The sequence below is a fragment of the Pipra filicauda genome, unplaced genomic scaffold (genome assembly GCF_003945595.2).
Source record: "Pipra filicauda isolate LSUMZ 115617 unplaced genomic scaffold, ASM394559v2 scaffold299_size895176_pilon, whole genome shotgun sequence".
NCBI lineage: Eukaryota > Metazoa > Chordata > Aves > Passeriformes > Pipridae > Pipra > Pipra filicauda.
In genome coordinates, this window is record NW_024104419.1 from 131,720 (window position 1) to 275,898 (window position 144,179).

General features: G+C 43.4%; 1 protein-coding gene across 3 annotated transcripts; it reads right to left on the reverse strand.

The window, feature by feature from the left end:
• Window positions 1-1,302: 1,302 nt before the first annotated feature.
• EYA2 (EYA transcriptional coactivator and phosphatase 2) lies at window positions 1,303-82,841 on the reverse strand. 3 transcript variants are annotated; one of them, XM_039383069.1, is made up of 17 exons: window positions 82,747-82,841; window positions 47,664-47,782; window positions 45,776-45,820; window positions 43,986-44,034; window positions 43,226-43,368; window positions 40,255-40,371; window positions 27,574-27,641; window positions 25,433-25,610; window positions 23,677-23,804; window positions 23,113-23,196; window positions 11,787-11,876; window positions 7,140-7,198; window positions 6,178-6,338; window positions 5,102-5,216; window positions 4,369-4,490; window positions 3,685-3,785; window positions 1,303-1,871 (listed from the first exon to the last, which is right to left on the reverse strand). In XM_039383069.1, exons 2-17 carry the CDS (start codon window positions 47,770-47,772, stop codon window positions 1,791-1,793), a joined length of 1,650 nt encoding a protein of 549 aa, XP_039239003.1. In that variant the 5' UTR covers window positions 47,773-47,782; window positions 82,747-82,841; the 3' UTR covers window positions 1,303-1,790. The 3 variants fall into 3 exon arrangements, with proteins under 3 accessions (XP_039239003.1, XP_027601745.1, XP_027601748.1); XM_027745944.2 differs by lacking the exon at window positions 82,747-82,841 and adding an exon at window positions 82,144-82,358; XM_027745947.2 differs by lacking the exons at window positions 45,776-45,820; window positions 47,664-47,782; window positions 82,747-82,841 and having other exon boundaries at window positions 43,226-43,351.
• Between the last annotated feature and the right edge of the window lie 61,338 nt (window positions 82,842-144,179).

Genomic DNA, 144,179 nt, shown 5'->3' on the forward strand with positions numbered 1-144,179 from the left:
AGCCCTCTCACAGGGCAGGAACTGGGCAAGACTTCTGTGTGTGTGTCTTAATTAGAAGTTAGAAGAAACAGGGAGCTGTAAAAGAGCTGACTAAAATCTTACTGAGAATATTGTCTGAAGTTCCTACTCCTGTAGTTAACCTTGTTCCAGGCATTTGTGAAGCAACCAAAGTTAATGTTCCCAGTGCTACTGTGTTTACAGAATGGCATAGATCTTGAAATGATGTTTTGGCCTCCCCCGTGGAATTTGGATGCTGGTATCACTGAAATGAGCCCTTGTGCAAGGAGGAAAAGGAAAGAGATGAACAAGACATAAATTGCTGTAGGAAACCCCGCTGCTTTCTGACACCTTCCTATTTGTGACAGTCTTTCTTACAGCAGGAAAACCATGAGGAAAAAAATTCCACCACATTTGCTGCTCAGCAGGCCCTGAGAGCAGGAACACCTCTGCTAGAAAAGTCACATTTTGGATGGAGTTGTGCTCTTTACAAATCCCCCAAAGCAGGAAGAGGGGTTTGGTCGTGTGGCTGTCGACACACGGGGCTGACGTGTCACAGCTGCCATGTGGCTGCTGCCTTCTGAGCCAAAGACTGAGACTGGATTAATTTAAGATCAGATTTTCTGCTTTAGTTTGGCAGAAAATCCCCTCTCAGATCCAGCACTGTTTTCTCTGAATGTTTGTAGAGATCAGGAGTATCCCTCAGGCTTGTGTAGCACTTGTGTCATATCTGTAACTCGTTTGATCTTATTAGATGAGGGCATTGTAGCACTTGCTACATCTCTACCACCTGGTTCCAGGGTGGCTTTGATCCTTCTGAGGTTGTCTGGTGCCACAGTGAGCAAGAATCCGTTTTCAAAGTGAATGAGAGAGTCATCCAGGCCCAGAGAATTTAACTGTTTTGGCAGCAAGATTAACAGCCCAGCCTTGAAATGGGGAGTACATATTCCACATATACCTCTAGATCCAGCAGTGGTGGCAGAAAAGGCAGGTCATCTAGTCCCCCAAAATGTAAACATGTTTTTATTTAATGCCTTTTACTCATCACAAGGTACTTTTTCCCCCAAGACAGCAGTATAAGGCACCGTGTAGACACGTGCACAGTCCTCATACCATCTGGGCAAGGTTCAAAAACACAGCTACAGTTCTTACCAACAGTACCATGTGTCCTGACTACTCATGTACACAATATGATTCTTCCCCAGAGTTTGTTCTGGAGAAATGAACTATTAATTTAGAACAGTAAGACTTTCCCCACCCACCCACCCACCCCAAAAAGCCAGATTAAAAACACAGGTACAGAGCTTAATACCAGAGTAATGAGATTAGTTCATAAATTAAAAAAATAGCAAAAAAAAAAAAAAAAATCAACAGTTTCACTCTTATTTTCAGAAGGTCCTGTGTGATGTGACGGACTGTGCAGAGACTCCTTGCTGTGTCCTCTTCCCCTTTCAAAACCAAGAAAGCTGACAGGGACACCCAGACTTGTAGCATTTGTTGTTGATGGCAAAAAGGCCATTAGAGCTCTGTGCCTCCAACTTAGCCAGCAACTGCAGCATCCCAGCGACTGATCAGAAGGTTTTTCCTCTGTCCAAAGGAAGGAGGACTTGAGACAATGTTCTTTGGCTGCAAGTTCTTAAAGGCTTCCACTGAAAGGGTTCTCCTTCAAAAAAAAGAAAAACTGCAGTTGCTGTGGGATTTTTTTTTTTTTTACTGAGCAAATGATGAGGAATAGGTGGAACCGCTGCAATAGTCTGAGTGAAGCCCTCCCAGTGCTAAGATGTTGGGCTCTGCTACAAATATTCAAGTTCCAAGGCGTGCCGAAGAGCTTCCAGGTCAGCGTGACAAGAGATTCTCCAGAATGGCATGTTGTGCTAGAGTGAAACCAAAAGAGGGGAATTTTTTGTTTTGTTTTGTTTTTGTATAATACTGAGATGAAAACAACTTTCTTAGTTTGCACCCTCAGGAACAGAGCTTTGTGCTTGGCCACCAGGCTGTCACGGTGCCACAGGCAAGGGGGCTCATCTGAGAGGGGAGGGAGGGACAGGGGGAGGGAGGGGGAAGTGTCTCTTTGCTGAGCTGTGTCTCCTCTGCAGACAGGAAAACATAGTCACAATTTAGGAGTCTCCTGCCTCACAAATGATGGAGGATGTGGGCTCACTTTCTGAATGTTCTGAGAGCACTTAGTCCCTTTCAACATGGGAGTAACACTCCTAAGAATCTTTTAGCACTAAGAATTCACCTGTAACCACGCTGCTTCTGGATAAACAGCTTCCACAAAGCTTCAGAGAACATATACTTCCTAGATAGATGACTGATGGAGATGCTCCTTTTCCAATTGTACCTACCTGTGTACAAAAAAACCTCCAATGGTTCCAGATGTTTATGTTACAGAGGGTCTATTTACCCTCCTCTAATGTTTAAATAAGCTTCCCTCTGGTATGTTGGTATCAGTAAACAAATGCTGCCTTCAAACTATTTATCAGCGTGTTTAGAGAGAGCAAGCAAACCCAGACAGCCAAAGTGACTGAAATCCACTGCTCTGCAATTTTACTTTAAGGGGAAAAGTTATTTCCTTCTCCCTCCCCTGGTTGCTATTAAGCTCCTTCCATTAAATTATCTATTTTTCTTTCTTAAACCAGAAGAAAACTTGGCCTCCCAGCCACTCCTGTTGTCCAGCAATTACAGATCTATCACTCATCAGACAGGTGAAGTAAAATGACCCACAAAAGTGGAGATATTATCAGTACTGGCAAAACAGGGAAAGGCCTCTGCCTGTCCCCTCCCTTCCTTGTTTGTTTTTTTTTTTTTTTTCCTGTATAAAACTCAGGTGTGTAGAAGCTTTGATTAATGAGTGTCATCAATCAAAGGAGGAGACAGCCCAGCAAAGAATGTGCTCTACTAATGGGAGAGCTGCTGAGCCAGGAGACAGGAGCAAGAGGCTCTTGGAATCCTGGCAAGGGAGACTGGTGAACCTTCCACTTCCCCATGGAGGCAGAGAGCCCCTGCAGCCTTTGATGGAGTCCTGCTCACTGACCCACTGCCTTTGAAGTGTGGCACTGAGCTGTCACAAGCAGCAGGCCATTATCACTTCAGCCCAGTAGTGCATTTTGGACTCTCCCCTGACAGCTCCTTAACCCTTCATGAACTACAGAACCACCTGCAATTTTAGGCAGTTTTCCACAGTGGCTCCAGATATTGTTGCTTCCATCGGCCAGGGGAAATACACTAGTTAAAAACAGGGTTTCTGCTGCATTGGAGGCAACCTGGGGATAGAACATGTGCCCATTACCTTATTTGCTGGGATCCCTTTGTTCCTGGGCTTATGCAACTAAAAAGCTCAAATTTGCTTGGAAAGCCTTTGCAGGATCTTCAGTCAGAATGTGATACCAGGTCCTCCAACACAAGGTTCAGCTGTATAAGCTGAGTTCCTATAATATTTTGCACATCACGTGAGCTACACCATTAAAAATCAACTAGTTTGCTGAAGATGGGGCTCAGTTCCTGCATCCAGTCAGTTCCTGCATCCCAGCTCTCATGCAATGCTCCCAAAGCAAACACAGCTCTATCACATTTCAGCAGCACAGGACCCAGGATGCACAAAGACATCTTGCAAATCATGTCTGCCATTAACAAATTGTGTTCCTGTCCCTGTAAAGCCAAATAAGTGGCATTCACAGACTGTACCTTTTTTGCTCCTTGTTCCTCTTCAACACCATCTCCTATTACAATGTACACGGCTTTCCTTCCGAACCTCTGCATTATCCTTTCAAAGCAGCTCTCTTTCCCTAAGCAACACAAGAGAAGACACATTTTTTGATCTGCACACATACTGCAGGCAGAGCTGACATTCAGGAGCTGGACCTGGAGTTGTGACCTAACTGCTACATTCCATGTTTTCTTTTGGAATTGGAATGTAGCTGAATCTCCACCTGAGGTGGACTCTCTCCATGTCATGACAGTTAACTTGCATGTTCTTTATCAGCCAAGCACTTCCAAGTGCTGCCAGTTTTCCATGAACTTTGTGACTTTGATGTAAGAGGATCCAGACAGCGTTTCTGTAACAGGTACAACCAGACTTCCTTTGAGCTGGGTGCAGCTGAACATCCCACATGCAGTCAATGCTCCATAGGGTGGGTGTGTATCTATATATCAGGCTCACTCCTCCATGGAGACACCTGGAATTATTTTTTTTTTCCAGTCTGTACTAGCCTAAGTGTAGGAGTCAGGATGTGAATTAGACACCTGTAAATATGGAGCTGAAACTAAACCTCACACATTGCTAGCTGTGATCAGGTTGGGTGGCTGTGCCTGACTTAGGGACAAAATTTCAGCCTGTCTTTGGTGAAGCCTAAGTCAGTTTACTCTTACCTGTTTTTGTTGCACTGTAAATGTTTTCAATGGGGAAGACAGTGCCCAGTCCATAGAGAAGCACTTTAGCAAGAGCTGGTATAAGCTGAGTTGTGGTGACCAACACATTCACACAGTTGGGCCTGGAAAACAAAAGTTATTAGAAGTGGCAATCTGTGTTTCTCTCTTTCACTCTGGATTGAAAGATGGTAGGAAGCAAACCTTTCCTGCCACTGGAAGTTCCCAAGCCAATGGGGGATTATGCAGCCAGAGGCAGATAATGTGAGTACCAGAAATGCCTTTTGATCAGCTTAGCAGAACGAAAAAAACATAAACCAAACCAGCAGCAGTGATGCAGCCTTACTGAACACTTGCCAGGGTCTATCTGGTGGGAAATCAGACACCAAGTAGTAATGTCTGAGCTGGGTTCTTTGAGTGAAGGGGTTCAGGGACAGAAGGGCTCTTTTCTCCCTTTCCTCCTTTGTACATCTGCTCACACAAAAATGGTGCCACGGATGAGAGAGCCAATGAAAAGGCAAGGAAAAGGACTGTTTTTCTTTTGCTCAGTTCATCATCCCAAGCTCACCCCAACCCTTGACAATTCCAGCCTGGCAAACGTGTGCAGTCTGGCCTCCCACGGGCTTGGCCGGCAAAGTCCTACAAATGTGTCCCGATTTGTTTAGAGGGGGAAAACAAGGGAAGCAAAAGGAGCTCCTGGATCAAACCTGCAGGCAATTCTTTGAGCTGCTCTTACCGGGAATGTATCAAGTTCAGCGCCTTCAGAGCGTGTGTGAGCCAGAGATCAGTCAGCGCCTCCAGTTCTGCTCTCAACTGCAGCCAGGTTTCCCTCTTAGGAGCTCCTATTAAACCTGTGGGCAGGGAAAGCGTCTTTGCAGAAGCACAGACAGGGAACTGCATGGATTTGTAAGCAGAATGCCAAAGTCTGTGCTCAGAACTCTCCCAGTGCCCATCCCTCGCTCCCGGTGCCGGCTGCTTCCCTCTGTGCCCTGCCACACATTCCCAGGCTGCAGCAGCTCAGCTTCCTCCCTCTCTGGGGAGGGGTTCAGCCAACCAAGGCTGCAGGACCTCCCTGGAACACCTTCCTTGGAGTGAGCATAAAGCTTCTATGGGAAGTGAGCAAGAGGGTGGAAGGACTGTGTAATGCGGGCAGTGACCTGGGCAGAGAGACACCTGAGGCCAGGATGGTTTGGATTCTCCTGAAAAGCCACGTCCCATTACCAGTACATGTGGGTAGGCTTGTCCTCCAACCAAAAAACAGGCTGTGGTGATACTCTGAGATTTGCTTCTTTCTCCTTCTAGTCAGAGACCTGCACTGATGTTCTGAAAGAGAATCAGAGCAGGCTCTTGGAACAGCTGTCTGGGACTAGGTGAGATGAAGGAACCCAGGGCATCCTGATACCGGGTGGTATTGTTCTGGGGGGGAGTTACAAACAAACAGTTTTGATACAAGAATGCTTGAGACAGAGACCAGCCATGTGCTCTGTGGAAAAACAAGCATATTTAGTTTTTAACTGTTTGCTTGCTTACCAAACATTCTGGAAAATCGGAGAAGGTTGCTTTTCCTGCCAAATAAATCACAAAATAAAGCCCCACACTTGCGACTTGAGTCCTTCTCACACCAGCAAACCGGGTATTTTAGTGTGTCTCCTGCAAACCCTGCACAGAACCGTATTAAAGGATGACTGAGGAAACACTTCCTCGGCTCCCCGTGAAGCGTTTTTATTGTGAGGCTCCCTACACCTCCTCCACAGATGTCCCTACGGGGTCACAAGTTTTTGGGGAGATGAAAGGCAGGCCACAGCCACTCACCCCCCACGTTGTTTTTGTAGGTGTTGTACATCTCTTTCACCCGACGGTAGCGAAAGGCCAATTTCCTCATCCAGTCAACTCCCCCGTGGACTCCCGAGCCCAGGCACAGGTTTGCACTGGCAGTGGAGCTGTGGAAGCCATCTGCAGAGAAGTTATACGTGCTGGGAGAGGGAGGAGGGAAGGGGAGAGGTCAGTGTAATTACAGGCTGTACAGCGCCAGCAGGGAGGGGAAACAACAGAAAAGAAAAGTGGAGACAAGTGGCAGCAGAGACACACACAGGACATGCTGTACAGAACTGAAGTTCATCTTTGGCACAATTAATAGCACAGATCTAAAAAAATGTTCTTTTTCTGCACCTGTTTCTCACAATAAACCGTCCATAAAACCACAAGTGACAAGGCTCCATGTGAGTTCTGCACATTTCATTCTTGTCCCACGACTCTGGAGGCAACACTTTGGGAAAGGTACATGGAATTGTACAGAAGCAGTTTCTGTGAACAGGATAGCCTGACTTACACAGATAACAGTAATGTCTGGTGCAGGTTTGGTACGAGTTCCTACCAGTGAAACTCTCTGGCACAGCAAAGTCCAGCTCCTCACTGCTAAGCCCATTCACTGCAGATTGGGCAGTGGGAAACCTTTCAATCTGGTTTTGATGCACTCTGGCCACCTCTGTGACAGCTGTCTGGTCAAACCACATCAGAAACTGGTGTGGTGTTCAACCTACCCTAATATTTCCCAGAGTGGTTCAAAGCTCAGGACAGTCAGGCCTTGACAGAAGGCACAGGCACGATAATGTGAGAAAGGAGACTCTGTGCTTCTGTGGGCTTGATAAAGGCAGACAGCACGGGGCCAGGGAGGGGATGAGAGTGCATGTTTGAGAATCACTGACCAGCCCCCCACTACTTGCAAATAGCTGGGGTCTACCAGACCTGCAGCTTCCAGCCCAGAGATCCCATACCTTAGATCCTGACCGTTATCATCTGAGGATACATCATCTATGTGGATCTGGTCACAGTCCTGAGAAGAGTAGGAAAATAAATACAGCAGTGAGTAAATGTTTTGAAAAAGAAAAGTGAAATAACATAATGCAAAACTACTTTAATATTAAGGAGATAAAATCTTACACGTTGCTAGTACTGTCTGGCATAGTCTAGCCAGTTAACTGTTAGGGACAAGCATCACATAGCACAAAATATGAACAGAGAGAGAATGTGTGTGAGAGATCTGCTGTTATCTAAGGGCACAACAGCTCTTGAAAAACACAGCAAGCGGAACTCCTTCCTATGCAGGCAGGAGGGAGAGAGATGCTTGTGTTTCAGCCAGGAAAGCTGTGGTTTTTTCAACTCTGTATGCATGATAAGGCAGAAATTTGGCAGCCTTTCCCCCCGTGAGAATACTGCCTCAGACAGGAGGTGTGTGCCCACATAATTACAGGGGGAGAAGATCCGTCCCAGAGAAACTTCCAGAGCCGCCTGTCCTGCCCTGCCAGTGTTTTCCCAGGTTGCTCTGAGGGGGCTGAGCTTCCTCTGATGTGCAGGGAAGCTGGGCTGAAGCACTGGAGGCAGCATCCTTTCACTGCCCCAGCCACAGACACGTTTCAGGAATACTGTGTGTCAGCAGTGAAGGAATCTGGGCACAGGGTATTCAACCAGAACATACACTTGGAGCTCAGCCTGCACGGAGTTTGTACTCTGATCTTATCTCCCCAAATTCTTCACTGTTTGAATGGTGGAGGCCCTGCCTCAAAAATGTAAGAAATGTTATTCCTTTGGTTTATTTCCTAGTCTTAGCATTAAGATTAGAAAGAGAAAAATCAGAAGGTTCCCCCACCACCTTAACTCTCCTCTGTCCAAGACCCTCGGGGGTGAGAACACAACACAAAGCCTGCAAGCTGATGAACACCATCTTTTGTGTTGCACTTGGTACAACAGGACTCTGAAATCAGAACAACTGCACCTAACCAAGGTACAGTAATTCTTCACCACTCCAGTGTTCTGCAAACCACAGAATTTGTTTTACCTTCCTTAAACAATTGTGAGTTTGATGAATTACTTTAAACTAGCCCCTTTCAAAAAAAGAATAAATCCCCAAACAAGTAACCAAACTTGCTACCAGTGGCAAAACATGACAGATAGTTCTTGTCCATAATGATAAGATTTTCTGCACCATTTATTTTAGATAATTCTCAAAAAGACACACAATTCTATCTTGTTCTCATCTCATCAGCCCTCTTATCAACCTATCACTGGAGTGTATCTTTCTGTACATAACTGGAGCCAAGCAGCTGAACAGCAGATCTCTGCTGGCACCTCTCTCTCTCTCTCTTTTCCAACCCCCCTAAATTTTAAGCCCCCCTCCCAATAGCTGCTGTGAACCACGCTGGGATAATAGTGATGCAGCCCACTCCACCTCGGTTGTACAATGCAGGGCATTAAGTCAGGGGAAAGGTATTTGTGGAGGGATCTGTTTTTCTCATTTGTGAATGAATTGTTCTGTACACTGAAGTGTGACAACAGTAGCTATCACATTTCTAACTTAATAAAATACCATGACACTCGGTGAGACACTACCTCATAGTCCTCTGGCTGAGCCTCTCCTGTTCCTGGGGGGAACTCAGGGAACTGGCTGCAGCAAGAATGTGCACCATGTTTTACTACTTGGTTACAAGACCAATTTTTCATTCTTGCAGAATTTCCTTGAAATCTTGGTGAGCAGGGAGTCAACAGGGTCTCTGGGCTGCTGAAGGAAAGGTGCAGATTGTTCCACTGGAGGTCTCTGATGGGGACACATCCCAGTTGGCACATCCACTGATGTTCTATAACTGAGTCAAACGTGCAAGACCTCAGTCAACCCTCCCAGCTCTGGGCACTGAACTGTTCTGACTGCTGGGATATCTCTGGGTGCTGCACAACCTGCCTGCAGGTGGGACCAGACCCTCCTACCCACGTGTAAAGGAGCCTGAGCTAATTCAGCTTTGAATTGGCACTGCTGGCTTGGAGAAAGCCTCTGCTGCCTCCTCGTGAAATACAGGCTGTTCCTGAGGATATATGGAGGAGCTGCTTCTGTTCTCCCTCACACTCCCTCTGAATACTCTCAAGGTATTTTCATGCACACATGAAAACAACTAATGAGCACACACGGGTTCTATTTGTGTATCAGGACTGTGCCAGAGATTTTGAAACATCTCAGGGATTCACTGATCAGTGGAGCTTTCACCCCTCATTAGGTGTGTGGGGGGTGTAACAGTTCCCACAACACAAAACCTCCAGGGATGACTCTGGAAGGCAGTAATTGTAAACACACTAATCCCCTCGCCTGTTAATTCCTCATCCCCTTGTCAGTCCTCCTGTCCTTAATACCTGTTTCCCAGAGTGTCAATCAATAATATCTCCAGAGGGATTGGGGGTGGAAGGTGCTATTCTATACCCATCAACATACTGTGAACAAAAAGCATCTGGGAGAAAAAGCACAACCCTGGAAAGCCCAGAGTTTGCATTTTAACTTCTCTGTGATTTACCAGCACTCTCTGAAGGGGATGGGCAGCATCTCCTCCACTTCTTCCCCTGGTTCCAAGTCAGGACCAAGGCCAGCCATGCTCTGGTTAGTTAACTCTGCTGGACCCCCCAGCTCCCCCAACCTGGCTGTGGATTTGTGCCAGAGAAACGTTCACTGTGTTTACTGTTGCCTGGTAAAAGAACTCTTGCTCTGGCCTCGAATGGGCAGCTCTCCTGCTGCTTCCTCAGTCACAGCCTCTTTCACTCTGCCCCAGCACAGAAGATGGTCAGAAATGGTTTCAGCCCTGGGCAGTTTTAGCTTGTTTTGTCTGGTACAGCCCAGAATTACACCACATGATGGTGCTAATGTATATGGTAATGCTTGAGGGTCTTCAACTGAATCTGCTCCTGTGCTGGTTTTTACCAATTCTTTTTTTGTTTGTTTTTAAAAATAATATTCACTGCACTCTTTTTAAGCCTAGGGCTCAGTGATGTATCATTCTTAATTATCACTTTGGGAACACCCAAACCTAACTTTTATTCATCATCCTGACTGAAGGAGTAGGGTGAGTAACTCTGGATGACTGTTGCTGCAAATTCTTCCAAACTGAAATGGCTTTTTTTGAAAAAGTGAAATTCTGTAAGGAACATTTACTTCTCTTGAATTCTCTGTCATCCCTCAATTTTTTATTAAAAAGGCTCAGCTAAAACCAAACCACCAGTGCCCAAAGCTGTAACTGACTGATAAAGTGCACAACTTGACTGAGGCCAGACAATTTGCTGCTTCATTTAAAGTTTTAGAGCAGTAAGTGAAGAAAAGTTGTTTTAAAACTGGTAATTCCTGCAGAAGTGTGGATAGGCAATGGGTTTCTGGAGGGTGGCTTTGTGCAGGACATGGAGCTTTGTTGCATCACATGTTGAGATCTGATGGGTGGTGGTTGTATATTAAGTATTATCATACTTATATTAGTGCCCTGGACTCCCAAAGAGAAACTCTCTTTTCTTTCTCCCTAAGAGAAGGATTTTTTTTCACTTTGTACTTGCTGTGCCCTCATCACAAACTCCCTCTCTGAAAAAAGTTGAAAGAGGAAAAATCTGTCATGTCAGTTCAGGTGCTACCCACTACTTGTCTTTGAAAGGAAATAAAAATTCTCAGCAAGTGAAACCTCAGGACTGTGAGGAGCCAGGTGGCAGGAAAGGTTGTACCTCCCATAACACAGAGGACCACAGTGCAATTAAGAAGTGAAGGAACCAGAAATTCTTGCTGAACTCATCAGGCAAAGAAAAAGTTCTCTCCTTTCATCTGGCACAGCAACAAATTCTTCCTTTTTCAAGTGAAAAAAAAAAAAAAAAAGAAGACCACAGAAGTCTGTCCAGGGGTGCCAGATTTTTTTTTTTCCCCTCCAAGTGCCTCCAAGCAGAATTGTGACTCCAAGGTGCCCAGCACAGACCCCACCTCGCTCTGCACTGACCCATCCAGGCTCTACTGACTGCAAACGTGAACAGATTTTCATCACTGCTCTACAGCTGCTTCTCAGCTGGTGGCACAACTCTGCAACCATCACTTTGCTTGAATTTTACAACACATTCAAAAGATTTTTGCTTTGTATAAGATATAGTCAGGTGTAAGGATTCTTCTCTCTGTCTTTTATGTTGTAACTCCCCCAGTTTCATCCTGCAGTGTGCCTGAGCTTGAGCAGACCTCCTGCTCTGCCTGTGTGTGCAACACAGCTTCCCCAAGAACAGGACCATTTTTAAAACTTCTGCATTGGCTCACAGCTAATTGCTACCTGCCCCATAGGATCTACGCTAATTTACCTTAATAAAATTATTAAATAGCAAATCTCAGGAGAAGCAGCAGCAACGTCCTCACTACTAGATTTAGTAAACCTGCCAAAAGCCATCACTGCTAGTGTGTATTTAGCAAAAAATTCCTTAGCAGACCAAAGATGTCAAAGGGACCCAGTGAGAATGCTTCCAACAAGCCACCCAAGGCCCATTTCTTCAGGGTCAAAAATAAAAACTTCTTGGCCAAAAAAACCAAGTTTGTAGATCACATGCAAATGATTAGAGAGAGAGAGAGATGTTAAATAAAATAAGCAGCTACATACCTCCAGGTCATTAAAGAACAGATGTGTATCTGCAAGGTTGAAGATCATCTCTTCCATCATGAGACCAATCCGCACCGACGTCGTGGTGTCCTGGTGGGGGAAAATCAGGGTTTTTTCCACTCACTTTGATTTTCTCTTTTTGGGGACGGGGGTGGGAGATCTTAAAGCAAACATATTCCCGTTTCTGAAGACAAATTTATTAAAATAATTTGATTTCCCAAGTGTATCTTAACATTAACATGATTTTCACATTCTTTCTTTTGCTCTCCTTAGATAAACAAATCCTGTTCTTTGAAGGATGTCTATAACTCACCCTGACCAATAACAGCCCACATCCTTCAGATGATATAAAGATCCTTTAAACACCTGAAACTATATAAGAATAGTATATAAGAATGCTTCAGTAGGCTAGACAAAAAAATTGGTTTCCATCATTACTGAATGGTTTGGGGATAGTTACAAGCAACAGGGTGCACAGAGGGTGACCCTTTCCTGCACTGTCCTTCAAACCAGTCATTTCATCCCCACTGAAGCTGCCTACTTATTAAACAGCATCAGCAGAGCTACAACAACCCCATCCTACCATGCAAACCCAGTTATAACACAATAAAATCCTTGTCCAATATGACTATTGGTGCTCAGGACAGCAAGCCTGCAGAGCCACCACTGCAGATGTAATGGCAGTTACACCCAGGTAACTGCATTGCTCAGAAACAGTAAAAAAAGACAAGATACAGCACATGAAAATGCAGGATGGGTTCATCTGTCCTTCCAGCCAGTGTTAGAAATGGCACTGCACCCAATGCTCCTGACTCTGCCTGTTTGCTCACTCTGCCATTTTCCTGCCCCCAAACAACTGACCCTTCTTCCAAACCCCCACCAAGAGCACAGAAGCACACTGATGCAAACAAGGTTACCAGCAGCACATTTTCTTATTCGTTAAATACTTCAAAAACAGGAGCAAAAATAGTCTGTGGTCAATTTGATAAACACTCATAGCTCAAAAGCATGTGCCTGTTCCAGCTAAACAACAACAGACAACTTGGAAAAAAAAAAAAGGCATTCCCACAACAGGGTTTTTTTGTTAATTCTTCTTCATTAGGTTGGGGATCTCTCATCTTTACGTTCAAGTGGGTGGTTTTCCTCTACTGAAGTCACAAGCCATGCTAAAGCAGGGCAGATTTCTGTGTAAGTCTCTAATTTTCTGCAGATTTCTGTGGAGTCCTGTTATTGTATGACAGGACAGTAATGAATTAACTGAGGAGCTCTAACAGGGAGCACAATGTTGGGAGGCTGAGCACATTTCAATCAACCTTTGTGGCAGAGGCTGTTGACATGGAGGGTGTATTACACACTAACCTAATTATTACGCATTCCTGGTGTAGTTCTCTTTAATTAGAGCAGAATGGCTGTGGTTTTAGCCATGTGTGTGACTCACAAGCACTGTGCCCATTAAAGAAAAGCTCTGTCACTCACGTTTGAACATGCCTGTTGCTGCCCCAGAAAGAAGGGCACTGTCTCCTCTGGGTAAAAAAAGTAAAAAAATTCAACAGACTTGCCTTGAACGTGTCTCTAATTTTAAGCCCCGAAGCTGCTCCCCTGACAAGGCACAGGGACACAGGAGTAACCAGGGCATCTCACTGTGGCCCCATGCAAACAGCACTGAATCAAATTTTACTACCCAGGTGTAGTTACACCAGGGAACTGTTCTGAAGAAAATACGCTGCTAGGAAGAAATTATTTTGTAAAATAGTTTTTAATGAAGCAATTTATTTTTATACATTTCAAGGATCATTAAGCCTTTAAAACTCTTTCAGGAAATCTCATTGGTTGGTACCTGTCATTTATCCTCTAAGCTTTGTCTTTAGCTTTATTGGTATTAATCACTAATGGGGAGTGGGAAACATTTCCACAGTGTATGAAGTTACCTTCTCTTAAACTAAACAATATGGAAACCAAACTGTAGATGGGGGGGAGGAGGGAATCTTTCTCTTGAGATACAGAATATGATGGAATGAAAACAAAACAGAAAAATGCATTTTACCACCCAGAGGGGAAGTCATATGGGGAAATGATTTGGCATCACTGCTTTCACAGTATGGACATTTCCTCCCCAGCAAGGCAGGCTTCCAAGTCTTAAAGAGGCTGATAAAGTTAAAAGGCCAATCAGCACTCCCAGTATGACAGAGGTGTCTAGAGGCACCAGGCCAGGGTTCCTCAAGCCATTATTTATTTGCATTACTGCAGCACCTAGAAGCACCAGTCCCAGACTTGGATCCCACTGTGGCACAGGTTGTACCATCACTGAGTAAAGACAGGGTTGCTGTAGCTGTCAATTCAACTACAAATAAACAGGAAAATCAGACTGACAGGAGAGCACCAAAGTGAGACGGGTGTCTCAATCAATGTGTTGTCCAAATTCTCTGTACAGTGTGTAAAATAACCTGAAAGAGAATTATGAAATTTGCCTGAAGGTGTTGACAGAGAGCTCTTGCCAGGCACAGAAATCCTGTGCCACTGAAGGACATCTCTGTGCTGCTGAGGATGCTACTGCCCACGCTGGAGCAGTGTGAGTTCAGCAGAGCAGCCTAAAGTTGCCACACTTGTACCAGTGGTCCCTGCTAACATGTCCTTCCGTAGGAAAAGTATGCCCTGGAGCTCTGGGAACAAGCTTCCTGGCTAACAGATCCAGCCAGTGTTTCCTGATGCATGTGAAGCCCAAGGACCACAGACAGCTTGAAACCAAATCTCCTCCAGGAACCACTTTTTACAGTGAAAACAGATTAATCTAAAAACTCCCCCCCCAGTGCTTGTTTAGTAACTCTAGAAGAGCGAGGCTCTCCCTCTGCTAATCCACGAGTCATGCTCTCACAAACAGGGACAATGAGAGGCAGGGATGGAAAACAGGCAATAAACTCCTTCTGTAAATAAAACCTGCAGCAGCACAGTGTATCCCCACTTGCCTCACCTCTGCCATGCACCAATGCTGGGGCTTCCCTCGGGGTCAGAATTAAACAGCTCCAAACTTTTAGTGTGAACCTCTGGTGCTCAGACATGAGCGGGCATTCCTGACCCTCCAGTGCACAGCTGGAACAGCCTCTCCCCACTGGTGGGGGGGGATAAGCACCAGTGCTCATTCTGGACTATTCATCCTTGAAGAGACTCATCACATCCCCCCTTCTCAATGCACCCTTCCCTTCTACAGAACAGGAGTCACAGTCTCACAGCTGCCCCTTTCTCCTTAGGGCACATCTTGAGGAAACTCGGAGCTAAAAAGCCTCCAATCCCTGCTACTCCTTTATAAACAATGAAGGATCAAAATGTGCAAAGAGCAAGGTAAGTCCTTTTTCAACATCTTCCATAAAAAATGTTTGCCCTGAAGAGCATCCTTGGACACATCTCTGCTGTTTCTCTCTTGCCTGTGACTTTCACCGGAGGCCTGATGGGCTACTGCCTATTGCTGCCTGTGGCCACACCTTGTGAGCAGCATCATTTCTGCTTGTTTTGGGGTAATTTTGCTGCCTATTCAGCACATAGTCCTACTAGAGGAAAACACAGGCAACACAAGCCTGTGGCACATGCTGTGAAAGAAGTAAAAAGTATCCAATTCACCAAGAGGGATTTTTTTCTTTCACGTCCCAATGGCACGAGCTGACACATTTGCTCCCAATGTTGTTTTCAAGCTGGCCAGCTGCATGCACTGTTTCTAATCCTTGAACTAGTTCTGTGCACGTGAAGTGAGTTTTTTTAAAAATTACAATTTGAATTCAAGTATGTCCTCTGAGCTGACAGCACCTCGCCCAAAATTAATTTCTGTTTCCGTTTTCATTTTGACCCCTCGTTTCAAGTAACAATATGACAGAAGATGTCTAAAAGGAGCTTGCTGAAAAGCCTTCAGTTTGTCTGTGCTTAAAGATGATTTCCACAAAAACTGGAGGTGAGCAGAGAACAAATATTCCCCCATGACAGCAAGTGGGGAAAGTTTCACGAGAAACTCTGACTGGTCTGTATTCTAGCAGAGCAAAGGGGATGCAGGATGTGCATGCACACCCAAATTAGGGTACAAATAGCTGCCAGCACGTTCCAAAATGGACTGTGTTGGTCTCTAGATCCTTTTCCAGGAGTTACCCTGCCCAGAAGCCTGCACTGCTGCAGTCACACCTCAGACTGCAGCACCAGCACCCTCCCAAAATGCTCCCTCTTAAAACATTCTTCCCACTGATCTCCCGCAACAGAGACTTCACAAACTGCTTATACTTGCCCTAGAATATGCATTAAAAAGGCATGTACTTGTTAACACCTGCAGCCACCACTAATCCAGCTGGCTGCCTGTCCACAGACAGTGCTCCCCTCCTGCACACTGTAATTTGGGAAGGAAGAGGGAAGCATCTTATCTCTGGCAATCTCTCAAGTGCAAGTCACTCCTGCCTCCAATCCTGGATCCAAAGCCCATTCCAAGCCTCTGCCCTGCAGGTACCCTGTTCAGACTTGCAGGCCATTAGCAAAGGGGCAAAACTGGCTCCTCTGAGATGGAGAACAACTCAGCCTGTTGTCTGGCTCTGCCTCCATTCAGCAACGTGACAATTAACTCGACATTCAAATTGTCAGGACAAAGTCATTCTGAGCATGGATCTTGGATTCAGACACCATCACTTCCCTTAAAAAAACCCCATCAAAATAAAGCCCTGGTATTTTCAACTAATCACTCTTTTTAAATCCCTGCCAAATACCTATTTATGCCGTGAGCAAATAATTACTTTTCTACAAGGAAGAAAGTATTAATTAAAAGTATTCATCAGACTCCTATTCTATAGGGTTTACCTGCCACAGGTGTCAGCCAGAGGTGAGAGACGGATTAGTACACAATCAAGGGCTTTCCAAGTTAAATCTCCTCCTTGTGGTTAGCTGTTAATAATGTTGTCACCAAAAGAAAGAATTTAATAGTTTTAATTGGGTTTAATTACTTGGGAACTCCTGGAAAGTGGACCAGCTTGGTTGTAGTATAAAAATGATAATAATAATCAAAAAAGCAAAGATACCAATACCAGGGCCACATGTTTGAACAAAAAAGGGTCTGTGAGAATAACCATTCTTTTGCTGTAACATTTTACACCTTGATCAAAACCTGAGGCATGAACAAGACTTTCCCATAATAATGGGATATTAACCATGTGTATCAGTTCTAGTTCAAGTATCCATGTCTTTTTGAGGAAGAAAACACATTTAGCTCTTTCACTAACTACACTTAAGTAGCTTAGTTTGCAATTTTATCTTTTTAATAACACAGAGCCAGACTGAGCCTCTCAGAGCTTTTCCAGCAAGGGAGTGGGTATTTGTGAGAAAAGTTGTTTTAAGTAATCAAAGTAGCTCAGGAGCTAAAACCCATTTTCAGAAGTGATTTACCTAAGGGACTACACTTCAGGCTTCTTTAAAAAAGGATCACCCCTTTTCAAACAGAATCACTCAGCTTTTCAGGGCCCAAACTTTTTCCCTCTCAAAATGAAGATATTGTTCCCCAAATACTGATATATCCAGGTTTATTAGACAACCTACTGAATTTAAACTAATAGTATCCACAGGTATGTGAAAAGTCTGTGCTAGATGGAGAGCAAATATAATTGAACCCCTTTTCTTCAGACACCTTTTCCTTTTCACCCTTACTGTGATTTAAGGAGTGCTTCCAATATTTATTGAAAGACTGTCTTTACTGTCATGTATCTGTTCACATATGGGTGGGGAATTCACCTTGGAAATTATTCCAATAAGCAAATGGGCACGTAGGTCACTAAACCCTCCCATTCAAGAGCACATGGAGATTGAAAAGGTTCTCCTCCTTCTCTACAGGAACCACACTTAGGGACAGGCAGCAACAATTACAATGATTTATCCCATGTCTGAACTCATAAAATCCAAAATGGATTCCAGTCCCATGGTAGTATAGTACTTAAATACAGGTTAAAAGCTGGGCCATGATGTTTGAGGATAAATGGCAGCAAAAGGTTCATGACCAAAAATAATTCCTTTGTACTATACGTGGCATAAGTTTCAGAAGAGGGAGTGGAATTTAAACCAAACTGATCTTCATTTCCTTCCCCTCCACACAGGAAAATCACTGCATTTCGATATGAAAGTCTCTGATAGCTCTGTGAAAACCCCAAAACTCCTGGAAAGCCTGGTGGAGAAACACCTCCTGGAGTGGAACCCTCAGCACAATGGCACATTTGGCTCATGTAACTTCCTAAAACAAGTCAGTTCCCTTTGTTTTTTTTTTTTTAAACTCTTTTTCCCCAACTGGAAAGCAGGTTGCCTTTCCTCCTGCTTGTTTAATAACCCAGCATTGTTTCTGACATGTTATTTTATGTTCAAAATGATCCTTTAATGGTTCCAAATGCCACATGTGCACTTTGCTCAGAACCACCCCCCTGCTCTCCTAAGCTGCAGAACAAGAGGTTCCATCCCCAGGAGCTCCCAGCACCTCCCATGCCCACCCCCCAACCTGCTGGGGATGTTCCTGCTGCTGCTTCCCATCAGCCAGCACAGATGACAAACACAGACCCCTGCTCCTGAAATACACCTTTGAAACAATCAGATGGCTGGAATTATTCACCCCCTCCCTCCTCTCCAATAATGAGCTAAATAATTGATATAGCAGCATGTCTAAAGTAACAGACTTCTTTATTACCTGCAGTGATTGAATGCTTTTTTAATTTAACTTAAAAAGGCATTAAACACAAGGTTTAGCCTCCAGTGGGTAAAAAAATCTCCGACTTCCTCAGAAAATCCTTTCCAAATTGTATTCATCTTGACTTAATCCATGATCTACTGAGTGAATTAGGCTCTATTTGTTTTGAAAATCTATTTTATGGAGTTCCAAGGACTGTGTTTTCCTTAGGAAGGGCTTATTCTGCCTTTCTGACCAGGATGCCTGCGAGCAGCCCTCAGCATAGGCCTCTGCAGGTTTTTAACGTCCCAAGGTGCCCCACACATATGACTAACAAAATGTAAATAAACACAGCTGAGCCAGTAAGAAATTGGAAGGTTTTCTCATTAAAGAAATAAAATAAACAGATGTCCTTAAGCACTTTGGCTCATGTTTGTCAAAGGAATGGAAAACTCTCAGATGTTTGAACAGCAGTCATGATATAAGGCCACATCTCAAGCGAGAGAAGGAAAAAAGCGACTCCATGGCACTTAGAATTAACTAATAGTTCTCAAGGGAGGCCCCTTTTGATTTGAACCTTAGCAACTTCTACAAATAGTTTTTAACAGCCGAGCAATAAAATGGGGTTTTATTCCTTCTCAGTTTGTAAAGTAGTAAAGGACAGACTCGGCCATTAGAAGCATGAATCACCATCAGATTTGATTAAATCCCCACGGTGTTTCACTCAGGTCCTGGCTTTAGGGTCCTGTGAGAGAACAAAGCAGGGAAAAAGCACAAGCTACTTGAGGGATTCAGTGAAAGCAGGGGAAAAAAGGTGAAATTAAAAAAATCAAACCTAGGGTTTTACAAGGATCTCCAGTAGAGCCAAAGAGGAACTTTTCAATGACTTTTTTTTTTTTTTTTAATTGGAAATTATAATTCATTTAAAGGAAAACTTTTTTTAAGAACATACAGCTGCCAGTGAAACTGTTGAGGAATAAGGTTTCCTAGATCCATAAAATCATAACAAGACAGGCCAGCACAGAGCAGCTATGGCATTTGCTTAAATGCTAGAAAATCATGTTTATGTCCTGTCCTCAACTGGGCACCTCAGAAATTGCTATGGTTCTTAAAGGGAAATTTATAGATCTGACCTTGCCAAAGTACTGATGAAGATCCAACACAAATCAAGAACTTACACTGTCCTGTGCATTCAGTTCTGTAAGTTCAGGCCAAGATAAAATCCTTGTGATTTGGTTCCAGGATTTCAGAGTATCTTTCTTGCATGTAAGGATGAATTTTAACTCCAGATTTTATTTGAGTCACAATTCATTTGGACACTACAGTCCCAAGAAGTGTATACCAACACACAGCCACAGCAGAACAAAATACTAAGGAAAGGTATTACCTTCACACACACCTCCCAGTTAGGGAATGCAACACACCCTGTGCCCCCTTTTCAAGGATGCTAATCCTTCAAAAAGTGTGAGAACGAATCAATACTTCAAATTTCTCAGACTGAAAGAGATGCAGAAGTTTTTTATGGCTTAGACAACAGATTATGGAATGAACTTGCAAATATCTCAGGGAAAGAGGAACAGACTCATGACTGTTTGGCTCAGGAGAGCATGCAATCTCTTCATATTTTTTCTGAATTAATACCACCAAGAGAATCTTTCTGTGTTCACCTACCTGCTTCAAACAAGCCCCTTGAGTTTTACCAAGCTTGTGGGAAAGCCCAGCAGCCTGTTATGGATTTTGAGCCATTTCTCCCACTATGTTTAGTGAGTGATTTGGGGGGCAGATCCCTGCAGACATAGTAAAGACTGCAGCCACCTCCCTGAGGAGCTCTATTCTACACACCTGAAGGGATTAAAAAGTCTGGAAGGACAGCAGGGTAATCTATAATGGTCTACACCTGCTGTGGTCTCTGAGCACATGGTAAATATTCTGCAGTCATGGTGGGATCAGAGCCCTGCAGAAGAGGTCTTATAAACCCTCCTGAACATAATACCCAGGGTTAACTGCCTCTGGAGCTTTTGGGGGGGTTTGCTTTTTCTTGTCAGAAGGCTTCCTGCTGAGAAGCCAAGGGTGCAGAGATGTCCTTGGGTTTGAGAGCTCTGTGCCCCCATCCCTTGGACCATGTTGGGGCAGGGATGCCCCCACTCAGCTGTGGGCAAGGAAGAAGCAAAAGGAGATGTGAATGTGCAGGCTCTGACTGCCACTACAGAGGTTATACAGCAGGGACCATCTGGCAAAGACATTAAGACCCAATGTCAGAGGATTGTGCAATCCATGGGCCAGAGTAAAGAGTCTGGGCAGAGCAGCCCAGGCTGGGCTCTTCATTCATGCTTCAATCTTGAGTAAGTTTTGTGTTTTAACTGCTACTGATGCTGTGGGCAAAGCATTTTCTAAACACCTGAGATTAACCCTCAGTGCTCTGAGGAGCCCACATCTACAGCAAGAACCACAGTGGTTTCCCTCAGAAACCAAAGAAAAGAGACTTTTCACAGGAAATCCGGTCAGAAAACATAAATACTTGACTACAACTGATAATCCCCCTCCTTTTTTTTTTTTTTATTATTTTTTGGACAGCTCCTTCTTGCTGCCATCACCAAGGAAGAGGCAACACACAGAACCATTTGAGATTTTGTCACTAAAGAACAAAGGAGTTTAGACCCAAAACTCTGAAGCTGTGGTTGATGTTCCTCCTCCCATCTTCCCAAAAAAATCACCCCAGAAAGAGGTGTTATTCTTCAGCTTGAACAACTTTATAGACTAATTCTCTGAGCATCTGCACAGCAGCTCTACAGGATGACACTGGGACATAAATGTTGGTCAGGGGAATGGTCAAGATCCTATAAACTGACATGTTTCCTGGAGGAAGACATACTGAACCAAGATCTCCACGTGTGAGGTTTAATTATAAGCATGTGCATGCCTAATTACAGGCACATGACTATTTTGTGATCAGTTATGGACAAAAAAAAATAAGAATTTAGGTCTTGACACTTAATTTACTTCGAGATTAGCGCTTCCTATGCTACTGATGTAAGAGATTATGAAATTATTAACCTCTGACTCTCTGTTTCACTTGTACCTGATAGTTTTGAATTGTGTTACTGTTTAACACTTCCCAGGGCAGCCTGTCTGAATGTGCTGTATTTCCCTCTTGGTTTAAGGTCTGTTCCAAAGCCCACCAAAGCTTCTGGTTGTCTTTGGATCAAGCCACCAGACTATAATACTTCTATAACACAATCATTTCCCTTACAGGAAAGCCCTGAGGAATTAATAGTGAAGAAACAAATGAAGAACTGCAAAAAAAAATCCTTCTGAAGAAGTTTCTCAAGGAGCCTGTTGTAACTTAATAGTAAAAGGTGATTCATTCATTCACTCAAAAAGAAAATATTCCTGTTTGTATCATTCCTTAAATTGGCATAAAAGAAACGGCCAACGGAAGTTTTGTCATTTTATAGATTTATACAGAGGTTTTCCGAAGCAGACAATTGTTTCCTGATCCTGCCTAATTCTTTCTGGTTTCTGCAGGCAGCAGGTTTGAGCTTACACAGGTACACCTCCTTCACCACATTCCCTGGGAAAAGCAACCGCTTCAATCGCCCCATCGGAATAAATCCCTGCCTGGAAACAACGTGCTTGGTTTTCAGAGGGTGCTGTTAGAAGTGTTAGCAGCATTCCAAGTGCTGCAGTAGACTTCCACACCACAAACACCATTTTATATCCTTTACAACTGTGCACATCTAACAGCGAACAATAAATCTATCTCACTAATTACACGTTCAGCTCGTTACAACCATCGTAAAAAAGTACAGCTGGTAAAGCCATGAAATGATGTCAAATCATATTTCTGCCTTCTTGAGAGAAGCAGGGCTATTTTCCAGTCTCCTGATGAAGCTGACTGTTCAAAGCCATGTGTAGAAACAGCTGCCAACTAGGTCATCCACTTCTAATTAGGTAATGATATTGTCTTTTTTCCCACCCGTTTAAAAGTGTTTGACATTCTGTAATTCAAAGTGACTTGAGTGTTTATCATAAAAAGCTGCCTTAGAGGAAACTGAAGCACCTGGTACTAAATCCAAAAGCCAGAGGTTTTCTCTTTAGCAGCCAAGTTCAGTCTGTTCAGCCACAGAGTGAGTTACCAAAAAAAATGGAATTGCCTGCATTTCAAGGGGGAGTATCTAAAGTAAGCACAGCTAGATATGGTTCCTAAATCCCCTTAAAAATGTGAGCTTCAGCAGCTATGTGGGAAGCAGAGCCAGTGTTCTTCATGGCAACCTAGACTGACAAACACAAAATCACTCTTACGAAGTTGTCTGAGATTCATAAGAAAACACTGGTCTACCAAAAAATGTGTTACCTCATTCAGGCTAAAGTTCAGGCTGTCTGGCTGCCTGATGCTCTTTCTTGCAGAAGGCAGACACTGAAAGACCATCCCCATCCAGCAGCAGCAGCTGAGCTTTTTGAAAAACGAGGGGCTACTTGCAACGTGAAAAGGGAGGTAAATTAAATTCTCACATGTTGGGAGGAAATACCACAGGACACATTTACACAAACACGTCTGAATAAAAGAGGCAGCACCTGTTTGAGAAGCTGCCTCGTCAGCTGCCCCCACAGTTCCCGATGCAATTTGGCTGGACAAGCAGTAATGCTAAAAAAATTGAATTTTACCTTCCCGTATCTGGACGCGAAGGTTCCCGTGAGTAAGGAGTGAAAAATAATTATCGTCTCATCCAAATCCCACACAAACACACGCTGCGATGACAGATGGGGTGGAAAAAAAGAAATATAGTTACACATTAAGCAACTGCAGGAATAGGTTCAGTCAGCAAATACGTCCTGTTGGACTGCTGAGCTTTTTAAGATCTCGAGCCCATTTGGAGCGCTGACTGTGGATGCTCTGTGAAAGCAGGCAAAGGGAAACATCAGGAATTTTGGAACTATGTGTGTGCTGCTCATCCTGAGAGCCTGCTCTCCCAACAACCACTCAAATCCCTCGTTGCACATCAAGTCAGGGGAACAAAACAGCAGGCTCAGAAAAAGCCCAAAGGAAAAGAAGTGTACACAGGAAGAACAGTTTGAGATGCCGATAACATGGAAATTAAGCAATTGTTTTGACTACCTATGTCTGCAGGTTTCAGTTATAGGATTTTATTCTGTCTCTGGGATTTGCTATGAGATGCAACTGTTTATCTTTGCTGGATTTACTAAGGGAATATAAACTCAAGTTATTACCTCGATCTCACTGTCAGCAGTAGGGGAAGGATCGTTGCTTCTTTTTGACCGGGCTCGTACTTTGCCATCTGACCCTCTGTGATGTCTCTCTGTTTCTACATCTTTTGCTGGTGTTGTTGAATATTCCCCTATTGGGAAAAAGAAATTCCATTGTAAACTTAATTTTTTGCACTGTATCATTATAATTAAAGCATGCAATCTTTCAAAGGAGAGCAACAGAAACACTGTGACAACATCAAGAGAAAATCTAACTCTTTCCACGTCAGTAGCCAACACTGTTGGAGAAATAAGTTTTAACTCCTAAGACTTGTTAAAGCAACTTCAAAAATCACCAAGACCACATGCATAACATTTTAAAAAGGATGTGTCACTTCAAAAACCTTATCACATTTTCGTTGATAAGAAAAGCTTTTGGAATTTTCCCCTCCCCACTTCTTTTCAAAGAGAGAAATCAGAAAGGCAATGGAAAAAGAATCCAAGACCAATTCAAATTCTGAAAATATTTTTTTTAAATTCTGACGAATGCTCACTATTAAAAATATACTTTTGCATCAACTTATATTTAAAAATATAGAACTACCTTGTTGAGCCCTGCTCCATTTCACAGAGGACAGTATTTTAGAAATAACCAAGAAGAGACAGTTAAAGGTGAACTTTCCATGCATGAAGTATCTGTTTTGACTGGCTTGAGTTTCATAAAGCTGTCTGGATTTCACTTACCTTACACTACAAATCCTATTCAAACATATTTTTCTTTTCACCTTGCTAAGTTGTGGCCTCTGCAGCTTCCTAGAATAACCATCCTCTTCTTCAGAGAAGCTGGGATTGTGCCTAACAAGCCTTTTTGAAATCATCCTTTCTCAAAAGGGCTGAGACAAGATCTAAGGAAGGGAAAATCCTCCAACTGCCTTTAGAGCAGTCTGTGATCACTTCTTTTTAAAAAACAATATTAGGTCATTTTTCTTTTACAGCAACCACAGATGTTCAGATTTGTTTCATAAGCCAGCAGACCTGCCATGGGTGTGTTGGGTGATCATCCACAAGTTGAGTGGTGTTTTATATAAATGTTATTGCACAGCAATGGAAACTGGTAGGGAAGTGATATCTGGAGACTGCACTCGAACAGTACACTGGAGGATCATAATCCATCAGTAATTCCATACAACATTTAAGCTTTAAAACTTTAAAAATTAAGCATTCAAAGAGAGGCCACAAATCTTGAAGCTTTGTTTTCTGCTTGGAATCCACCTTGAACTTTCAACCTAAGACAAATGGTTTGTGTAGATTTTTTTTAAATAGGGATTTTCTCTTAATGTACTTATTTATGAATGCACAAATTACTTGTTGTTGCAAGAGGTGAATATGAGCCTTGACAGACATATGGGCTGAAAAGTCATCAGACATTCAGGAAACTGGGGCTTTTTCAGAGCATGGCTGTTTGGTTTGAATTCACTGCTATCCATGTTAGCCCTCAGTACTGATCTGGGGTTTGTAGGTAATTGTTTTATCTTTCTGTACCACCTTTAGAGGAGATCAAACCCTGCACACTCATGAAAACAACACAGGATGGTTTTAGAGAGCCTGGATGTTCGAATCTCTTCCCAAAGCCCTGTGCAAGCAGAACTGTTAAGTGCCAGGAAACCTGAGTTACCCACGTAAATACACCTATTTTAAAAAACTCCACCAACAAGGTCATAGTGTTTATGCCTCCAGATGGCTGAGACTGCCAGCCTGGAGACACAAGGGATGCTCTTACCAGAGAGGGACTCTGTGCTCTGACTGGTGATGTTGTGGGAGGATTCCTGCAGGGAGTAGGTGGAGGTCGGGATGGCCGAGGGGCTGATGCTGTTTGCAGACACGTAGGGAGAGTTGTAGGACGAGCTGTAATACTGGGAGTACTGGCTCTGAGGAAAGCTTGGATAGGATGAATATTCCTTTGAGGAAAAAAGAAACATCCAACTGGCACACGTGTGTTTTTATCTTTCAAACGAGTCAGGCACCACGAAAGCAGGGTTACTTACGGACTCAGAGAGTCACAGCTCAGGAATATTTCACTAAAGGACCGTATCTCATTCACTTAAAAAATTACATTTCTGCTTCTCCCAAATGTACTCCTATTTTATTGTGATCGACCAATCAATAGGAGGTCAGAAATCTGCTTTTTTCAGAGGGTTTTAGTTATCAGTGCTGACACATTTTGTGTTACAGAATTTAGCAATTTTATATAAGAGGGAAGTAGGGTGGCTTTTTGAATTCCATGCTGGAATACATAATCTCTGTATAATACATAATCTCTCTAAATAACAAAATACCAAATAAACTGCAAGAACAGAACGAATAACTGGGTGAGAGAAGGAGCAAAACAAGCTGCATTTTCCCCTGATCAGCAACATTTTCTGATCAGCTGTTAAAGAAATGAAGAGAAAGTAGCAACTGTTTTGCAGCAATGCTCACAACAGTCTGTCCAACTATCTCAGCAATAACTGAATGCCTGAATCATCTTCCCTACCTACAGAAAAATGAACAAAAAATACAAGGTATGAGTGACCTTAGGAAGCTGAGGTATCACAAAACCCTTTTGTCTTGATTTTAAGGCTTCCAAAAAACCTCCACACCCATTACCTTCATAGCTTTTCTTTTTTTTTTTTTTTTTCTGTGAGAAGCAGGACACTGGAATAGATTATAAAATTTATCTCTGGAGAGTTAAAGCATAAAAGAGTTAATTTCTTTCTTTTCATTTTATTTGCAACTCCTGCCCTTGTCCACTGATTTGCTTTTCCAGACAGAGAACTGTGTTCATGCTCTGAGCATTGTCTTTCAGCAAAAGGTTTTTATTTCCTCAGAAATCGTAATTAGCCTCTGGTATTAAATAAAATTAAATAATAAACGGCCTGTAGAAAGACTAAAAGCACTTTCCTCCTTTAACAGCTTACATCTTTATCTGTGACACAGCTATTTCATTAACTTTCAGTCACCAGGGAGCTTTCAAGAACAAAGACTCAAGTTGTCACAAGAACAATTAGACTGCAAAAGAAATGAGATAATTTCATTGTTTTCTCTTGCAGAATATCACAAAATAATGAAAACAGCCCAATTATTTTTTCCCTTTTTAGGTAACCTCCATGCTTCAATCACATGCACTCTTATCAGCAAATACTGATGTTTTTAGGCAAACTGAAGCAATAAAGAAATTGCCCACTGTTGCCATTGAAAATACAAGTCAACAATCACCTTACAAACAAGGAACTGAAACTACTGGCCAACCAAAACACATTTTCTGGGACAGTGGACTCATTTGTTTGGGCCAAACAAGAAGAGCCATTTGCTACTGGAAAACATCTGCCTTGTGTATACGTGTGTGCTGTTTATTTATACCCACACATTTATCAAGGTATCTGAGGCATGAAGCCACAGACAGGTGTGTTCTCAAAAGAGGGAGTGCACAGACAGCTCAGATGGCTCAATATTCATCAGGACCTGCCAAAGCCTCTTTCAAACTGTTGTATTTACTGCACAGTGCCAAGACAGCAGACGACAGGACTGCAGAAACAGTTCTCCCTGGAGAGGATGGACAACATATCTGGAAGTTGTAAGATGGCAGAATGATGATGAAACTCTTGGCACTGCTACAGCAGCACAGCAGAGGCTGTTGGGGCATCCTCCTCCTGCATGGGCTGCACTCTGTGTGCACTGAGACACATCTTCCAATTAATCAAGAGATCTACAGGACCAGCAAACAGACAGGCCACGGGAGCAGAGCAGAATGGTTTTCAGCAAAATACACAACAACACCTTCCTTAAATGTATGTGAACACTGGAATAATCTCTCTGATCTGCAAATTTTCCAGGTGTTTAAAATAAGTGTGGAGGTTGCCAGTAATGGATGCTGAACCATACCTGATGCACAGCACTGAATCCTGCAGAATTTGTCAGGCCATTGGCTCCCTGGTAAATCCCTGTTGTGCCTAAGGGAAAGAATACCACAGTCATAAAACACAGCAGCAATTAAAGCAACAGCATGTATTAAGACAAATAATTTCCAACAGGAAGCTAAGTATCAGATCACTAGAAAGAAGTATGGCACAAATCTCAGGCTGTAAAGACTTTGGGCTCTTCTGGGGTTTGCTGATTGAAAGGCATTCATTACATACACTAAAACATTGCTTATTGGGCTGGGAAACAAAACTGGGACACAAGGATTGAGCCCAGATTTAAAATTCAGTTACTTCTTTTTCCAATAACTAACAGAACAGTACTTTTTATCATCATCTCCTGTAGGAAAACCCCTCAGATTATGTACAGAACCTCTCACACGTGCTCTTTCACACACAGGTATGTCCTGGCACCTGTCCTTATGGACCAGGTTCCCAGGAATTTTCAGAAGAAACGTTCGTTCCCTGGTGCTGATATTCCAAACATAAGAACAATACTGCTGAGATTTCTGGGACAGCAGGGAGCAAACACGTTGCTTCATCCTGGGATACTAGGAAGAGAAAGGATGGACATTGTTTTGTCTCAAACAAAGCAGCTGATGTCCAGCCAGGCCTTCTTAGCTAGAGGATGCATTACCACAAAGTTTTTACATGGGGAAAAGTAAAGGTTCAGATGAGATGTCCAGGAATGGTCTTTCTTTGCCTCCCACCAAGAGAGTGGTAGGAGAGCTGCAAGCTTCCCAATCCCCTAGATCCGGCACCCATGGCAAGTTCTAGCCTTGATTTAACTCCACTCTCTGCTGGTTGTGATTTCAAAATTTCTCATTTCACATGACATGGGAAAGACTTTGGTGCTTCATGGCTGCAGTGGGCTCTTGTCTGGGCTCCATTCCATCACCTCAGTGTCCCACCAGACTGAGCCCCTGCTGAGTCCCTCAGCCTTTGTTTTTTTTCTTTTCTGGCTTCTCACCATGTAAATGACTCTTGAGCAGGGCTGCATGTCTTCATGGGGCAACCATTCCCCAAAGATCCACTTGCTTGTTTTTATTTTAGGACACCAGATTAGCTGGGGAATGGACAGCTGAACAAACTCCACTCTGCCAAGTGCAGCTACAAAGCACATGCACCGAGAAATAAATCTCAAGCCAAAAAGAAACGAGAGAGAGAGAGAGAGAGAGGACTCTGCCCTCCACAACTAATTTGTTGACACATGTGGTCTTTAAAAAGAAAAGAGTGGAGTGGAGGAAAGCAGAGTGCAGGTGACTGCCAGGTACCTGGAGGTCTGGGTTTGCCCAAGCCCCCTGCACATCCTGGCTGGGGAGCTGAGCCAGCACAGGTGGGCTCAGGTGATGCCCCCTCCTGGCATTCTTGCCTCGGAGGCAGCTCTGGGTGGATCAGTGTCCAATTCCTCCTCCTTCCCACAGCCCACACCAGGAGACTGCCCAGAGCAGCATCCCAAAGACAGCAACACATTCAGCTCTTGGCACTTCCCCACTTCCCACCCACGCTTGGCTCCTGCAGTTTTTCAGAAAGTCACAGATATGCAGCAGGATGAACACACTCCTGTGGTAACTGAGCATTTCTCACCACTGTGAAGGAGAGTAATAGAGCCCCAGTGCTTACAGGCAAAAACAACTTCCACAGAAGACAAAACAGCTCTTGTACACCAGAGCTCAAAACAATACAGGGGGGAATTTTTGATTTTCCTAAACTGTCATTTAGAAACAATCCATCATCCTTTATTAAAGCTGTCAAGAGGGGGATGAGTTACCTCGAGGGACTCACGCTTTATGTGTAAATTGTGATTGAGAACATGTTTATTGCTGTGCTACCTGCACATGATACTGCAGCTTCCTGGTTTCCAAACAATCAGAGAGAATTAGAAAAAGGAGAGATTTGCACAGTTGGAATTAACTTAATCTGAACTTTGCACCAGCTGTGCAGAGCGAGTGTGTCCATGCACACCCAGGGCAGGTGAGTGAGCAGGGAGAAGAGGGTGGAAATGCAGGGGTGAGAGGATGGGGAATGATTCTTGCTCCATAGCTTCCCACAGTGACTAGACCCAGCGTGGTGGATTTTGCACTGTGGTTTTGTATAATATATTTTTGTCATTTTAGCTGAGCTACCCAAGCTCAGGTGTCCCTACAGGCTCCCTCAGCCCAGGGGATTTTCCAAAGGAAGGACTGTGGTACAGAGACAGAAACTTAAACTTCCTGATTTTTTTTTTACCTGCACACTTAAATACTTTGCCAGAGTGCTTAAGACTGGTATTTCCTATAAACTGAAGTTCAACAAGCCTGGCAACTCAGGTTTTTTCTCTTCTCTGTTCCTGTCATTGTATCCTGAAGGAGTATCACTTGAGCATAGTTTGTCTAAACTGAGATCAAACACAACTCTTTTTCTTGCCCTACAGCACCACATTCAAAGAATGGAAACCTCTCCCCAGGGTACACCTTGAGAGCTGCTAAGCTCACCGTATCTTGGCAGCTCAGTGTTGTTACAGCAGAACAATTACAGATAAGGGCACTCCAGACAACCAAACAACCAAAGTTAGTAAACACTTGGAATTTCTTCCCAGCTGAACAAGGATGCAAAGCTGGGAGAAAAATAAATAAATAAAATCAATTATCTGCATGGGAAAAAAAGTTCTTAAAAGATTCAGGTTCAGCAATATTTCATTCCAGCATCAACCTTTATCTTGGGGACTGCTGTAGCTCAGTCCCTGTTCCACTTCACAGGGCAGACTGGAGAGACTGTTTTCAGCGTTGCACCCTCAGTTCAAATGCCAGGAGAACAAACAAGTGCCACAAGCAATGAAGACAAAGATAAACCCTCTCACTCCAGGAGCAGAGAATGAAGCCTGCTAGTGACATTTTCTGTGAGCAGTTTTGTAGAATTCAGCATCAGAAATGGCCCCAAATGTTTGCTTTTCTTCTTTAAGTTGTTGATAAGAAATAAACACTTCCACAACAAAATGAACTCTGCCTTGAGCAATTTCAGTTTTGCATCAGTAAATTTTACACTCAAGAAACTGGAAAATTATCAACAGACATTGTATGCTATAATTCAGCCCTGTTCCTCATGTAACCACTTTTTTTCCCCCCAAATGTTTTCCCAGGTAATAGCACTTTTTCTAATATTCAGACACAGACTGGAAGACATCAGAAAGCACTGCTGTGTAGGAAGCCTCTTGGTAAGCAATGTACAGAAATGTCTGGCCCCCTCCCATTTCTGGGGGGATACTGCCCATTTCCACAGGACTTCAGCTTTCATATACAGCAGCTTTGTTTGCCTGACATCTGAAGGCAGCCCACAACCTCAAACTCAGGCCGATTTTACATTTCCAGTACTGCAGATGTGTGAGCAAGAGATTTGTTTCCATCTATCTTGGTAACTCAATGTCAAGTAATTGCATTCAAACTCCTCCTTGCAAATCAGAAACAAGCCTAGGATCTCTCCCTTTGGATCTTCTCCACATGGAATATGGCTCACATCTGTGTTCAATCAAGCCAGTTGCTAAATGTCACAATGCCCTCATTCACAGGTAGCTTAAAGAACATTTAGCTCATAATAAAACAATCTGGACTCTAAAGTAGAACAGCCCTTCAGATGTACAGTCCTTTAAGTGTTCCTGTAAAGTCTGTATATCCCAAACACATTTGCATGGAAAGGCACCCCACAAAAGATGTGCCTGTGCCAGGCACATTCAGTGCCACGATCTTCCCCTGATAAGGAAAATGTGGCCCTTCTCTACAGGAGTGTCCAAGGGCAACATGTATAGAGAAACTCTTTGTGAGCTGACTGATGTTATATTCCTGCTCTCCTACACATGGATTTCATTTGCTATTTCCCCTTCATTCACTTTTTAATTCAAGCATTTTAAAAATCTATGCCATGGCCAATGACCATTTCAATGGTGCGTGATCTGGCCTGGGTTCCTGCAAAAACTTTCATGCCAGCTTCTCATTCCCTTAGTTACTATATTTGTCTTTCAGTCACTGCAATAACTGCACTTCTTCCCCTCCTTGCCAGGTATGAGTGAGCAAAGAAAAGAAGGGAATATTCATGATTATTTTCAGTATATTCAGAACTAAGCTCTGGCACTGCTAAAGGAAAGTTTTCTTTCACTTTACAAATACACAGCATGATATAGGAACAGTGGTGTCTTAGGGAGTGGTGATCATGGAGACAGGATGGGCCTGTGGTAGAGTTTAGATCAAAGCCACAGCAATCTTTGAAAATCAGGTTTGTGTCCTTACCTTTCACAGGTCAGAGGGGCCCGACATCAGGGGTGTGTTCTCCAAGTCTCCTGTACTGCTCAAATTAGAATAAGTTGCTATCTTTAGAAAAATGGATGGTTTGCTCTTCCAGCACTCAGTGAAATACTCAATAGTCAGAGGAGAAGGTTCAACCAGGAGGACAGTTTCAGTGTTTATCCCAGCTCTCTGGGCAGCCAGCAGCAACTGTGACTCCAGGAACACTGAGGGTGACTACCATGGACACTTCTCAATATGTTTGTGTCATGGTTTAACCCCCCCCCAAATATAGAATAACAGAGCTTAGATCCAAGCATTTCCTCTCACTTGCAGATGAATTGCACAGTGGTTCCACAGAGAGTTCTCTCAAAGGATTATTTGATCATTTAGGACTAATAAAATAAATGCCTGCAGGGGTCAGCTGATTTCCATGGTATTTTACAAGCCTGCATAGAATGGCTTGGGCACTCTCACATCAGTGAGCTGCTTTCCTACAGGAAGCAATTCTGCCTGTGAGTGATGCAAAGGCCTCCCTGCTCCTCCCTGCAGGGCGTGCACCACTCTGTGCTGGGGAGAACATCTGGCTGAAGACTTGCATGGTCATTCAGAGGGGTTCTTTGCAGTGCTTTAGCTCTCTGACAAGCTAATGTTTCCTGCAGTAAATACTGCCTTCTCCAAGCTGCTACTTTTTTAGTGAGAGGTTAAGCACTCATCAGAATTACCTCCCACCAGCTATACTCCAGTGCCTTGTAAGGTTCCAAATCCTACAACATCTGCCTGCATTTACTGGGCAAGAAGACTCATAAAATGCTGCATGGCTGTCAGCTGTGGAGGTATTTCAAGACTATCTGACCTGTTAAAAGAGAAGAAAAACTCAACCCATATGTACTTTGCAGCATATTGCTCAACTGTTTGCCATTAGATGTAATGAACCCTTCCCCAAAATGTCATGTATTTCTGTCTGGAAGGGCTCAGACAGTGCAGGGAAGAGCACACTAGATTAACCTAGATGAAAAGCATGATTCTACAATGTTACAGCACTTGACATCAGCAGTGTCTGTTATAGGACATTGCTCCCAGAAGGATATGAAAGCCTCCTGCAGATAATACTCTCAGATACACAACTCATTTTAAGTATGTCCATTTGCCTCCCACCACTATCCCAGGCAGGCCTGTGGGCCTGACCAGGTGTTTGAGGGCACCCTGAATAGTGACAGAAAACACATTTCATGCTACAGTTTTTCTCAGTCAAAGCTCTTCCCCTGCTGCTGCTCCTGGGAGTGCTCAACCCACAGAGCCTCAAAGAGCTTTAATAAGTGATGACCAGAGCAGTTTTAAGGGCCTGGCTTTTACCATCCTTTCGAGCCTGGTCACCTGTATAGCTCAATCCAGCTCAACAATGGTGTTGAAAGTGCTGGGATGGTTTATAGTTACTCTCAGGATTTGAAGCATGGGAAAGCAGTTAGATTTTATTGTATTTTGGGAAAGTGTTTTTAACCACTTCTATCAAATGATGCTGCAGCTACAGAAGGAAATCACTCTGGACTCTCTTCGAAAACAAATCACAAGGGAACGTTCTGGGCCAAAAAGTCAACATGCTTACAATGGGATACAGACTGTTTCTGTGCAATCCTCCTTGCTGGAGAAAACAATCAGCAAACTATTTGGGTGACTCCATGGACACCAAGGAGTAAAGATTCCTCCAGATGCAGTTTCATCCTGGACACAATCCTTGTCTGATGGATAACAAGACATGATAAAGAAAAGCTGGATTTGCCACCTCCAGTGCTGAGTAGTGGCCACAAGACTCCAGTTCCCAGCTCAGCATTAAAATCAAACAAGTCTTATCACATCTCCTATCATGCAACTGGGGATAAAAATATGCCCTGTCAGCATAGCTACATACTTAGCAATTCTCCTCCTCTTGAGCAGAGCAAACCTCTAAATACCAGTGGAAAAGAGGGAACTGGGCAGCACATCTCCACTCTCTGACCTGCTACTTAGGATCCCTGTAAGTCTCAACTGAACACTCCAGAGCCAGGCATTTGCCTCGAGGCTTTTCCAGCCCCTCTACACCCTGTTCCAGCACTTCAAGGCCTCCAGGAAAAGAGCCAGACAGTGGCCAACAGAGGATGCTCAGAGAAAAGTGTAAGAAAAACAACAGTAGAGTAATCTTTGCCCTGGTATTGCCTTGTCAGCTTCAATTAACCTGCCAGTCACAGGCTTTCTAAGTCCAGCTTATATCCTCCTCTTTTTATCTTTAATAACTGTCAATGGGCTCTTCTTCAGACAGTGCAGGTATTCTCATAGTTCTGGAGGTCACAGTAGTGTCACTGTTTAAACCCTGCCAACATAAACAGAAAGGGCATCCAAATTAAATATAAAAAGGCCCATACAAGTGTTATCCTGTGCCAGCACAGCAGTTCAGAAACTCCTGAGCTGCACAGCCTGTGCTGACTGAAGCAGGGTCAGACTGTGCTTGTCCACAAACATCATCCCAGTCTCTCATCATATAATTACATTCTATTTTTTCCACCAGAGCATTACCTCACACAGAGTTTGGAAATGAGATACAACAAAAGCAGCACCAATACTGCACAGCATCATGAGTCTGGTGTTTCCTAACTTTCAAGTGCTTGACTATGCAGGTATGATGTTTCCTGACACAGAATTTTATGTGTAATTTTACACCAGCTCTTCTATTGCCTTCTAGATATTTTGAAGAAAACATCACTAGGTATACTGAATCAATTATTCAGTGAAGCTTCTATAACATTTTAGCATATTCTTTGCCAACTGCACTATAAGCTGAATAATCAAGGCCAAGTTCACAATTTCCCAAGCTGTTACCATCCTATGCTTTTGGATTTTTTTACATCCTACAGAAGTGATGAAAGCAAAATCCACGAACAGAAATCTCTGTGACATCCAAACATCTCTGGAGTGTTTTCTATGCTGATTCTGCTCATTAACCCATGTTTTGAGTATTCTATCTGACGTGCAGAAAGGCTCCCAAGATGGTCAAGCAGCAGGTTAGGGAAACATCACTTCTTTCTTCTCTCTTAGCTCCCACTTCCTCATCATACCCCACCACAAACTATATTTTCCTTACCCAGTCCCTTTATTATTCTTATTCTTCTACCTTATTCTCCTCTCTCATTCATGACTGCCCTGCCTGGTCCCATCCTCCCCAGTGTCACCTCTTGCAAGCCTGAAGACAGTCAGACACACAAAACTCAAGCAGACACAAGATACCTCCAAAGTAAATGCTCTGTCTTAGAGGAGACTCCTATTTTTTACTGTCCCAGTTAATTTTTGATTTCCATTCCACGGGAAGGGTCAGAGCAGAGCTTTCCCTGTGGGCAGCAGTAGCACAGACCCCTGCAGCTCCCAGTGCATCACTGTCAACACCTCTGCCTCTCCCCCTGACTCCCCTCTCCTGGAAGATAGCTCCTTTTAAAACAAAGTAAATGGAGCACAGTCAGCCCCTGGTGTTTAAAAACCTTTGAAAGGGAGACTGTGCTGTTATGCTAAAGGAACCTCGTATTTACACTGTAAAAAGTGAGGTCTGACCCCTCCTGAAGAGAGGCCTCTCCCTGTTGAACTCACCACAGAGTGGAGCACAGCTTTACTGCCATGGTATTAGACTGCAATTAATGCAAACCAGCTGGGAAGCAGAACCTTTTGAAAGAGGCTACTCGTTTTCTACTGAGGTTTTAATTTGATGAATCTAAGGCATGTGAGAGTGACAGTTTGCTGAGAACATGCCCTCGCTCTCCCTTATTTTCTGGGACTTCTTATGGATTCACTGTCTGTATGCTGAAGTGTGATCCACGTTTCTCAGGTGCAGATTGAAATTCCACCACTGTTTTCATCACCAAGTACTTAAAAACTCAAGCTTAAAATTAAACATCCACCTCCTCTGCAAAGTTCATGCAGGCAGAGGTAACTAATTATGCCAAATAGCTATTTATGACCTCATATTAAATTTGTAGCACACAAACTGGCACACAATTGCAAGTAATTCAGGCATCTCTTGGAAAAAAGTCTGTCTAGATTATCCAGGTATCAACAAGGGTCAAAATGTTTCCAGCATAAAAAAAACATTTTAATTGATTAATTATACAGAATTTATTTGGTCTCAGGCCAGGAGAACAATCCATAACCAATTCATTCCACAAACATAAGCAACATATATAATTAGTCCATTTTAAATCAGTGTTGCACAAAATAAATGCTGCTTTATTTGACAGCTGATCAGAAGGATTCTACAAAGAAAATAAATGCTTAGCAGTAGCAAAGAATTTCACTGCATAGGTCTTTGGTCCCAAATTTATGCCTGTACCAAACTCAATACTGCTTTGCAACTCCTTGGCAAAGGAAAGTTATCCCAGTTACATAACTGAATTTTCCTTTGTAATGTAAAAAGTATTTTGTGGGTAGATAGATTTGGATATTAAAAAAAACCAAAAAAACAAAAAAAGCAATCCAATGTTTTCCTGCCCAATGACAGTATCCACAGTAGTCTTTGGCCATTTTTAACTGTTGTGCAACTTCATAGTTTCATACCAGCTGTCATTTGAGCAATAATAACTGAAGAGCAAGGCATTGTCTAGGAATTAATGCCAAGCTGAGAAGAGATGGCCTGATGTGCAATAAAGGGGTAACACATGCTCATGCAACCACAGGAAACGCTCCATAAGCTGCCATTGCACTCCCTGCATAACTGCTGGGTTTCTGTGTTAGTGAATATGCTGGCACAGCTTTCTCTTTGTGTTTTACACAGCTCACTAAATGCTAAGTTTCTTATATTCCAAAGATTTCTCCCCCCCCTCAGCAACAAGCAGTCTCCTCAATGGCCAGTTAAGACAGAGAGCTTTTAGGGGCAGAACTGGAATGTAATCTTTGTGTCTCATGTTCAATTTCTATCACTGAATAATAATTTTACCAGAAGTCTGAGGAAATCACTGAACAGCTAAATGGTCAGAAAATGTATACTTAGAAAAACATGTGCTAAAAATCACAATATACTTCTAATACCAAGCCCAGGGCGTTTGGCTATTTGGTGCTGCAATTGTAACTCACTTACATGAGGATTGATTAAGAAGTGGCACGGACCCTGAAGCAACATTTTTTTACCAGCATTACAAATTCACTGCTTTGAGGACAAGAATCTAATGCAAACTGTTACCTCCTCTCGAGATTTGTCACTCTAAACTGCTATCCCCAGACTGGCCACATGCACATTTCAAATATCTTCATTACAAAACAAATAATTTAATATTTTTTTAAATAAATACTGACATGAAACAACATTGGTAAAAAAAAAGGGAGAGAAAAAAAAGTCACTCTTTCAGAGCAAGTAAGTGAATACAAGATTTCAGTCTGAATGTTACACAAAGTCTATTATATCCATTGTTACATGGTGATTAAAATCATTATTTCAATCTACATTACCTTTGCAATATAGTTTCCTGTCATTTTTAAGAGCTATGGAACTTGCCAGTCTCATCTTTTATATTTATATATGTGTTTGACACACTGCATTAGCTATTTGGCTTACAAACTCTTCCACATTTAATTTATTTTCATGCCAGGGAAGCATGAAAATAGATTTCCCCTTCTGGCTGCCTGTAAAATAGTTCTTTTTCTTTACCACTCAATGACCAAAAGAATGCTCTATCCTTGTTTCGCTTTTTAGCAGATCCTGTTCTCACTCAAGAACCAGGATACAACTGGAGTTCAAGGTGAAAAGCTGAATGCTACCCCTTTACAGCTGCATCACCTGTGTTTGTAATGCAAACAACAGCCCTTACCAGGGAGCAGAATTTGGTTTAGAAGTACCAGGTGACTGAGCACAGCCAGCAGGGAGGGGAGGCTGGTGCCAAGCAAACATGAGAGGAGACAAACCAGCACCAACTATGTTGGCACTTCCTGAAGGACACTGTCCTAGAGCCCTGTGAGACACAGGTTTGTCACCCAAGAGGCCAATTATTCCTTGGTGATGGGTGTAACACCCCTACAGTGGGTACTTACTCGCTGCTGGACCATGTCACTCATGTCTGAGGGGACAGTGAGGAGGAACCGCTCGGGCTGCACGATCCGACCACCTGCACCCACCTGCAGGTGAGTTCACTACCCTGCTCTGGGAGCTGCTCCTCAACAGAGGCAAACAGTATAAAGTTATTTCACTCACGTGCTTGTGCTATTACCACCTTACAATATTAGCAGAGAAGAGCTTAAGAAAAGATTTTTTCCTTGCACCGAGCAGCGCGCGCTGCTGGAGACACCGTTCCTTGCTGGACCCCTGCACGTCACCCTCCTCATGAGCCCTCTTTCCTCACGATGCAATAAACATTTTGTCCCTGAAGTGAAGGTTTAAAAGCTTCACTCAAAGCCCCCTAAAATTTGTTTTTTATAAAAGCATGCCAATAATGCCAAGGTTGCAGGTTCTATCCCAGCACGGGCTATTTGCTTAAGAGTTGGACTTGAGAATCCTGTTGGGTCCCTTCCCACAGAATATTCTGCGCTCTGAGATCAAGTATATCAATAAAAATTTGCCCTTTTCAGCTGGTTTAGCCCATCACCAGCAATAGGGCGACCAAAAGGACTGATGTGAACTTGGCAGAAGTCTCAGTGGTCCTGGAGCTGGTTAGCAGGGAGAGCTGGGAGTGATCCCCTCCCCACCCCCCAGTGCTGTGCGTGGGAAAGCACTGAGCCCACATTCCTCGGTAGCACTCAGCACAGGAAGGCTCCTGACTTCTCACTCAAACCTTTCACTAGCACTCAGCAAGGTAAATAAACCATATGGTCAGGGAGCTTCAGACTGGTCCTCTCAGGAGCGAGGAGAAGAAGGGTGGAAATACTTGTTTACAGGGAGGCACATTTACTCCTGCTCCCTGTGCCTCGGAGTGAGCACCTGCCACTTGCAGAAACTGTTTTCCTCTGTTTTCTTTTGCATTAAAGGCTTAGTGAAGTGGCTGAATGATCTCTCTGGAAGAAATATCTGAAAAGAAGTGATTTCACCAAATACCACAGCATGGCCCTAGGGAACAGTCACACTCATACACATAATTCTCAGCATGTTTTGGTACAACACGTGGCTGCGTCACTATTGTTTTCAAGTGTAATATTTTCGAGTGCTGATGCACAAAATTTGCTTGTCTAAACCTCTTGACTGAACAAAGGGGCCACCTTAAAGGCTTCAGTCCCAAGAAAGCCAAGAGTCTGCCTTCTCAAACAGCTCAGTGAGCTACGAGAGAGCACACGTGGGACAGGTGAAACCTGCAGGAGTCACCGTGACAAAAAACCCCAAACCCATAGGCTACCATTTTGATTTCTTTTTGTGCCACATTCAACCCAGATGTCTCCAGTATGTGCCATGAGGTATCCAAGCCTCCCAAACCAGCTTAGTGTTAGAGATACGTGCTCTGACAAAAGCAGCATGTGCAGTCTCAGCAGAGGGGGTCAACTCTTAGTCCTCAGCTTTCTTAAATAGTTTCTAGAATAAAATGAATTTTACCTTGTTTCCCAGTTTGCGTAACTGTTTAGGATTTTAGTTACTCTCAGATTTCAAATCAAAGTGGATGTGTGTGCCCACCTTTCACTTTCAGGATTGAGAAGAATTAAGAGAATTGACAGAGACAGTTTTGCAAGGGGGACAGTAATGACACAACAGGGCATTTCGCCCCAAATTCCCAACAATATCAAAAAGCAAAGTGACAGACTTGATCTCTTTCCCTTTCCCACAGCTTGTACAACAACTTGGGAAAGCCATGCAATCACGCTTTGGTTTTCCAACCCTTGGAAAATCCCTAAAGGGGAGGACAAAGGCAAGGGAGAGGTTTAGCCTCGTGCATTCGCCCTCCTCCAGTGGAGTCACTCACGGGTTTTTTTAGTATCAAAGTATCAGCTTTTTAAAAAAGAATTAGTGGAGAGAGTATACAGCAATTTAACCACGGAGCAGTTTGTTCAGGTCAGCATAAGGCAGAAAGAAGTACAATACTGACAGGACTGTTGGCATGAAGTGTAAAGCCACCTTTTTGTTTTGCTTCCACTCAGAATGCAGGAACTCACACTAACACAACAATCCCAGGTATGCAGCCACAGAACTAATTAAAAGAAAGAAAATGCAATTTCTGCAGGAAGACAAAGCTTATATTGATCTTCTTGAAATTTTTCTGGGGTAAACTAGTGTTAATCCAGTCTCTCAGCCAGAAATCAATGCCTTGATGAGCAAAACAGATCTGCCACAGACTTACCTCCATCGCTGTGCTGGCTGCCTACACCTAAAAGCTTTCCACAGTAATTTTGGCAGAACTGGTCCAGCGTGGGGGTGTGAGATTCTGAGCAGCCACAGCTCCTCCTGCCAGGCCCTGAGCTGTACTCACCGTGCATCTGGTACGTGTAGGGGGCCTGTCCTGCTGCTGGGGCACCAAAACTGGATCCATAGCTGAGGAATCCACTCTGTCCTGGGGAATGGCTCAGGCTGTCCTCTGTTTTAATGCCTTTGGGGTATACAGTGGGAACCAAGAGCAGAACGTGAGTGTTTGTCATATAAAGGTGTAAAAAAGCAATTTCAGTAATTAACAATTTACCAGCTACGTTTTCACTAATAAACTCTTCTTTCCTACACTTTCTTTTATATATTCATATTTAAATACACATATATTTAATTACATGCACATTACTCAAACAGGCCTCCTAAATAACAGTCAAACAAACAAATCACAAATAATATTTGAGTCAGCTACATCCTGTATCCATATCTGAATGCACTTCTGCTAAGGCAGGTAAACAACCGTGAAGAATATTGTTTTCCAAAACAATTTCTGAACAAATAGTTTTGTTTCATAATTAAACAAACTCACTGACTCATGAACTTTCTGAACAGTTATCAGATGCAAGCAAAGATTAACAAAGCAACAGGATCTTCAGCGAAATAACCTCAAGACTTCTGTTCTCTACAGAGTTATTTTTTACTTGCATTATTATTTTCAGCTTTGGTATCAAAACATTTATTGGCAAGTCATACAGGAGGGTTATCATCTATTCAGTTAGATATAACATACAGTTCAGGAACAATAGGTAAGCCCTGAAGCCACAAAAATCTTTTAATTTCTAAACCCAGGCAATTAAACTGACAATTTACAGGGGGGAACAGCAACAGCTGAATTAAACATTGCAAGATGAAACCCTTGCTGGTAATGAAAGGGGTTGATATTTTATTCTGAGATGCTGCCGAGGTTGTACAGCTGTATTATTAAAATAAACAGCTCAAAGGTGCATCTTATTACCAACCCCGTGGGCGTGATCCTTCCCTCCTCTGCATGTCTATTTGCACACATCAAAAAATGGCCACTGGACACTGCCCAAGTGATGGGACCAAACAAAGACCCTGTTGATGTTTGGGGCTTGAATTTACACACTTCCCAAGCTGCTGCCATCTTTTAGCACTTGTAGGCAAACCTGGCAAAAGACAAGTTGAATTCAGGTGCCTTTCCCCAAACATGATGTTTTCCAGCCAAATGACTCCTAAAAGCATCAAGTCTGTGTTTGCTCAGGTTGGAATAAGTCCTCCCAGATCATGTTTTCTCTAATAAAAATCACTTATTTTAGCCTTAGGTGAGAGGAGCTGTGATGCAGTTTGAGTCCAAGACAGCAAGAAGATGATAATGCTGCACAGTGAAAGGCAGGACGTTTCTTTGGACAGGGAGGGAACACGTGCTGGTGCAAATCTCTGGCTGCATCCCTGCTGGGGAAGCAAAGTGTGCACACAGAAGCCACTTTTCCCCACATCCCATGCTTTTCAATTCCATCAGCATTCCACATGCCAGCATTCAACCTACCCTGGGTACAATTAATCTTCAGCCAATGAGCCTTTTTGGAAGTCTAAAAATTGTTGTCAGACAGCGAAATAACTTAGCACCAAATTAATTTCCACACAATGTTCTGTTTTGTCTAGAAACTGGCCCAGTTTTATTTTTGTGCCTAAAAACAATACTGCTTCATTGTTCTTGGTTGCCAGCCAGGTGGAGTTTTTCATAGGCTGTGTTGAGTATCTTAGAGAGGGTGTAGGGGCTGGGGGAGGGAAACCATTGCTCAAGGATGCTAAGAGGTCATCCACAGGATTTATAAGCAGCATATGGGCCTGACACATGCATACCCTAAAGCCTCTAGGCAGCAGCAAATGGCTCTACTTTCACCTGCTCTAACAGGACAACTGTTCAGAGTTTGCCTTGGAAATCAGCCAGCTGATGCAAACACACAAGTAGCTCCAGGAGAGGGTCTTAAAACATTCCTCTCATCATCCTGGTAGAGCTCCAGCTCTGCTATGCCCACTTCCCTGATCCTCCAGACTGCTGCACTGAACCCCCCATCAGCAAAAGCCTTGTCAGTGGCTGTGTAAGAGTTTTTTGTAGGGAAGACATACTGTATTTGCCAAATAAACTATGGTGTTTAAGAGCACAAAAGAAACAAAACTAAGAAGTCATTTTAATGGTGCAAGACACAGCACTCGGGGGACCAGCCAGTAATAAGGAGCCCAAAGCTTTCTATTATAGAGCTGTACCTAAACAAGAGCAACATCTCTCTGGTCTTTAGGAATGGAAAGAACTTCTCAGCTCCCTCAAGAGCTTGAGGACACTGCTGATGCTCGGTTTACCAGGCATTCCTCTGCCAGGAGTGCTGGTTTAATTAGTTCTCTGTGTGAATCCCCCAGCTGCTCCTGCCCAGCACTGTCTCCCCACAGCTGCTGGCAAGGCTGGGCAGAAAAGCAGGGAACAAAGTTGACTGGGGTTAGAAACATTTACTGCACCTACAGCTCATAACTGCCCACTTAAACACAGACCATCTTCCAAGACCAAAGTCCGTTGTGTCACTTCACCCAGGCCCTATTCTGCTCTGTGTCTTGGTTCTTCTGTAATAATGTACAGAAAGTTTTTCTTAAGGTAGCTTGTACCATAGAGACTTCAGGAAGAATCAAGGAAAGCAAAGTGTAGTTTATATAAATATCATATTTACTGCAAGAGACTTTGTCTTGGCAGTGAGTCCTGGGAACACTCACCAGCTACTACTCCTAAGTGGCACATCCTACTGAACCTGAATTTCTCATACCCTACCACTGACTGGCTCCAAACTTTACCTAGTTTGTAAATACACAGTCCACGATACGAAGAGCTGACAGGTAGTTCAAAGTAAACCCAACATTTTTAAACAAGCCAGATTTTCCCCCGAGCCTAAAAAGGGAGCGTTGCTGCGCCACAAATGACATTTCACTGCAAAGCTTAAACCTTCAAATCCATTTTGCTGGCAGCAAGAGGGCCACATCCCTCAAAGGTAACACAGCATGGGAGTACTCACTGTAGGAGGGTATTCCATAGGGCTGCCCTGGAGGAGGGTAGGCAGTGTATGCAGCAGCCTGCTGGATTCCCGTGCTGTACTGAGTCTGTCCGTACGTTGCCATTGTTGGGAAAGATGGGACTGTCACTATATGGGGATAATGTCTATTCAGAACAAGAAAACAGAAGGTCTAAGGCAATAGTTACTGCACATGATCTTCTAGAGCATAAGTGGAACGCTTCTAGACATCTTGATAAAATATTCAAAGTATTGCGATGAATATTTTAGGAACTTGGAATTGTCTAGACTGGTGCAAAAGGTTTTTTCAGTGTGTGGCTCCTGATATAAGCCATCAAAATAAGCCACCTAAAAGGATGGGGATCTTAAGACCGTGCAAAACATATGCAAGTTAAAAAAAAATAAAATAAAATCAACACTGCTTTTTCACGTTTCATTTTGAGTGGGCCAAACAAGTGAGTGTGAGGGGAAGCCTCTGACATTTCGACATATCCCTCTGTGGTCACTCATAAACACAACAATATTCAAACTGACAAGGTTTGGGTTCCCAGGGGCACGAAAATGCAGTGCACAGTACCTCAAACCTTATTTCACTCCATATCTAAGAAGATTAAGAAGCAGTTACTTCGTTGTGCCAGAGCCGTGCGGGGGAACAGGTGGATGGGCTTAAGGTAGATGTTTTCTGAGGTGACAGAAGTCTGCACAAAATGGCTGTTCAGCAGAACACGGCTTTTAAATGACAGCACTTGGCACGAGCACTCACTTTGTGGTGTACAGATGGAGAGGACACTGCGGTGCTGCTTTGCTGCTGCCTGGAAAACAAAAATTAAAGGGTCTCAGATTTTCATCACGTTCTGTTCCATGGCCAAGCTGATACAATTGTTTTTACCGTTGCTGGTTCGAGAAAAATATATAGGAATTAGAATTAGACTTTGTTTTTAGTCAATCTCCTCAAACTGAGGTAGGTAAGAAAGCTATTCTCCACTTAACAACAAATAAAGATTTAGTTTTTAACTAAGGGTGATACCAATTTATTGAACTACCAGTTTTTTCTTCTCATGGGAGTGATATCAATCATGAGGCTGGGCTTTGGAGGGATGACTCATATGCTCAAGGCTATAAAAGCAACTACTATGATGGCTGAAGTGATTTAAGCTCACTGCACTTTTTGCTCTTTTGCTTTTTTTGGTACTTTCCTAGACCATGACTCACTTTCCTTAATGCTCATTAAAACATATCAAATCAAAATAAATATTAAAAAAATACAACACTCTAAATCTCCTTAATTTGAATCTTTTGAGTTAACTATAGCCTACCTTATTTACCTGCCAGCAGCCAAAAAAACCCAGTAGAAAACCCTATCACACAAGTTAGATGTGCAGGATGCCTTCTAATGGACCAAACTGTGCCCTGTAACACCACTGAAGAAAAATGCACCACCAGCTTTATCCAGAGACAAATTCAGGTTTACTTAATTGAACATAAGAAAAAAAAAGTCTACATTAAAACCTGCAAGTTGTACTGAGAACACTGTACCAAAATGCCACCTTGAGTATTATGCAGCTTGTCTCCACAGTGCCATCCAAAATCTTGCTTCTCGGTTCCCAGCTGGAGCTGTTGGTTGTTATTTCAGCACTATAAATGCCAAAACACTCTCACAATCATCACTAGTGACACTGGGCACAACTGATTCAGCCTCTGCAGAGGGTGATTTCCCAGCTGCAGGTGCACAGGGTGGAAAGGGAGATTCCTGCAGTGCCCCCAGTGCTGGGACATCGCTGCTCCCAGGCAGTGCTGACAGGGAGGTACCCACAGAGCTGCAGATGGATTTGTACCTTCAGCACAGAGCTCCACAGACCTTCACTTGCTCAGCCGTGGGCCAGCTGGTGAATTCAACACTTAAACCGTAATTTATTTAGTGAAATATGCAAGCACACATAAAGTCTAAATACAAGCAAATAGTGCTGGGGGTTTGGGTAGCCTGTTACACCATAAACACAGACACAATGCCCCAAAAGATTCAACCTGCTCACGTCTGAAATGTTTGTTCCTCCTGATTTAAATCCCTTTTGAAAATGTTCTCGCCTATGCAACCCTTTTTCACAACATTTTACATGGCTTGATCATTTTTCATTATAACATGGAAACTACACCAAACTATTTTTAAAAACACTGGCATTTCATCTGATACTTTTTTAGACTAAATTTCAATAAAAAATGCATCATCACGAGTTCAAACTGAAAATATTAATTACTGGAAATTATTCTTTGTTTTTGAATGTTAATTTATATAATTAACCATAAAACCTATATAGCCCTAATCACTGACAGAAACAAAACCATAAGGACTCCTCCTTCACGTTCTTAAAACCCTCAAGCACCATAGAAAAGCAAAACCCACCCCCCTGTAAAATGGTTACAGTAACCTATTTCCCAAGCAATAGGCAGAGAGATTTAGTTTAAAAAAACTGACAAAGGATATGTTATAGAAATGCATATAGTCACTTAAATGCACGTAGAAAAGATAGGTTTTAAATCCAAAATTGGGCTTACCTGACTCCCCTTCAAACTCCCTATGAAAAATTTGCTTTGACTTACCTGAAAGAAAACAGTTTATAAAATTAAGATTTTTAGATTGTGAAAAGAAGAGCTACACAATTTCTCTCCGTCCTTCATATACCAAAATTACCAGGATTGCACTGAAGACACAGACATTAGAGTATTCATTCCTTTAATTCGTAATGCACTGACAAAGAGCAGAACAGACAGTTTGAGCACAAGCTTAATTTCTTTTCTATTTGAAAAAGACTACAGCTTCAATTTTTTTTTTTATTTCTGAAAGACTAAGTACAGAGTAAATAAGTTTGCCAAGAATGCCAAGTAGGAATTTACTGTGTGTGAATATGCAACATGTTACTGTCACCGACAAGAAAAGGCAAAGTTAATCCTACAGGCAAAATGTGAACTTAAAAAATTTTTACAACATAACTGCCCATCTCATGATAAGCATCCACGAAAAGAGAGGGCCAGACAGCTACATGGACATTTCAGTGAGTAAGCACTATGACTAGACTTGCTAAATTTAAAACTGTAGGTGTAGCACAGAGCACACATTTGTGTGCATTTATTGCTTTGAGAGCTCCGTCAATCTGAGAATCGACAAACACACAAGCATTTTCCTGCTCTTCAAATTAACAAGAAGTTATTTTCAAGGGAAAGAGCACAATCTTGGTAGCACAAGGGATCATTCTGCAGCAGAACAACCATAATGTTTCCATAAGAAACACACCAGCAGGAGCTGTCACTGGCAAACTGGTGTCCAACAGTATGACTGCGATGTTGGCTCTCATTTATATCACATTATAAAAAACAGCTCCTGCACCAAGATGTTTACAAGATGATGTACTTAAAAATCATTTCTAGCTCTAATCTTTTCTACAAACAGGTACATTTAAAAGGATGTTTTCTTTAGATTGTTATTCCTTCTACTGCTCTTGCAAATAGGCAGTCCCGATTGAATCAGGCGATTCCTAATGCCTCAGCAAACACCCAAACAAAACATCTCCTGGGCTTCTAAGAGCCTATAAATGAAGGGTTAAACACGCTACTAAAACATAATAGCCAGTGCCTTTTCCTAACTCCCCTCTAACAGGAAGGCTGACAGATCCTGACCGCAGCAAACAATAGCTGGGATTGTACTAGCAAGAACTAGTTCAGCTGCATCACTTGCCAATAATTTTTTTAGCAGATTTAACATTCTTCTGTTTCCTTCACTTGAACAGTGTGATGGGGCGGGAGGGGAGGAGGAGGAGAGCAGATAAATTTCCATCAGAGCCTCAGCCACTGAAAGAATTTGTCCTTGGTACCTGCCAAATGTGAAACTCCAGAGCAGGGGCCAGCAGGGCTAACCTTCTGGAGATGGCAGCAATCAGAATCTCAGAGAGATGCAAACTGGGGCACAGAGCTGCTTTGGAAAGATGTTTTCTGGCTGTCTGATACGTTGCTGGGCCTGGGAGCCCCCACACTCCCCCCCCAGCACAGACACCAAAGCCCAGGGCTCACGTTCACACCACTGGGTCCAAAAAAAACCAAACCACCAGGTCTACACAAAATAGGTTTTCTACCTGCGATTTTTCCAGTGGAACAAACATATACAGCATGCACGTGTGTACATGCAGGCACTGACCACACAGAGATACATATCTGCATATGAAATATTTCTATTCCACGTGCATTCAAACCATTGTGGAACTAAAGGATTCAGCCACCACTGGAGTGTCTACAAAAAATACCCAAAAATCTCAGTTGCTCACTATACTGTAAAACTAATTGTCAGGAGAAGGGGCCTTGCAGTGGCCAGTCCCCTTTGGTTATACATATATATATATATATATATATGTTATGTTATAGCCAGTAAACATTAAGCAGAAGAGCAGCCTACCTTCTATGTCATCTGGAGCCGTGGCATAAATGTGAGAAAGGTTAAGCTTCAGTCTGTCAGGGCACTCTCTATTTACAGTCAGACTGGGTGATATCACTAGATCTAGCATTTCCTTATACCTGAAGGAAAACAAAGGAAAAATACAATTTATTCATTAATTATGCATGCTTACTAATGATTCAATTTTTTTTTCCCTAAGAGTATAAATATTAAAGCTGATTACCTAAACCCAGGCTTCATATAAATTCCACATAATAACATTCACTAAAGTTTTCATCAAAGGGAAACGCTGAATTAAAATGCAGTACTTGCTTCCTTGGAGATTACACCATCTGATTAATGCTTTCCCTTTCTTCCTGGATTTTGCCACACAAAAACTAAATTCCTGATTTGTCATATGCCATCAAAGCAAGAATGTACACACCAGTGTCCAGTGAGGCTCCAGAAAACACTTCTACTGGTTGCAAATGAAGCTGAGGGCAGTGAACAGCATTATCCAGCATTTTAAGATAATAAAAAGTACTGGTGACAGGATCAGTTTTCCAGGGGACACCCAAACCAGGCACCCAATCACAATGTCCTGGCCATTAGGTGGCAGTGACACAAGGACAGTCCCTTTCACAGAAATAACCTCAAAAATTTCAAATTAACAACATATCTTCAGTCTCCAAAGAAAAACATATTTGTTTACGTGTGCTATAATGGAAGCTTAAAACCTCTGCATTACACAACCAGTCCAGAAAAGAGGACTAAATCGTTATTTCAGACTCTCTGCAACACATCAACAGGTCTATTTGTGTTTTCAATAGATGTCCCTAACTCCAGCTATACACCTTTTCAGAAGTGGCTTCCAAAGACACTCACTTGACACTGGGGGGAATTTGGGCTATCAGGGAAAAGCATAATTGTGCTCTTGGACAGAGCAGGGCCTTGGCAGGAGCAGCGGGGAGAAAGGGAATCAGGAGGTGAGTGGATCCAAGGCACCTGGCTCAGCACTGAGCACGCTGCTGCCAAGGCTGGCACATCCCTGCTCCCAGGCTGGGACCCTCTGGAGCTGGACTAAACAGGCAGCAGGTGACACGGCACCAACAGGCTGATAACAACCCCCAGCACACCTAAAACGTGGTGAAGTCACAGACAACAGCACATAAACCTGAAATCTCGACGCTGGGCTCCTGCAATACTAATCTGTGCATTCTGGGAGAAGCCAAGAGGCTTGTTTTGATTTTCTGTTTAAATACCACTCCTATGGCTTCACCAGTTTTGAGAAACAGAAAACAACAAACCACAGAATTTTTATCTGCACTCCCCCCCATAATCACTTTTACAAAGCCTGCAAGTCCCTGTGAGGGAGGGTAAGTATTGTTAAGAACAGGCAAAAGCCACATGAAGTATTTCACCTGTAACCAAACAGCAAAGACCAAAGCTGAGCTCATTTTCACTTCCCCACCGAACAGCTGGGAAGGCACAGTGCCCAGGCATGAACCTTCTGTGAATTTGCAGAACTGCCAAAAGTGGGTATGAAGAGGCATAACCATGTACAGTGTCCTTTCTCCAGGTGGGATCTGGCATTTGTCCACCTCCCCTGAAAATCCACCTGGGCATATCCACCTTCATGACCAACACAGCCTCAAGTCCAGGGGCTGGTAAAGGCTTCCTGAGCCATGGAGACCTTGAGTCAGCAGTGAATGACCAGTGCAGTGGAAATACAGTGCTCTGAACCCAACACTCCTGTGATCCATCTGCTGTGTGTTACGGATTTTCTAGGAAAACAAGACCAGCATAAAAACCAGCATTGCTTTGCAGCTGCATCTTCGTTGCCAGTGGGTCTCAAAGGGTTCCACCCTCAGATGTGTCCCTGTGAGAGGAGCACAACTGACTGACTCCCCCTCCCCACCTCAGGCACAGACAGACTGAAAATGCAGGTTCACAGGGGCCACCAACTGTGCCCACAACCAGTGTCCGTGCCACCAACTGCATGGAAATGCAACAAGGACTCAGATGCTTACAGGGACACAAAAAACAGTCCCTAGGTGTAAAAAATCCTACCTGAGTGACACAGTCCAATGACAGAGCCAAAACTCCTCACCTGACCCCAAATAAAACACAGCTTATAAGACACTTGACTCAGCACTGGAGGAAGCTATCCTAGTTTTTTCTCCTGAAATGGCCAATCTCGCTCTCTTGCTGGCACAACCCTGCTGCAAAGGGCTCAGGAAGACTTTAGTGGTGCTTCTCAGGGGGGCAGAACAAGGTCTTTCCTACAAAGCTATGGCTCTTAAGACCCTCTGAACAGCAGCAGGCTCTTTTCCCAGAGGAATTGCTTTATTCAAATCCACTGGCACCCAATTAAATTTTGTCTCCTTGGCTGAGAAGGCAGGGTTCAGTTTTACACCAGGTTCTCCTTTCCACTGTATGCAAAGCCCATTTCCTTTCCCCTTATTACCTTAATGCTGTACCTGAACTGAGGAAAAGCACTGCTGTCCCAGCCCCTGCCAAGCTGGGGATGTTCTGCATTGTTTCTCAGATAACACATGCCCTTCAGCATAATCCAAAACCCCATCACTCATGACACTGCCCAGGCTGTTGCCAAGCAAACAGGAGCAGATGTTTAAAGGGAAATGATCTTTTACAATGATTAATGCACTTTAATTACATCATTGTTCAGAGATTTCATTAGCCACTCTCTGACTGATGATTTTTCTGCTGCTTTTGTTCTGTTCACTTTTGTATTCACAAAGTCACACTACATTTTCCTGTATTTGTTCTACAACATTTTCCTGGTTTGGTTTTTTTTTTTCTTTAGAGTAAGTATTAGTTGCATGTACAAACAGGTAACTTGGCACAGAACTGCCTGTCTGGTTGTGCATGTCACGATGTGTGTTTTTAGTGGTTTTGCCTGTTTTGCACGCACCATTTACTGATTTATTCATGTGCATTTCTCACTTATGAGAAACTCTTGACAAGAGTTTCTGAAATTCCAGTTTTAACGATGGCAAGCCACAGAAAACAGTCAAATAATGGAACAGGGCAAGTATTTAACACAGTAAATGACATGCTGGAGTGCAACTGATGAAAATATCAGAGCTTTGTTTGCTTTTTAGAGCAAAAACATTTTCTGGCTTAAGTAATGTACAGTAAATCAGTAATAAAATTTGCTGAATATGAGCTTTTATTAAAATCAGTGATGGCAGCATCTAGCATGCAGGGCTGACAGACATCTGGAAGAGCTTTTGGCTTCTGTAATTAGGAAGAACTTTGTGTGAATTTGGTGCTCAGCTTTTCCATTAGAATCCCCTCCTCAAAGTCCAATGTTTTGCCCTGAAAGTTGACCCACAAAACCTCTGCCAAGACCAGAAACTTTTCTAACATTTAGGAAGGAAAAAAATAGAACTAAAACTATTTCTCAGCCATTATGAAGCTGAGAATCCCATTTTAAGTGTTCAAATTTTTGACTGAGGTGTTGAGGCAACATACAAATCCTATATTCTTTTACGACCATTCGTTTAAACAAATTCTTTTACAGGGCAGTGATTCCAGACCCCAACTCAAGACACCCAAATGTGTGCTGAAGATCAAACTACTGAGCCACCCCCATCTCTCTGCAGCAAAGAACTCAAAGATGGGTGTGAGTGCAATGCTGAAGCAGGACCCAGTGTGCAGACGGAGACTGCAAGGAGCTCTGGGTGCTGACAGGGATGAGAAAGTATCCTCTTTCATCCATGGATAGTATCTGAAAGGATGAAACAGGAAACCACCATGGTGTTGAGGGTAAATGGAACCACACCACAGCTCTGCCCAGCGCAGCTGAAAAGCCAGAAGGCACCAGCAAGAGATGGAAGAAGACACCTTCCAAAGCTTGGAGCCCTGCTGCTCAGGCATAACTTAAATCATCTCAGTCCCTCTGACTTGTTATTAACATGCAAGTCACAACACACTAAAGGCATCATCTGGGGACCACAGGCATTCCATCCTCACTGAGGACACAGCTGACTTGGTCCTGGGGGTCTGCACTTTTCACTTGTCCCTGCTCCATGTCTGGGGTGAGAAGACAGTATTCTGGCTTCAACAGGTACATGAAGTGGAACAAATGTTCAAAGGAGAACTTCCAGGGCATTTTCAGTAAATCAGACACCTGGGTAGTCTGTGGTACCAGGGTAAACTCAGTAGCCAAGCAATTAAGAGATTTCAGAGGGAATACAAGCAAGGAAGAGCAGAGCATTTGCCCCACAATGACTCTGCAGGAGGGCATTTCAGCAACAGGATGGTACAGTTCATAAAGGATATTCAGGAGTAAAAGACAGTATGGAGGGAATAAAACTTTGGCATGGGTATGAGAAAAAAAGAGAATGAGCTCTACATCTGCCATCAGTGGAGGAACTGATGAGTTAGGAGTCCTGCAGGCGAGAAATGAAGACAGAACTCCTCCCTTCCCCTGGGAAAAACCTGCCAGATCCCACAATGGGAAATACATGTACTTCAAGGGAGCGACAAATTGCAAAAAAAGTTTGTCCATGAGGGGAGAGGTAAATCCAGAAATTACTCTCCCTGCAACAACGCCGTGCAATGATCTTCCCAAGAATTTTTACTTGTGTCTGGCTGGAGGCCAAATGCAAGCTCAAACCACCAGATCCTCCTAAACATATGTGTGTGCCAACACAGAGCCCTAGGCAGGAGTGATACAAGCCAAGTCCTCTGCTTTTAGCTTTGCCTTGAAGGGGAGGAGTAGAGACAGAGACTGCAGCCTAATTGCAAGAGTAACATTTTTGTCTTGCTTCCATGGCTTTATCTGGTTTTAATTACTTGATCTACTACTTTTATCTCCTCAAAAAATGGTGCAGATGACTACACAGTACTTTATGACTCCAGTGGTACTCATCATTAAAGAGAAGACAGTCTGATTCCCCACTTCATTTCAGAAGCAAATCACATGCAAAAAAACCATGAAGATGGCTTTCTCAATCTCTGATTCAAAGAAAACAAACAAGCAAACCCCACTCCAATCCCAAAAAGTTTGTTTCTTCATTCCTAGGAAATACAAGATCAGTTGTAATTTTTTTTTCCCATATGGGTAAGATTTTCAAAAGCACCTGCTATGCCTCATTCGTTTTCACTGGGAATTAAGGTTTCTACTATTTCAACTCCAGGAGAAGCGTAGGAGCTTAGGCAGCTTTGCCAGGACTAATTGGTTGCAAAATTATCTTCCCTATTTTGCTTTGCTCCTGTACAAAAAAAAAAAAAGGAATCATTCATAAGCAAGGAAAACACCATTATCTTGCAACCACCTTCCAGATGGTATAATCATAGGGAATCTCCCATAGTGAAGATTTGGCTTCTTCTCTCCATCCATTTCAAAAGTACTTTCATTTCCTCTGTCAGTACATTCCTCCTCACACTGTTTGGACGTTTTTCCTCTCCATCTATAATAGATTCTTTGTTCCTTCCATCTCGAGAACTCAGAAATGCTTCAGCAGGTGAAAACCACGACGCTCTTTTCTCTTTTCTAACGAGTCCTAGTCCACCCACAAGTACATCTGATAGATGTGTGCAGGAAAGGCCTGAACAGGCATAAAGTTAAACCTGAGCTGGCATAAGTGCTCGTGTACAAGACTGACAGTACAGCCCCGATGACAAGATATCCTTTCAAGGTGACCTGCAGGGCAACGTGCCTTGGGCTGTTTATGCTCCTGAGAGCTGCCTTTGGCTGATGTAATTGGACAATAAAAGCAGCACTACTTGTCTGGATTTATCATTGCCCAGCCTGTTTCAGACACAAAAGTAAGAGGACTTGTAGCACAGCATCTGGGGTGGGGGTACAGAGCTCCAGCACAGACTATCTCAGGCAAAGGAACAAGAGAAAAAAAGTTGTGTGTTAGATAGGCAAGAGACAAAGCACATCAGAGATCTCTTTTTAAATGTGTTAATTCTAAACGAGTTGAAGAAAAATAACTGAGAAAAATAACAAAACAGACCATTTCTTTCACGCTTCTGAAACAGCTATTGTTTAAAAACACCCAAAGTATTCCATCAGCTTTAAAATCCTTCCTCACATGGTTTCTGTGTTTTGTCTTTTTTTTTTACACGAGACAGTCTTTTTGATCAAATTTTTACTTTCACTGGAAGTTTTCTGTCTTGCTCTAACCCATAGACCAGACAGTAAAAAACAGATGAAAATTCCTGTCTCATGAATTTTTTGAGCCAAATTCACTCTTTTCTTTTTTTTTTTTTTTTTTAAGGAAAGTCAGCCTGAAGATTTTTTTTAGCGCTTGGAACCAGCAAAAATAATTGCATGCCTTGTTTCCCTGGAAGTCCTGAATTTCCAGAAGCATTGGCTTGCTTCACCAGGTTTCATCACCTGCTTTTCCAGACTGCTTTTCAATGATTTTTCTTTAAATATGCTGTTTCTTTCCTGTCTCATATCTGCTGATTTTAGAAAAAAAAAAAAAAAGCAGGCTGTCTTTATATAAATAAATGTTTTTCCTCCTCCTAGAAAGGCTTCACTACTGCCTTCTCCAGGTGCTCTTTTCCTGGAGACACAAAGGATACAGAGAAGAAAGAGGGGGCTGTGATCCCCCCGCACTTCCTGCGATTAACTCGGGAAGAGATCGAAGGCAGATAGGACCAGGGGAAGCATCAGCATTTTCTGGCTGAGCAGCCTAAAGCAAAGGGGATTCAGTGCACAGAAAAACAAACAAGATGAGAGATATCTTGACCATTTGTCTGAGAGGTAGTTTGAAAATTCGGGTGAGCAAGTGCTGGGGTTCACAACACAGACTTCCAACCTGGCAGCCCGAGCAGAAATACATTATGGCACTGCTTTGAGTCACTGGGTCCTTTAAAGCTCATTTCAACAATAGTATTTCACTTATTCTAAGTCAAAATGAGAAAGGCAAATTTTTCAGAATGCCTTTTGCTGGTCTATCGAACCTGTTTGCTAAGAAGAACAACATTTGCAAAAGATCTTACTATTTGCCAAAGCATAAAATTACTCAGCTCTCTTACTGTGAACAAGCAAGTACCACACAAAAGGGGCTAAGCTGGTAAAGCAGCAGTATGAGCTTATAGCCTCCAGTCATTTGAAAAATAAAATTGTACGTGTATACATATATACAAATGTACATAAATAATCTCTTTCACTTTCCACATTCCTCCTTGACATTCACAAGCTTTTTAATTTCGTCACACCTCTTCCTATTTAGAACCCCCAGGCGTGCCAGGGCTGCAAGTGACTGCAGAAAACCACTCTGGCAGCTCCAGCTGCAGAACTGGGACCCATAATACAAAACAACTGCCTCCAGAGGTGGGGCTTCCCAAACCAGGGACTGCAGGGTCCACCTCATGAGACCTGTCACTCCTTAGGCACCTCTTTCCATGCTGAAGAACTCTGCTTTTTACTCCTTCTCTTCAGAATCACAAGGGCTAAAAATTCACTTAAATATAAATTAGGGATTTCCCCCCCCACACACTCAGTTTTCTGCTTCCTCCTCACGTGCCATGGTGAGGGAAGAGCAGCATCTGTGTTTGGACATGAAAACTTCTGGTCTTACCTGCAAAAAACCCATTCTCAGGAGTTACCACAGGTGTGTGTGTTTGCAGGGTCTTATTCTGTAAAACATTTGCATCAATATGCTGTAACATAAAGCAACCACATAAGCAGAATTGAGCATCCAGAAACTGCTTCTGAGAATTGCAATTCTAGTTTTGCTCCCAAGCTCTGTCAGTAACAGATCGGGCAAGTTTCTCAGGACTACATTAAGGCCTCTGTAAATCTGGGAAATGCAGTACATATTGCCAATTGAGCTCTTTTTAGGGGCTGGAAAGTGCTCTGAAATCTTTAGGTGAAATCTGTTCCACTGCTGCAGTATTGATATCCATGCCAATGAATAATGACCAACCTGAAGAGGAGACAGCCAAGAAGGAGGTGAGGCACGAGAGCTGTCCTTCAGGGCACGTTCTCTCACTCATTTTTGGTCCAAAAGCTCTCCATTCCCAGACCATGAGAATTTCTTCACCCTTTTGATACACTCCTTAAACCTGTCAGAGTCCTGCAATGGCTCCAGCAACCCACTGGGAAAGGCAGGGCTGCCCCTTTACAGCAGGGCTGTGTCAGCACCTCCATTCTCAGCCTGTAAAGGAGTAGCACTCGGGGAATAATAATTCAGAAAGAGCTATGGGAAAAGAACTATGAAATGCAAGTTAGTAAAAGGACTTTGGATGTGAGGGAAAAGTCTGGTGTAACAGCACAGGTGAGGCTGGAGTGAGAATGACGTACTCTCTCCCTGCTTAAATCCCCCAAGTCAGACTTTCTCTGAGCAGAGAAGACAGCAGAGAAATCTTTGTTGTACGTGTAGAAGCTTGAAAACATCTCTGACTGGGACTCTCTTCTTCCCCTGCCCCCAGTGAGGGGAGGGAAGGGAAGATTATCCCATCTCTCTGCAGGAATAAACCAAGAAAGATCATTCTCAAGGATTCAGAAGCAATGAATTCCTCATGTTTTAGATCTTCAGCGCACTCTGTCATCTATTTATGAAGTATCTTGACGAAGGAAAACATAAATGCTGGCCTTGCTGTCCTAAATGCAGTTGATGCCCAACGTGCCAGAAGGAAACATGGCAAAGTTTGTAGCTTCTCTAAAACTGAAGACCCTTTTTTAAGAAACTGGAAGTATAACATGATTTAACAATGTTTCTGGAAACCCTGTATTGCTTTGACTTGGCTTCACAGTTTGGAATTTAAGCAGCATCCCAACCCTCCCCCAGTTCCTCACATTTAAAAAAAAAAATAAAAAAAATCTTTGTGGTATTCCATTCTTACACGAGGGAGAAAAAAATCTCTGACATGTAACATAGCCCCCCTCCCCAAAGTTGGCTTCCCTAATTGTTCCTCATCATCTACAGATTTCTGGGTTAGGGTTTTCAGGGCGGGGGGGGGGGGGGGGAAGATGGGCTTTTCTTTTCATTTTGGATTTAATTAAAGCATCACTAAATCACAACCTGTGATTGCCAAGTAATTGCTGACTGAGCACCTCTGCGGCAGCAGTGGGACCCAAGTCCTGCACCAAAGTTGGTCATTTCACCAGGAGGAATAATGAGCTGCCAGTATTTTTGTTCCTGTATCTATAACTGGAAAGTTCAAAAGGGATTCTCTGAATCAGGAGACTGGCTGGTGATGATGGTTTACAAACAAAAGTGGAGCAGATTTCTCATTTTAAAGAGCTCCAGCACAACAGTGAACAAAGTAACACAACCTAATAGCTGCATATCTTGTGAATGTTAGGAGAAAAAAGGACAATCACCAAAGGCAATGCTTGAGCAAACAGCACTTTAATTTGTTACTCACACCATTTAACAGTGTGGAAACAGCCAAGGGGAGAAGGAATTTACTCAGAGCAAATGCTCACAGTGTTTTCCCTGATATTAATTCCATTAATAATTTGTTTCTGTGGATAATTGAGAGTCAGGCTAAAATAACAACATGGGAATAACAAAATGGGACAGCGTGATTTGTTTTGTATGTTCAGGTGGGCTAAGGTCTGATTTCCCAAGAGTTTTGGTGTGACAGGAGGCTGAAGCTCTTTCTTTAAACCCAGGCAAAAGTTAACTTTGGGCCCAAGCTCCCAAAGCTGTTAGTTGTCAAGCCAGAGGGAAGGGATTTTTGCAGAGATAACCAGAGGATATTATCAAACAAAGAAGAGTTACAGAGCACCTTTGCAGAGATCCTCCCATCCAGCCACTGCTACACTGCATGGAAGTGGAAACACCCAATGACAAATGCAGCAACCCAATGCCATGCACACAAATGTCCCTGTTTTCCTTTGCAAAGTCTGATCTGATAAAGAAAAACACTTCCTGAAAGTGCCATTTTATGACATTAACCAGACCTCAAACAACGCACTGAAGTACAGAGGGACACTGACATTTGAACTGCAGGAGTTTTGTTTTCCATCTTGCTTTCCCCCCCTGTGAATATTGCATTTTAAATAACTGGAATTTTTAAAATCCCTTTTCCTCCTTTCACCATGATGTCATGCAACTGTTGCACAAGAACAACAATGTAGAGCTACCACTGCTGCAGCCAAGTTTGGCACCAAGAGAGATCAGGGCTGGCACCAAACACCACAGGCTTGAAAATAAATTTGGCAGAGGTAGTGCTTGCCACTGCTGCCATAAACAGCAGACAGGGCAGTGAGTGGAGAAGTGCTGAAAGAGACTGTGAGTTTGTTACTGGAACAAAGATGCCCATTAGGTAACCACTTAATCCAGCACCTACTCACATGTGAAAGGTGAAGAGTTTTGGCACATCCAAATTAAGGGCAGTATCAGGCACCAAAGTGCAACATCACAGTGCCTTTCACACATCCATCATACCCAACTGAGCCTAAAAAAAAACCCCAGCCAGCTACCTGCCAGCCAGGAGAATCTCTGTGCACAACTGCAAGGTCCACCGGATTATTCGAAGAAAAACACTTGATCCACACCAGAACACATCTGTCTCAACAAATTTCTCTTTCCAGTACTTTTCAGTTCTGCTTTCCCGGGAGGGCATTTGCTCCTATTCAATGATGCTGGAACAGTGCTCTTGGAAAGAGATGCATATGTGTGTTTTTCTTTTTTTCAAGGCAGATGGAACAGAAAAGAAACACAAGTTTTCCTCGCTGTGTCCCTCTCGGCTTGAACTGAACGAGTGTGGGCTGATTTTCTATGCTCTATATAAGGGTCTGATGATTTGTGATGTGGACATCTGCCTGCAACTGGACAGATGCCACCAGCTTATTACAGCAGACAACTCGACAGCCATGTAATTGCAGCATCTTTCAATTGCTACTTTATTTTTGGAAAAAAAAAACCCTCTTTCCCTAGCAAAAAACTCCATATTCCATCCCAAATTTCATCAAATTTCAAAATTCTTTAAGCATCTACTCTCAAATAAGGGAGCACCTTTACCTGGCAGATAAAAGTCAGAAGCATGTGTGGTGCTGTAACAGCTTTTTGCCAATTTTGTTAGCACTAAAACAGGTAAGAACATTAAAAGCAGGTTTCAAGTGATTTATTTGACCCTCAGTAGTAACTTTCAACAGCACCAACGAACACTCCTATTGGGATATCCGACATGGTGTTTGAGTGGGGAGCCATACAGAAGTTACAGCCTCCTTTTTCAGCTTACCAAGCAATACATGAAAAGCAAGAATTGGCTTAAAGGCGAAAATTTGGCTTTTTTTCCCCATCCCCAAAAATCAAACAAACTGAAAAACATTTGATCTGATTACTATGACCTATTTTTTTCCCTGATGGTTTCAAATTCTTCAAAAAGAAGAAAAAAAAATCAAATCTGAAAACAGAGGGTGACTTTTAATGACCACAACCCACGGCATCTTTTTCCAGAGGATGTTTGCAGCTTCAGTGACAAAACCAGCATCTTAAGGCCCACTTTGTTTCACTGAAGAGCAGTTTCCTCCCATCATATTATATACCACTTACCCTTGGGATCAGCAGTCCAAGTCTCAAGGAGCTACTCTGCAGCACAGCTCATCACCTCTGAGGCCCCCTGTCAGCAGCGACCACTTGAGCACAATCCCAAAATTGGGGGGCGCTGGAAACTCCGCAGTGCTGGGATCCAACCCAGCACAGACACGGCTGGTTCACCCACAGGGCTGCAAGGCAGCTCCAGACCATCTCCTGCAGCTACAGAAAATGGCAGCTACCTGGAGCTCTTCCCAATAATCTAAGAAAACAGTTTTGTCACCTGCACAGATTAAGAAATCCAGCTGCAAGTAAAAGCCAACTGCAGCTCCTCGGATATTCGAGCGCAAGCCTACGTGTGCCGTTAAGAAGGTGACTGCCTTAGACTTCAAACTCAGATTTGATCTGCAGTTTCCCTGGCTTAAAGGCAAATTTCTCTTGAACAAGTGGGACTTCAAAGGCCCTCACCCTTCCACAGCCCACAGGAGCAGCCTGACAGCCTGGTTCCACAGTGGATGTGCCTCCTGACGTTGGATTAACTTCAGCTCATCGCCTTCAGCGCGGCTTCTCTGACACCTTTACGGAATAACTTCTACCACAGACAAAAGAATCAAAATAATTTCATCCCTCCAGCTACTACAGGATTGTACAGATCCGTCCAGTTCACTCACAAGCAGCATGCAAAGATGCTCTTGCTGGCTCCAGCTGTTTGCAGCAATGAGCTACCAAAAATAAAAATAAAATCAACTTTGCAAAGTATCTGAATACAGTGCTTGCCTTCCAAAGGAAATACACAAGCTTACCTCTTTTCCCTCTTCACAGAAAACCTGGTAACACCAGTAAGAAAACAAGTAAAAACCTAATTTCAGGTTGGTTTTTTTTACTAGTACATATGCAGGAGTAATATAAAAATTGAAGCAAAGGTGTCTGAGCTCAGGTAAGTTACAGTACTACATTAATTTCTCTCAACTACTAATTAGAGAGCCACCTTAAAATACTAACACAAAGAAAACTGCTATTAGAAAAACAACTTACTTTTTCTCGAGTGAAATGGTCAGAAATGGCAAATTTGATGCCACGGTCCTGGCTTAGGGCTCTCCCTAGGGAGACTTGGATTCAGTTCCGTGTCAGCCACAGGTTTCCTGTTACCGCAGCAGTTTACAAAGCCAACTCATATTTAACCTGCTTGCCTCTATTTCCCTCCTCTTTAAAACAGAGGTTTCTGCATTTTTCCACTTCTGAGCATGTTGAGCTCAAACCCACGAAGACGACGTGCTGCACTCAGGTAAGTCAGCACAAGGGCACGAGGGAGAAAACTGTATGAATGCCAAAGACAGAAAAGCAACACTACAACTAATAAAAATGAAACAATGAAAGCAACTTATTTCTGACTTTTTCTGCTACTTCCCAACCTCTCTCTGCTCTTGTGCCCGTGCAGGGAGCAGGCACTGCCTGCAGTTGTCAGCACAGAACAGAAGCCCAAGTCTCACATTCCTACTTCCTCCCAGACTACATAATCTCTCTCCTCATTCCAACACCCAACTTTTGTATGGTTAAATTCTCCCTTTAACTCACATGTGGCTGTATAACTCTCCTACCCCAGTCACTTCACCCCAGTTGGTGTGTTCCTCCCCTGGAGCAATAGGTGCAGGTATGTCGTGCATCCTCTGTTCTCACATGTTCACATGAAGCATAACCAATCTGCTAACCCCTGGACAGCTGCTGGTTTTACAGCCTGTCATCACAAAGACTGCCTGTGTGCCTGCTGGGAGGATTCTGATTCTTTGGGAGCCCAGCAACTGAATTCACTCAGTTCAGCTGCAAATAAGCGTGGAATTGAAACGCCGCAATTAAGAGAACCAGCCTTGCTTAATTCAGCTTCTCTCCACAAATGAATACAGGGGATCATCTAACATCTTAAAATCCTGCATCCTTCCCTTCTAACACAGTTCCTGAAGGTTAATAGGGTGCATTTTCAGCAACAGATGCTGCAGAGTAAATGGGTGCAAAGATCCCAAACTGCAATTCACCTGTGCCAGAACCTCTACCTCTAAAACTGGTCTAGGAACGACTTCCTCAGTGTCCATGTGCAAGTGTCAGCAGGGTGGAAGCTTGGAAAGACAAAAATCAGTGAGAAGATAACACAAAATCAGAAGAACGTGTGACACAGAAGTAAAAAGCTCCTGGGACACGGGCCTGAGAAAAGCCTTTTGAAATGTTATGGAGGACTACTGAAAAACATGTCTGTTCTTTTCTGTGCACTGGATAAGGAAACAAACAAACAAACCCCACACAAACATTCGGTACAATTCATAAACAAACAAAATAAGTTTCTGCTGGAATTACACTCCACCTATTTCCCTCTAATCCCTGGGGACTGCCCCCAAGAACTTGAGTTGCTGGCCTGCTGGGGAAAGGTTAACAACATCTAATTGAAAAAGGCAACTTTTTCCTTGTCCTGTCACACACCACTTTGCCAGTAAATATGTGGGGAAAAATACTTTGAAAAGCATGTTCATACACCTTGAGCTAAAGTCGTCCTGGTTTTAAGCAAACCAGCCTGACACCGAGGGCTGTAAGAGTTAAGATTTTTCTCAGAGCTAAGCACACATTTTTCCATGCAAGCAGCTGAATCATGGATATTTGAAAGAGCAGTTTATTAAGCACAATATAGCATATCTCCTACTCAGCTCCATAAAATGTGTCCAGCGCTGTACAAAGCATTAAAAAGCATTTAAATCTGAAACTTGCTGGCCTTCACTGGCACAGCAGAAGAATTGAGAGAACTAATCTAACAGCTGTCTGGAAGCACAGCAGATTTATACCGTGGGTATAACTACAGTTATCTGACTTATAGCAGAACACTGAATGAGCAGTGGTGGTCTCTAGACAAATGCAATGTATGGCAACATCCAAAATACCCTCCTGACTCCAGGATGCTGAAGTTAGTCACCTTGTTTCCTAGAGGAAGCATTCCAGTTTGGTTCATAAAAAAGAGCAGTCAAAGGAAAAAGCCAAATAAAGGCTATATACAAGTAAGTTTACCAAATAGCTAGATACACAATGGTTCTGTTGGTCTTTTGCATTGCTATGGAACTGAATTTACAGGCAACAACCAGCAACTGAAAACTGGCAAGACTTAACAGCCCAAGACTTTTTTGTTTCCTGGTATATGTTTATTTTTTAAGGGGAAGAGGAGATAACATCAGAGAAGCAGCAGTATAAACAGCATCATTAGCTGTATGGAAACTCATCTCTAAGTATTTGAGACTGCAGCACATAGCAAATACTGCTAATTGGGTTTAGAATTCAAATTTGAAGTTCAGTGAATTCAAGGGAAAAACAGAGTTAGGTGAATACCGCATGAATCTATTAATAACTGAGTATATGAATGAAATTCTAGAAAGGCTGGCAAAATTACCCTCAGTTACACCAAAACTTCAAGTCTGTGCCAAGAAAAGCTCTATGGTTTTTGACAGCAGTACGCAGGTGGGTGGAACTTCAGGGGAACTTCATTCCAAAAGGGGGTTTTCCTGTGGCACCTCCTTCCATCTCCACTCTCCCCAGCATTAGAGCAGCCTGATGAGCATGTGCACTCCAGGGCTGGAGGACAGCAGAGCTGGTACACACCTGGGAGGCAGCCAAGAAGACTTCTGGGGATACTTTTCATGAGGACAGAAACTAAAGGTATCAGAACCACAAATCACTCCATCCTCATATTCTGCCAACAGCAAGGCAAGGTGCTAAGATGCTTTTCACTGTCATTTTGTTTAAATATTTTTGAAGACTGGCATTTTTAAAGACTGCTATCAAGGACAACACTGAGGTAAATGTGAAAGCTGAGCCTGGTTTCTCCTCTCCACCCCCTATTCCATCCCCAGGCTCCTCTCCCTGCAGTTTATTTGGCAGGGAGGTGTTGCACAGCCAGTGTCTCATCCAACATTGCTACGGGAGTGTTCCTGAACATGATTAATTTGCTAATGATACAAATCTCCAAACAGCATGTTAGTTCTGCTGATGATTTATGAAATGCCAGAGATCCTTCTCTCACCAGAGATAAGCTCTTTCAAGCTGGTGATTTTGTATGAAGCCTCTTGCAATTTCTAAGGCCATTCTCAACCCCACCTCACTCCCAGACAGTGCAGAGGCAGAGCTGCAGCATGGATTTCTGTAATGAACTGCAGGTTATGTACACACACAAATAATACAGAGAGTCAGATTATGAATTCTTGCATACTTTCATATGCAAAAAGCCCAGAGTGTGCTTTGGAACAGAGACAAGCCTCACTGGGCAAACACTCTGCTTGGTCTGCTTTCCTCCCAGGATGCAAGTGCACACCAGCAACTGCAAAACTAGGGAACATGTTTCCCTTTTTCAACTGCTCACAATATTGCCCTTGGCACCCCAATGGCTCAAAATACATGAGTAGGAATTCCAAATATAGTCTCAGAAACTTCAGTAGTTTTTCTCATTTCTTTGCCAGACACTCCCTATGCTGTACAGTGCACCTGACACTCACAATAACCCCCCAGGTACCCCAGTCCCAGCATCCTCTTGACCAGAAGACACCAGTGATACCCAACTGCCCCCAGGTATGATTTCATTACTTTGATCAACGACACACAGGATATGTTTTTCTTCTTCAAGCAACGTTTGCAGTCAGCTTGTGTTTCCCTGTGCTTATTCTCCACATTTATGAAGACTACCAGTTGTTTTTACCTATGTGGAATAATCACAGATAGCTGAAAATACTTCAGATGTGAGGTCGTCACTCTGACCAGCCAAGAACCCTTATGGGTTTGATTTTTTTGTTGTTGTTCTGACAAGTTGGCCCTTGCTTAACAAAAATACCTCAAAACTGGAATACTGGGAATTGATAGGACAGTTTGGGAACTTTTCCTGAATAAAAGCAGGCTACTGCAAAATACCTTTGCTGACTGCCATTTGCATTTGTTTTTCTGTTGCCACCTCCCCACAATGGTGCTGTGCTCCCAAAGGGTGCAGTTAACTCTCTCCCTTAGTGCATTTACTTGTCTCCAGTATGGTTGTGCTGAGAAATAACTGCAGCTCTATCCAGCTTCATTGTCTATAAAATAAAGCATTGATTTGTAAGCATTAATAAGCCATCTATCAGGGTGTGCATGCCCAGGGTGAGCCAGAGGGATCTTCCACTTGCAGTGCCTCCAGAGTCAGATGTTTCAACCACCCTGTACACCACAAACTTGGGGTCATTCTGTGCCTGCCCCAAATGCTTTCCTGGCACAGAAACGAGTCAATCTGGTCAGATTTCTACATGTAAACAAGTGATTTTTATTTTGGTAAAAAGCCTCAGTCCTATCACTATTCCTCTCTTCATTCCTCAAGCACATTTACATCACTGAAATACCTCAAAGAACTGCCTCAGCAATGCCATGTATTTCTCTGCCCTCTTCCAAGTGTGGCATCTTCCCTAAAGCTCTCCAGATTATGATACTGCACTAAGACAATCTCACATCACCTCCAAGTTACTATTCCAAGCCAGCAAGAAGTATAACACCTAAATTTAGAACCTGAACACAAAGAGAAGCAACAGGAGGAAACAAGATTTGGGAACTTGGTAAGAAATGCAGCCCTTCCATTCCTATCATAAGTGAGAATGACACTGCATATCTACCACCTAATACCTGTCATGGCTTTCTTTTTACTTGATCATAACTGATTAATGTGTGTGCATTTAGCACGAGGGCACTATCAGTCATAAAACAACACTTGTACATACGACCAAAAAAAGCAGTTTCAAGCCTGCAGTTTGTTTTGTAAATCATTGTAACTCTGGTTGTATTTAACAAACAGGAGAAAGAGGGAACTTTACATATACTTATTTAAACATACTTCTGTGCTCAGACAAGCCTCAAGTTTGGTTGTTTCAACTCTGCAGTTCTGTCCACAACCTGGTAAAGCCATTATTTCCACAGAAACCTCACAGGAGCAATAAAAAAAAAAATCCAAAAAAACCCACCCCAAACTAAAACAACCTATCTTCATTTGCATGCACACAATCTTACTGAAAAATATGCATGCAATCAAGCTGCAATTAGCTCCTGGCACTCCCTCAGTCTGTGATGGCAGAGAGCACCTGCTGAGCACGAGGCTTTTAAAACTAAACATTTCTTTCGACTCTGGGCTCTGCCTTGGTTCTCTGCTTCCAGCCTGGAGTGAGCTGGAACTTCAATCACAGGAGCAAGGCTCCAGGACCAACACTGCTGCACTCCTGGAAGCAGAAATGTTGGAGCAAAGGTGAGGAGGTCGGACAAGGGCAAAGTCCAAAGTAATTTTAAGTGGTTCAGCAAAGTAGGGGAGGCTAATGGGAAACCATTTTAATTTGTTACAGTCATCCCCAGTGAGTAAAAGGACAACGTTTTTCTTCAGCAGCTTGATCACAAAGCAGTAAATCCCTCTGTGTATATAAAAGATCTATGAACAGTATAGATCAAATGTCACAAAAAGGTTTGTACTATATGTCAGGAACAGTTTTAGATATTCAATCATTCCTATTTTTAAATACTTCCAATAATTATTCTCCCTCTAGAACCAGACCTATGTACATAATTCTGCCATTCTCCTCCACAAAGACACAAAGTAGAGATGTTTTCGCAGCAAATGTTTTTGGACCTTCTCTTTCCTAAGAAACACAGTCTTGAACATAAAAACATGCCACCTCTCCATCCCTCCCCAAAACACTTTCTGACTCTTGCTACTAACAAAAATTTATGCTGCTTCAAGTACTGGCTGCAATCTCTACTTTATAGTGCCCAGGCAGCAATAAACATGCAAACAAAGCACAGCTCAAGGTGACAATATTGTCCAGCAAAAGAAATATCTGGAAGTAAGAATTATGCCAGAATAGGATTTTCTCCAATTGCTGACAGGGTTTTTGTTCAGTGTATCAATTTCTTTTTCCCTGAACAACTGTCAGTTCTGACAGACCCACAGGCCTGCACACAATCTACTTCACTGCAGTTGTCTGAGATGGGATGGAAAAACATTTTAAACAGTGAAAGATGCAGCTACTCAGCTGCAGGTTCTTTTTTAAACATTTTTTTTTTTTAAGTCAGAAGTAGGATTTGTAGGCTTCAAAACAGAATTCAGCCACTAGGAATTATTAAGCTTTAAGGCTTTATAATTCAGAGGCAAACCCCAAACATTCGGTTTATTTCGTAACAAAATAATCATGTCAATTTGTATCTTGTGTCCACACTGTTTTATCTCTGGTCATGAGAAATAAATATTCTGAGGCAAGAAGCACTTTATGACATCTACATTCACACTGGTTTTGGATCTCTACCTGCTGCTGTAATCAACAAGCACCAAATACTGTCTGAACAACAAAACTCCTGTTTGCAAAGTCATTTCAATACTCCATGCTGAAGAGTTTTGTTAAGTTTTTGGGAAACTTCTGGTGTTGAGTTTGCCTTTTGATAAAGAACATCAACCAGTCCTACAACTCTGGAAACCCTCAAGGTAAAAATCCCAACAGCCCCCAGGGAGAGATGTTACACAACGTCTGAGCACACACTTGCACCAGGACAAGGGGCCTTTACAGAGGTACAGCTCAGGTGTAGGGTAGTGATGCTCCTTGAGAGCATTATTCACCTTTCCCTAAGTAAAGGTCACACATTTTGCTGCTGGCAATACATACCTCCATCAGGAACTCATGCCAAAACTTCTCAACTTCAGTGTCTTGAACTAACACTGCCAGTTGCATCCTCAACCAGGTTTTGGAAAGATCAGTTCTGTCTTTAATAAACTTTCCTATACAGCAGCGAAGTTGTACGCAGGGTAATTTTCTTAAGCGTCGAATTTTTAAACTTTTAATCCATTTATCATCAACAAAGAACTCTAAAGAAGTTTAGACAGGTTGATGTTGACCCCTGGCCAAAGCAGGCTTTGGTGGTTTTGTTCTGTCTGCCCTCAACAGTGCCTGTCACTTCTACTGGCTAAAATGTTCTTTTCTGTGGTTTTGCAAAGTGTCCCTCCCTGCTGTGGACTGCACACCATCAGTTGGGTTTCATCTCATCTATGGCTCTTTTGAGCTCATGGGGAGCAAGGGGGAAGGAGCGAGAACAACAGGGGATGGGACCCAAAGCTAAATAAATCAATGTTTCTTTGATCCTCTGGGATCAGGATGCTGTAAAAACACATGGTTATTAGAACTGTGAATTTATTGGTGAAGGACTTGGTTACTGGCACTGTATTTCAGCATGAACTTACATTATGGTACCAAGTACAAAGCGCTCATTCTGTTTGTGGCTGTGAGAATTAATCTCTTCCATGTGCAGGGAGGGGGGGTGATAATTCAACTGAGATTCCCGTTGGTAGCCAGGGCAGGCACTCACCAGCTGCAGGGCTTTCAGCAGCACACAGCAACAGCTCCAAGAGCCAAGGATGCCACTAAAGCCCCTCCGAGCGCCACCAGGCAGGGCCAGAGCGGGGCTGCTCCTCTTGGGGTCTTCAGCCGAGGCTGCCAGAAACCTGAAAACCTGAAACTGGAAGGTGAGTTCCTCCCAAAACACTCCAAACACTTTACCCTGGACAGGGTTCAATAACTAATGGCCTTCGAATGAAACTGTATGGTTCTAATACCTCGTGTTTGCCTCAATAATAAGAAAAGGTCTGATCCTGATTATTAAAAATGAAAAAGTAATTTGCAATGTTTATGTGGATGGCAGCTTTACATGCAGGATAGAAATGCTCCAACTGCCTTTACAATCCAGCTGGAACAAAGTTTTCATTTTTCTTTTTCATGAAATTTCATTTATTATGAGTACTGTGTCATTGTAAGGCAGCTGTTGGCAGCAAGCTGTGAAATTTAAGTTGAGCTGGTTAGTAGTGAGAGCCAAGATATAATATGCTTTTGTCAGAGAGAAGTTTTTCTTGTATATATGTAATCTACATTCAGTAATTAAAATAGTTCGTCAGTCGATCTCAGCAACCCCACTTAAAGGAAGAGTTAAGGCTATTTTAAAATACAATTTCCAAACTGCAAATAAAAAACTGGGATTGCTGTAGCTCATTTCAGCGAGGTCTTTAAGTAGGTAATGCACCAATGACTTCAGAAACCCAGAAATTAAGGATTCCTGGTTTTCATCACTGTCCTACTAACATGGTTTTAGATTTTGGGCAAGTCACTTCTGACAAGGTTCCAAATGGGAATTAAATCAGCATCAGTGTGTTACTATTATACACTAAGGATGTCACACATAATATGCACCTGGAGGAAATCCATCCTGGCCTTCCTACAACTAGGGCAAGAACTCTTATCATTCAATACATAACCACAACTTTCCTCTACCTTCTCTGACTGTTATAAAAGAAAGCAGCAGTAAACTCCACATCTTGCTCTGAACCCTCCCTGGAATGTGCTTAAGATGCACATTTCAAAAATATCTACCTAAAAGTGCCCTTGGGAACCAGGTGAGGGAGCAGGACAGGACTTGGCACATTTTGTCAGAAGTTCAAGCCAGGTGAGGGTTGAAATTTTATAAATTAAGTGCATAAATAAAAGAGGAACATGAAAAAAATGCACCTAAAGTATTAAGCTGATCAATCTTCAACAACTACACCTTGTAGACTGACTTCTTTCCCAAACTGTTGCCTGGAAGTTATCAAGGGTAATGGCAGAAGTGCATCATCATTTATCTCAGGATTTGGTTTGTGTCTAACCATTGTAAACATGCAGAGAGTTTACTGCTGAGCAAAGATGCAGCCCTGCCCCAGCCCCTGCCCAGCCAAAGCTCCTGCAGTGACACAAATCTGTTCCAAGCCTGACCAACACACCTTTTTTTTTTTTTTCCTCAGCTGGATCAGGGAGTTGATCCAGTTTGCAGCACGTCCAAAGGCACCAACACAGAGGAGGAGACAGGAACACGCAGCCAGGCTGAGGAGGACACAGCCCTCAGTCAGATTAATCCAGTCTGGAAACCACACCTACAATCTATCAGCACAATTGCTTAAGGAGGGTCCCACTTCTCACAGGGAAGTGACTGCAGTTCTATGCCAAGGAAGACAGTCTGCCCAAATTACTCCCCTGCTTAGGTGACAGCTACCTGTGCTTCCCTGTAAACACAGGATTATAATTAAATAATCCAAGACAATTGAAGTTGGCACCATTTTTACTATTTTAATGTTAACTGGCAAACAGATTATTTTAACATGGCTTTGAGGACTATGTCCACCTCACCTAATCCGTAAACTACACTCTTGTGCAGACTTTTGAGTCTGTAAGTTTTGTTATCTACTTTAGGTATTTACAGCACTTTCCCATTGGCAGGGGTATCAAACTACTTTGGGGGTTTACTTCATGTCATGCTTACACCTTGGCAGTCATCTACTGCAGTTAAAACCAGCCAAAAAACTCTACTAGATACCTGGAAAATTAAATAGCATTTAGGAACTGGTAGGAGATTGCTCACTGATGTTTAGGATCACTGAACCCAGTGGTTGGCTACAGGGTACCTGCAAGCATTTTTGAGCTGGAGAAAGCTCTAAAATGGTTCTTTCCTCCATGCAATGGTTTTTCTGGACAACTGGATCATATCACTCTTGTATAAAAAAAAATAATCTGTATCTGCCAGAATCTGGAGAGTCAAAATCCTCAGATCAAAAATGCACTTAAGCATGTTCATGAAAGATGAGAGCTGGTGGCCATCACTCCACAAGTGCTGCCTCGAAATACACACTCACAGATTCACAGCAATACAAAAATATAAGGCTGGCAAGAAATTGAAATGAGAATAAAACACATATGAATCATGCACACAACTAACCATGGAAATTATCTTCACAGTCACCTTCACCACTGTGAGTTAACATTCAGCAGAACAAATTCGAGCGGCGTATTTCGGACATTTGCAATCTGGGAGAAATATTTCTTTTAAACTCAGGTCAGGATAACACAGCTTCCTTTCCAAGAGCAGATTATTTTGGGCTCTCGTAACTGAAGTGAAAAATGCTTAAGACTGAACACAAGCCTTGGTTGACAGCACTTAAGTGAGCCTGGAAATCTTCAAATTTACAGTGTTGGGAACTGCTGTGTAACTTCTAGGGTAAGACTTCAGGGCAAAGCATACCTATACTCTGTCAGCTCTCCTCAAGTGAAGGAAGTCAAATTTTGGCAACTAAACTCCAGCTTCCCTTTTGCAGAACTAATACACCAACATCAAAGCGCTGTCAGGGGACCATGTGAAAAACACCTCAGCAAGTCACATCCCAGCTATTTCTCCTTTACTAATGTTTAATTTGCAGAACACAAACCAAACTGTTCTTCCAAAGGTCACAAGGGTGTATCAGCCATTTCAGACACTACAAAAAAACCCCCCATGACACAACTCAGAGCTTGATTTTCAGTGACGCTGAAAAAAAATCCAGCACACACTAACCTTTAAGGGTACATGCCAAGAATGATCACAGAATTTTGAGTTCCAGAGACCACAGGACTGCAGGTTCCATGCTACTTCTTCTGGTTATGGTGTTTGCACCAACACAAAGAGCATCCACTTGAGGAAAGACAGAGAGCATCTTGTTGGCACAACAAAACCCTTTCATTAAGGGGACAGCTGGGCCATTAATAGGAGTCTGCTGGGGGAGGCAGCACCTCGCTAGATTGGGTTTCAAACCAAGTTCTCCATGAGGTGTTGAGCAAAAGAGAACTGCCTGCAAGCAGCCTCGGTTGGTTTTGTTTACTGTGTAATTAAAAGACCACTGAATGATTAATGGAAGACTGACAGTTTCTTTGTAGAGCAGCAGACAATATTTTGGGGCAAGACTTTGCCTTGTCAGGTTAAGCATAAAAATGCTCACATAGAGCTCTGTCCTGAGCTGACTGCTGTTCATCAGCATTTGATAGCAAGACCATCTCACCCATTTCTACACTTTATATATGAATATTAATAGAATACAGGCAAAAAACCACCAAACTTATAAGAGACGGCCTCTGGAAAGACAGGGAGGAGGACAGGTGCCCTACAGCAGCCTTTCCCATCTTCAGAGCAGTTACAAATTTACAGGCAGCTTAAAATCAAAGAACCACTCTTAACAAAACAGACCTAGGAAATGTAAGATCCTGACCATGCAAAAAATGTGTCCCCGGTTCAGGCATTCACGTAAAAGACAACACATGCAGCCACATGTTACTATACAAGTGCAACTACATTATTTTCCACCAAAATCAAGTCTTCAAACATCAGCAAAGTACAAGTTCACTTTTTCATCCAGGATCACTTGTGCCCACAAGATGCCCAAACAGACCTTTCCCATCAACTCAGAGACTTTTGAAGAAGTGGATCTAATTTTAGCTCTCAGGTCTCTTGCCTCAGGTGGGAGGCAGGACAAGCAAGGCTGACTGACCTTCTGTGTCACCCTTCCCTATCCTTCCCTGTCATACGAGGTTCCAAAACTGGCAGCAGTTCCTGCTGGATGGGATGTGCAAGCACTCCAGATCACTGCCCTGGCTGTTTCCATCCAGCCAAGGTCAACCCACTACACGTGTAAAAGTGTTTCTTATTCACCTCAGAGCTCTGATTGAAGAACACCCTGTAGCTGAAAGAAATGTAGCAAACCCCATGAACTTCCTTTCCAATAACCTGCTTTTGACAGAACATAAAAATCTTCCTTTTCTCCAATTAACCACAGAACAGCTGAGATCAAATCTTACTCGCCAGCAAGAACCAGAGCTGTGCTAGCACGGCCTGGAGTCTGCAGGGCACGCCAGGGCTTCCCCTGTGACATAACCCCCTTCACCACAAAGCTGTTGTGCGTGTTGTTCCCAACATGTACGTTGTTTGGTGCAGTACTGACTTCCCCCTCCCAAATCTCCACCATCACTGCGCTCCTAACACGGAATCATCTCCACTGCCACAGACATCTGCTGAGAACACACTCCCTGAGCAGCTTCTGGGGTTGTACTAAACTCAGGGGAAGAGTAAAGCAGAAAGCCCTCAAGAAGCAAGACCTCTGCTGCTGCAGGGTCAGCAACTTGTTTCTTAAGGGAGGCAGGAATCCTTCCTCCACTCTGCTCTGGCAGTGTGATGGCTCCTGCTCCCCCTCCTTACACCGAGCTGTTGGGAATGGCAGTACTGGAAGGACAGGGGCAGAGTCAAACCTGTGTTACTGCAGCAAAAGGCAAAGTGATGACACCACACAAGCAACTGGACACTGGAATAGTTTTCTGTTGGGAAAAATGACTCTTCAAGCCCCTGATGTGGCAGAGACACCGTGATCTCTGCTGGCAGGTTGGAGCTGCCAGCAGCCGCAGAGAACCTCTGGAAGCTTCTTCATCTGAACTGTGTCTCGGATTCAATTCATTTAACATTGTAATCAAGTATAAAAGCCATCAGTGAGCTGAGTGTGACTTTTTTTTTTTTTTAAAAAACACAGTTCCTCCTCCAACAATCAGCAGGACTCAGTACGTGCAGATCGGAGGAGAACCGAGCGCCAGCCTGGGCACTGCTGCGTGTCAGAGCTCCTCCTCTGGAGTCCTATCGAGTGACTTTCCTCCTCCAACGTGTCCTAATGAATTCCACTGAAGCCTGCAGGTAAAATCCTTCCCCAAGCACTTTGCCCTGATTGATAGCTTTAGAGCTTTCCTTCTCACCGCTCCGGCTGCTTTCCAGCCCTTTATTTTCCCCCTTTTTTGTAACTGTCTCCAACAGGAAGTTGCACTTGGTTTTTTCACTCTACGTTTCTCTTAAAACTGACATCTTTGCATTGTAATGAAGGAACCCCTGGGTATTAGTGACAAATTAGTCACCAGCTAAAGAATATTTTCTTTTCATTTCTATACCAGGTGGAAGATATTAAAATCTCTAGAGGAATTTCACCTACTCTGCTACAATAAATCATCACATAATTTTCTTTTAAAGTGACTTAATTTTACTACCTTTAAAACTTCATCACGAATAAGGTATCCCACAACCGTATTAATGTAAGATTAAAGTAGTCTCGTGAACACAGTCAGGGTCATTTTGTCATAAATAGCACGTATTTAATTTTACTTTGAGAATTAATGTAGTTTTACTTTCACACTTTAAATGGTATTTCTAAAATATGGAATTATTCCTTTTTTAGAACAAAACCCATGTACCTACCATAGGTAGAAGTCAACAAAAAATATTTTCCCTTCTTTGTTTAATTATCTTAACAGGGAACAGCATTTAAAAAATCTACAGAAGATACCACAGATAGTCCGTAAGAAAAGGTCAAATCTTGCACTGACTATTCTTGTTTGAAGAACTTGTAAAGTAATAGCCAAAATAGAGAAAAAAAAAACCACCAAAAAACCACTTAAGCAGCTCACTGAAGTCACAGGCCCCTCAAATACAGCAAAACATTCAGTGGAGGCAGAGATTTACCTTTTTCATTTTTTTTTCTACAAAGTGGTAATATTTTAATAGTAATATATGATTAAAAAGTTGATACTCAAAATATTAACTTCACATCTATGCAGATTTTGTGTCATTTCAATGGGGCTTTCTACTTTACAAGACAGATAAACCTCCATAGCTTAAAGCTAAATACTACACAAGTGGCTTACAGCTTCTGATTAATTGGCTTCACATACCATTAAGTGCTCTTAGTCATCAATTAAGTTAATTTTCCATATTATAATAGGTCCATTAAGTAACCCAGCAGCAAAAAGGTTCATTTTACAACTGAAAGTAACACCAGGATCAAGACAGAAATTTAAGAGTCCTGCCCCACCAGCAAAAGGAGAGCGGGAGGTTGTCTATCAATAAATACAGCACATGAAGTCTACATCCAACTGGTTCCTCTTCTGTTTGCCAAGGAAAGAGAGGAGCAGAAGATCAATTAAAAAGCAGAAATGTAAAACCAGAACGTTAAACACTACTAGATATTTAAGATCCCACAGTGTTTCTGACAAGCCCAGAGCATCACTCCCCCGCCTCTCCCAGGGGAGTTCCGGCCCCGATAATTACTTTCTGTCTGCTTACAAAGTTCAAGTTCAAAACAATATTCATTTTCCACTTCCTGTCCTAAACCAGGGCACGATGCTTCTGTGCATCGTTAAGCAACCATCCTGCTCCACCACAGAGATGGTTAAACCGCTGTTGTGATTGAATAATCCTGATCTGTGGCAGGGGGGACCGGGGGAAGGAGAAGCACTGGGCTTTAAAACAGAGCGTATCAGGCTTCAGCATCAGTGCATCTGACTTTTAGCAGCACCATCCTTTACTATTTCAATTAGAAATCAAACATTTGTCTCCACACCCCACCCCTAATTTGCAGAGGGGTGCATAAGTGGTGTTTCAAAACTAATATAGCCCAGAAGTTTTGCTGCGTCTCAAATATTTTTCAGAAGACTCAGCTGGCTTCCTTAGTCCCCCTCCCCATCCATTTCTCTTCCCCAAATTATATTCATCTGCTGCAAGGAACGGGAAGGATGGTTGCCAAACAAACAAAATGAAATCACACATAACAGGCTGAATACGCGTTCCTGCAAACCACAACTCAGGAGTTTTCAGGTGAAGAGATTGAGGAGGACAAAGCCATTTTGAGGAGAGACAGCAAAGGTCTGTCCAAGTGGTCACATAGAAGATAATCTTACACTGCCAGGGTTACATGTGGTTACAGCATTGCTGAATGATTATGTATTTTAGGTCAGAGACCTAAGTTTGCCTCTTACTCAGAGATAAATGATTTCATTAAAACCAAGATTCCTCTAAAGTAGATATTTACACAACAGGCTACTATGGCTAAACAGTGACGATCCCCTAATTTTATTTCAATAAATAAAAAGAAAATTGGTGCCTGCCTTATTTTCCCACTGCACACTGAACTCCACCAACACACCCAGGAGTACGAGGTGAGAGGAGATGTGAGACCAAGGACTAAGTCACACCACTGCAAAGGGGTTCCAGTGCAGGACTTACATCCCCTGGCCCTGCAGGGGCTGCAGTACCTCCCTCTCAGGGACCTTCCCACACCATTGGGATTTGTCAGCTTTTTTAACTGCTGCTGAAAACCTTTGCCCGAGTTGCAAACGGGCCTTTGAGCGTGGATAGCACAGAAAGATGTTGACTCCCACTCCCATTTTGCAAGGCTCAGGCACTGAAGAAATCAGTTGGACTGGCACTGGCAGCACATAACCACACTGTGATTTATAAAGAAAACCAAAAAACCAATAAAACTAAAAATGCACTTGTGCAACAAGCACAGAAGATTTAAAACTGCTCCCATTCAATAAGGGTCCAACCCTTATTTGAGTGAAATTATCTGGAACCCATAGTTAAACACAAGGAAGGAGAAGAGCATAAAGGCTGACTTACTCCTAACTATCTCAGTGGAGAGGAGTAGCACTAGCATAGCACTTACAAATGTAAGCTAGCAAAAACCATGGCTTTATATACCCCAACAAAATAAAGTCAGCCTACAAAAAAAAAAAAGGGAAAATTTGGATACAGTGAATAGAACATTCATATGTTTTACTTAAAAACGTGTCATGTTTCAGAAAAAAAAAATGGTGCTTTTTAGTTTGTTAAAGGGTGGAAAAAACAATCTTTTTCAAATAAAAAGTATTGCTCAATTCTAGACAAGATTTTGTGTTGTTTCAGCCACAGTAATGGAGAAAAATAATAAATTTACATCATTTACAAAACTGAAGTACACATTGTCAACATTTACTGAAAGTATTTTGTAAATACATTTTGACTTGACTTAGAATCAAAGAATTGTCAGATAGTTACAAATAAACTGTAAGGATGGTAACTGAGCACAGAAGAGCAGTACCAGGGGGGATCAAAACAGATACAGATCTATATTCAAAACTGATCAAAGTTATTTCCAAGTAGCTGCAGGACAATCACAGGGCAAACAGACGAATGAAATGTGCCATCAAAAGCCACGATTTGCAATAGATGCCAAACTTGTCTTTCAGACACAGCTGATGAGCCTCTCTGCGTGGTGCACAGACAGAGCTGTAAATAACTGGGGCCCCCAGACTGCTTTGCTTACCCAACCTATTTAAAAAACAAAAACATTTCAGATGCCTGCCCCACTTTCCCCTCACTGTTTCTTGTGGGTGCCTGAGTAATCCTAGAGGCATTTCTAGTTTTTAAGGCATTTGCTGAGTTTAAGAAATTCGCCCCACGTCCCCTCGTCTTTGTTTGGAAGTACCAAACTTTCCTGCTCTGGTTGAGTTTCTCCTTGAAGTCTGCCCTTCCCAGCACAGAGAGAGGCATCAACTCTCTGTGGTTTAACCAGTTACTACCTGGGCTGACTAGTATTAAATAACTCTTTTTATTTGGGATTATTTATTTATTTAGCTGGGCTGCTTTCCTTCTCAAAAGCAGGGATGGCAAGTGAGAATTTCTGCAGGACAAGACCGAGCACCTCGAGTCAGGCATCCAACCAAACAGCACGAACTTACCCATTTTCTTAAACCTTTCTGCACACGTAAGAAAGGGCAATTGAATCTGGAACTTCTTTAATTTTGCAACCCAAAAAAACAGGAGCCCACAGCCAGGAGCAGGCAGCAGAGAGAAAACCTGTTTGCAGAGAGACGTGGCTCTGGCCAAGCTTGCAGCTTGTAGTGCTGGTTTATGTAAAAACATTCCCGAAGAAGTCTTATTATTGTTGAAATAATTCAAGACTTCCATTTCCCTGAGTTATTAAGTGGTGCTGCAGCAAAGGCAAGTCGAGGTTCTACCGAGCATCAATTTCCTCTCCAAAAAGCAGAGGGGAGATGAATGACACCAGCATTTCATGCAGCACTCACGCAAAGACACGGACGTGAAGAAATCTCAGGTTCGTAACCAAATACTTTAAACCTTCATTTCCTTAAGAGGAGACCAGCTGGGAATAGGTTAGAAGTGGGCTATCATCAGGGAAGTTTCTAACATCTGAACAACAAACTTCAGTACGTTTCCACCGGTCTCTGTGCATCAATAACAAACCCTTCACCTGCTTTTCAAATCGCCCAAATCATATCCAGGCTCTCCCGGCCTCAATCCTATTTTCGCTCTTTGTATTCGAACCTGGCAGCAACAACAGAAAAAAAACCCCAGCAGTCTTACAAACAACAAAATCCCACACCCCAACGAAACACGCACCCTGCCTCTACCAAATAAATGTCAGTCAACAAATAGGCACAAATTTCACAATGGCTGAGGTCATTCCCTTTAAGTCATTACGGTTTGTGGGTGAGTTTTCCTGGTGGTTTTAACATTGGTTTCTGTGATTGCAGCTATGCTTATTTATGCATTTAAGGCGTATGATCTAATACACTTAGGTTTAACTACTTCATTCTTTTGACATTCTTTCCAAATTATAAAAAGGATTCTTGGTGTTTTCACTGCCTTGGTAAAGAAACAAAATTGCTGTCCACATAATTTCTTAAAAATACAGAACAGAGTAAGTACTTGTTGAAAATAATTCAAAGGAAAAAACCCTACACCAGACATTCCCTCCTCCAAGATAACACTTCTTTTTGTTCTCTTTCTCCCCTTCTGAGGGAGCCTACTATTTTTTTAGAAATAGCTGTTTTGCTGGCTTTTTAAAAATAATATCCAGGCCTTCAGATGGCTTCGGCTACAACTTATAATCAACACAGAAGTTCAGTTTATTTTTTTTAAGCCTTTCTATTTTTACTGTCATGCTTTTAAAAAACTGCACATTTGTGGTACATTTCACTCACATTGTATCTGCCACAGCACTTTGAACTCTACAGTAATGCTCATTTTATTCAACACCTTTTGGTTATTATCTGCCTGACATCCTTGCTTGATAAAAATCATAGAAGTTAATTTTCTATTTTTTTTCTAATAAAAATTCAAATTATCTTCTCCCTCAAAGGCACAAGAAGACCAAAGAGCCCCCACCATCCAAATCAGGCTGGAGAAATTCTCTGACTTGTCAGAAACATTCAGAAGGCTGAAATAAAAATTAAAACTGTGTATAGAGATGTGTGTGTACATCTCTCCCAACACTGCATGCAGTGCGTGGCTATTAGCTCCTATACACAAATCATATTAAAACGTTTCAAGTAACCTTTTCAAACTCGAGACCATGGTTACTTCTGTATTTCCAGTGTCCTTTATATAGTTTTTTTATATCCAAGCACATTTCTAATCAACGGGAGGACGAGAACACCCCACGAGCCTCATGGAGGAAGAAGGGCCCGATCCTGCAGACGAGGTGCCACCTCTCCCATCTCAGCCCAGCATCACCACCAGGTCCAGCTGTTCTGAGGCCAACTCTGACCCAGCCACACCAACAAAACGTTATTTCACTGGCACACAAAATGCTCTCCATTTCCCAAGCCCTCAGACCCTCCCATGCCCCAGTTCTCCACGACACCCCCACTCTTTGCGGGCACCCCGTGGTGTCCCGCGCTCCCCTCCCGCTCCATCCTTTCCAAGCCGCCTTTTCTAATCGAACCCCAACTAAAACAACCCTCTGCAAGTTACAACAAACCTTCCTTAAAAACTCCCCATAAACCTTACCACAACCCTGCAGCAGACTTCTGGCTTTCCACAGAGCCCCTCTACACAAACACGAGGGAAAAATCCCCCAGCCCGGCACTAATGAAGCGTTTCCCGCGCACAGCGGAGGTGACAAACAGAAGGAGAGCAAAGCCAAGATGCCATCTCGACTTCAGGCAAACAACCTCTTCTGACCTCTGGCAGCTCCCACACACTATTAAACAAAAAGTATTCTCTCCATGTTAATGAACCATGTACAATCTAACAGATAACGCTGATGTTAAATAAACATGTTTATTATGTGACTCCCTAATGCCAGGACTTAGGCAGCTGCAGACAAATAATTTTAAATGGGAAGGATTATGCCCATGTAATCTTTCTCATCTCATTTTACACACCTTTGAAATAATTCAAATACATAATTAAAGCCCAAGCAGAAAGACTGAGTGAAAAAAGAGGTTTGGCTATTTTTAATTAAATATTCACTCTGTGACACACTCGCTGGAACCAGCTCTGCAGTGAACACTATTTTGGATCCAATTTTCCTCTCACACCTCTTGCAGCAGTAAATCAAGAACAACTGAACAGCTTGATGAAGAAGGGAACTGGATCAGGTTTTGAACGTCATGATAAAAAAAATATTTTGCACGACAACTGCAGAGTCCTAAATCCTCATTCCCACTTTCTCCTCCCTCCTGCTTCAAACCTCTGGCAGCACCAAAACTACCAAGAAATGGCAGCACCTCCAGGCCCCAAATGATCCAGTCGAGGTGAGCAATTATTTGCATCCTAATTGAGGGGCTTATCCTCACCTGATTAAAACAAGGTGTTTGTTAAACATCATTACTCGAGTTAAGATCTGCAAATAAAGATGGAGTATTGTTTTAAGAATTTGACTGCCACGAACAATTCTTTTGTGATGAGATCTCTTAATGAACAGTCCCAACAAGGATGGTCCTTCTGGCCTTAAAAAAGGAAGGAAAGAGATTTGACAAGTTCTCCCTCTTCATATCAAAGTGAATACTTATATCTTTTTTTTCAAGTACACATACATTAAAAAAAGAAAAATAAACCTTGTACTTTTTACCAAATTAAGCCACTGAAAAGTAAGATGTATTTAAAGCCTGAATGGCTTTACTTTTGTATATGCCATTGTTTATAACTCTTAATATGTTTTCTGTTCCTTCCTGGTATAACTATTTTTCTGTCCCGTGCAGTACAGTGTGAAATTTAATGAAAAGAACTTGATTGTTAGTCCAGGAGACTCCACCATGCACTAATCAAGTTTATATTGCTATTGCTGTGAAAAATACACATGTATAGGGTAACTAACTACACACTGGAAACAGAGAATGAGATTTCCCCACTTGATCTACCAAATGAGCCCTCCACTTACATGATATATTTAAAATATTCATATTAAAACTGCAGCGTTCCATGGCTTATAAAAAGGATTTGAATTTGCAACCTCATTTAACAGTTTGTCCCAAATAAAAGTTACCCTGGCAAGGCAAAATTAACTCAAAAATATTTTCTTAGCATCCTAAGAACTTCTGCTAGTTTTCACGAATTTATAAAAGCATTTTTCACTGCCTAAGTAATCTTAACAATCATTTCCACAGATTAGGTCTAACAACCTGTGAATTTATTGCAGAAGGAATTTACTGCAAGGAATAATTAGTCTTCAGCACTGTTCATGCTTGTTCTCCGGCTGAAGACACCTCAAGACCATCTGGTTACTGCAAAATTTGGCACAGAAGAAACAAATCTTACTGAAGAGAATTATAGCTGATTTCAGAATAGCTGTTTTACTACTGCACATCATAAATAACAGTTGGGAAGACAGCAGAAAATTACCAACGTCTTTAATTGTTTTCTTTGTCAGCAGTGTGTACATACACACACTGACACACAAATACAGCCACCGCGATGCCTTGCAGGCTTGAAGTTAAACATGAAACTAATCTTTGCAGGATTAATACTTAAATTATTACGTTTTCAGGGGGAAAAAAAAAAAAAAAGAGCACATCAGCCAGCTACGCACAACAACACAGCGACACAGGAGACTCTTTAAGTGATACTGAGATCAAGTTCTTTGTGGGAATACCTGAGTTTAATTCCTTCTCGTAATTCAGGGCGTGCCCGCGCACACCATGGAGTCCAAAATGGGGCTTATTGTTGGAGAGGGAATTATCAGCAACATTTTTATTTCTCCCTAATGAAGCTTTCCTAATGAAATCCAAGACTGCCGAGGTTGGGAGACATTTGAAACAGGAGCCCCGTTTCAAACATTTCAGCCAAATGATGGTGATAAGATTAGCGAGTCGTGGGAATCCATGCCTTTATGGAGTATTTTAAAAGAAAATGAGCTGAGGGGAGTGGGCTAAACAAAGCAAAGCAAAACAAATCGATGAGCCTAAAACCAAAAGCGTACACTGCTTGTTATTTAGCCAAATGTTTTGTCCTGTTGGTGGGTGAGCAGAAGAGGTACGAGAATAACGCGGGACAATTTGACTCAACTTCACAATTCAATTTTACACCATGCATTTGGATATTTTTTTTTAATTAAGAATTTTAAGTTAGAATAATTAAATCAACTTATTAGGTGCTGTGCCATTTCAAGTGAATTTTCAAAATATGCTTAAGAAGTTTCTGGAATGTCTCCAAAGCTACGAGCACTGATTATTTTCAAGGTATTTGTACCGCAAGTCTTTCCTACTTGCATGTGTTGCATTTGAGGCCACACAATGCCTTGAATTTCAAAGTAGAAATAAAAATACAGCTTTGTTTAGGAATAGAAACAGTTCATTCATGTAAAAAAGGGTGAGGATAAAGAATTTATCCTGAATGTAGCAACAAATAGCAAAACAATGCAACAGCAAATGTATGAAAGTATCTAAGGAGCATTAGTTTAGACACAGAACCACTAGTTTAAATATATGTCATCTTTTGTGGACCAGATTGCTCTAATACACACAGATGGGGACAGGCAGAAAGAAATTTAGACATGCTTTCTCAATAAACTGGAGGGGGGGGGGAGGTGTAACCTTTCTATGGATGGCATTGCAGAGATAAGAAATTTCAGTAAATTAATGAAGTCCACAAGACAGACTAAACAATAAACCATTCCTGCCACTGCCTTTAACAGCACTCAGGGACATGTGAATTTGATACTGTGCTGCACAAAATTTCTGTTAATATCTGATATAGACCAATAAACTGTTTATTGGTTCACCATATGTATTTTAGCAATCACAACTTCACACAACAGAATATTTCATTATTTGAAATGTCTGCACAACAGTAGCTGTATATCATGAACAATTTCCTTCAGAGGCCATTCACTGGGCTCAAGCACAATTTAATACTCAAAAAAGTTTACTTAAACTGCATAAATCACATACAAGTTTTTCCTCGCAGAAGCAGCCGCGGGAAGCGCAGTAACTCATTCTACTTAAACGCACGCTTCGGCTTTTAAAGTAATTAATAAGCGAGGCTAGGTTTAAGGTAAAAACCAAACGGCACGCGGCGCAGCAATTAACTACCTCTGCTAGTTCTCGGTCGCGACTCCGCACGCAGGACACCCCCGGCGCCGCGCTCCGCCAGAGCCGCTCCGCGCCCGCGGAGCGCCGGAGCCTCCGCCGACCCCCGACGGGCTCCGGGGGCGAACGCCCCGCTCCGCGCACCCCCCGCCACCCGCGGAGGAGGCGTTTTCACACCTCCGGAGCAGCAGCCGCGGAGCAGCGGCAGCGCATCCGCCGGTCCCGCCGCGGGCGCGGTGACACCCCCGGCCCCACTCACCGGCGGAGCCGCGGCGCTGCCCGGGGCGCGCTCTCGCCGCGGAGTGCGCGCTCCCGCCGCGGGCGCAGTGAGCATGTGCGAGGCGAGCGCGCGTGCCCGCGGAGGGGAGCGGAGCGGGGCGGCGGCTCCGCGCCCGCGCTGCGCCCACCCCACCCACCCACCCACCTCCGCACCCGCACCCCCGGTGCCCGCCGCGCCTCCCGCGGGCAGCGCAGCCACGGCCGGGCCGGCGGCACACGCGGTTCTTACGCGGCTCACCCGACCTGTTGATTGCCCGGAACACCCGCTCTCCCACCCCCCCCCCGGCGCTGCCGCCGTCGGGGGGACCGGCCCGGCCCCGCACCTACCGCACGCGTGGGGCCGCGGCGCGCTCCCGGCGCCCCGCAGCGCTGCGCGGGGCCGGCGCGGAGGAGGAGCCTCCCACGGCTCCCCGGGCAGCCCGGCAGCCCCCCGGGGTTGTGGCGGAGCCGCCCGCGCCCCCCGGGCCGGGGGCAGAGCGGAGCCGCCGCGGGCGGGCGGTGGCCGGGGGGCAGCGTTCGCACCGGCGGCAGGTACGCGCTGGGCACGCTCGCCGGAGCTGCGGGTCTGGGGATGTGTGTGTGTGTGTGTCGGTGCTGCCGGCGCACGTCGAGCTGCGAGTCCTTAAAAGAGATTTCGCGGTGTAAAAGTTGGACCCGTGAATGCCATGCGAATACCAGCTCGTCTCTTGGCTCTGCTTCCGTGAAAACAGGCGCTCTCGCTACGGTCGTCGTGTTACGGATCTCTAGTGACAATTTTTAAGTATCGGTTTTAAAAGAAGGGCTCTTGTTGACGTCTGCTTTTCTTACACGGTGCCACAGAGCCATAGGTTCTGCAGAGCTGCAGGAGCAGTTTCACTCCCTCAAGCCACCCCTTTGCACTCACAAACTCAAAGCATCACACAGCTCCTGGCTCCCCGGAGGGTGTAAGCCCCCCGTGTGATCCTGCCTATAACTGATCTCCCCCGGGGAGACAGAGTGGATTTGTGGCCATAAAGAAGTGCTGCCCCATCTCCCATGTCAGCACAAAACCAGAGGCAGTCTCTGGTTTATGAACCTTGAGGGGGACTTCTGCTTCTGCCTCGTGTGCTGGGTGCCTTTTTCAGGTGTGTCAAATGCCTGTCCACACGTCCAAGAGAGGGGCAACAGATGGCTCATGCTGGGGAGATGGGGCTGGGGCCTCCCACCACGTGCACCCTCCAGGCATCCCCTTGTGCTGTGCAACACACACACAGCTTCACCCTGCCCCTGCCAGCCTCAGCCCCACTCAGGCACCACACAGCTGCCCACTCCCCCTGGCATACCTGCTTTCTGGGGATGCAGCCTGGCCACAGCAGCATTGGAGCGTTTCATTTCCACACACTGCTCTTCCTCCTCATTCCCCCCTTCTCACCAGCCTGGGGCAGAGCTCAGCTCTCCAGTTCTGTCTCTCCAGCACTGGGGAAGCATCGGAGGAGACCTGCAAGTCCTCGCCCCGACGCCTTTTATTACACCTAGCCCTTTCCTCAGGAAGGAGATATCCCATGAACCGCAGTGGAAAAGCCAAAGGAGCACAAAGGGTGTTGAGTTCAGGGTTTGAACAAGCTGCAGCCCACTCATGGATTTAACTCAAAATTTTGACAATGGAACAAAAACATCATTGCAACGAGACAGCTGTTTTTACTATCAAAATCTCTCAGATCAGTTTGACTGCAAAGTGTGTTCCTACAATCCAAAGGAGACAAAGCTCCCAGCATCAGTCTGGAGCTGGCAGGCTTCCTAGCATGAGCTACCTCCCGCCAGCCTAGAAAAACCAAAGCTCTTTCAGTTGTTATTCCCCATCAGTTCTCGGCACTAACCCCCTGATTTCCCCACGGATTATCTGCAGTTCTGAGTTTACACTGCTCTCACATTAAACTCTGAGCAATCAGTGGTTGGGGGGACTTCCTTGCTGCCTTTCTCACCTGTAATTGTGGTTCTGGTGAGGAGTCTCAGAAGCACAAGAAAGTCCTTAGATCCATCTTGAAAATAAATCTTTTCCTTTCCCCCCAGCTGCCCTGCCCAAAAGCCTGATTGCCACATTAGCTCCTTTTGAAGCTGGTCTTAACAAGTAAGTTCATATATACTAATCATCTAAAAATGCCTTGCTTGCAAAATTCACCCGACCCTTATTTCACAACATATTTGAATATATGCTTAGTTTTATGCATGTGAATAGTCCTACAACAATCAATACAATTATTTACTTAAGTGCTTAAAGTCAGGCAGGTATTTAAGAATTAGTATTGTTTGTGGTAATGCCACAGCAAGCCAGGCAGGGACCAGGACCTCATTGTTTGTACAGCACCCTGCACACAAAAAGACACTCCTTGTCCCTTTCAGTATAAGTAATTTTTGTGAGTTGTGAGTAAGCTGTGAATTGGTGCCAGAAACACCTTTCTTGAGCTGGTAAGTAAACACTATTTGTCTACGCTAATATCCTTTTTATTTACTGAAAACATTGTATGCAATATTTAGAAAAGCAGATAAGGGCGTAGTGGGGAAAGGGTGCAAAGAGGAAGGTAAAGGATATGTTTTCAATTAGGAATTTTAAGTATTTTCATCATTGTTAGTATTCAGCAAAATACCTGCAGATCTTAAAAGCCATTTAGAAAGGCGAGGTAAGAAAATGGTTTCTGCCTCACTGGTGAGATTATGTGTTGGGGTGCACGGGGTACAGGCTGCAAGATGAGAGAGTAAGAGCAAGTCCTGGTAGTTGCCTTGATAAAAGTCTATTTCATCAAGCTGGGGCATCAGCAGGCATATAATGCCAGGGATTTCTCACAGCAGTGGAATTTTTTTGGTCCAAAACCAAGGCAGATTTAGAAGGGGGTTTGCTTGACTTGTTCCTCTGTGTTTATTCCCATACTAAGAGAATAAATGGGAATGGTGCAGAAAGCTCTACATGTTCACCAAATGGAAGTGCTCCAAATCACGGGGCTGGATGACAGTGTCCTGGGCAGATTTAGGAGCTAATGGTTCTCTTGGGCAGCCCTGGGGTCCTGAGCAGCCAGCCTACACCTTTTCCTTAGGGCACATGGGGAACAACCTTCTGCCAGAGCATGGGATCCAGAGACCTTATCCCATGGTGTGGGAGAGCCTACAGCCACACAGCCTCTCTGAGGAGGAGGTGAGAGGCTAGACCCCAAATTTTAGTTACTATGGAAAGTGTATTTCTCTTGAGGAAGTATTACCAGTATTCTGCTGTTGACCTCGTCATCAAAATGAACAGAGCTGCATCAGTACAAACAACTGGTTTCTCTTTTAAAAACAAGAAATGAGCCAATACTGAGCTTCACCATCCACCCTGACAGTTGAGATGTGATGCCACCGTCTGGCCCAAACCAAGGTGAGAAGTTCTCAAAAAGGGCATAGAGGATTTATTAGGGTACTGAATATGGTTAACCCCAAGCATCGGAACACCCTGAGTCAGAAATCGCTTTACAAAGTGTAAGAATTTAAAGGCAATGCATTTCGGGCTCTTACTAATTGTTCTCTGGCCCTTGGGTTCATGTTTTCAATTTCTCTTTGCAACCACAATGCTGAGTAACTTACTTGTCTTCTAAAATTATAACAGAAAATCTCACATTTTCATGTTTTCACATGATGCCAGAGCTCAGGCTTTGTGGGGAAAAAAAACAAAAACAAACCCCAAACACCCCAACCCTCACATTTTAGAAGACTTTCAACAAAATTGCGAAAGTTGGCAACCATAGTATTTCCTAACACATTATTTTGTGGACTGCAGTGAAATTTCATTCTCAGGGCTAATGGTTGCTTCCTCTCTGGTAAATGCCCAGAATTGCTGCTGCTGTTATTGTTAGAACATCATTAATTTATGCAGTGTTTTAAAACAGAGGAGAGGTACTCTGTCCTCAAGTAATTAGAGGATAAATAACACAAGCTAGAGACTACTTTTAATTTCTCTGCTGTACAGCTAAACAGAATTACTGAAAAATGAGCAATTTGGTGTATGAGTGCTCAGGCCTGCAAGGTAGTAAGAGTCTGATTCTGGAAAGACTTTAAACTTGTGTTTAATTTGAATACCACCAGACTGCCCTCAGTGCAGTAAAGCACTTACTACAGGACTGGCTGTGCCATCCGAGGGGGCTTAATGGTGCTGTACTTGGTTGCACTTTTGGTGCCAAAAGGCTCAGCACCTTGTAGGATGGATTCTTCTGGGGACATCAAGAGCCGTGTTGGGATCCAAGTGCTAACATCCCACATTCAGCATTCAGAACCAGAGCCATCAATTTTAAGATGGTTCTTCTCACTTCTGGGAACTCCTCCTTCACAAAGTCACAACCAGGGCATAAACACATTTTATCTCAGCCTTTAGCACTGGTGATAAGCCAATGTGTGTTGTTTAGCCCATTTCATCAACATTCAGAACATTTGTAACTGATAAACAAAGTGCATGTTAGCTATTAAAGCTCAAAATTAGGCAGGCAGTAAAAAGTAATCTGAGAGGACGACTGTAGCTACTGATACTATTGAAGCTGGTCTTAAAACATATGGTTTCCAATCGCTGACACAATGCACAAAAATAAAACCCTGCAACTGAGGAGCGCCTGATCTATTCACCACTAAATGATCAAATATGCCTGTTTGTTTTTTGGTTTTAAGTCCCCTTCCTCCTTCTGGTTTTCAGAAGTAGAAGCTTGCTATTTAATATGAACCGAAGATTTGGCCCTTTGTACCCGCTGCAGACGGGCTTCATTAATCAATTCCACTACTGGCCTGAAATGAAAAAAACCCAGAATTTTGGACTTTTTTTTTTACTTTTTTTTTTTTTTTTTTAAATACCCTCCCACTATTTTGCTTGGAATTTCTCCTGTAGAAACAAAAGATCCCTCTACTCCATCCTTCCTGCTTCCTCGTGTTGTAGCAGAAAAATATTTAGTACTGTGAAGACAATGAAATTTCACAAATAACACAGCCATGTATAGATATTCTGTGATTTGTTGCAGGCTGGGATCTTGCCATTCTTACTGCAGCCATCTCTGACAATAGGAATAAACCGATTTTCACCTGTGAGCACAGCTGCATGACAATTAGTTTGCATGGAAAAGTGTTGAAATGAAACATTCATTAATATGAAAAGTAAGTTTTGTGACCATTTTGATCTTTTTTTTAAGAGTTGTTTTTTTTTTTTTCCAAGACCTCTATTAGTGACATAATGGGAGAGCAAAATTCTTGTGTTGTGCTGCCTTTCTTAGCTTTGCATGAAGCATTAAATGCAAATACATGGGTCCTGCTGACTCACTTCAGCACATGCAGTCATGAACCCAGCTCTGGATGTGGGAATGGCCATGGCTCTGCTGGTGGAAGGAATGATGGTCTGCAGGAGAGATTTGAAAACCTGACACTGAGTAAGAACAGTATTTTAAAGTTTGATGTTATTTCAATTACCAGCAATGAAAAAAAAAAATCACTGAGAAGAATTCAGACATTGATCCATCTGGAGAGGAGGTGCAGGATTGTGGGGTTTTTTTACACTACAGCAGAACTGGGAAATGGCCAGTTTTCAGTTCTAATCAATATGTGCATTGTAAGTCAGATTAAGAAAACTTGTATTAATTTTTAATAAAAGCACATTCCCTTTGAAAATACTGTGTATTTGTGGTCCAAAAGGAAGACACATGGCCCACTCATGTGGCTGTGAAGGAAAACGGAAGGGATTTGTACAGTTATTTTCTCATGGGTACTTGGCTTTTTTCTTTCTTTTTTTTTACACTTCAGGTGAAACATTTTATAGATATCAGCTTCCTCCTCAGGGAAGACTTATGAATTCCATAGACTGGCAAACCTACTCATGAATTACAGCTTTTGGCTGTGTTTCATTATGACTGGAGCAGTGTGCATGAGGTAAAATGTAATTCAGGGCCATCACTGAAGTTGCTTCTGACCCATATAAAGTTGCATCTGTCTCCAGGTAGTTGATGTTGTAGCAAGCCAAAAAAAGCTGGATTTTGGGTGGGCTCCAAATTAGGCACCGGTTGGGCTTTGATACAAGAGCATCAAAGTGCCTTGGCTGGGGCAGCAGCAGCAGCACTGCTGGTACAGAGAGCCTGACTAGTCTTCCAGAAATCTTCCATTTAATTTATCCTGTAGAATTGCAAATATTTGGGAAGTTCATTCACACATGAATCAAAAGCCATCCTTCTTCCAGCTTTACATTGCAGTATTTTGACTGCAAGGAGGAGTTTGATTTTAGGAATCTGAACACAAGCACTCCACAACTCCTTTTTAGTGTGCCTGTCCTGGTGGGAATGAGTCTCATTATTATGTACATTAAAATTGATAATCAAAGACAAATGCTTCAGCCTGTTATTTTAAACTTGGAGAATGTTTACCTAAGTTCCATCTACTTTCTTTCAAGAATTCTCATCTGGCTTTCTAAACTGTTTCCCTACCTTTAGAGAAGGTTTCTTTAAGTCACATTATACTTGATGGAAAAGTAGGGACAAATTCAGTTGTACTTTGAATGTAATTTAACTGCACCACAGAAACAGGCTTTCAAACCTTTCATCGGGCTGATTTACGAGCGGAACTAAGGTTTGCTCAGTACAACATTTTCACAGTAAGGGTTACATTCCCACAAAAGGGAATGCTGTCAGGTAGAATGACCATGAGTCAATTCTGCCAAACTAATCGCTCTGTTCAGATAAGTCGATCTGCCTGCCGCAAAACTTTAATTAGGAAATTTAACGTAGTATTTTAAAAATTGCTCCAAACCGTGGCTGTTAAGTGTTTCAAAACAACCCAAGAACACAATAGTTGCATAAGAGCACTTTGCCAGCTTCCCATCATTAGTAGTTGTTGGACTTTTAAATTTGTTTTACAAACTAATGGAAGGGCAGAACATTAGATGCTGAAGAACTGGAAAGTACCAAAGGAGATGTTTTTATGTCTTTTACTGCATGTAATAATTGCATGGGATTACAAGCTGTAAAGGTTCACCCCAAGTTAAAAGAATAAATGTTCTTTCCTAACTCCTACGCAAACATGGTGAAATTCAAGAAAATCATATCTAGTCAGGTAGTACTAGGAAGTCTAATAGTCTATTCTCAATTTTTTGGTCAAGAACACAGTAATTCCCTTTGTGTTTATTATGACAGAGATCATTTGCATCTTGCAAATCCATATTACAGGCAGGAATAAGCCACATCCTCAGTCTGTGAGGCTGAGGGCTCTGTGCACCTTTCCAATAACTCATTGGTCACCCTTTAGAAGTGTAAAGCAAGGAAATCAATATGATTTATAGTTTAGGGAGCAATTCTCTGCAGATCAATTTACCTAGGATAATTCTTTTAAAAACTGACTCTGGTAAAATGTTTCCTTTTCTTTCTGTGCTCAAGAAGATAATTAGACTAAACTGTTCCCTTATGCTCCAAAAATGTGACTGCATGATCTAATTCTTTTACTTTGTTTTTGTTTAAGCCTACATGCACCTTCTGCCCCTGTGCATTAGTGCTTGGGCTGGAGGCAGCGCTTCGTGTCCTTCTTTGGCAGATAGAAGGGACAAGAAGATCCCTGCCCTACATGGCACAGCTCAGTGCTGACCCAGGAGATTCACTCCTCTGCCAGGCTATGAGCAGAATAACTTGGGGCTTTCGAAAAAAAAGTTATTCCTAATTGTGGGAGGTATCATGGTAAGATCTCCATCTGGCTTGCGGCAATTCGAGTACTTCTACTGCCTTGTTTATACCATTTTAAATATCTAATGAATACAATATGCTGCCCCCAAAATAATATTGCATATAAGGCCTGTAAATTTAGAGTTGGAAGTTTCATAAAAGAACTCGGCACATTACCTCTCTGTAAATGTTAACTGAGTGTTCCTTATAATGCTCTTCCAAGCTTCCATTGCACCCAACGAGAAGACAGGGAAGTACAGGTTGCCAGGATCCTGAGGAGCCAATCTAGTGGTCAAGCTTCCTCCTGTTCCACTGTAGTTTGTAGGTGGTTTTCCACCTCTAATGACTTTTCCTTTAAAGCTTATGCTTTTCAGGGAGCAGCAAATGCCAATAGATTCCTATGGGAAGGTGACCCAAGTGCGATTCCAGCACAGGCAGTGATGGATGCTGACAATGAGGCTTCTTGAGAGCCCCAGACTTGAGGGGAAATGAACCAGGTCCAGGGCCCATCCCAGAAGCCCACTCAAGTGGGGGGAGTAGGAGGAAAAGAGAAGACCAGAGATGAACCCCCCACAGCACAGGACCAAGGTTCACCCAGGATGAAGGCTGGAAATACAAGCCCAGGTTGGGGTTAGGTGCTCTGAGGCTGAGCTTAAATAGAGCTCCTGGGCCATGGGGAGGGGCTGTGGGTGGGGGTCCCAGGTGAGGCAATTAATGCCTCTTAATACATTCAGGATGGTGACAGTATCTGGAAATAGCCATGTTCCAAATCCATCCATTTGTTTGCTTGAGTTTGGTGCAGGGCACGAGCAAACAAGCCGGGATAAACGGGGCACCAGCTGACACCTTGGGCTTGAGCCCAGTCCTGCAGAGGAAAGTGGTTGTGCAACTGCAGCCTTGGGGCGAGCAGAGCTGGAGGTCAGGTGTGTGGAGGTGGCTGGAGATGGGTTTGGTGCCCAGCAAAGTGCCCCACGGGGACCTGTGTGATGGCACAGCAGGTCCTGGGTGTCTGCTGGTCACCAGCCATTCACTGCTCCACTGGGGTTTATTATTTACATGGATCTCCCGCCTCTTGGCCTGGATCAAACTGGCTCTAAGGGTTGTGCCCATGGCTGGGGCTGTGCCCAGCAGGGGTAGGAATATGGAAGGCCCAGATGGAGGAAGCTGTTCCATGAAGTTTTTGAGCCCCTTTCTGCTGCCCAGCCTTTGACAAAACACAACACTTTGTGTTTCGACACAACAGGTTGATGTCCCTTTAGAGCCCTGAATGAGATGGATCATTTTGCTGATAAGGTGTTGTGAGGTATCCAAATTGCTCCCTTAGAACGTGTTCATAGAAAATAATAGATATTTATATATGTTTCCAGTCACTTCCTTTTTTTGCCTTCGTGAACTGATGAAAAATAATCCCTTGGTTTGGGAGAAAATGGCTTTGCCATCAGACATCGTGAGCTTCTCTTCAGTCATTCCAAACACTGCCCGTTTTAACACGAACTTCCAGCGGCGCCGTATGCCAGCACAATGCAGATCAGAAATACTGAGTGCATTACAAGTAGCAGGTTACACTTCAAAACACTTGGTTCACAGTGTTTGAGACCATTAATCATTTTTATTATTCTAAAGGACTGAAAGGGCTTAGAAACCCTGCCTAGGAAGCGGTATAGATTCTGAACAGCTGCACTCCAACTCCTGCTCACATTAGGTTTTGGACAGCCCATTGATTTTCAGTAAATGTTCTTGGCGGCCAGGAAGTGCTGAAGCTGGCAAACTTTCTCTCACAAACTTTTTCTTTTTTTTTTTTTTTTTTTGCTCCTGAAATGAAAAACATGCTGGTTATTCTGATTTAGATCATCAGTATGGCCCTGATTTACCACTACATCACACCCTCATAAAACTGGGGTATCAAGGGACTTTAGTTACAGGCCAGACAAAATCAAATTCACTGCAGGGAGTGTATATACTATTTTTGAAAGATTTTTTTTTTTGAGTCTATGTTAATAGGCACCATGTATATAAAGTTTTGTGTGTGCCTTTTCTTTGTTGTTATGACAGTTTTTAAGCAGGAAAGGCACTCAATAGAATTTGTCTGTATGTGAATTCAGATTTTCAGAGTAGACTGGAAAATGTTGCACTTAGAGAAAGAGAAGCACACCCACAAACTAACGACAAAGGTATTGTCATTAACCCTGCAATTGTGTCTCTACTAAAATGACATTTGATGTCTATTTATATTTTTGCATACTTCATTCTGCAGATGAATATACCAGCTGCTCTACAGAGAGATGACAGGATACTTTATCCCAGGTTTCCTTCCTGGAAGTTACACTTTATTACTTGTAAACTGGAAAATACAACCTTCATTGTTCCCAAACCCATGGAACTGCTTAGGAAGAGAGGCACCTAGAACTAGGTTACATTTTTAAGAGAAAACAGGGCTCTGGTTTGGATTTGAATGTTGGACTGAAATGCATAAGAAAATCTCAATTCAATAATAATAATAAAAAAAGACTGTATCTGAAAATGGCATTCTAATTAAATCTTATCAAGATTAAAAGAGAGAAAGGGGGTAAATAAATACAATTTACATCCCCTAGGCAAAGCAATATCACTCTTTCAGGGTTTTTTTACATTTTTCTTTCTCTTTTCATGCTTCTTACAAGCTCTATTGTTTTTTTGTAGAGAGGGAGAAAGTTAAGAAATTGGAAACCCTCCTGCCCTGCCAGCAGAGGTGGAAAACAAAAATATTCAACTGCCAAAACCTGAAATTATGTTCTGAACGGATGCAGTATAAAGCAGTAATATTTTGATATTTTTCGGTTGGACCATTCAAAATGGAAATAGAATTATATCATATTTGAAAATAGTTCTGGAAAACAGAAGAGCGGGGGTGTTTGTAATTGGATTTTTCTTGAAAAAGTTTCTTTTGAAGAGTCCTTTTTTTAATCAAAAAAAGTAGAAGTACTATAGATCGGTTAGCAGGGAGTGTTGCAGGCAGAGAAATAGAAACAATTTCTGTATTTTACATTTCCAGTCCTGTAGAAATCTTCATGTGGCAAAGCCTGGGGGAAAGGAAATTCAAATAGAGCATCTCATGTGATTGGTTAAATATTCAATATAAACCCCCCCCCTTGCTTGGTAAAAATACATTTACTGTTTGTGGGTTTTTGTTTCTTAAGTCAGGCCATTACACACAAATCTCTTCTCTTTCTTTTCTTTTTAATATTTTGGTTTTTTGATACAGTAAGTTTTCATTGCTTTCATGGGCTCAAACGCGCTCACGCTGAATGAAACAAGATCTCTCGAACCTCGTAACTTTTAGAATCTCCTCGTGGTTCTTGTGTGTGTCTCGCTGGTCTGGGTGTGGAGCCCAGCACTGATTTAGTGCACACAGGGGTGGCACAGCTGCCAGGGGGATCAGGCAGAGCCCACTCGGGCTTATTTATAGAGACCCACACGCTCTTCATCTCCCATTGGTATTTTTATTTCAGTAGCATTTGAGATCCCCTCCCTCCTGCACTTTCACACGAGAAAATAGTGCCCCTCCCGAGGAGCTGAGCTTTGAACAGCAGACTTTTAACAGAAGAGGGATGAGGGGAGAGAAGGGCTCCCACATTCTGTCAGCTCAGCTCCAGGTTCCCAACGGGAGAGCTGGGATACAGAGCCCTGCCCCTTTCCAACTGCGGCGTTTGTGTTTTGGTTGTTTTTTTTTTTTGCTAAGACAGTCATGCTTTGGGATTGCACAGAAAACCAATTTGCTGCACAGTGCCACTTAGAAAGTGAACTCGTGTCTTGACAATTTTCCGCCAGAGCCCATCCAACTTCCCAAAGTGCTTTCTTTTGTTGCTTTTGGGATGAACTTGACTTTCATCGCAGAGAGCCCTCTCCTTTGTTTTCAAAGGCTTTTCCTGCCAAGCAAAGTAACTGTATTTCTCAAGCACAGTCCTCTGAAGGCACTGAAGCATGTTGAATACAGAAGAGTAATTTGTTCCCTCGGGCTGTATATGTCTTGTATTAAAAATTACAAGATGTGAATCTGTGGCTGTGCTGGGAGCACACACTGGATTTGTTGTATGGTGAGAAGAGAACAGGTTATGGCTAATCTTGTTCATTCAATGAAGATAAGAGAGGCACTGCCCTTTCTGCTTTTTTGTTTTCTTAGGTCTGGATCAAATCCCCATCTGTCCATCAACGTGAACAATTGTGTCTGAGTCAAGAGTGCTTTGATTCAAAATGATATGGTTGGAAACACCCTTTTTACTGAGAAGAAATGAATAAGGAAATGGCCCTCGTGTGTGAGCTTTTGGGGAGAGACTGTCTGCTGAGCTCGCAGGCCAGTCAAAATATGCTCTCCAGCAGGGAAATTAATAAATAGAACAGCTTCAATAGATGGAGATTTAAGGGCAGGAGACTAATGTTGTTCTAAAATTCTTTTGGGTTGGAACTTAAATCCAATCTTAATGAGGTCATAGTAGAAAATTAATTTATTTTCTATCTTCTGAACAATATCTTCTTTGTTAAATCAGAAGATTTGAGAGGTTTTTGGTTTTTTTTAGTAATTATTTTTGTATATGCTTAAAAATGTGTAAAAGCTCTGGCCTCTTTCATTTCCTGGAGACAATCATGTGATAACCTTAAGTGGACCACATGAACGGATTAATCTCATATTCCGAAATGTTATGGAGACTTGAGAAACCTCCATACTTTGGATTTCCTCTGTATGGGATGTCAAGAATGATATGAAAGGAGTGGTTTTGTAGTGAAAATACAAAACTGCTGAGTAACAGCAACATGAGTATACAGAGACCTGCCTTGGAGAAATCTCCAGTGGAAGTGGTGGAAACTCCATCATTCAAAACATCCAAGTCTTATGACTGTTGAGAGTCTCACAATACTGTGTGTTTTTCTTAAATCTCCAACTTCTGGAATCAATGAATTTGTCAGTATTTCCATGTACTTTACATAAACAAGCCCAGAGATGAACTTGTAGCGTTGCTACTTGTGGACAAAAGCTCAGAAGTGAGACTCTGAAAGATTCAAATACCAAAATACAACAAAGTGAAAGTTCTTGGTTTTGTGGATCTGGAAGATATTTATGTTTTGAACCTGCAAGTTTGTCCACAGCTCAGCAAATAACAGCCGTGGCCTGTGAAGTGTCCACAATAAAGCAGTGTCAGTGGGAAGATGTGGTGTGGGCCCCTGGGATATACTGGCATCCTGCAAGGATTCCCTGCTCATCCTTTGCCTGTGGCCCTTTGGAAACATGGAGGTGTTGGATGTGTGTTTTACAGAGCTGGTGTGAGGAGGTACAATGTGAAGGCTGATGAATACAGAACTGCTGGGATCCACGTCTGGGGCTTGAATTTGGGTCTGTCCTGACCAGGATATAAATGTCACTATGTATCTAAATCACCGGTTTTATGAGCGTTTTCCATGTTCTGTTGCCTACATGAAGTGGGAAAGTTCTCGTCAAAAAATGCATTTATTTAAGAGCAGAGGACTTGGCAATACACCCTCAAGGAGAGGATAACTCTGTGGTGGCAGAGTCACGACTGACCCAGGGGAAGAGCAAAGGCAGCTGATGGAAACCGGAGCCTCTTGAAAGAGATGATGTCTGATGGCTCCTCACCATGTGCAGGCAGGTAACACTTCATCACATGAGTGAGTCTCATCTGGATTTTGGAAAGAAATGAATGTAAGGCAAGGCAGATATTTCAGGTGAGACTGACTTGATGGAAGTGATGGTGTATTAATGATGAGATTGCTCTGCTGTGGTCAGGAAACTGTTTCTCTGTTCCTGAGATCCAGATAAATCTCAGCGTGTCACATTGCTGCAGACCCAACCACCACAGATAACATCCAGCACAGTGTAATGCTGTTCCTACAAGGGCTTTCCAACTGGCTGCAGAGATGCCTGGAGCTCGTTTACACACACCCTTCTGCAAAATCCACCCAGGATTTTGTGCCAGCAACCGCATGGCCAGGGCACCATTAACTCTCTGCTGGCTCTGGGAAGCACCACCTTTGAACTGAGAGAGAAGGGTGGGTCCTGCTGGAGCATTTCGTTAAAATTAAAATGCACTTACAAGTAGATTCCTAAAATTTCACCTCCCAAAGGGGCTGAGCTAGTCCTGCTGGGATATGAAGAAGTGATTCCCAACAGTATTTTTAACTTGCTGCTTAGCTCCTTAAGCCTCACATGGCAACTGCTGCCTGCACTCAATGGAAAAGAGTATTCTTTACATGCAGACACAGTTTAATGTCTTTGCCAAAGTTTTTTCACCTCCTCTGCTACCCTGAGCCATCACCTGCTAGTGCTTGTGGCGTGCAAATTGGAGAGTTTTCTTTATGAGTTGCACATAAAATCCACACCTCTGGTCATGCATGAGAAACTGCTGAAAGAGCCCGATACAGCCCTGAACGTGTTCCCTGTTTTATGGACAAGACCTTAAGGTTGTTTGCTTTTCAGAACTGCACCATGTGTCATGCCTGACCCTGCTGGCACTCACAGATACCAAATGACACACTCTTGGCAGGGGACCCAGCTGGCTAATTTTGCATGCAGTTTACCTACAGACTGGCTTTAAAAGGAGCCCAATTAAATGATCCAAGGGGTCAGAAGAAAAATGAAGGCATTACTAGAGGAGTGAAACCTTTTCTACCTCCTGAGGCAAAACCAACTATTTTCACAGTGTTCAGGGCAAAAAACAAAGCAGAGCAGATGTTTTCTCTTTAAAAAGAAGCATATTTTGCTCCTTGTTGGTCTCAATCATCATCACACTTGCCATTAATTTTTGGCATTATGAAAGAGGGATTACTGTGCTATTTAAACATTATTTTAATACTGATCTTTTTCTCATTCAATAACTGTCAGCTTCCATGGGGTTATTTTTATAGAAGCACTAGTTTAGGTGAGAAAAGACAACAGAATCTGTCTCTCGGTTGTTGATAATTTTTCTAGCAGGGCTGGTATAACCCTAATGTCATTTGTGGAACAGAACAGGCTTCCCAAATTACTCTGTCTCCTAGCTAAACAGACATTTCCAAGTCAAAGTTATCTGCCTAACAAAAGAAAGAAAAAAGCTAAGAATATTTGTTGCAACTTTTGGCAAATCTGAGGGACCTTCTTGAGTTTTTTAGCAGACCCACCAAGGGGCTTTGAATGGGCTGCTGCCAGGCACACAGTGCTGAAAGCAGTGCCAGTGCCCCACAGTTTGCAAATGCCTGGGCACAGTCTGTGGTCTCAGCTCTGCGGGCCAGGGGTCGTCAGGCAGGGCAGGAGCAGCACACAGATGTTTCCAACCTTAAAGCATTTGCCATCTCAATTCTGCTCCGTGGCAGTGATGAGTTTTCTCTGGAGGTATGCCCAGTCCTTTTGGGGGAATATACCTCTTGCAAAATAGGACATGAACTTGAGTTTCCTTGATTAAATCTTGTGGTATGCACACTTTGAGGGTTGCCCAGCAAATGCCTTCTGCATTTGACAGCACGGATCCAAAGATAGCTCACACCGCTGCTGTCTGGGCAAACTGTTTTTCCTTCTGCCGCCCATAAAATAGCTGGAAAAACTTCTTGGGGGAGAAAAATTTCTGGAAACTCTAAAGCGAGCTGAATTCCCCAAGTCATTACACTTGCTTAGTGTCTTTCACAACACTGCTAAGCTCTAGGTAATGGTATGCATAACCCCGAAAAGCAGAAACAGAAAGACAGGAAATTATGGCTGAACTGGTGTTTTTCTTAGGGCGTTTGTGCTCACTGTTGGAGCAGTCAGTGCCAGGTATTGTGAAACACAGTGAGAAGCCCCTTTTCAGCTAAGTTTCTGTTTAAAATTCAGACAGATTATAGTGAGATATGAAAATCTCCAGAAGAGGTAAAGGCAGGAAGCTGCTTCAAGAAGTGTCACTTGCCTCTCTGGGAGTCTCGGGTACACCCAGGTCATGGTCCCTGTGAGTCTGACAGTGCTGCCAATCCCACAGCTCCAGCATCACAGGGAAGTTCCCTCACTGGTGTGAGGAAAGGTCAGTTGATGCTTAAAGCAATCATGATGTGCTCGTTGAGCTTTTAAGGGTTTAGATTGTCCTCATAACTGTGATTTTCACTGTACTTCATATATTTAAAATGAAGTCACATCTCGTTATCTAGAGACACACCACTGGGGCTGGTGCTTTAAAGAGGACTCCAAACACAGCAGTGTTTGGGCAAAAACTTTGCATATTCCAGTGGGTGCTTCTCTGGTTGTCTCTGTCTTATGGGCCCCCCTTAAAAAATGCCCAGTGTGTGTGGCAATTCTCTAAAATGCCAGTCTAATTGACAAGCCTTGTTACCATGAGGATGTGACTGTCCTGTTCCAGGACACCCAGAAGGTCTGATGAACCTCTTACTTGTGCTGGTGCCTGATGCACAAGAGAGCAGAGTTTAAAACAGCCTGAGTCAGCCTGAGTCACCTGCCAACAACTTTCCTGGGGGACATAAAGCACAGTAGAGCAATATTTGTTGAAAGCTGTATTAAGGACTTTGTGAGCTCTGCTCTTCCCCAGCCTGGTTTCTCCCCACAGCCTCTTCCCACCTGCAGTCTGTGCAACTGGGCAGCCAAAGCCCTGCTTTCTGCAGGTTATTCAGGACAGGGAACACCTATTGCTTTGGATAGCAAGGAGGAGAGAAGGAGCAGCAGCAGGAGCAGCCCTTAAACCTTCAGAAGGGGTGAATAAATCAAGTACAGTTGTTGGGCAGTCACAGGAGAGGAGTAGAATCAAGGACAGCAAATCTCTCCCAGGTACATTTTGACAATCACAAGCTTGTACCCTTAAACACTCCCCAGTTAAAAGTGGCCTCTTCCAAATTTTGGCAGAGAAATGATGGAGTCTCACTGTACCATTTGGCTCCAATGGTTTTTCAAGGCCTTGGTATATCAGCTCAATATTTTTGTTAGAAAACAGAAGAGTCTTATGTGGCCTGAGGAGCTGTGCAGACAAATACCTGAGCTGAGTTTCACGTGTGCCATAAGGAACGGATCAAGCCTCGCTCACGCGTGTTGTTCATTTACACCTTGCATCACACGCAGCCCAGCTCCTTCTCTCAGCTTTGTACTAAATCTAGACAATGAGCCTGATTCACCACTGCATTCCTTTATTTTTACCTCAGGATAATTCCTTTTAAATCAGAGGACACACTGGACTAAGCCAGTGTTTTTTGTGCCAAAGAAATCAATGCTACAAGCCTTTGAGCTTCCTGACCTGCTGTTTTGCTTTAGCCTTCACTTTGGGGTTTTTTTATCCTACTTGGGAATCTTGATGGGTTCATATTTGTTGGAGGCTCCTCTGTTGTCTCAAGAGAGCCAGTTAGGTGCTAGAATTAAACACTGAATGACAGATTTTTCATAGCATGGGAAGAGCAAAACAAAACAGCTGTCTGCAGAAACCTGAAGGAGCAGGAACTAGACTGCTCTTTAAAAATAAACTTGGCATTGGAGATGGTGACTGAGATAAAGTCATAGCCAAAAATGGCGAATATTTAGGATGCTCAAAAATATTCCTATGTTAGTGGTTTGCAAATGTGGGAACAATATATTCAAGCTTTATTTTCTTTAGCATGTTCTTTGGCTTGAAGTGAAGTTCAACATTCAAAATGACCATGTAATAATGGAACCATTTCAGCCGATCTCCTGTTATTCTGTTTTCAGTCAGATCTGCTGCCTCTAGTGCCAAAAATAAGTTTTTACTGATTTTCACTTCAGTTAGCCTGAAAGAACCAGGACCAATGGAGAATCAGCAAACTTATACAAATCCAAGTTCACTGAACTGTTTAAACCCATTAAGGCAGTGAGGTACCATGAATATTGCTGAGACTCTAATTTAACCTACAGAATAATGCATGATAAAGGTATAGGGCAGAAAGAACTCACACACACAAACCATGGCTTTGCTCTTGGTAATATAGCTCTTATTAAACAGTATTTAGTTTTATATTACATATATTTTTATATGGAAATCAAAGTGAGAAGGAGTAAATACTCCGTGATGGTGTTTTTAGAGCCAAACTGGCTATTCAGGACTTCCAGATCCCCTTTTAATATGCAGTCTCAGATGTTTTGTATTCAAATTATTCATTATTCAAATGCTGTCATAATGTGGAAGTTAATTTGCTTGTGTACGTTTCCCTGGTGGTATCACCATCGTATCTGAATGCTTCTCAAAATCAATTTACTTCACCTTTGCATCAGTGCTGCAACAGTCCATCCTATTACTAGCCCCTTTTTACAACTAAGTAGAGAAGACAGCTCCTTGGCTTCCATGAGTCTCTGATGAGTATCTGCAGACCAGCATTTCTGAACTGCACGAGTCAGTCAGACACAGGCAGAGGTGCAGTCACACGGGGGACTGAGAAAGATCCAGGCACCACACTGGTTCCCACACGACCAAATGTCATGCCCTTGCTAAAAAGAAGGGAGGAGGCAAAAACTTCTCGGTGAAATGTGCGTGAGATTGTTATTTTCACATGATTTCTAAGCTTCAGAGGCATCACCCAGGTGGGTCAGGATGTCAGGATCTAAATAGCAGCACTCTGAGCTTCCTAATGTGATGGAAACCTTACACAGACCCTCAGCTCCTCCTCCTGTTTGATTCCTTCTGGCTTGTGACTAGAAAAGCCTTAATTAGCTCTTGAACATGTCCTTAAGCAGCAGGTGGAATTTATTCCTGTCGTTCCTCAGTGTGTTTCTTTTTCCCCAAACACAAAAGGAAATAGTGCTCTCTCGGGGGACCCCCCAGCTGGTTCCACTTGTGGATGATGATGCCCCATCTATTTTTGCTGCTGCTGAAAACACACAGGTCAGTGCTGACAAACACAGCTTGGACTCCTCGCTCTGCAGTCCAGGGGAGGAGCTGGCCTGACTGTCTGGGTGAAATCTCTTTGCACTGCTCTGATGGGAGCAAATCTCTGCTTGGGTGGTAGCCAGTCACACAGCACATCTGTGAAATCTGGGGGCTGCCTGGGCTGAAGCACTGTCTTTATTATATCATGTCCAAACTATTTGTGCATGGGAACTGGTGGTGATACTTTCAGCAAAGAAATACCTTTTTCTGAAGCTACATGCAACAGCCAGATTGTAAATGTCTGGAAGCTGGGTAAAAACTTCAGTATATATGAACATGGGTGACTTAATATCAGAGAGGTTTCTGACTTTTCAAATAATGTTAATACTGTACTATTGCATACAAGTTGCACAAAAGTTAGCTACAATAAATAATAAAATAAAATATTTAGAGGGCTATTAGATCATCTTCTCATGCCAGTCTCTAAATGTTTCACAGAGTGCTTTCTCCTATATGGTGGCTTATTACCATCCATGAGAGCCTTAGTACACTAATCAAGCATTAGCACACTAATCAAGCATTAGCATTAATCAAAGAGATATTCAATCCCACTCTGAACATGTCTGGATGACAGAGGAGCCAAGATGCTGGCAGATATATATGTTTTACTTGTAAAAGCGTATATAGGTGTAACAGATTTTACACAGTAACAGGTGAGGAATTTTAAGAAAATAATTTTAACTAGATGAAGTTAAATAGGCCTGAGCAAAATGGACTGATAGCTGTCAAACTGAGACACGTAGTCCCCTAGCATTAGACCTTCTACTTTCTGGCCACTCAGATGCCTGTCTTTTTTAAAGATAATTTTTAAAGATAATTTTTAAAAATAATTTTTAAAGATCTATCCTCCCCTCTTTTGCCATTGTGACCTTGCGTGAATGATACAGATTCTGAGAGAGATTTGAGACTTGCTGACATGGTGATGCTGGAGAGGAGACAGTATTTTATCAGATTTCCCCGTAAACCCCAGACTTACCCTCCTAACAGACGTTTCTCAGGCTCCTACAACTTGGCTGATAGAAAAGGGACCATATCATTTTTAACTGAACTGCTACAGATAGAGTATAATAATGTCTGCAGTAAATTAAATGAGATGGAAGGACACCTGTGTTGCCCCCAGCTGACTCCAGGGCAGCGCTCGGAGGTGAGCGCAGGCACGGAGGAACAGTTACGGTGCTGGAACAAAGACACAGTTGACCCCTGACATCATTTAAAGCTACTTGATGCCAAGGACTTCCTCACTTTTTACGGATATTGAAACAAATAAGTCATGGAAATGCTGACTGACCCCAGCCATATGGGAGCAGAGAGATTAGCTGCTAATATGGAAAGTTACCTGGCCAGCGCTGAGATCAGTCACGAGAGAAGGGGGAGATCAGAGGCAGGGCTGCCGACACCGTGAGGTAATGGGGCTGCTGGGGAAGAGGAGCTGGAGCTGGGGCTGACTGGAAGAGGAAAACGTTTTTTCTCTGCTGAAGCCAAAAGTGTACGTCATCGTGTGGCTGAGTGACAGAGCTGCCTCTTCTAGGACGTGCTTGATACTATGGGAACAATGAGCACAGGGAAGTTACTGTGGAGGGCACGGAAAGAAAAGCAGTAAATCAAGGACCAGCACAAGGCTGGAAAGCCTCAGCCCTGTCCTTTGCGAAATATAAGCAAGAACAAGGAGTTAGGGAACAGGGAAAAGCCTGCAGAGCTCACTTGCAGGAGAGTTAGAGAGAAGAAATAGGGAGCAGAGTGGTGTGGGGACACCGCTGCTCATAGGAGTTAAAGGACAACACTGAGCCATTAAACTTGGGGAGAATATAAGTAAAAACCCCAATCTTCGTAGCTTCTTGATTGCATGGGTTAATTAGGTTATACCAGTCTTTATTTAAATGCACACCCCACTGAAACCCAACAGGAAAACTTCACAGTTGCTCTCACAACACACGGGGAGATGGCACAGTCTCACTAAAGATCATTCTGGGCCAGAATTTTAAGATTTAAACCCTCACTAAAAACTGCTTAAATTGATTACAAGGCTGAAGTGTGTAGAACTTAATAAACAACAAAAAGAGGGCGGGTTTAAAACTCAAGTTATGGATGTTTTATTTTAAAGAGAGTCAGCCAGTCCGTATCTGAAATCCGTAGACTTTAGCAAATGACCATTGATATGGATTGCCTTGAAAAGACTAAAATACAGTTGCTGGGAGGATCAAAGCTTTAGAGATCCACAGAACTGGAAAGGCCATAAAAATTGAGAGAAAGGGAAAACAAGAAGTAAGGCTGAAGTCAAATTTTTACCTTTCTGACTCAGGATAATCCTGATGGAATCCTGCTGCAACTGACTGAGAAGAACAGTCAACATGAAAGAATATTCAGCATGAGAAGATGTTTCTTGAAAGGGAGCAAAGGAAACGTGCACACACTGGTGAAGGGTTGTGGCATGCAGAGTTAAATCCAGGAAATGAGGAATTAGCATGGAGCAATTCACATGAAAGATCAGAAAACATATTGTGTGGGATAATATACTGTGAGGGGTCACTCCTACACTTGTTGTGAATTATTTTAAGACATAAAGAGACCATGTCTACATTTCTGTCTGTCTGTCTACCCACAGTGAGACTTCTGGTGAAATCAGATATCAGGGGGTTTATAGACAGATTAAATGGAAGTTGAATTTCCTCTCCAAAATATCATGAAAATTATTTTTTTTTTTTTAGAATGAATCCTTGCCCTAGGATTGCTTGAAGGACACTGTGTGGATCACTGTAAAATGAACTATTAGGTCCCATAAATTAGATCCACAGAGAAAACTGATAAAGGACAGAAGTGGAATGAAGAAATTTTTTTCTTTCATTTTTTTCCTTATTTTCTTTTTTTCCCTTTTTTCCCCCCGCCTTGTTTCTTTGCTATTCAATCTTGATAACTGATGGGGTTTTGAATAATTTTCTTTCTGAACACTGACTTACACAATTAGAATATAATGTATGCATTATGTTAGCTTAAGTTTTTGGCAATTATGGAAATCTGTCGCCCTTAGAGCTGCCTTCTAGTTCCATTCTTGTCACTTTGGTGGCTGAAATTTCTTTCAGTGTCATAAAATTTAAGGTTGTAAAATTCATATTGTAACTTTAACAGCCACATCTGTTTTAAACATTTTTGTTTTAAGAACTCAATGTGAATTTAATGACAAGGCAATAAAAGGAAAAGTTGAAGGAAATTATCACAGATTTGTAAAGCCATAAGACATGTTTCTGCACTTCTGTGGGCCATCAAATTACAAAGAAACAACCCAGTTGCTTTTATTATAGCAATTCTGCTCTTAAAGCATTTCACAGTTTGATGTATTAGCAAGAATTAACATTTCATTTACGTCAGTATTAATAATGACAATTACACCCAGGTGCAGGGTATTGTCATTTGCATACAGACACTCAGAGCGTGCTCAGAGAAAAAATAATTATCTACAGTGCTGCCACTGTGTTTGGCAGTAATAAATGATGAATTATAACATATTTTGTGTGCCACTAAATCAATCTACAGAATCAAATGGTAACAAGAATCACTTTTTCCTTCAGTATCTTGCTGCAGATCCAACCTTTCAGATGGGGTAAGTCAGGATGATGTGGCTGTTTATTGCTGCTTGGATCCCATCCATACAGCAGAAGCCCAGAAGTGCTGAAGGTGGAAGGGGTCTCTGGAGATCCAGCCCCCAGCTCAGGGTCAGCCAGAGCAGGTTGCTTAGTCAGGTTTTGGGTATCTCCACAACCTCTCTGGGCAGGCTGGTCCAGTGCCTGACCACTCTAACCATAAAATAGGTTTAAGTGGTATTTTTCGTTTGGTTTTGTGCCCATTGCCTCTTCTTGCCACTCTCTTGCCACTGGATATCACTGAGCCATCTTCTCATCCTGCTCCCATCAGGTGTTTGCACACATCAATAAGGTTCCCCAAGGGGTTCCTCTTCTCCAGGCTGAACAGTCCCAGCATGAACCTTCTCCTGATGTGTCAGATGCTCCAGTCTCTCCATCATCCTTCTTGCTCTTTGCTGGACTCACTCCAGTAAGTCCATGTCTCTGTTGTACTGGGGAGTCCCAGAAGCATTTAATAACAGCCCATTAGAAATTATAAACTTAATGTGATGGATAGTACCTCTGACCCTGGATCTCCTGGTCCTCCTCTGCCTCTCCTTCTAGCCTTTTTCTGCCTGATCTCTGTCTCAGCTGATAAATGGAGACCAAATGGAAAGCTGTAAAAATCTGTCCTACAAATCCCTTAACGTTGCATGTAATGTTTATGAAATCAGAGCCACATAAACATTTATGTAAATCAATTAGGAGCGAGCAGCCAGGATCCAGGATTGCTTTCAGTATCACTTTCCTACTGAAAATCCTCCTAGGCAGACCTGGTTAACCCAGTCAATATGTTACAAGCTGTCTCAGTGCCATCTTTTATATATGTTTGCAAAACTCATTATGGCAGAAGAAAGGAAGGGGTTTGAAAGAAGAAATTCAATGACTAGAAGCATTTCAGAGACCTACCCTGCCAAATATAATTGCTACCGTGGCCAGACTGCTGGCATCTGGTTGTGGCTCAGTTGTTATGTCTGTCACTTCTGCAGCATTTATTAAAGAACCCTTTCTTAGATAAGATTTTGCAATGAAGCACGGGCTCTATCTCACGGGCAGCTATTCCAGATAAAGTGATTTACTGAGTATTTACAAGTGAGCTGCTGCTTCTGCAGTTCAGGGCTCACCACCAGCGCAATAGTTGAAAAGTTTGTTGAAAACAGGTCCACCCAGGACAGATTTAAAGTTGCTTCCTACAGTAGGTCAAAGATAAGAAAAATAGTAGCACTGCAGGTTTAAAATGTAATTCGATTCTTAGAGGATCAACACTGAGCTCCGAGGAGTTTCTGTTACACCGGTAAGTGATGCTCTAAGTTACCATAATACAGGGTCAGCATGCCCAGGGCTGTGGTGTTTTCCTGCTCTGTCATTTTGAGATTATTATCTTCAGTTCATGGCTATGCCACAGAGCAAATGCATATTTCACCAGTTCTTTTTAATTGCCCAACAGAACTTATGAATAGACAGGATATGACTTTTCATTGGCAAATTGACATACATTTGTGTCATTTGTCTGTTTTGTCTGCAAAATTCCACAGACTAAGTTAAAAGCATCTGCTGCAAAAACCCCTCTTGGACATAGAAAGGTGCTAATAACTTGCCAAACACTCCACTCCAACTCTGACGGGCTCTCTAAAGCCTTGAGCTGATAAAAAGCTTTCAAAATTATTTTTTTTTTCTTTTATAGACTTGACTCCTGTATGGTAATTTGTATCATCTGTATAAGTTCACTGGTGGCACACAAAACAGGTAATTACTTTTAATGCAAGAGTGCACCCAATTTGCCAGCTGTGTGTGCAGAGATTCCCATTTTGCTTGTGCAATATTAATTAAGCACATCTCATACAAGAACTTCCCATACTCAAAATTTACTTTCTCTGTTATTTTTGGAAGATCTGGATTGATAGACACTAAAAGAGCATAACCTACAATAGAAAGTTTTATCCCAATCCAACAACAACCTCAGCCATTATTTTCTATGAAATCACAGGTCAAAATCTGCACAATAGCAGGTCAGCTGAATTGCAAGAGAAAAAATTAGGACAATCAACTAAATTTGTGCAGGGTATTGGATCTGCTCCATTTCTCAGGAAAAGTGTCCTGAGATCACAGTGGAGACAGTAATTTAGTTATAGGACTTGTAGATATATATTTTTGTCGTTTATAAGGCAGCAGTGTCATATTTAATAAAACTGAAAGCACATTAAGTACTTCTGCCTGATTAGTAAGTTGTTCTTCGATGTTTGTCATGAACAAAATAAAAGATGTATGGAAAACTTCACTCTTTCCAATTATTTCTAGGGCTGTTTTCTATCCCCAGAAGGCCTGGGAGGATGCCTGCTGCATTTTAGGGTTGAAAAAGTGAAAACATGAATGCTTCTCCTTGATTTCAGTGAAGCCTGGGCATTCAAAATCGTTATTTTTGATTTATTTGGTGGTAAAATAAATACTCCAAAGGCCACTCTTTCCTTCACTGGCACTCATATTTACCTCCTGACTTTGATAGCTTTTATTACAGTTCGAAGCTGAGATTGAATTTTTTGAATTTAAAACAAACAAACAAAAAAAGAGCCAGAAAACTGCGGGAAGAAACCAAAACTTTGAGTTTTGTCCCGTTTTTGCCCGTGGCAGTAGGTTTCATGCAGTATTAATGAGAGAAGAATCTAAAGATGTAATTTGGTTTCCTATTTCTCTTCTCTGTCACTTCCACTGAAGGAACAGCCTTACAATACGTCTTTGCTTGCTTAATGCTATTGCTAATTGCCCAGATGGGACTCTGAGAGGCCATTAAGTGTCTATTGATTGCAATCAGCTTGGCTATGACAGATGAAGTTGACTCTGGTGGGTTTTGGCTTTTCCCCCCCGTCTGGTGCTGTAAACTGAGGTCTTTGTGCTCCTGCTGACCGTGACTTTCTTCTATTGACTTTCCTGGCTTTTTCCAACTTTCCCATCTTACTTTTTGTTGTTCAGAGATGTGGCAAATGCTGCCCTGGGTGATGGGTGTACCTGTTCCTGTGACTAACTCTGCAGCATCCACGCTGTTTGCTTGCTAATTTTGGAACTGGATGTATTGGAAATGCTCTTTTGCAGGAGGGGTGGCTGCCTGGGCTTTGCTCCTGTGCACACCCACACCACTGAAATGGGATTCAGGTCTGCTCCATGGCCACTGGTAAAATATGATATTTAATGTTTTTCTCAAGAGTCATTACCCCTTTTGTGGATGAAGGTGTGCCAGTCCCCTTTGCTTGTTAGCTGATGTGAATTTGAAACTGCTTACATCCATGTTTTGCTTGAGAAGTGTGTCATGTTATCACTGCCCCCAAGGAGGGGTGAAAGGTCTGCTCAGCATCCCTCTGCATGGAAACTTAAATCTCTGGGTTTAGTACATTGCCCAACAGCTAAAGAAATCCCTGTGATAAAAATAAAAGCTGTCCACAAATAAAGAAGAAGAAGGAACTGGGAAAATGTACGGTTTCGAGAGCAGAGGAGATGGTAGGACTGAGTGGAAAAGAAAAATGAGAAAAACACTGTGTAGGAAGAACAAACACAGAGGAAAATATGGGAAAAAAATCCACTGGAAATGAAAACAAAGGTGGTAAAAAACCTGTCAGAAGTAGAAAAGGAGGTCTAGAGTTATAAAATGAGTAAAAACAGGTGTGATAAGGGAGGTGGGGAAGGGTAGTGCTCCTCAGCAGCCCTGTGCCTCCCATAGGCAGGCTGTGCTGGCTTCCTGCAGCAGTCACTGCCTGGGATGGGACCTCGTGCAAGGGAAGGGAAGGACTGGATCCCAGCAGCACACAGAGAAACAAGGATCCATGGTCTGCAATGTGATAATTGTGGCATCTGCAGGAAGTGCTGCTCCATAATGCCAAGTCAGTGGGATGGCCAGAACTGGTAAGTGTGTCGTGCTGATCACTCATGCTCTGACCACTGTCAGTCAACTGACTGGCTTCAGGTTTTGTTGCTTCCCCTCTGTTCATAAATGTTAATTTTTGTTTGGTGATCCTTAGCATGCCTCATGTAAACCTCATCCTTTTCTCACTGTTTCCTCCAGAGAGACGACTGCTTGCCCTGCAGCCCCTTGTTTTCAATGCAGTTGAAAAATTGTTCTAACACATTGAGCCACGAGATCAAGTTTCATCCCAGCCCAGGGGCCTGCACGGGCTCTCGTGAGATGCCTCATTGATCCAAAGCACTTACAGTGACCTACTGGACTCTGTGAAATATAAGGTCTGTCTGTGTCAAGGAAATGTTCCATCTGTGTGTTCCACCCGTCCTGCAAACGGCTCATCCATGCCAAGGTCAGCGTTGGCAGCTCAGCCTGCAGAGCTGTTGCTTGTGGGTCACCTCTGGAGCTGCCCATGGAGTGGGCACAAATAGACACGTGTGGGTCTGTGCAGAGAGCACGAAGCAGCCAAAGGACAGGGAGAACTGGGGGCAGACCTGCATTTCTATGGCCAAATGATTCAAATTATGCTCTTAACTCCTCACAGCAGCACGAACTCAGAGCTGAGTTTGGCCTCAGGTATTTGGTAAAGGAGGGCCCAGGATATCCCTGGAAATAAGTTGTGTAGAAATAACAGCTAGTGTTCAGTTTTTGTTGCTGCAATATAAGAAAGTTATTAAGCTCTTAGAGAGCAACCAAAGGAGGGCAACAAGATGGGGAAGGGCCTTGATTTGAAGCTGTGTGAGGACACTGAAGACACTTGGTGTGTTCAGCTGGAGAAGAGGAGACTGAGGGGAGACCTCACTGCAGTTCCAACTGCCTGGGCAGGGGCAGAGGAGGGGCAAGTCCTGAGCTCTGTTCTGGGGGGACCAGGGACAGCACCCAGGGAATGGCTGGAGCTGTGTCAGGGCAGGCTCAGGTTGGATCTCAGGAAAAGGTTCTTCCTCCAGGGGCTGGTTGGGCACTGCCCAGGCTCCCCAGGGCAGTGGGCACAGCCCCAAGGCTGCCAGAGCTTCAGGAGGGTTTGGATGATGCTCTGGGGCACAGGGGGTGAGTCCTGGGGATGCTCTTGTGCAGGGCCAGGAGTTGGACTGGACGATCCTTGTGGGTCCCTTCCAACTCAGTGTATTCTGTGATTCTGTGAATCTGGTGTGGATGGGTGAGACCCACTTGATGCATTGGTCAAGCCATGGACCTGCTGACTCCTGACAGATGCCACATTTCCCAGTGCCAGACACAAACAGTTCCCTTAGGCTGCTCAGGGACCCTGTGCAGGGTGTGGGCTCTGCCTCCCGTGGTGAGCCAGGCCCCCTGACCCCTCTCCTGAACGCTGGGATAGCCGGGTTCAGACGCTCCTCCTCTGCAATCCCCCAAAGGGAAGGAGCACAAGCACCATCTGCACAGCACAGGTGTGGGTCCCCGTGCCCACCCTGGCAGGGCTCTCACACTGCCCCGATTGTTCCATGGTGGGCCCTGCCGGGGTGCACAGCTGTGTGGGGACGGGGGCACGGCCATCTGCCCCCGCGGAGCCGCCGCCGCGTGGGATGCACAGACCCTCGGCTTGAGTGTCAGCCCTTCACGAGCTGACACAGACTAATTTATGAGAAATTGCTTTTAGCAGGTGCTAACCTGTCTGGACCACGGATAATAGGATAGTTGCTATTGGGAATCAAACCAGAGAGCCATAAAACCTGAGTATCATTACACACTTTGCCGGGGAGCACAGCTGTTGCACTGTCATCATTTCGCTCTGTCAAAGACACACCGATTCCTGCTGAATTCTGCCCAACTGAATGCCAGGAACTGGAGCCATGCAATCACAGAGCAGCAATTGCCACGTCGATATTATTCAACCCTGTCCGTGTGTGCGCGTGTCCGTCTGGCGGCCGCGTTGCCACACGCTCCTGACACCTCCTGCAAATCTCTGTTCCTCGCTTTCCCCTCACTTCTGTTTCTCTCCTGGAGTGAAAACAAGGAGTGAGTATTTTTTCCCCTTCAGTCTCACCACATATGTCACTAATAGGACTTTTCAAAACTTTTGTCAGTCACCTTCTGTAACAGCCTGAGGAATACTGCAGGGACATCTCTAGTAGCTGGATACAGGATATTGTATTTCTTAGTTTGTCCAGTTGAATAATTGCTTGGAGTAACTTTGTGGGCTTGCATGACTGTTACTTGGAAGGAAGTGAAAAGCCAGTTGGGGAATCAAAATATTTCTGGGGTGACTTACAGAAGAATCAGGTTAAAATCAACAGGTCAGGGTTTGATTTGAGATCGTAAATTAGGAGCCTGGAGAGAATCTGTTGGGAGGAACAATGCTCGGCATACTGAAATAATTTGAAAAAAACACTGTTTATTGATGCACCATTTTTTTCACCATTAAATTGTTGCTCCTTCTTTTTGCTTTTAATGCATTTTAGCTGCACAGTACTGTTGAAGAAAAGGGTAAGAATCAAAACTATTCAACTCTCCCCTTGTTGTCTCTCTTATTCCGGAGAAGGCGTTTCTGGAGGTGATACTCTTTGGTAGCACTACAGGGCTGGATCAGCGAGCTCAGTTCTCACCCTGGAAATCATCTGTCTGCATCAGGTAGCAGCAGGGAGCTGAGCCTGGAGAGGAGCACATTTGGGCAGCAGCCTGAGCGGCGAGAGGGGAACTCTGCTTGTCAGTCTGGCATCTTTCACTAACACCAAATTTGCTTTTACGGATAAAAAAAAAAAAAAAATGAAGCCAGGATGTGGTTGAGAGTGAACATATGTTGGAAGTTCAGCTTAGGTAATACAATAAGCTCTTCAAGAGCGGGTTCCCTTTCTTCTCGGTGTAAATAAATACTCGTGATAGCCCCAGACATATTCATTTTCTTGGGATTCTCTCCCCTCCTTATCAGAGGTGCTGTCCCGTGTGTTATTGACGTGGGCTCATTTGGGAGCCTGTGCCCTTGTCCATATGCACAAGTCATTTAATAAGATGAGGAGCAATGTGTAAAATAACAAGAGTGTTGATGTAAAGTTCTCAAATGGCCAGCACTGGGATTAATACTTAATGGCCTATTGACACAGAATATTTACTGATGAGCAACACAGGGTTCCAGTGACACCAATACAGGGTTGTTTTGGAAGGCTGCATCCTTTTTCTTTTTTTTTTTTTAATTTTAAATAATTTAATTAGTAAAATGCATTTTATTGGTGTCTGTTACAGATTCTCTTGCTATGGTTGTGGGGAAGTGTTCACTTTGACAGAAACAGTTTGAGGTAAAGAAAGACCCTCAGTAGGTTTTTTGAAGGGCCCGATGAGATTGTTACAGCTAACAGCTCTTCTAGAAATGCTTGATAAGATAATTAAGAGGAAAATCAAATTTTGTGCTTCAGGGTATAAATTGATCAAAAAATCTTTCCCATGTACAGCTGTCTAGTTAAGTATTCAAAATGCAAATGCATGTACATGTGAGTGATTGTGATTTTCCCATCCTTGGGAACATTGGTAAGTGGGAGCAGCAGAACAGACCAGCACTGTCCCCATCCCACATCCCCAGGGACAGGACAAGCCCTGATCTACCAGGGGCAGTGGTCAGGTGGAGCAGCACCAGGTTGTGCTGGTTGTTCAGAGGAGAAGAAGGGATTGCCTCTGCTCTAGGCTCCTCCTGGTCAGTCAGAATCTACTCACTGGGAACATGCAGTGATCCCGTGCATGTGCTCTGGGGCTCTGATTCTCTCTCTTGGAATAGCTGGGATGCGGAACAAAGTCAGAATTTGACTCCAGGGTAATGCAGCCAGCACCACAAGCTTCTCTGCTCTTGTTTTCAAACTGGCTGCTGTAAAGAGCATCATTTTGTAACCAGAAAAGCAGACCTGCTGCAGTTGGAGAATCCTGACCCAAAGACTGTAAAACATTGTGATAAATCCGTGGTGCTTCAGTGTGCTCAGATTCAGGCACGGGCTAAGCAAGGCTTTGCTCAGGAAAAGAAACCAAAGGACTCTTTTCCTCTCCAGGTAGTGTCAGTTAAACATCAGATCTGCTCTTCTACTGCCAATGTCCCTGAGCTCTGCTCCCAGCTCAGGTGTGTGGAGCCAGGGGCTTCTCCTGCCCCAGACCTCCAGATTTCCAGCACTCCAGGATTACTGGGGGCACTGCAGGAATTAACACAACTGAGTGTGTCTCTCCACTCCCAAAATGGAGATTAAACTAATTATGTTTTTCTGGTAACTGAACAAACCTGACCCAGAAACAAGCTGGAGGAAAAGGGCAGGTTTTTTATAATAACTCTTCCCAGGTCAACCATTCTTTGCAGAAATTTCCCTGGACTAATTTTTTTGTAGCAGTCTATTTTACACAACTCTTCACAGTGATAAATAGGCAGTGAGATTATTGACTCCAGAATTACCTGTATGTATCTAAAGGAGCTTGGTCCATATAAAAGCTGAGTGCAGAGAGCTGATGGTGAATGGGATGGGAATTCTAAGCAGAAAGCCAGGTTCCCTTCCCCAAATTACCCCATGGGTGACAGTCAGTACTGCAGCAATGTGTGCTTGCTAGTCCCTTCCCAATCCCTTCAGTAGATACAGACTCATATCTTTACTGCTCATGTGTAATATTTTCTGACTGATTCCTGCAGGTTATCTGTGCTATCCTTTCAAGGAGAATAAAAATGAAAAAGGTAGTGGAATAAGACAAACTAATTCCCTGCAGTTAGAGGAGTGTGCTGGCATGCAGACCTGGGCAGGAATGCTGGTGTTGATACATTCCTGCACAGACAGGTGAACAGATTTAATCTTATAGATGTAGCTGCACAAGTGCTAACAGATTTGATAACTCTCCAAACAGATATGCATGTGCACCTCTGCGAGGGTCTCTGTGAATCTGAGATAAATGCACATTGTTGCTCCTGGGCAGAAAGGCCATGTGCCCATACCCTGGCACACGTGTGCACAGACATGCCCACAGATGCCAGGCACACACACATCTCTTGGTGAGCACTGGGCAAAATAAGTATCAGTGAACTGACCTCTATGTCTGAGCAAGTGAATTGTAACCCAGAAGCAGCAAGGCTGGGGCTTTTAATGAAGTGAATGAGAAATGAAAAAAGAGAGATTGAAAGTGCCTGGTGCTGTGATACATAATTGATGAGACTCCAAGCAGGGCTTCAGTGGCTAATAAATTATTAAACACTGACTCATTAGGGAAAGATTTCATTATAGGATAATTTAATTAAACAACAGGCAAAAAGAGGAAAGAGCTTTAAGGGACTGCGTCCTTCTGGTTTTTCCACTGTGACACTGATGATTTAAAGAGAGAGGAGCCCAGAAATGATTCTGGAGGTGGGGAAGTTGTTTACTGTGCATGAGAGGACTGATCCTCTGCTTCCTCAGTGCTCACATTTTCATTTCCCTGTTGCAAAGTGGATGTGGGCTGCTGTTATTCTGCTTTAAATGCATTTTTTGGACACTTTCTCCAGTGTAAAAGCCTGCCCTCGTGGCAGGGTGGGTAAGAACTGACCCCAGCAATGGTGTCCCCACCGGTGACAGACATGACATTATCAGCTGTGGTTCCTGCAGAGTGCAGGAGCTGTGGCTCAGACCAGACTCTGCTCCCAGCACCTCTGATGGGGCCAGGGCTGGGGTGACCCTGGTCCATCACTCAGCAGCCACCCTGCTCCAGGGGACAGGGCAGCACCAGAGGGTGTCCTATCTCCATTTTCAATCTTGATGAGGCCAGAGGCCTTGAGTGCAGCCAGATCTCCATCCTGAGAGGGCAGAGGTGCCTCTGCCTTTGACTGACCTCTGTACCAGCCCTGGGCACCGACTCTTTGTCTGTCAGACAAAGGAAGGTCCTTGCTGATGTCACCACACCAGGAAACGTGGAAGGCAGTGCACAAGACCAGACCCACTCAGGGTGAAGCTCACAGGTATCACCAGCCTGGAGAGCAGGAGCAGAAGGAAGAGTCAGGCCAGCACTCCTCAGCAGCTCAGAGGCATCTGGATACAAGGGGCTCTTTTTTTGATCACAGTGAAAGAGAAAATAAAGATACCATCTCAACCCCTGAAGGCAGGTTGAAGGGACACAGTGAATATTTGGCAGCAGCAAGAAGGCTCTCCAGGGCAGGGCTGGGGTGTGGAGCCCCAGCTCTCTCAGGTTCCTGCATTGTTTGGCCTCTGTCAGTGGGAGAGCTCCCCAAATCACCCCACAGGCACTGCAGGGAGCGGAGAAGAGACTGAGTGCTTGACATCACCCCATGATTGGAGAGTAAATATGGTTTCATTTGGCATTTTCATCATCAGGACAGAAATTTGTACAAAGCATGACTTTTTCCTTCCTTCTACAAGGTGTTTATTTTACCCAGATGAGTCTTTTGCTCCATCAAGGGGGCATCTGGGAGGAAGGAGACAGGGCAGTCAGGTCAGAGGGAGCCACAGGACAGCAGTGGCAGTGAACTGAGAGCCCAGGGGGTTTCCTCCTGCATCTCTCCTGGTGAAGGTTGGTGAAGCTCACTAAATTCTTTCCCTCCCTCTTTTTGCTTGAAAAATATCCGAAACAAACAGATGACAGACTTTTTTGGTCATTTGGTTGCTTTGCTCAGGGCTGTGAGTGGGATGGATGCCCAGCTGCTGTTTCTGCACAAGGAGGTTTTCAGAACAGAACAGACAAGGTCAGGTGCATCCAAACTGATAAATAAAACAAGAAGAACTCCCAGGATGACAAGCATAGCAGAAGCAGAAAATCCTCATTTCCAAGCAGCTACATTCAGTATCTGTTTTACTTCAGAAAGATCCATGCAGCTGTCTAACATTTGCTCAAGCCCTCAATTTTGGGCCCCATTTCAATTCCTTCAGGCTTTCCTGCACTCAGAGTGTATCTGCAAAGTAGGCTAAATTAAGACTGAAGTTCTTTTCCAAAAGCTGTGTGGTTACTGCAAAATCAATAACACCTCCTTTTATTAATCTAATTTTTGCACAGTGCAAAATTAAACAACCCATTAAAGTTACCTTTGATTGAAGGAATCTGTTTATCTCCTCACGGGGAAAGCAAGGAGAGGGAAGGAACAAGGAATGCAGAGGTGATGAAGGCACACGGGGCTGTTTTAATGAAAGCACAGCCAGTAGGTTGGAGGAAATGGTGATTCCTCCCTGACTCCCAGCAGTGTGACCCCTCCTGGAGTGAAAGGCTGGTTCTGGGCTCCTCGGTTCAAGACACAAATAAATGAGAGGGAGACCAGTGAAGATGGTCAGGAAGTTGGAGCAAGCAGCTGGGTGGGAGCTACGAAAGGCTAACGGGAATCTTAATTGCTTCTAATTGCCAGTCACTTCATAGGGGTTGTAAGAGGCAATTGTATCCCTCCAAGGATATTTCTGGCTATCAGAACTGTAATAAAATGCTCAGCTAGATGTCATTCTTAAGTGTATAGTAAGCAGGAAAAATAGCTCTGTCTTTTTTCATGAGAGTTCTTCATAAATATAAAATTGTACTTAACTGCAGTTATTTGCCAGCAGTCTACCCACAGCTCCTCCCTATATGTGCTGATCTTTTGGGGTGCTTGTTTACTAGTTGCAACAGAAAAATAGGAAATGACTGGGGTTTTATGCTGGAATGCAGCCCCGTGGTGAGCGTGGTCAGAAATTTGGGAAGTCCCCCAGAAATGCCAACGTTTTAATTATTCTTCAGAAATGACAGTGGTAAGAAAAAAAAAAGGCTGCCAGACAAAGGAGGAATCTGACATCTGTCTCTTGAAAATCAGCTATAATTGTCTGAGAGAAAGGAAGCCAGCCCAAAAAGTACTTAGGTGCACCGTGAGAAGAGATTATTCTGTCTGAGACTGACTGTGTCAGCTTTGGTTCAGGGTCTCATTAGATCCTGGCACAGAGCTGTGAATATGCATGAAAGAAAAAGACTCAGGGAAGGTCTAGTTTCTGCAGAGAAAGCCAAAAACTGGGCTGTTTCATCTAAAAAAAAAAATTGCAAAATACGATATGCAAAGTCTGAGTCCCTGACTGCCCGGTGGAACTTTTTCGGGTTAGCACAGAAGCTGCTGCTCTGCTGAGATGGGGAGGCTCCAGAAGACTTGTGGCAGACAGAAAGTCCGTCAGATGTAATTGCTGAGCAGGATAAATGGAGTTCTGCAATCACACCTGGTCCTGCCTTACTGGTCAGAACTAAGGAACCTACTCTGGTAAGGCCTTTTAACTGGTGTCCTGGGAAATGGAACTGGGATGCTTAAATTCAACAGACAAGCAAGTGAAAAATCATTAAGCAAAAAGATGGTGGAACAGATAAAGCAAATCACAAAATTAACAGCAATAAACATATTCCAAAGTCATACCCCTGAACTGTCTTGCAGCAGCCTGATGCAAGCTCGTTCCTTCCATCAGCTGTGGGAGTAATGAATTTGTGAAGTTGCAGAGTTTGTACTGGGTCACTGACACAGGACCAGCCTCTCAGCCTCTGAGGAGCTCTTTAGCATTATATTTCCTTTTTAAGGTCTCCCTAAATGAATTCTAAATTTCTTTTCTGCAAATATTCTTTGACAGACCCTAGTGTGTGTAGTAGAGAAGCCTCTTCCTCTTCCCATGTAGAAACTTCTACTTTGAGCATTTCTTGCTGCTGTGCACAAAATGTCTGTGATAAGGATGCAGACAGAGGCTGTGCATCTTCCTTCCTCTGGCTGACAGTGAGCATCAACTGTTTCATTTCACAAAGGATGGTACATTCCTATTAGTGTCAGAAGGATTACTGTTCTGATTAACCCCACTTACCCTCAAGGACAATTTTGGAAAGCAGTCAGTCTTAAAAAAGTGTCTTAACAATGCAAATTAATATTTTTGCATGACTGCCCAAATGAAGCACTTGCTGTGTTCTAAGAATTCAGTAACAGCTGTGAAAAACTGAAATATCTCAGTTCTATGCTGCATCTTGAGATGTGAGTTTTGAATTTCCAGTGATTTAGAAGGTGACTTGTTTGCACAGATGCTCAGAAGATGATGCTCTCTTTGGTCTGCAGAGGGAGCAGATAATTTTCTAAGGAAAAGCGTTTCTTTATAGAGTTTCAAGAAAAGTTGAAATAATATGTAGATTGCCTGTCCACTGTTGGATCAGGCTTTTCCTCTGGGATAAAGAAGAAGGAAAGAGATATGAAATGGTTATAGAGGGAAAGAGGTGAGTAGAAATACCTCAGGTTTTCATACAATCACTTTTGACTGTGCATGCACAAGATCAAGATTTTCCCCTCATTCATCCCAGAATAAGCCTGGAGTAACTCTATCAGTGTCCAGAGGTACCTTCTTGCCTCAAAACCATTTGCTCCTTGCTTTTTTCACCTTCCCCTCAGCTGAGGCCATTCTCACATGGCTTTGCACCACAGCCCAGTTAGGTCTTTAGCTGCCCTGGCACTCCTTCCCAGGGCTCAGCATTCCAGTGATGTTGGCATCACGACTTGCAGACTACATTTTTCCTGGCCACGCTGTTGATATGGGATTACTGCAGCAAAGCTGGGCTTGGCACAAGCCTCTGGGGCCAGGCTGGCAGGAGTACTGCAGTCACAGGCAATCCTGGCAAGGGAGGTGTCACAGCTTTCAGGTCCAGTGTCCCCTCCTACCCTGTCACTGAACTGGGACTTGCATGAAGAAGGTTGTTTAGGAACCGTGTTCTCTGATTAAAACTGTTTCAGGTGTAACTGTCCTTCTCTACTTTCACATATTGGAGCATTAGCATATTAATGGAAAATCAATATAAAAAGGATTTTTGTAATGGAACAGGTCATTAAAGAGTTATTTGGCACTCCCACAGTTTCATTTGGTGACCTTTAAAAACTGTGTAACCTCCTGCCTCAGTTTCTCTGAATGTGAAATGTAGAAGTGTCCCAGATGTGCTGTGAAAAGTAATGGTTGTCTAAGACTTGCCTGGGAATGAGAACAGTTTACTTCACACACGTGTCATCTTTGAATCCAACATCTCAGGCTGCTTTTGCAGATGTTCCATGGCCCCAGTGTCTGGAAGTGAGCAAACAGGACTGATTCAAACGGTGGGAGGGAGGAACAGACAGGCAGACAGACAGATAGACAGACAGACATCCTTTTCATCAGAACCATTATGTGAATTAGATGCCAGTTACTGGGAGCATGATCCTAGGATTAGCAGAGCCCTGGGAGGGAAGGGTAGTGGCCTGTGGCCTGTCCCTGCGCTCTGGAAACAGCCCAGAGCCTCCAGTTGGAGCCATTTCACCTGCAAAGCTCTTCCAACTCCTCTGAGGAATGACTGCACCAACTTGTGGGGGAGCTTCTTGTTCTTGCTCCTCTGCAGAGGCAGCTGCCCTGCACTGAGGTTTGATAAACAGCTTCTGCAAAGCCTTCAGAAACCTTCTGGGTGGAAGCTGTGGCAGCAGAGTAGTCTTTAACCTTATTCTTCTTCTTTGTTATCATAATGATTGTTTTGAAAGATTTGACTTGCTGTTTTTCAAAGAGATTTTCTACCTGATATGCAGAAAACCACCCCGAGGGGGAGGAAGAAGCCTCTCCAGTGAAAGGCTCCCAGTTACAGCCCAAAGCAGAGACAAGCCCCTCTTTTATTTTGCCAGTCTACCTTGCTTTGCAGGCTGATAACTCAAAAGGATTTAAAGCCTCTCTCAGCTTCAGAGGTGAAACATTGGGCTTGTTCTCTTGCTGTGACCTCCAGGAAGTTTTGCACATTCCTCAAGTAAGATTGACCCCGAGTTCCTTTTTCTGATGTTTTTGGATTAAGCCAGACTTGGCATTCACGTGGGCTATGACACAGTCAGCATTCCCCAACTGTGATAGTTTGTCATGGGTCAGCACAAGTGAAAGGCTGTTCAGCAGAAGGTCGAGGTGTTGCAGCAGGGCTTCCTGCAGTTTGGGGCTGAAATGTTGAAAGCAAGAGGAGGGGAGCATGACTGAGAAGGCTGAAACCCTCTGGGTGCCACAGATCAGTCCTGGTGTGCTGTGACACTCAAACACATTCAGAAATGTATTAAATCTGATTTAAGAGCAAAACATCTCTGGGGTATCTCAGGCTGCAGAGCTCCCCACGCAGGTTTGGGCAGGGTGCATTCCTCTGACACAGGCTGATGTTTCCAGAGGTGTTGAGGCCCCTTAGACACATCTTCCATCACTCATTGCAGCTCTCACAATGCCAGCTGTAGCTTCTTTGGTCACTGAAACCTGAGAGTCGGGAGGCTGGGAATAAATGCAGCCTGGAGTACAGCAGGAGGCACTGCTGGCTCATCCAGGGAAGATCCGAGATCTCATCTCCTTAGAGATGAACCAGGTACCCGTCTGTGAGATCCCAAGGAGTGTGTTTGTGGCACTACAGCAGAGCCTGATCATAATCTTGGATCCATGGCTCTGTGAGCTTCTTTGGAGAATGCTTGATTCTGTTTAGCTGTGATATATCTGATATAGCACTGATAACTTCATGGTGTCCTGCACTCCAGCTGTCATTAAATAGGCTTTCCACAGGTTATTCCTGGATGTGGTTGTACCCTTTTTTTTTTCCTTTTCCATTTTTACAGTGGATTAAGGAGACTGAGAGAGTGTTCTGGGTTAAATTCATTTCCTGTCCATTGATATTCCTAAACTAAGACAGACAGAACAATTGCAGGAACAGGGTATTATAACATGATGGTTAGGCTTGGGAATGGATTATCTTTTTTTTGTTTTGTGTACTTGGAGTCCTTACATGTTATCTGAGCAGTGAGAAGTGCTGGGTTGTTAATAAAGCAATTCTTCATTCATCACTGAAATTACTGCTGTTTTGCCCTTCCAGGACCCCTTCCTTTGCAGGCATCACAGGGACATCAGCAGTAGCTTTTTTGCTGTGGCTCACTCTGTCTTAGCCATTGCAGAGTTTTGGTTCTTTAAACAAACTTCTTAGAGATTTCATCTTCATATTTCATCTGAAAAAACAACAAAATAAAGAGTGCAAGTAGTGGAATGGAATGAGAAGAAAGATTTAAAACTCTAGAGACTTTTCAGTTACTTTTAACTGTCTTAAGAGGCATTATAAATAGCTGTAACAAGCCCTGTTTTTTACCCTTCATTAGTTATTCCAATCCAGCTGTACTTATTAATGGTAATTCTCCAACTGAGCAAAACTTCCTCATTTGGAGTATTTGAGAAAGTCACTGAAAGACTAAATGCAGAGCTGGGGTTGGTAGACAGAGTACAGACCATAGCCAAGAAAGCTGCAATTCAGGCTCCAAATAATATTTTCCAAACCCCACCATAGTCAGAGACTTGTTGGGTCCCCATTTAACTTCTTGAATTATTGTATGTAACACCTGAAATCAAATGTAGATGTGACTTTGTCTTCAAGGAGGGAGTCAGGTTTAAAATTATGGCATCTGGGAGCCAAGGGAAATTTTCTAGGTGCTAAATTTGGCTCTGGAGCTGCCACTTCCCAGCACAGTAGAATAGTTCACCCTAATCCAAGAGGTCACAGCAGAACATGAATGAAGGTGTTAATGTAAAACCCCAAATCCGCAGACTTTTTGATTTATGCAGCTGACTTTGCTTTCTAGGAACGAAGAACGAGATTCATTAGAGATGAGGATGGAAAAATAGCTTTCATTTTTTCATGTCACAAGGCTTAGATGTGCCATTTGTTCCTGCCACTGATAGCTCAGGACACCACAGGCTAATGGTATTTTGTGGTGCTTCACAGAGCCTCTCTGGGCTGTGGAACTGTTACCAGGCTGGCAGCAAGGAGAGAGAGGGACTAATGAGACTGTGAATATGTATTTATGCTAACAGAAGCACAGGGGCCTCTATGGAGCAAAAATAAGTGGAGAAAAATCCCGTCTTTGTTGACCTCCAGGACTAAACTGCTCCTGTTCTCAGCCTCCTCCCTTGCTGCAGAGGACCAGGAGATACTTTTCCAGCTATGGCAGAACAGGTGTACCTGCAGTTTTGGGGGCTTCCAGCTTGTGAAAAACCTCAGGTGCGAGAGGGAGGGTCAGTGCAGGGGGACAGGGGGGAGGGTTAATGTCAAAACTCCTCTCCTCTTTCCCCCATCAGCATCACTCCTGTGCTGAGTGCTCTGTCATAGTGTGGGGAAAAGTTGTATTGTTCCGTGTCTCTCCCCATCATTCCTGTTAAAACCATTGTAGTCCCTACCCCTGAAGGCCTTTCCCTACTGAAAGGTTCTGCTGATCCTGAAATAAGACAGAGAAGTGGGGAAACTCACACAGCAAAGCCTGGATTTGAGTCGTGGCAGAGCAGGTGAATTTGAGCACAGCAGCTCTTGCACAGGGGTGAGTCCCTCTGCTCCTCCCTGGCTGGCACCGTGATGCTGTGGAGCTGCTGTAACTGTCCAAACTCCAAACTCTGACCTCAGCAGCAATGGGGAAAAAAAACAACAGCAAGAGTTTTCCTCCAGTGGATCCTCCTCTGCCCTTGGTATCCGTAGGCTGCAGTGGGTGACCGCAGTGTGAAGGTAAACCCTGCCTTGACATGGAGGGTGATGAATAGTTCCCATCCTGAAATCCAATCTCTGCAATTGATTGCACCATCACAGTAAATCCATTACTGGAGCAACCCGTTTTACCAATACCACATTTCAATAATTTATTTTAGAATGAAAGGCTTTTTAAAGTATCAGATGAAATTAAGACCAGTTCTTTGATATCTGTAAATACTGGAAGCATTGCTTCAGATGGAAGTGTCATAGATACTTCCTGAAAGCCAAATTATATTTCATATAGATAACAGGCTAGAGATGGAGGGGAGGGCTATGGGGAAGGGGAGGAATCTCATTAAATGTGTGCTCCTCCCTCTTTGGGAATGGTCAATTCTGTCATATTAATGTAGGCAGACTTGCTCAATGGCATATATATTTTGAAAATTTGCAGGATAGTAGTCAATAAATGCAGACGCCATTTAGGAAGCTAAAGAAGGAAAAATGCAAAGCAGGGGTATATCCCCATATTTAATAAACATGTAACATTTTATCCTCCCTTATTGTAAACTTCTCCCTGTTTACAATACAAATAAAATGTGCTGCCCTTGGTGTGACATTCCTTGCATTTTTACATCAGCTTAACCCTGGAAAAGCTTAATCCTGGTTTAATGGTCTTCTAATAGAAGTGGTCAGTAGTTTGGCAAATGTTTAAGTGACAGGTTGACAGACGTGGAGTTAACACTTTAATCCTGGCTGCAGGCCAAATGGCTACCAAGCTGGTTTTTCTTTAAACCTGAGAGTGGGGCATTTATTTCCAACTCAGCCTCAGGTTAGAGGTGGTGGCTTAGGCAGCAAAGTTTGCTCTGAGTGTTTACAGGAGGGAAAATGGCTGTTGCACTGTGTTATCAGGAGGTACCTTTGGGCAGTGTGAAACATTTCTGTCCCAAACCTTTGACAGACAATTTCCTTTTCCTCTGCAGCATGTAGTAACGTTATTACAGGTGGGTCTGAATGCTCTGTAGAAAGATTGGCTTTCTTCTAAATGCCAAAGAGTTTCTCTGTAAGTGGCTGCTATAACATAGAAATGTAGAATCATTTAGGTTGGAAAAGACCCTTAAGACTGAGTCCAACCATAAACCTAACACTGCCAAGTCCACCACTAAACCATGTCCCTAAGTGCCATGTCTACACTATCAAGAATTCCAGATGCAAAGCATAAGATGGAAATTTCCCAGAATAAGCAGGTTCTTATAAGTGCTGTAAATAACAAGATGCACTGGGCATCTTGGATGAACTTCTCACAAAATCAAGCATAGATTTACAAATGAGCTTTTGTGGCAAATCTGGACTCCAGAGCTGATGCCCCTGTAACACAGCTGTGTTCACCTCCCAGATCACAGTGCCTCCTGAGCCAGATCCTTCCCCACATCTGGTGCCTGTCCTTGTGCATCCCTCCCTGGCTGTGCTGGTGCAGGAGGAGCACAGCACTGCTCAAGTAGTCAAGGACCAAAGTGAAATGAGTTTAGGAAAGAGGCTGGTGCCTCAGACCATCTTTGAAATCAGTGTGGCCCTTGGTTCTGAGACAATGAGCTCGGGCTCTGCAGACACAGAGCAGCCCTTTCCGTGCTGTGTCCAGACACCATGGGAATGTGGCCACAGCCCTGAAATGATGTGCTTCCCAAAAGAAGAGAAAACTCTGGGGGGTTGGCACTGCCAGGGAAGGGCCAAAGAAGTGCCTGAAGGCAGCCAGGACACGTCGTGGGCACAGCTCTCTGTGCCCTTCTCTCACACACCCTGCTCCTCCTGCAACATGTCCTCTGAACCTCAGATGTGGCATCATTGAATTTTATACATTTCTATGTCAGTAGTTCTCTGAAAAAGACTGAAATAATTTCTCTTATGTTCCAGGCCATATTTTGCTTAGGTCAATCTGTTAAACAGTAAGTTTTAATTTTATGGGAACGGTCTTTCCTCCTTTATGGAGGAGGGATTTTACAGATTCATTAGTTGCTACCAGCTTACATGGAAAACAGTGAGTTAGTAAGAAGAGACAGCTGGAATATATTTTAACTAGTAAAAGAAACTTTATATTTTTTAAATTTATGCACCATATTTTTAGCTACGCTTTATTTTCCTCTTCATTCTGGAATTTACTCTGCTAGGTTTTTTTCTTATATGTTCAGCATCTGTGTGTGTGTTTGAATATATGTCTGTGTATAAAGTATATTCAGTTTGGAATGACCTATTCACAGAGGGATAGATTAGGAAAAAGTCTCTCCCAGTGATTGACAGTTGCACTCAGACCACGGGGATTATGGGGGATCAATGAGGATTATCTCATTTACTTTCATTAACCCTTGAGTTTGCTTTGCCAGTTCTCTTCCAAATGCCACTCAACTGAATGTTAACAGTTCCTTTTAACAGATAACTTTGCTGCCAAAGTCTAAGGCTGTTTTTTAAAGATGTTCTTTAGTGCTCTAAAGTGGTTAGTGATAAACAGAGACATTCAATGATAGATGTCAGTGAGCACTGATTCTCTGCACTTGCATGACAAACCTTTTTCAGAATTTATCCAGTTTTGTCTAATTAACTAATGGAAACAGAAATGTAACTTCCACAGGCATTTTCTTCCTAATGTCCCACAATTTCTTTGTAGGAACTTTTGAGATAAAACTGACCAGAGAATTTGATTCCCTCCCCCCACAGTGAGCAATTCAATACCCATCTACTTAAATTTGGTACTTTCACGCGTTATGCTTTTCAACAAATTCCTGTTGGTGTTGAGGTCACAGATCTAACCCCTGCTGGTGAGAGGCACCAGCCTGAGACCTTCAAGGAGCCAAATTATAGACCAAGTAGAGGAGATGGTCCTTGGAGGACCTTGCTTGGTCCTCAGTCTCTGTGAGGTTTCAAACAGGAGCTGCCTCATACCGGCAAGGGGGTGGTTTTATTTATGGTGGTACATATTCAGCATCCAGGGAAACCCTCCACTGTGTCCCCATTGCCAAAGCCAGGTCAGCTTCTGGCAGTTTTAAAAACACAAAAGGAGAGGTTTGGTGAAGGAAGCAGTTTTACACCCAGAGTCCTGTTGGCAGGAGACAGTCCTTCATTCAGGCTTGAGGGAGGAAGACTTACTGAAGTTTTTCCAATTCTGAATGTGTGTGATTAACTTCCTGCTTCTTTTCCATCCATTCTCTCCCAAGGCCATGAAGAAAATAAAGGCAGTACATGAAATGTGAGACCTTCTGGTGTCTTGGAAGAAATGGGTTTCAGTGCTGACAATTGTGCAGCACAGTTGCTTGTGTGTCTGCATATTACATGTGTAATGCTAATAGCAAAACATGGAGAGAAAGCCACTTAATCCCACTTTTGCTCCCATGTGACTCTTCTAGGGAAACATCCAGTCTTCCAATATGTGGAACTAAATGCAGAATGGATATGTATATCCACGGAGGCTGAGCTCAGCCCAGAATCCCCTGGATTAAAGGCTGGATGTAATTTTCATTGTTCATGCTTTGCACAAGTGTCTACTGTGTTTCAAATCCTGTGTTATTCCCTGGCAGATCAGGAGTGAAAGATATGGCTGAATGTGTCCAGACAGATGCTCCACTGAAAAAATGGTTTTGACAATTGAGAAACAGATTGTAGTCTTGGGTTTTGTTGGTTTGGGGTTTTTTTGGTTTGTTTTTTATTTACAAGCACTAAAGAAATCAGTTATATATAAGTGAGCAGAAGCTCAGCATCAGACTTTGGCATGCAAATTTACATAGTTCTAAAATAGTCTTACAAAATATGAACAACGTGTCAGTGACTTTAAGGGAAATGTTTGTTAAAATTCATGTAAGTCATTTGATGAATTTTTTTATTAAAGATAAAATTATTGTACAGACTAATCTAAAATGCTAAGGAATATGAACAGTATTTTTTTTTTAACAGAATCTTATTAAGTAACTTTCTAGGAAGGTCTTTCACAGCACCTCCTTCTGCGTGCTCAGAATATGACTAGAACCCCAAAAATGAATTATGAATAGTAATTCTTGATGTCATGGAAGTCTCTGAAGCCAAGAGACACCTTTGCTTGAAGTTAAATGATGTAAGTAAATGTGTGAACAATCATGGAACTGGGAAGTATTCCAGTAAAAGGGAGAAGACACCTTCAGGCACACATGTTGCTTTGCAGTATTACACAGAATATATAACATGATCCTGTCAAATATACCTAAAAAAAAAATTGGAAAATCCTGGTTAGCCACTTTGTATGTCCCCTGTCAATGCAGCCATGCAGGCAGTTCTGGAATTTCCAGCCTGTAGGAATTAGGGTGCACCAGCCTAATCCTATTTTAAAAATCTATTTTCTGCTTCCGAACTCATCTCTAGTCTTCTGATTTTATGTGTTTTAATTATAATTGAAAGTAACTGCTTTCTTCGGTGGGTTTTTTGGGTTTTTTGGGGGGAGTATATTGTTGGGGGTTTTTTTGTGTTTTTTTATTTTATTTTATTTTGGTGCTTCAGACACTTCCAGCTGGAACTTGCAACTACCTTTATCTAAGAACTTAGCTGCAATCTGCTAGGGCATGTCCTCTGGTTAAACAAATAAACCCAGAAAAGTTTGGGAACGGAGGAACATCAGATGTTCAAAGGCAGCTCCGTGCTCTTGAGAAACTTCTTGTGAGGTGCCTAAAGGACCCTAAAATTGGGCAGTGTCCTGTCACAGTGTACCTGTGACTCCTCTGCAGTTTGGAAATTAGGAAACACAACAAATCCAAACCATTTTCTGCCTTAGCAACTCATCTTTAGTGCAAGAAGTAGAGATTTCCTTCAGGTTACACAGTTCCTTACTCTCCCGTCAACCAATTAGTGCCAGACAAGGCTGTGACATCTGGAGCTGGTTAGTGGAGCATTAACTGTTCATTGGGATGTTTTGACTGGACTCTTCAATGGGATTTATTGTACTTTATAGTTGTTTATTTTCCAATCAGAGTCAGCCTTTAAGTCAAGATTGCTGCTTCAGCCCCTTCTGAGCAAAAAGAAACACAAAGAAAGAGTCTCCTCTGACTCTTTGGTAGAGAGGGTTTCTCAGCAATTATGCATGGGCTCAAAACACATCAGGGCAGACAAAGTCACCAGCGAGTGCTCACCTCCCACTGGTGGTGGCATGGTGACAGCAGGGCAGGTATGTCCAAACATACATCTGGTGCTTCTTCTTGCTTTAAAAATTAAGGTTATTCATCAGATGCCTGGGAAAAAAAGATCCAAGAATGGAATTTCCTGTATTTTAACCTTGTCTAGCAGAAGGAAGAGGAGCAGGTGCTTGCTGACCTGCAGACCATGCACGTCTGAGAGCTGAAGGAAAGTGTCTGCAGGCTGCCTGTGTCTCATCTGCTGAGGTGGCTTCTGAGGAAGCGTGCCTTGCTAGTGAGATGATGGGATTATCTCTTTGGGATTGGAATGAATTCTGAAACGACATTTTGCTTCTTAGGGTCAGTGACCGTCCAGCACCTGAAAACTGCATGTAGTGATTACAAACACAACCTGAATTCGCTTGACCTGAAGGAAAAAAAATCACTCTCTAACTTTTCACCTCTGCCCAGTCACTGCTGAGGTGTTTGTGATAACAGCATACAAAACCACTGGGCAGAAATGCACCCAAAACTGTCTGTGGAAGTGCTTCTCCAATACATGTGTAGAGAGCAGCTGGATTATTCCTCGCATGTCAAAACCTGAGTTTCACTGACCCTTTTAGGTGCCTAACTTTGGAGCAGTTTGGGGGGAAAATGCCATACACAAGCTCTGAGCCCCATTAGGAGGTGGCGTTTGGCTCAGGTGCCTGCTCAGGGGAGCTCTCCTGCTCTCCTGGGGATGGTGGTGACCGGCCAAGGGCCACCCACCCGGCCAGCCAGGCAGCGGGGCCCGAGCGCCGGAGGCTTTCCCGACGTGGAAATCGGTTTCTCCGACACACACACCTGGTATTCCTCAAAATCCCAGCCGTCCCTCGTTGCCTGGCCATAAAACAGCTCCGTGCAGCCGAGGAGGGCTCGCCCGGTGTCCTCCAGCCCCCACAAACAGCCGGCACTCGCTGCTCCCGGGGAGGACTGAGAGGTCCCACACCGCTAATGCATCGAGCAGCAGGTCCCGTGCAGGGCTCCCATCCCCTCAGCACGGCCAGCCTGCAGCCTGCAGACCTCCACTGCTGCTCCCCCTCTTTAAGCAAACCCCAGGAGCTGCGTCAGCCCCGCTCAGCTCCTCTTGGCAGATCTTCAGGCTCGGTCATTAAACCGCCAGCCAAAAAACCTGCCGGTGCAGACTCACCACCACTGCCTCTTTTATTACCCAGCTCTACATAATCTCTATTTTTTCTTTTATTATCTGGCTTGAAGTCCAGCAAAAGTGCATGTTCCTATGCTGGCCGTATTTCAACTCCTAGTCCTCACTGTAAGAAAATTAGGATTGCTCTCCACCCCCTCTCTGCTTTCTTTACCAGTGTTCCCCTTGGGTCTGCACTGAGCTGCTTCAGTGATATTCAGTCAAGATTAAATATTTTGCACTTAACATCATTTCTCCTATGTTTTTTCCAATTTGTCCTAAGCAGAAGTGTAATCCACAGAGGAACACATCCCCCAGTTATACTTCAGCAGCAGTCTAACTAGCCTTTTTCTGAGTCTGCTCTGAAATGAAAATGATTTCGAGCTCACAAATGGAAAAACTCAACTCCATTTGAGAGCAGGTATTAAGACTTGACACGTTACCAAATGTGTCAAAAAAATAACTGAGGACTGAGAGTCCTGGGGGCATCACACTGGCATTTGAAATTGGGTAATAGATAGGACGTTTGTTTTTCACTCACCACTTCGCTGGTAATTGTTGGTTTAATACCACAAATTTGATCGTATGAAGCACACAGAATTTGACCTCTCCTCCCCTTACCTCCAACCACTTGCACATGCTGTTCCAGTGCACTGGCATTTGGGACTGATGCTAAGAGAGACCACATGGAGTGTTTCAGATTATAGGCAAGGGAGGTGATCTTAATTCGTTCTGATGTGCTCGTGCTTTCTCTGTGTGTCTGTAATGTCATCAAGAGCTTCTGAGGGGAACTGCTAACCTGGCAGCCTGTCGCTTCTCATGGAGGGAATAACAAGCAAAATCACCTAATTTGCTCTGAACGTGAAGTGGCAAATTAAAAATGCCTGTGTCATCACATTTGTCTGGAGGTATTTCCTGACCAAACAAAAGGCCCAACTAATAAAGCACATTCCAGATTTTCACTAAATAATGTGGGTTGTTACATAATAAAGTCTCCATGCCCCTGGCCCCGCTAGAATCCGTGGGGAAACCTCTGTAGCTCGACTGTTTGGAGAGCCAGAAAGTACCTGGGCTTATTAGACCTTCATGCATGGAGGGGGTGTACGTTCAGTGCAAATTTTATAGATTTGTCTTGGCCAGACGTTTGCCGTGGCTGTGTCGTGCCGTGGCTGCCAGGGTTTGGAAATCAGCACTGTGCATGCTACAAGGAAAACTTTTGTCCCCTGGATTTCCCCCCCCCCCCCACCTCCTCTATACATAAGCCAAATGTCTTTATATTTGAACTAAATATTTAAATGCTCTGTTATTTGGACAAATGAGAACATGATCTTGGGTCTGAGCTGTGGAATTAATGTCAATACACTGGAATATTTTAACTGACCTAATGTGTGTTCGTTGGGATTATGCCAATCGTCAGGTATGTTTGCACATATGAGAAAATTCTTTGCTTTCACCAGAGTGGCTTGGAAATCTGCTATTAAGACTACCAGGGGCTTTAACTGAGCCTCAGGTGGGCCGGGGAGCTGACTTGGGGAGACCCACGTTGTTCTCTGCTGGACTTTGAAAAAATGTGTGGGATTTCCTTTGTCATGTCCTCCACACTGATAATAGTCACGCTAAACCCCACAAAGGTTATTGTCCTCGTTGTATTGTTCATTTCCATATTTTTTTTCATAAAAAGCTCAGATTTTATAATTTACATGAAACCCTCCCAGTTTTCTCCTTCCTGTGTACCTGGGGCTGAAATGACCTTTGAAAGCTGAAGGGAGCAATTGCAAAGGCATATAAGTAAGGAAGGATTCTTCTTCAAAACTGACCTGAATCCATGATGGAAAAAATTACTTTTGAAAATAACAGGAATCCAAAACCACAGCGATGCCTTATAAAAATTTTACCCCAGAATGGGTTTTGCTCTTTGGTTATTTTTGCCTCTTATTGCCATTGCTGGAAAAGTCCATCAGTGGTCAATTGCTATTGATATGTTTAAGGAAACAGGCATCAGAAAACACTGCTGTGCCTGCATTTATTTTGAATGAAATAACATACGTGTCAGCTGCAGACCTCAGGCATCTGAGCTCAGAGGTAACGTGAAAAGAGAAGCCAAACTGCCCCATGGCAGAAAGGTGCCTGGATTATCACCGGGACCCTTCTGCTGAGGTTCAGCACGGTTTGGTGACACTGCAAAAGTCCTGGGAGAAAATGATGTCGAGGAATCAGCACCTCAGTGCTTCGTGATGGGAACACACGTAAAACATGGCAGCTCCCCTGGCTTTTTGAAACCTGGATTCACAAGGAGATTTCTCACAAAGATCCTGAAGGTGAGAGGCCTCTCTGCTTGGCCAAGGCACCACCACTAACTTGGACAGTGATGGCTGCAGAACAGCTGTGTGAAAGTGGTGGCTCTTAAGAGGAAGGTCAGGAGGTTGGGAAAAAAAAAAATAGAAAACAAACCAAGATGGTAAAACAGTAAAAGGCACAGAAGTTGTTACTAAAAGATGGGCTGCAGTATCTCTGTGTTACAGGGACTCAGGGCCACAGGGAAGTTCATTTGAGGGCACTCTGCACAGTGTGGGAGCTCCTGCTGATGGCAGCTCCACAGTCACTGGAGTTTATCCATTACCATCTGTCTTTATTTTACACATCTTACTCGGGGAGGTGCCACAAATCAAAATGACTTGGTGTGTCATCCCTGCTCTTCCAGCTGGGCTGGGTGGTGTGTGGGGCTGGCAGGACCAGGAAAACAGCTTGGAGAGAGGCAGAGGGCAGGAACCGGGGCTTCCCGGCGAGCAGGGAGCTGCATTGTTTGCTCAGCATCAGCTCCACCGCTCTAAAGGTCACAGCAAATTGAGAATAGGAGCCCCAGTGAGTCACGATAGTTAGACATAATATCTGGCTGTTCTTGCCCTTTTCTGCCTTTCTCTGTGGTCTGGCACCGGGATCCGAGTGGTGAACTCCAGGAAGCTGCTGCAGGTGCGGTGCCAGTAACCCCTCCAAGCAGCTGGGGGAGAGTCTGTCCCATCAGCTCGGCTGAACATGTTCCCTGTCAAGAGAGTGATCTCCCATGGCCAAGGAGGTGTGGCATACATTTTTTTTTCCCTCTGAAAAATAACATTTGTGTGGGATGTTGCCAGCATAAATCCCCTTAGTCAGCAGTTCTCCCTCGGTACGTGAATGTTACTGCTCTGCAACACCACTTTTCTTTGGAAAACAAAATAAAAATATTTAACAGGGTAAAGAAAACCACTGTAAGGAAGGCAGTAGATGGTAACTACCTAGCTGATGGTAAAGTAGATGGTAAAACAAATGCCATCTCCTTGCCATCTTCTCTGAGTGGTTTTGTGATGCTTGATGGCTGTTTGCAGATTTAAGATACGTGATTTTTGGGAGTTCTCACTTGTCTGCCACTATTTCAGTCATTGTATTAGGTTGATTTTATTAGAGTTGTAATTTCAGCGTAGCTGTCCAATTTGTTGTAACATTTATCTGAATGAGGGTCATAAATATCCACGTTTTAAATCCAGGAGGACTGACTGGTGGGGTTGAACTCTTGCTGATGAAGGTGGGGAGATGCTGAGAATGAGGTTGCTGGTGGTGAAATCTTGGCTGTGAACCCAGCTGAGGTACACACATCTACCCAAAAAGCAGTTCTACAGCCCTTTCAGAGTCTCAGTTTGCCAGCAGTGCTTTACCTTTTCTCTAAAACATTCATTTCATGAAGCAGAACTTGGGGAGCAAGCCCAATTGCTACATACCAGCCCTTGTCCTCTTGCAAAATAACAAAAAGACTACCCCAAACTTAGAGAAATTCTTGTCCTTCATCCTGGTTTTCCTCTTTTGTGGGTGGGAAAAAGCTCTCTTTCTTCTGTTGGAAAGAACACAGAAAGAATAATCTGCAGCCAAGCCCCAACAGGGAAGAGGGAATATGATGTTGAGCTCCTGGCTGAAGTGAAATGGTAAATTCCAGTGCAGAAACCGGGGATGCCAGGCTGGACTGGGGAAAACACCAACCTGGGAATAATCCATGAGCACAAAGCCAGTGCATAACCGGGGCCCCCGTTACACAGGAATGCTCTGTTGGCAGGAGAAGTGGCTGTTTGCTGCTGGGAACGGCACCAGCACGAGCTGCTGGCCCAGCCATGGGGCCCTGTGGAGAGTGGGCTGGCTCGTGGGCCACCCTGGTCACCAGCAAATGGTGCCTTGAATGATGTCTGGCTGTGCCACTGCTAACCCATGGTGGGGTGGGGAGTGTCTCCAGGTCTGTGTTCCAGCAACTGTGTCTTAACACATAGGAAATGAAGAGATAAAGCTATTGCCTTAGCAAACCTGGATATGTGAGTGGATTAATAAATATCTTTTTTACTTCACTCCCAATATCTACTAAGCTTTATAAAGTGGTTTCCTAAGTAGGTCAAAAAAGCATTTTTAGCCCAGATTAAATTGCACTGATGCCAGAAGTACATGGGGGCTCCTGACATCAATGTCCCTGTGTCCCGAGGCTTTATAGCCCAAAGTAAACTCAGAGTGACCCATCCTCCCCTGGTGCTTGTGCACAGCCTAAAACACCTTTACTGGAGAGTGTTTCCCAGCTCACTGGCCATGTAAATCTCTACAACAATGGTGTTTTTGTGGTCAGGACCAGTAAAAATTGGGAAATGGAAAGAATCAGAAAAAGTGAGGAGCAGCAATGGGCCAGAGGAAACCTTTACTTCTCTCCAAACCTCCCCTGTCTGAATCGCAAGGACCTCTTCCACCAGGATCAGTAGCATGAAGGGACTTTGCAAAAGGAGTTTATATGGGGTTTCTCTCTCCATCTCCAGTTTCAGCATCCTGGGGGTATCGCTGGCCTCCAGCTCTGGCCTCTCGCGGCAGAAACACGTGAACTCCGGAAGCTCTGCTCCAGGTCTCAGATAGGGAAGCTGAGTACTCAAGTCAACACTTCAAATTTATTGATGTCTTGCACAAATATTTATGAGGCCATTTCCTCCTGCAGTAGTGGGCAGAGAGCCAGCAGGGCTGCTAATTCATGGCATGGCATTTATTGACAGAAGTGTATAATTGTTTTATGCTAAGGAGAAAACAGGGTGCTGCAGCATGGGAAGGGATGTGTGAGCTGAGAGCTCAGTGAGGGAGAGGGAGCCTGAGAGGTTTTAGCAGCCACCCCCTAATACAATAAAGAAAGGGCACCGCCTGATGTGCCTGATGGGGCCCTCGGGCAGCCAGGTCCCTTGGCACTGGGCTCTGCTGGTGCTCCTCTTCTTTGTCCTGTCCTTCAAGAAACTCCTACCAGACAAGAGTCTGAGGAATGATTGATTTCAGGATCCAGCTGCTAACCCTGCAAAGATCCAACCACGTGGCATGGATGCATGGAGCATCTCCTAGACCTGCTGTCTGGGTCATCTGACAGGAACACTGATGTGTCCCACAGTTACCCCGTAACAGATTTCTCAGATTTTGTATTCCCGGCCAAGATCTCTCTGCATGGAGAACCAATGGTGCTCAGCTCTGGAAATACGTATTTCAAAACCAGAGGGACTGCATACTTGTAGTGTCCCAGCTCTGAAGCTGTGCCAGGGGGTATCTCCTGTTACAGCGACCGGGCTCCTTCTGGGCTCAACCCAGAGCCCAAGCCTGGCTTTAGCTGGAGTCCCACAGAGCCAGGCCTTGACCTCCCCGTGGGGACCACGAAGGAGGGAGTGAAGCAGCACTGCCAGGCCATTTCAAACCCCGAGTGTGCAAACTAGAGGAAGCAAGAAGGCTTTGCCAGGCAGATGACACAAGCACATGGAGTTTCCCTCCCGTCTTTGGCCCCGGGGTGAGCAGACGGAGTTTTTAAGCTGCGCTTTCTCCTTGCCAAAGCTTCCTCCTGAGCCGTATCCCAGGCACGGCCTGGGAAGCAGAGCAGGGCAGTGGGTGAGTGAGGAGCCTGACTTGTGTTGCAGGGCTCCAGCAATACAAATCCCAGCAGATTTGCACCAGGAAAGCGGGAGCCCAGCATCCAGGCATGGATAGAAGGGTTGCAAAGGTGACCAAAAGCCGCTTTCTTCCACCTCCCCCTTTTGCCCTCCAATGAAGCCCAGCAGAGAGTCTAATCAAAGTGTTGCCCTTTCTTCATGTATGCCTAATCACACAGAAAAGTCACCAAAACTGCATGTGCCATAATATTATAAAAAATGCAATAAAGTAACAGCATCCTTACATTACCATGGTTGAAGTGGATTTTTAACTAGCTTTGTCACTGGCATGTAAAAAATAAAATAAAAAAGCAAGGGCATTAATTTAAAACAGAAACGATATTACAGTAACTCTGTGTATAGTGAGAGTTTCAATTTTAATTTTAGTTCATTATCTTTTTCCTTATTAAGAAAGGTAAATCTGTTTTGTGTTTTTATTATTTCATTAGCTCAAGAAACCTCATCAGTAACTGTGAAAGCTGCCAGCATAAATAGCACAATTTTCATATGTGAGATGGAATAATTTGCTTAACCACCTATTCAGCAGAGGCTGGAGCTAACAATTAGAGAAAGCAGCATGATTCAAAAATAAGTTACAATTGATTGTGTTTCAGTGGAAATGAAGTTTGGAATGTGCTAATTGGATTTCACGTACACATCTGAGCCACAGTAAGTTGACATGAGACTTGGGACACCTCATGAAAGAAGACTCTTCTTAGGAAATGTACAAAAATTTGTTTAATATAATATTTAAAACACAATTAAAGCAACATGCTAATGACACCCTCACTTCTCAGAACTGACTGGTGACATCTTCTTCTAGGATTTAGACCAAGATGGAAAATTTAAGACATGCTCTGCAGGATGAAACATCATGTTCCTTGGAGTGCTTATGAACTAATTCACTTTGGAGGGAATGTTTCAGAACATTCATAATTTCAGTACCTTTTTGGCCTAATTGTCCCATTCCAACAATGGTCCTTGTGGCCTAATTAACGATTAAAGCCAAGAGAGGTAAAGTAATCTCTGATTTTCTGTACAGTGAACCCTACACTAGAATCAGTTAATTTTTACCCAGGTAATTTTTACTCTTCAAAGAACTACGGAGACAGGAACGAAAATTTCAAGAGGCCGGTTGGTAATTTCAGTTGAATTTTCTAAAGCCCTGTGAAAGGCAATGTTTCTACGTGAAAATGCAGAACAACTGGGCTTGGTGTATCTGCCCCATCTTCTCATCACATACAAGAAAGTCCTGGCTGTGCCCCAGTGTGCAGAGGATTTGGGGGATGCTGTGGCCACTTGTCAGGCCTGTAGCTGGGAGTACGTGTGGGTTAAACCCTTCTCCCTCCTTCCTGGCTCTCCCCAGCAGGTGTGAGCCTTCATAGGCAGGCAGCTCCAGTTCCTCCAGAAGTCTGTCATCTGCTTCATTTCTTAAGCTTTTGCAAAATATCTTTCATTATATTCTCTTTAATGTGTAATTATGGTCAGAAAAGTGATATGGCACAGCCAGCTCCTGGGTCTGGGGACGACTGGCTCTTTAAGAGCTGGTCAGAGATGATCTATGAAGCCATCCACTACTAGGTCAGAGCTATAACACAGCAGAGTTTTCTCAGGGGAAATAGCAGAGCTTCAGCTCCAAACTCTTTGTTACCCTTTGTACTGTTCAGTGATTTTTTTCTGGTGTAAAGGTGTCCGTGGGGCAGTAACGGCAGGGCTGGCACATAATGTGGGCAGTACAGAAGTCGACTCTTTGCTGCTTTCCTGCTACAGGTTCCTTTGTCAGCCCCAGGGCAGTGTCCCAGGGCCCCACTCCTGGCCATAAGATGACCTGGCTGGGTGCTGTGGGCTGTTCTTTCCCAGTGCCCACTTCCCCCAAGAGTGGACAGAGGAGGAGGCTGGGAGCATGGATCTCCATGGATCTAAGGAAGAAGGAGTTTTAACTTCCTTTTTCACCCTACCTGTCGTGGTTTGGCTTCACATGGAAGACGTTATGCCATGTGAGAGCACATGTGTCAGATTTTATTTGTTATTTTATGCTGATAAATGTCTACAAGCAGCTCCATTTCCAGTGAGAATGCTGTTAGAGCTCTCAGACCTGCCTAGATAGGATTGCACACCCTGTCCAACAAAGACACATGAACTGCTAATCTGTAGGCAATGAATCCTCTGTGCACTAACTTTTCTTCACATGCAAGGCTACCAAGACAAAACCAAGGAGGTGTTTGTTACTAATAGCTATATGTGCACTCTAAAAACCCATCTGCTAACCAGAGGACCACCCACAGATCATTGTTTTGGACACTTTAACTGCAATTTTCTTTTATAGATGTCCTACAGTACAGACTCCACCAGGATTCTGGTCTCTGGCACATACATATGCATTGAGCACACTGACAGAAACCTAATGACTTACATGGCTCGGGCATTAAGAAACTATTCCAGAGGTTTTTAAAGGAGAAACCCTGAATTGTTTATGGAAAGCCCCTTGGACCTCCTTTACCAGGAATGCATTATTTATTGTGCTGGTCCCACAGAGGCGTGGGGAAGGCACATCCCCCCAGGAGGAGAGGCCAAGCTCCCTGTCGTGTTTGCTGTCATGACAAAGCACAGGGGCCTGGTTCTGATCTCACTCACGTCGGTGTAAATCATGAGCAGTGTGGCCTGTGGATACGTGTTCTCTTCTTGCTGAAGAGGTGCCAGCACAGAAGTCGGCTCTTTACTGCTTTCCAGCTACAGGTTCCTATTTTTTCAGCCCCAGGGCCCCACTCCTGGCCATAAGACGACCTGGCTGGGTGCTGTGGGCTGTTCCTTCCTCCGCAGCCCCCCCAGTGCCCTCTATCCCCCAAGAGGTGCAGAGAGAAGGAGCCTGGGAGCACCTCCCTGTGAAGCACATTGATTTTGCCAAGCCAGGTGAGGAGGTTTGCTTTAAAAGAAAACCTTTGAAAGAGATCACAGAATATTCTGAGTTGGAAGGGACCCATGGGGACCAATGATTCCAGCTCTTAAGTGAATGGTCCAAACAGGCATCAAACCCACAGCCCTGGCATTATTAGCACCAGGCTCTAACCAGCTGAGCTAAGCTCAGGTATATACTTGGGGCTCAAGCTTCCAAAACAGCTTTGAAAATCTGTCTGTACTGTAAAATATTCATAGGATAGGGATGCATTTGGTGTGTCCATCAGTGAATGATCCCACTGATGGTCCTGTCTGCATGTGTGACCTCTCCAGCCAGCTTTCCCTCCTGCTTCCTCTTTGCTGTCTTGTTGCCCTCATCTTTGCTTGCTGCAGACTGGTCCTTCCTCAAAAAGGTGCAGAGAGCCTGACTTTTTGACAGCTCTCAGCAACATGGGCTGGCTGGGTGGGGGTGTTCCCCGTCTGGGAGAGGCAGCTTGGCCTCAGGAAGGGCAGGCAGCTGGAGCAGGCCTGACTTGAAGGAGGAGAATCTTCTCTGGTCCATTCTTGACTTGCTGTGTGACCTGGGGAACGTCTCAGACTGGATTGTGAGACCTTTGTGTTGGGGTGGTCTGTGATTATGGATCTTTACTGCAAGCAGGGGTGTGTTTTAACACATTTTTATTATTGTTTATTCTTCTAAGGTTTCTATGGAAGGTATTTGAACGGTGTCTAGCACAATATGGGGCATTTATGATCTGAAAGTGAGAATGCAGAGTAATAGAAATGTTCACTGGTAAATACATGAGAGAAGGACAAATATGTCCTTTTCTGTCTGAAACAAGCAGAGCACTTAATCCTTACGGGCAAGGGGTTCCTCAGCAGGGAGATGGCCATTTTAGTCATAATTTCATTAATATTACTGATCTTTGAGGTGTAATATTGCAGAGCTCTTCAGCTGCACAAGAAGCATGGGTGGGGATAGCAGGGAAATGCTGTCAAGTTGTGTGACAGGTGTGTCTCCAGAAGTCCTGTGATGGGACAGAGGGTGCTGAGTGAAGCTGCTGCCTGGGACAGGAATTTCAGCAGTGTGGTCCCCTTCCTTATGGCACCTCTCCTTGTACCTGGTTTGCTCAGGTGGATGAGGAAGAGACCACAGCCAAAGGGAAGAGCTTCATGCTCGGAATGTGAGCCTCAGCAGGTCTGTGTGCCAGGGGCAGGAATGGTGTGCAGTAGGAATGTGTGCAAGGTGGGATCGCTCTCCCAAAAGCACCCTCTGGGGCTAGAAATTGCATTTCAGTCTCAGAAGCACTGTTGAGGCCATTAACTGGCTGCTTGCTCCATTTCACTGCTTTCTGGCTGCCCGAGTTATAAATTGCTGTTATTTCTGCATTAGATTTATATTAAGGGAACTGCACAGAGCTTCAGTCGAGGGGTCCAGCTCATTTCTTCTGCGTGTCTGATCCAGGGATGGGATTTGAGCGGGACAGACAGAAACATTAGCAATGCTTTGAGCTTTATGGGGTGAATTTGAGCTCGTAGGAAATCCCGTCATTCTTCCAGCACGTGCATTCATTAGAGCTGAGGGCAGTAACACAGATGTTGGGATGGAGGGGGTCACCTTATAATGTCTATCACAGAGCATCCTTTGTCAGTGGGTGTGGCCCTCACTTGGCAGAAGGCCTAGGGTTTAATTAGGCTGTGACACTACAGAGTTATGGAGATTAAGGGGCATTTGACTTCATTCTTTTTTTTGCGTGGTATTCAGTTTTTAAAATGTCATTGCAAAGCACTTCAGGGCCCTGTTTCGTCACTACATCATTTTTATTCTCTGCCAATGTCACCTCATTGATTTCTGGATGGAAGGCTGGAGGGCTCAGCTCGCCATGGAAATTCTGAGGTTGGCTTTGAAATGAAATCTGGGATTCAGCTCATTTGTTGTCTTGGGGAGTTTCCAGGCTGTGGTCACACTGTGTGTGTTCGCGTATGTGGAGAATGAAAATTCTGCCAGTTTGAGGTTTCTTCCTGGACTAATGACAAATATCACTGCTGAGCCAATGGTCCCATGGCTCATCTAATGTCAGGTGCCTTCAGGATTACTCAGGCCAGATGTGAGTTGTTAGGAAAAATGACTATTTTCATTAATATAACTCTAAAAATTGTTTTGTGAAAAGGAACTGGGTTTGGCATCTTCAGTAGAAAATACATAAACCCAAGAAAAATTATTTTGAAATGATGGTTTTGGTTCTGACTTTGTTTGGTTTTGCATCCTTCCTTTCCTGCTATCTTGTTCTACTTTCTCATGTTTTTGCACTGAGGTGAGGGAATGCAGAGGAAAGGGAGAGCAGTCATCACACTCCAAGTAAAAGCTCAACACTTTAATTTTGAAATCCAAAATATTTAAAAAAAAAAAAAAAAGAAAAATTTGAGGTTATCTAAAAATATTAGGAAAACAGCTTTTTCAGAGAAAAATTTTAAAACATTTCCAGCCAGCTCAGCTTGAAATAAATGCTTGGATAGTTGACAACATGGCATTGCTAGGGTATTTCCCAACTATCTTTAAGTGTTGTGTAGAGAACCATATAGCATGGAAAGTGGAGATTCCTCCTGTGGAGAAGCTTGGGCAGGCAGGGATCATCCAGACATCACAAACGTGTCTTGGAGCTGCTCTCCACACATCATGAACACAGCTTGGGGCTACTCTCTTTCCATTAACTGCCTCCAGTCCGAGGGACAGGGCACGTTTCACACCCTGGGATGTGCAGTTTTTTCCAGGTTGACACAGCCTTACACTGCTCCTGGTTGCTCTGGTGCTCCGTGGCCTTCCCTCCAGCACTAGAGCAAGGGACTGTTTTATTTTCATTTCTGTGCACTGCAAAGACCTCAAGCAATTGAAATGAGAGGCAGGAAAGCAAAAGCAAACTTTATTAATATTTTTGTTGCTATTATTCCTGTCTGCTTTGTGATGTGCACAAGAGCAGACCGTGAGGATCTCCTGCTTAAATCAGGAGGGTGTCACTCAGTGGCCCAAATGTCTTCCAGCTCAGAGTAAGGGATGCTTCAGCTGCTCTCGGGACACGAGATGTTCCCAGGCAAAACCTGGTAAAACCAGTAAAGAGAGAAGGAAAATCAGCCTGTTTCAGATACAGACTGTGTGGGTAGGAAGCACATGCAGACCACATGTCCATGTGCTGTGTCTGAGTGTAGATATTTATGCACAAGCCACGTGCTTGCATTTAGTGTGTCTGAGTGGTTGTGCACGGGGTGTGAGTGTGCAGGTGTTGTACACGTGTTTCTGCCCCAGCTTATGGCTCTGTGCACTCCTAAGTACTTGCTGTAAGTATTTGGTTCTCTTTGTGGCTCCAGCAGATGGATGGGAATGTTAAATCTGCGTGGCTGGGAGAACATAAAAAGTATTTGCAAAGTATTTAGATAATTCCTCAGTTCAGCACTTCTGAGCTTGGTTTGGGTGATTATTCTTCACAGCATATAAAGGAGGAAGAGATGTCGTAGTAACTAATACATATATACTTGCAGATCTTAAAGACAAAATGTTCCTCCTCTTCAGTTCTCCCTGTTCTTGACTGAGCAGCATTTAAAAGAAGTAAAAGATTTGACAGTTTTGTGAACAATATTTTGACCTATCTTTCTCTGGAGAGCACCACCACTGCAGGGAAACTGGCAATATAAGGTCTGATTCGTAGCTTCTTCATGGCCAGACTGCTTTTTACATCTTTAAAGCACAAGAACAGTCTTACATGTGCCTTGTGAAAATTCTCTCCTGCTGAAAAAGATGCAGCTGATGAACTGTGTCTTCCTGCCCTCGACAGAATGAGCCACTCTCTGAAGTGATCTAATGAGAAGATTAAAGATAAAGGCCCTGAATTCAATTCAAAGTGTCAATATGTAACTTAGTAAGAAATGAAACATTTTTCAATTACTGGTAATATGAAACAAAATAGTGGGAAATAGAAATGGCAATCTTTTTAGCCAACCTGAAGGCCATTTCCAAGAGGCACTGTGCATTAACTAGGCAGTGAAAATTTTTACATCACTATTTTCCCTTGTGCCCATAATAGCATAAAATAAAAAGATTTTAGATAAGATTTCATTCAGTGAATCAATTGCAAAACCACACAGAGCCTTAGTGGGCATTCAGTCCTCGATCTAATGGAAATTTTTACGAGGATGTCAATGCTAAGTTGATTCCTATAGCGGAAAGCACATACAAAGGATCCAATTACAGATGGAAACCTTTTGCTTTCTAAGAGACTTCATTAACCCCTGAAGCACTGAATAAGCAAAGGGCTAGTGAAAAGTTGGCTGATAAACTGGATGATGGTTTATATGTGGTTGCTCCCCCCCACCATCAGCTCATTTTCTCTTTTCCTTCTGTGAATAGAAAATAATACTCTGCACTTGTGGCAATTAACAGTCACACTAAAGCATGCAGAGAAGCTATTGGATCCTAGAGGAAAGGCATAAGCGTGTTACATTAGCTGTAGGAAGTGTCTACCTAACAGATTTTAGCATTAAAAAGGTATCATGCCAGGAAAATGATCAGCAAAGAATAAAGTCCTTGTTAGACCCTCTGTCACAGAGTCCTCAGTGAGCTGGGGAATTTGTAATGCAGGAATGGGACCACCAGCAGCAAAAAACCAGGAGGAGAAGGAAGGGTGATAACATCACCTCCTGAAACCTGTGCCAAACAAACATGGGCTCTCTGGGCTCACCATTTCACAGGGCTTTAGTGGCAGACTGGGGAGCATCTTCCAGTTCAGATTCTCCCCTCCGTGGGAAGGGAGCAGAAAAACTTTAGTGGTTCCTACAGCAATAAGCTCAGAGCAGGGTGTGCAGGTTTGGAGTTCTACTGTTACAAGCCCATAGGCAGCTTTTCTTAATTTGTGTTCAAGTGTTTATTATTTCATTGATGGCACAGCAGCACTTTGCCTGGTGAGGTCTCAAACGTGTCACTCCTGCCTGCTCTGAATGACAAGCAAAGCTCAGGAGCTTTGTACCTGTACCCCTGCTGGTGCTGATCATTTGGCAGAGGAGGCAGATGGATTTTTACATCCACTTTTGAACACTTAATGTGTTTGTGCTGAGTCTTTGTCCTGCTTAATTTCAGCTCCTCCTGCCATTGCATCACTGTGCTTTAGTCCAGGGCTGTGTCCACCATGTACATACATATAAGCCACTGACCCTGACTATTACACCCAGAAATAAAAAAACAAAAAGGCATGGCTGGTGATATGAGTAAATTCTGTTCTATTCCCACTTGTGGTCAGGTCTAAATTTCATGGCAGCAACTCCTGATTCATGGTGGAGTAAGGCAGAAAAAGGCCCTGGTAGAAGTGTTTATGAACTGAACTCCAACTAAAACCCTAGAGATGGAAGTCCAGCCACAAGCTTCAGATCTGGATCCAGATTTGACATGCCCCAAAGTTTCTGTGGGGTCAGGTCCAGGCTTTTGTTCTGAGCCCACAAGAGCCCAGTGAAAAGTCAAGTACAGTGTTTGTTCAACACTCCTGACAGCACTTATTCACTGCTCTGCTGAGACTGCAGATATGAAAACAAGCACAACATGCCCTGGACAGCCTGGCTGGGCTCCAGCAGGGAGATTCATCCCCCTGGAAGGGATGGAAAGATGGCCTGAGCCAGGGTGCTGGGTGATTGCTTGTGCCTGCAAGCCTACATGAAGGGCTTTTGGCTTCTCTTTTTGAAATGAAAGGCAAGAAGAATATAGGGTCAAAGTTCTTTAAATCTCCACTGATTTTGTTTGTGTTTAAGTTGTGGACATTTGAGATGTGGGAATGTCAAAAATGCCTGGTGCAAGCCAAACTTTCTCACTTATCCCTTGCATATTTTGAGAGACTTTTATCTTTGTCCTCCAAGTCCAACTTTGGTCCCAGATGACAGGCAGTGAAACCACTTGCTGTTTATCCTTGCAGGGTGAGCTCTGTAGATAACTGTTGGTACTAAGGGATTCCTCTAGTTATTAGTCAAAGATAAAGATCCTCTGGGGGCAGAAGTTTCATATATTTATGTTGCTGTAGCAGGAGAGAAAGGGAGGCCACTGTGGAGGAATGTGTTGCTCAGTCCCTGGTTGCCCCAGGCTGTGGGATGCTGGCAAACACCAGTGGGTTTTCCCTGAAGAAAGATGGATCAGTCTCCTGCTGTTGTGTTGTGTTTTCCCAAACCAATAGACACCCCAAGACTTTCTTATGAATTACACATTTGTGTCTAAAAATAGGCCAAGCCAAATTGCAGCTCTAGGGTTGGCTTTGTCCCCACCATCTGCTGTGTTAGAGAGGAAGGGAGGCTCATGGGGAGCTGAGTTGCTTCCATGGGGACTTGTCTTGATCTTATTTCCCAGTCCTCCATTTTTTTGCCTGGTCTGAATCATATATTTCAGGTCAGTTTGTACTCCTGCAATTGAAAGAAATGTAAAATAATCTTTACTGTAGAATATATCTATGGACCTAATTTCTCTGTGCAAAATGACTTGAGATTCTGTTGAGTGACTCACCCAGCTTTATTTGGAGCAACTTATATGGCCCAGCTTTGTTGTTTTAAGCTTAAACTGTTCAAACAGCTCTGTCTTTATTTGGCTGTACCAGCAGCATCAAAGTCTGTCAACACTTGATAAATAAGATAGCACAGAGCCTGTAACTTTTAATGATAAATACTGCCAGTATCCTGTGATGGGCTTTTTTGGGGAGTGATGAACCGTATTGTCATTGCACACAAGGAGAGAATATCCTGCAACTAAGAGCAGCTATATTTAGAAGACAACTGCAGCAGGCAAAGGGGAGTGCTGAGGTGGCTGTAACTGATACCCCAAAATAGAGGTCAGTAATTTGACCTTTCTGCTTGGTAGCCAAGCAACTGAACCTTTTTGTTGTCTTTTTTGGACAAATTATAAGAGTGGAAGAGCTACTGCTTGTTCAGAAATACTCTAATCAAGTGGCTATAAACAAATAAAAGAAGTATTTACAGCGGATTCAGTAAGTTCATCATGTGCCAGGCATAACTGAAGGGTTTCTGCTGAAGGGGCAGCACAGCTGTATTTGCCCACCACCATGAAAATAAGCACAAAGTTAGAATAAATTTTATTGTGGGAAACAACTAAAAGC

Bases quoted from the DNA above. Each gene is read 5' to 3' on its own strand.
- EYA2 (XM_039383069.1), bottom strand. From the start codon at position 47,772: ATGCTAGATCTAGTGATATCACCCAGTCTGACTGTAAATAGAGAGTGC. The intron at 23,197-23,676 runs GTAATAACTTGA...CTGTCATCGCAG, and splicing joins CTGCTGACAGTGAGATCGAG to CGTGTGTTTGTGTGGGATTT. The intron at 4,491-5,101 runs GTAAGAGCAGCT...TTTGTTTTCCAG, and splicing joins CTGAACTTGATACATTCCCG to GCCCAACTGTGTGAATGTGT.